This window comes from Pleurodeles waltl, chromosome 11 (genome assembly GCF_031143425.1).
Source record: "Pleurodeles waltl isolate 20211129_DDA chromosome 11, aPleWal1.hap1.20221129, whole genome shotgun sequence".
Classification (NCBI taxonomy): Eukaryota; Metazoa; Chordata; class Amphibia; order Caudata; family Salamandridae; genus Pleurodeles; species Pleurodeles waltl.
This window is the reverse complement of record NC_090450.1, coordinates 141,690,837-141,835,015: the sequence shown is the minus strand read 5'-3', so window position 1 is coordinate 141,835,015 and position 144,179 is coordinate 141,690,837.

Here is a 144,179-nt window from a genome sequence, read left to right as displayed (position 1 = left end):
GTGGCAGTAACTTGTGGTTTTCTGTATCAAAGACTGTTAAAACCTCTAAAGGACTGGAGCTCCACTTTTGGAAGAATAATGACTCCATGGATGTGTGGGGCTCAGCTCCTCACAGGATAAGGGAATAATATAGAAGTGATATGGCAAAGAATTAAAAAAAAATGGGACACATGAGGGTGGAGAGGAATCATGACATCAGCAATCAGTTAGTGTTGGAGGTATAATATTGAACAACGGATTAGAAAAAGGACATTTGGACTGAAGAACTGCAGAGATTAAGCTCTAACCATGACATCAGAGGTTGGGTGAGAACATGAATTATGGGATCAGGATCATGATGCTGGGCCCAGGCTTCAATGATTTTGTGGGAGTAACTTGTAACTGCTAGGTACGTTGTTGCTAACAGTAATAGTCATTGGACACCAATGTGGGTTATTGTGGAGGGTGTTAAAGAAGGTTGATTAAGGAGTTATCCATTTAACAATTGAATATCATCTTAATGTTGTAACAGGCTGCAACGTCACACCACACTAATGGGGATACCTCTATCTATGATCAGTCACTGCCCTGTCTTGAGACCAAAAACTAAAAGTTACCTTTAGGTTCTGGACTTGAGGTAGCAACTGATGATGCCTGCTGGATAACTTCGAACATCTGAGGTATCTTCTTCTGCCCATCTACTACACTTCCACATTTGCAAACCGTCGTACATTGCCCTATGCCATCCTCTGTGGACCGTACACCACTTGCTCACATCACTCTGTTTCCTCTGCACTCAGACATGTACCTCTGAGCTCTCAATTGCCCAGATATATCTCATAGCCCCCCTAGTTCACTCAGAATTGTACCCCTTGTCTGTAGATCACTCAGGATCACCCAGATGCACAATACCAGGGGCCGAATTCACACACATTTTGCTGTGACTTACTTTTGTAGTACTCCTAGCTAACTCCTGAATTCCAGGAGTAAGCTATATGTACTTCCTGGCTTATTCTTGGAATTCAGGAGTTAACCAGGAATGATGCAAGGGCAAGAGGTCAATTTAGAGCAAGATGTTCATGAATTCTGCATCTAGCTCTTTCATTATATTTTTATGATTCACACCACCAAGTGCCACCAGGAGGCACATCACATAGTGCCTCTGTGAGGCCCATCAGTGTTGTACAAAGGCAATTCATCAACTATTCACCTGAGATACGTAAACCAGCCCTCACCTATGGTACATCAGATGTTGACCCCTGAAATAAACTACATTGTGATTCCTCATTCGCATAACCCAGTGCTCACCCTGCCACTAATCAACCTGTGTCACTGAAGCACATTCCCATGTGTTTCCTGCTGGAAATCATCCTGTGTTCTTCTGATGCGCATTGACCTGTGACACTTGTGGCTGGATGCTATGTGTGTTTGTTGCTCTGCCAATATTGGTGCCTGAATATTCGTTGGACTTTGTGAAAAATGTTTGGTCTATGTGATGCACGTCATGCACAAAGTGTACATATATGCATGCTCTAAGTGTGCATGTGTTCTTAAATATTTTCAGGCTATTAGCCTTCTCCATACAAAAGCCAAACCTACTGCCATGGTCCTGCTATACCCCAAAATATCCAATTGGGATGGACAACAAAATAGTATGTTTAAATGTGCGCACATTGGTGGTGGGAAGTGTGACTGAGATTTAAGCCCTAATGCAAAGACAAAATGCATAAATTAAATCTAACCCCAGTAAAAATTGAGAAGTGACTTCCCTTGAGAAGCCAGTAAATGCACGTTCTGCAGAACCTTGATTCAATATGGGAAAGATATGTGACTTTTAATTACTTCTGACAGGGAAGGCGATTAGGTCTGTTATGTTTCAATCTCCCTAAAAGGAACTGAGCTTTTTTCGGTGATCTTCACTGCCTGTTATGCTCAAATCTCGGGGGAGCAGAGATAATTGCAGCGAATAACTGAGAGCTTCGGCATGCAAACAGCATGTTTTCCATATTCATGAAACCCAGCGAGAGATTTTCATGCCAAGTCTTGCTACGTGCGTTCCCTTTAACCTCAAACGTGCCCCCAGGATCGCAGGAGCTCAACTGTCAGCATCTAGCAAAGACGCTTCCGGCGATGTGCGCATATTTATGCCTATGCAAAAAATCCCGCGTCTTTCAGGAGCCAGGGCACTGCATCCTTCAGTGCACCGTGGTGAATTTAGGGGAGCAGACGTTAACCAACTCATGCGCAAACATCGGGCTTGTATATCTTGCTCTCATGCTGTTTTTCTGATCCTTTTTCAGTCAACAAACACTACTTTGAACGGGATTATCCACACGGCAGCGGCTGACCCGGAAGGCAAAACAAGTTGCACAATATTCAGAATGTAAAGTAGCAGGCCCTTAGAAGCCTGACGCATATAATATTTTCCTGTTTAGAGGCATTTTACAGAGAAGGGAAGTGCAACAGTATTCAAAGCCATGAGTCTGAAGGTGGCATAAACAAAGCAAAATGGAAAACAAACTTCACAAGATGGAGTGTATTTTGGTGGCCATCTTTTGACTGCCAAGTGTGAATCAAGAAACTCTTCTTTGATTTTACAATCTGTCACCTAACCAATGTTAGAATAAAGTAGGCCTTGGCATTTCCCCTCTAAGTTTGGTAGGAGAGGTTGGGATTCTCCTCATTTTGATTAAATGGTGTAAACGTGTTTTTTCATCCTTAACGGGAATCAAACGCTTCACTGGTAAGAAGTGTGGTTAACCATACACAATTATTTCAGCACCACCCCAGCAATTTAGACACCGTGGCTAATGTGGCCATGGAAGGAAAACTCCAATCAGTGAAAGTTTCAAAGCTTTATTTTATAACCACAAATCTAATGTCATGAAGAATCTGCGCAAAATCATATTATAAAGATATATGAACACCATTGGCTTCCCAAAACGCTGAACCAAATTTAATCTAATTAGCATCAACACAAGTATTCAAGAAAAATAAAACATATCATTAAGGAAATAATCTGAGAAACAGATCTTAGATCAGACTCTGTTAGCATTTGTCAAGCTCAGTTATCCAGAATACACAATTCTATGGTGGACATAGGTTTTTCTGCAACTAGCCAAATTAGGACATTCATGTGTGGGGAAAAAGCTAACACATACGGGCAAAATACAAAAGAGGCAAAAATAATTTTGAAAATTATCTAGAGCTGCAGAATACTAACTTCAAAAATAAAATAGGTGAGTGTCAGCATGTTAGCTTCTAATCTAGTAAATAAAGGGCATGTCAAGGGAAATGGTAATCAGCAGGGAAATATACCTATCCTAGGATCAGCATTCAAGGATTCTTCACCCTCAAAGCAAATAGATCAGCAGCAAATCCAGCCCAAAGCATCATTAGTAATGTGCCGAGAGAGCTGCACAGAGTGAAGGGGTCTCAAGAGCCAAGGAAAGACAGACAAAAATTTACAAAGTCCATCCCTAATCGAAAAGAGTGTTTTATTCCTGATTGTTGAGCGAGTGGCACACATCACGCAAAAGGGGCAATTTCCAGTCAAATTAACGGCATGTTTTCAGGTTGCAACAATCTGGTATTTTCTCAGGTTCAGTCTGAAATAATCTCATCTTCCGTGTCAATCCAAACAGTTTTTGAACAATGGCTTTCACTTGCAACAATCCAATTTCTTCCCAGAGTGTACAATGGAGTTGTCTGAATCCCATGTAAATCTGCATGCCAATTGAAACAATTTATTTCACATTGAGTCCATGGGCCTAAATGTTCCGGACCAAGGTCATTAAATAAAAAGTCTCTGTACAATTGAACAAAGAACCTATTGTTACTCATGGGGACGGAACCTAGTAGAAACATTTATATTAGAAAGAACAATGATTCATCACTTCACATGACTGCAAATACGAGCTCTATAGGCCTAGTTATTCTAACACAAGAAATAGAAATACATTAATATACTTGTAAATAAACACACATGATATGCAAACTTATAAATTCAACATTAATAGTATATCATCAGAAAGAATAAAGCATTGAATTATAAATTGCAAAGCGTGTTAATGCATCACGTTAGATATGACAGAGAAGTGCATTTATTTTTCTGCAAACATCTATTTGAACTCATAAATCACCCAATAAACATTAAAATCTTTATTCGATTTGATACTAGCAATTAATCTAATGTCTAAAATATACTTTAGCATCACCTTAATCCTTTTTGTACATTGTTAAATCCAGTGAGCACAATTGTGATCGCCACAAATGTAAACATAAACACTTTTAAAATATGTGTTGGTGCAGCTTTCTACGTTAGGCTGTTAAACCTGAGACATAATTTGTCACCTTCTGCTGACCTCTGGATCACTAGAGCATTGTTAAAATTTACACTCCAACACTAGTTTGACCCATGATGGTGTCGCCTGTCCTTTTTCAAATCGCAGCGGGTCCTGTGTGTGAATGATGTGTCTTGCGTCCTTCTAAACACCTTTTTTAAAAATGTAAATAGGCATTTGTCAGGCTGTAAGTAATATAGTGCCTGTGACTTGCAAGATTTTGTTTGTTGTGTCTCATTCCTGCACAAGTTTATTGTGGTGTTTCACTAAACAATTGCCTGTTGCCTTATGATGTCAGTACATTCCAGAATGTGGAATTCCTTGAAGATTGTTGGGTTGTTGGTTGAGTCCGAATGGCAGCTCCTGTATTGATGGTGGCTGAGCTTCTTGCTTAGCACTGCTGGAGCTAGGGGTGCTGTAGCACCCCAGATCTGAAGGAAGCAACAATATATACCCTTGCTCCAAAAAACCCAACAGCATGTGAAATTGGTATCCTAACTTTGTTTTGGCTCAAGCCACACACGGAATCCCGATTGCACATTGAAGTTTATGCCCAATATCGACCATGAAGTCCCAGCTCTGACATTTGGAGAGACAACAAAGGCATAATTTCTAAAGGACACAAGACTCATCTGTGTGTCATTTGGGACATGTACTGTAAGCGGTGGTAGCATACAATTTCTGATTCCATAGAATTGGACAGCCATTTTTACATTTCCAAAGTGAGAGAGCTACAACTCCTGGCCCGCTCGTAGTAGATTTAGCTTACATGTCCATCCACATCCCGGCCTGATGTCCCTTATAGTATCCATAGAGTACTTTCTCTGTGGAGCTGCAATTTCCTTATATGTAGTATTGAGTTGGGTTGTAATTAAAGTACTTAGTTTTTTCTTATTGTTTGATTGGTTGAGTTCTGAGTCTCTACCCTCAAGCTACTCACCTGAGATGCCTTTAACTTCCTGCCCATATTGCCTAGAGAGCCAAGTGTTATTGGGCTCTACGAGGACCATTTGAGAACCATTGTAAGACAGACCTCAGGACACAAGAGCAGTGTAGGAAGTTGGCTCTGTATGTGCTATTTCAAAGTAAGGAATAACATGCACAGAGTCCAAGGGTTCCCCTTAGAGGTAAAATAGTGGTAAAAATAGATAATACTAATGCTCTATTTTGTGGTAGTGTGGTCGAGCAGTAGGCTTATCCAAGGAGTAGTGTTAAGCATTTGTTGTACATACACATAGACAATAAATGAGGTACACACACTCAGAGACAAATCCAGCCAATAGGTTTTTGTATAGAAAAATATCTTTTCTTAGTTTATTTTAAGAACCACAGGTTCAAATTCTACATGTAATATCTCATTCGAAAGGTATTGCAGGTAAGTACTTTAGGAACTTCAAATCATAAAAATTGCATGTATACTTTACAAGTTATTGACAAATAGCTGTTTTAAAAGTGGACACAGTGCAATTTTCACAGTTCCTGGGGGAGGTAAGTTTTTGTTACTTTTACCAGGTAAGTAAGACACTTACAGGGTTCAGTTCTTGGTCCAAGGTAGCCCACCGTTGGGGGTTCAGAGCAACCCCAAAGTCACCACACCAGCAGCTCAGGGCCGGTCAGGTGCAGAGTTCAAAGTGGTGCCCAAAACACATAGGCTAGAATGGAGAGAAGGGGGTGCCCCGGTCTGCTTGCAGGTAAGTACCCGCGTCTTCGGAGGGCAGACCAGGTGGGTTTTGTAGGGCACCGGGGGGGACACAAGTCCACACAGAAATTTCACCCTCAGCAGCGCGGGGGCGGCCGGGTGCAGTGTAGGAACAGGCGTCGGGTTCGCAATGTTAGTCTATGAGAGATCTCGGGATCTCTTCAGCGCTGCAGGCAGGCAAGGGGGGGATTCCTCGGGGAAACCTCCACTTGGGCAAGGGAGAGGGACTCCTGGGGGTCACTTCTCCAGTGAAAGTCCGGTCCTTCAGGTCCTGGGGGCTGCGGGTGCAGGGTCTCTCCCAGGCGTCGGGACTTTAGGTTCAAAGAGTCGTGATCAGGGGAAGCCTCGGGATTCCCTCTGCAGGCGGCGCTGTGGGGGCTCAGGGGGGACAGGTTTTGGTACTCACAGTATCAGAGTAGTCCTGGGGTCCCTCCTGAGGTGTTGGATAGCCACCAGCCGAGTCGGGGTCGCCGGGTGCAGTGTTGCAAGTCTCACGCTTCTTGCGGGGAGCTTGCAGGGTTCTTTAAAGCTGCTGGAAACAAAGTTGCAGCTTTTCTAGGAGCAGGTCCGCTGTCCTCGGGAGTTTCTTGTCTTTTCGAAGCAGGGGCAGTCCTCAGAGGATGTCGAGGTCGCTGGTCCCTTTGGAAGGCGTCGCTGGAGCAGGATCTTTGGAAGGCAGGAGACAGGCCGGTGAGTTTCTGGAGCCAAGGCAGTTGTCGTCTTCTGGTCTTCCGCTGCAGGGGTTTTCAGCTAGGCAGTCCTTCTTCTTGTAGTTGCAGGAATCTAATTTTCTAGGGTTCAGGGTAGCCCTTAAATACTAAATTTAAGGGCGTGTTTAGGTCTGGGGGGTTAGTAGCCAATGGCTACTAGCCCTGAGGGTGGGTACACCCTCTTTGTGCCTCCTCCCAAGGGGAGGGGGTCACAATCCTAACCCTATTGGGGGAATCCTCCATCTGCAAGATGGAGGATTTCTAAAAGTTAGAGTCACTTCAGCTCAGGACACCTTAGGGGCTGTCCTGACTGGCCAGTGACTCCTCCTTGTTTTTCTCATTATTTTCTCCGGCCTTGCCGCCAAAAGTGGGGCCTGGCCGGAGGGGGCGGGCAACTCCACTAGCTGGAGTGTCCTGCTGGGTTGGCACAAAGGAGGTGAGCCTTTGAGGCTCACCGCCAGGTGTGACAATTCCTGCCTGGGGGAGGTGTTAGCATCTCCACCCAGTGCAGGCTTTGTTACTGGCCTCAGAGTGACAAAGGCACTCTCCCCATGGGGCCAGCAACATGTCTCGGTTTGTGGCAGGCTGCTAAAACTAGTCAGCCCACACAGATAGTCGGTTAAGTTTCAGGGGGCACCTCTAAGGTGCCCTCTGTGGTGTATTTTACAATAAAATGTACACTGGCATCAGTGTGCATTTATTGTGCTGAGAAGTTTGATACCAAACTTCCCAGTTTTCAGTGTAGCCATTATGGTGCTGTGGAGTTCGTGTTTGACAGACTCCCAGACCATATACTCTTATGGCTACCCTGCACTTACAATGTCTAAGGTTTTGTTTAGACACTGTAGGGGTACCATGCTCATGCACTGGTACCCTCACCTATGGTATAGTGCACCCTGCCTTAGGGCTGTAAGGCCTGCTAGAGGGGTGTCTTACCTATACTGCATAGGCAGTGAGAGGCTGGCATGGCACCCTGAGGGGAGTGCCATGTCGACTTACTCGTTTTGTCTTCACTAGCACACACAAGCTGGCAAGCAGGGTGTCTGTGCTGAGTGAGAGGTCTCCAGGGTGGCATAAGACATGCTGCAGCCCTTAGAGACCTTCCTTGGCATCAGGGCCCTTGGTACTAGAAGTACCAGTTACAAGGGACTTATCTGGATGCCAGGGTCTGCCAATTGTGGATACAAAAGTACAGGTTAGGGAAAGAACACTGGTGCTGGGGCCTGGTTAGCAGGCCTCAGCACACTTTCAATTGTAAACATAGCATCAGCAAAGGCAAAAAGTCAGGGGGCAACCATGCCAAGGAGGCATTTCCTTACACAACCCCCCCCCCAAACGAAAGAGGATGAGACTAACCTTTCCCAAGAGAGTCTTCATTTTCTAAGTGGAAGAACCTGGAAAGGCCATCTGCATTGGCATGGGCAGTCCCAGGTCTGTGTTCCACTATAAAGTCCATTCCCTGTAGGGAGATGGACCACCTCAACAGTTTAGGATTTTCACCTTTCATTTGCATCAGCCATTTGAGAGGTCTGTGGTCAGTTTGAACTAGGAAGTGAGTCCCAAAGAGGTATGGTCTCAGCTTCTTCAGGGACCAAACCACAGCAAAGGCCTCCCTCTCAATGGCACTCCAACGCTGCTCCCTGGGGAGTAACCTCCTGCTAATGAAAGCAACAGGCTGGTCAAGGCCATCATCATTTGTTTGGGACAAAACTGCCCCTATCCCATGTTCAGAGGCATCAGTCTGCACAATGAACTGCTTAGAATAATCTGGAGCTTTTAGAACTGGTGCTGAGCACATTGCCTGTTTCAGGGTGTCAAAGGCCTGTTGGCATTCCACAGTCCAGTTTACTTTCTTGGGCATTTTCTTGGAGGTGAGTTCAGTGAGGGCTGTCACAATGGATCCATATCCCTTCACAAACCTCCTGTAATACCCAGTCAAGCCAAGGAATGCCCTGACTTGAGTCTGGGTTTTTGGAGCTACCCAGTCCAGAATAGTCTGGATCTTGGGTTGGAGTGGCTGAACTTGGCCTCCACCTACAAGGTGGCCCAAGTAAACCACAGTTCCCTGCCCTATCTGGCATTTGGATGCCTTGATAGAGAGGCCTGCAGATTGCAGAGCCTTCAAAACCTTCTTCAGGTGGACCAGGTGATCCTGCCAGGTGGAGCTAAAGACAGCAATATCATCAAGATAAGCTGTGCTAAAGGACTCCAAGCCAGCAAGGACTTGATTCACCAACCTTTGGAAGGTGGCAGGGGCATTCTTTAAACCAAAGGGCATAACAGTAAACTGATAATGCCCATCAGGTGTGGAGAATGCTGTTTTCTCTTTTGCTCCAGGTGCCATTTTTATTTGCCAGTACCCTGCTGTCAAGTCAAAGGTACTTAAGAATTTGGCAGCACCTAATTTATCTATGAGCTCATCAGCTCTTGGAATTGGATGAGCATCTGTCTTGGTGACAGAATTGAGCCCTCTGTAGTCCACACAAAACCTCATCTCTTTCTTTCCATCTTTGGTGTGAGGTTTGGGGACTAAGACCACTGGGCTAGCCCAGGGGCTGTCAGAGCGCTCAATTACTCCCAATTCCAGCATCTTGTGGACTTCCACCTTGATGCTTTCCTTAACATGGTCAGATTGTCTAAAGATTTTGTTCTTGACAGGCATGCTGTCTCCTGTGTCCACATCATGGGTACACAGGTGTGTCTGACCAGGGGTTAAGGAGAAGAGTTCAGGAAACTGTTGTAGGACTCTCCTACAATCAGCTTGCTGTTGGCCAGAGAGGGTGTCTGAGTAGATCACTCCATCTACTGTGCCATCTTTTGGGTCTGATGACAGAAGATCAGGGAGAGGTTCACTCTCTGCCTCCTGATCCTCATCTGTTACCATCAACAGATTGACATCAGCCCTGTCGTGGAAGAGCTTAAGGCGGTTTACATGGATCACCCTCTTGGGGCTCCTGCTTGTGCCCAGGTCCACCAGGTAGGTGACCTGACTCTTCCTTTCTAGTACTGGGTAAGGGCCACTCCATTTGTCCTGGAGTGCCCTGGGAGCCACAGGCTCCAGAACCCAGACTTTCTGCCCTGGTTGGAACTCAACCAGTGCAGCCTTTTGGTCATACCAAAACTTCTGGAGCTGTTGGCTGGCCTCAAGGTTTTTGGTTGCCTTTTCCATGTACTCTGCCATTCTAGAGCGAAGGCCAAGTACATAGTCCACTATGTCCTGTTTAGGCTCATGGAGAGGTCTCTCCCAGCCTTCTTTAACAAGGGCAAGTGGTCCCCTTACAGGATGACCAAACAGAAGTTCAAAGGGTGAGAATCCTACTCCCTTCTGTGGCACCTCTCTGTAAGCGAAGAGCAGACATGGCAAGAGGACATCCCATCTCCTTTTGAGTTTTTCTGGGAGCCCCATGATCATGCCTTTTAATGTCTTGTTGAATCTCTCAACCAAGCCATTAGTTTGTGGATGGTATGGTGTAGTGAATTTATAAGTCACTCCACACTCATTCCACATGTGCTTTAGGTATGCTGACATGAAGTTGGTACCTCTGTCAGACACCACCTCCTTAGGGAAACCCACTCTGGTAAAGATACCAATGAGGGCCTTGGCTACTGCAGGGGCAGTAGTCGACCTAAGGGGAATAGCTTCAGGATACCTGGTAGCATGATCCACTACTACCAGGATATACATATTTCCTGAGGCTGTGGGAGGTTCTAGTGGACCAACTATGTCCACACCCACTCTTTCAAAGGGAACCCCCACCACTGGAAGTGGAATGAGGGGGGCCTTTGGATGCCCACCTGTCTTACCACTGGCTTGACAGGTGGGGCAGGAGAGGCAAAACTCCTTAACCATGTTGGACATATTGGGCCAGTAGAAGTGGTTGACTAACCTCTCCCACGTCTTGGTTTGTCCCAAATGTCCAGCAAGGGGAATGTCATGGGCCAATGTTAGGATGAACTTCCTGAACAGCTGAGGCACTACCACTCTCCTAGTGGCACCAGGTTTGGGGTCTCTGGCCTCAGTGTACAGGAGTCCATCTTCCCAATAGACCCTATGCGTTCCATTTTTCTTGCCTTTGGACTCTTCAGCAGCTTGCTGCCTAAGGCCTTCAAGAGAGGGACAGGTTTCTTGTCCCTTACACAGCTCCTCCCTTGAGGGTCCCCCTGGGCCCAAGAGCTCAACCTGATAAGGTTCAAGCTCCAAAGGCTCAGTTCCCTCAGAGGGCAGAACTTCTTCCTGAGAAGAGAGGTTCCCTTTCTTTTGCTGTGTTGCAGTTGGTTTCCCAACTGACTTTCCTTTCCTCTTGGTAGGCTGGGCCATTCTTCCAGACTCCAGCTCTACTTGTTCACCCTGTGCCTTGCACTGTGCTCTTGTTTTCACACACACCAGTTCAGGGATACCCAGCATTGCTGCATGGGTTTTTAGTTCTACCTCAGCCCATGCTGAGGACTCCAGGTCATTTCCAAGCAGACAGTCCACTGGGATATTTGAGGAGACCACCACCTGTTTCAGGCCATTGACCCCTCCCCATTCTAAAGTAACCATTGCCATGGGATGTACTTTTCTCTGATTGTCAGCGTTGGTGACTGTGTAAGTTTTTCCAGTCAGGTATTGGCCAGGGGAAACCAGTTTCTCTGTCACCATGGTGACACTGGCACCTGTATCCCTCAGGCCCTCTATTCTAGTCCCATTAATTAAGAGTTGCTGTCTGTATTTTTGCATGTTAGGCGGCCAGACAGCTAGTGTGGCTAAATCCACCCCACCCTCAGAAACTAGAGTAGCTTCAGTGTGGACCCTGATTTGCTCTGGGCACACTGTTGATCCCACTTGGAGACTAGCCATACCAGTGTTACCTGGATGGGAGTTTGGAGTGGAACCTTTCTTGGGACAGGCCTTGTCTCCAGTTTGGTGTCCATGCTGTTTACAGCTATGACACCAGGCCTTTTTGGGATCAAAGTTTTTACCCTTGTACCCATTGTTTTGTGAAGAGGCTCTGGGCCCACCCTCCTGTGCAGGTTTTTGGGGGCCTGTAGAAGACTCTTTACTATTTTTAGTTTTGGTTGTCTCATCACTCTTCCCCTGGGGAGTCTTTGTGACCCCTTTCTTTTGGTCACCCCCTGTTGAAGTCTTGGACACCCTTGTCTTGACCCAATGGTCCGCCTTCTTTCCCAATTCTTGGGGAGAAATTGGTCCTAGGTCTACCAGATGCTGATGCAGTTTATCATTGAAACAATTACTTAACAGGTGTTCTTTCACAAATAAATTTTACAGCCCATCATAATTACTTACACCACTGCCTTGAATCCAACCATCTAGTGTTTTCACTGAGTAGTCAACAAAGTCCACCCAGGTCTGGCTCGAGGATTTTTGAGCCCCCCTGAACCTAATCCTGTACTCCTCAGTGGAGAATCCAAAGCCCTCAATCAGGGTACCCTTCATGAGGTCATAAGATTCTGCATCTGGTCCAGAGAGTGTGAGGAGTCTATCCCTACACTTTCCTGTGAACATTTCCCAAAGGAGAGCACCCCAGTGAGATCTGTTCACTTTTCTGGTTACACAAGCCCTCTCAAAAGCTGTGAACCATTTGGTGATGTCATCACCATCTTCATATTTAGTTACAATCCCTTTAGGGATTTTCAACATGTCAGGAGAATCTCTGACCCTATTTATGTTGCTGCCACCATTGATGGGTCCTAGGCCCATCTCTTGTCTTTCCCTCTCTATGGCTAGGATCTGTCTTTCCAAAGCCAATCTTTTGGCCATCCTGGCTAACTGGATGTCCTCTTCACTGGGGCTATCCTCAGTGATTTCAGAGGTGTTGGTCTCTCCTGTGAGGGAACCAGCATCTCTGACTATTATTTTTGGAGTCAGGGTTTGAGGGACCCTGTTCTCCTTAGATAGGACTGGTAGGGGGGAATTGTCCTCCAAGTCACTATCCTCTTCCTCTGAGTTGCCACCCTCAGAGGGGTTGGCCTTTTCAAACTCTGCCAAAAGCTCCTGGAGCTGTATTTTGGTAGGTTTGGGGCCCATTGTTATTTTCTTTATTTTACAGAGTGACCTTAGCTCCCTCATCTTAAGATGGAGATAAGGTGTGGTGTCGAGTTCCACCACAGTCACATCTGTGCTAGACATTTTGCTTCTAAAAGTTGGAATACTTTTTAAGAATCTACAACTGGTTCTAGAATCTAATTCAAACTTTTAACAAACTTTTAAACTCTAAAAGACAATGCTAAACAGGGACTTAACACACAAGGCCCTAGCAGGACTTTTAAGAATTTAGAAAAATTTCAAATTGCAAAAATGAATTTCTAATGACAATTTTGGAATTTGTCGTGTGATCAGGTATTGGCTGAGTAGTCCAGCAAATGCAAAGTCTTGTACCCCACCGCTGATCCACCAATGTAGGAAGTTGGCTCTGTATGTGCTATTTCAAAGTAAGGAATAACATGCACAGAGTCCAAGGGTTCCCCTTAGAGGTAAAATAGTGGTAAAAATAGATAATACTAATGCTCTATTTTGTGGTAGTGTGGTCGAGCAGTAGGCTTATCCAAGGAGTAGTGTTAAGCATTTGTTGTACATACACATAGACAATAAATGAGGTACACACACTCAGAGACAAATCCAGCCAATAGGTTTTTGTATAGAAAAATATCTTTTCTTAGTTTATTTTAAGAACCACAGGTTCAAATTCTACATGTAATATCTCATTCGAAAGGTATTGCAGGTAAGTACTTTAGGAACTTCAAATCATAAAAATTGCATGTATACTTTACAAGTTATTGACAAATAGCTGTTTTAAAAGTGGACACAGTGCAATTTTCACAGTTCCTGGGGGAGGTAAGTTTTTGTTAGTTTTACCAGGTAAGTAAGACACTTACAGGGTTCAGTTCTTGGTCCAAGGTAGCCCACCGTTGGGGGTTCAGAGCAACCCCAAAGTCACCACACCAGCAGCTCAGGGCCGGTCAGGTGCAGAGTTCAAAGTGGTGCCCAAAACACATAGGCTAGAATGGAGAGAAGGGGGTGCCCCGGTTCCGGTCTGCTTGCAGGTAAGTACCCGCGTCTTCGGAGGGCAGACCAGGGGGGTTTTGTAGGGCACCGGGGGGGACACAAGTCCACACAGAAATTTCACCCTCAGCAGCGCGGGGGCGGCCGGGTGCAGTGTAGGAACAGGCGTCGGGTTCGCAATGTTAGTCTATGAGAGATCTCGGGATCTCTTCAGCGCTGCAGGCAGGCAAGGGGGGGATTCCTCGGGGAAACCTCCACTTGGGCAAGGGAGAGGGACTCCTGGGGGTCACTTCTCCAGTGAAAGTCCGGTCCTTCAGGTCCTGGGGGCTGCGGGTGCAGGGTCTCTCCCAGGCGTCGGGACTTTAGGTTCAAAGAGTCGCGATCAGGGGAAGCCTCGGGATTCCCTCTGCAGGCGGCGCTGTGGGGGCTCAGGGGGGACAGGTTTTGGTACTCACAGTATCAGAGTAGTCCTGGGGTCCCTCCTGAGGTGTTGGATCGCCACCAGCCGAGTCGGGGTCGCCGGGTGCAGTGTTGCAAGTCTCACGCTTCTTGCGGGGAGCTTGCAGGGTTCTTTAAAGCTGCTGGAAACAAAGTTGCAGCTTTTCTTGGAGCAGGTCTGCTGTCCTCGGGAGTTTCTTGTCTTTTCGAAGCAGGGGCAGTCCTCAGAGGATGTCGAGGTCGCTGGTCCCTTTGGAAGGCGTCGCTGGAGCAGGATCTTTGGAAGGCAGGAGACAGGCCGGTGAGTTTCTGGAGCCAAGGCAGTTGTCGTCTTCTGGTCTTCCGCTGCAGGGGTTTTCAGCTAGGCAGTCCTTCTTCTTGTAGTTGCAGGAATCTAATTTTCTAGGGTTCAGGGTAGCCCTTAAATACTAAATTTAAGGGCGTGTTTAGGTCTGGGGGGTTAGTAGCCAATGGCTACTAGCCCTGAGGGTGGGTACACCCTCTTTGTGCCTCCTCCCAAGGGGAGGGGGTCACAATCCTAACCCTATTGGGGGAATCCTCCATCTGCAAGATGGAGGATTTCTAAAAGTTAGAGTCACTTCAGCTCAGGACACCTTAGGGGCTGTCCTGACTGGCCAGTGACTCCTCCTTGTTTTTCTCATTATTTTCTCCGGCCTTGCCGCCAAAAGTGGGGCCTGGCCGGAGGGGGCGGGCAACTCCACTAGCTGGAGTGTCCTGCTGGGTTGGCACAAAGGAGGTGAGCCTTTGAGGCTCACCGCCAGGTGTGACAATTCCTGCCTGGGGGAGGTGTTAGCATCTCCACCCAGTGCAGGCTTTGTTACTGGCCTCAGAGTGACAAAGGCACTCTCCCCATGGGGCCAGCAACATGTCTCGGTTTGTGGCAGGCTGCTAAAACTAGTCAGCCCACACAGATAGTCGGTTAAGTTTCAGGGGGCACCTCTAAGGTGCCCTCTGTGGTGTATTTTACAATAAAATGTACACTGGCATCAGTGTGCATTTATTGTGCTGAGAAGTTTGATACCAAACTTCCCAGTTTTCAGTGTAGCCATTATGGTGCTGTGGAGTTCGTGTTTGACAGACTCCCAGACCATATACTCTTATGGCTACCCTGCACTTACAATGTCTAAGGTTTTGTTTAGACACTGTAGGGGTACCATGCTCATGCACTGGTACCCTCACCTATGGTATAGTGCACCCTGCCTTAGGGCTGTAAGGCCTGCTAGAGGGGTGTCTTACCTATACTGCATAGGCAGTGAGAGGCTGGCATGGCACCCTGAGGGGAGTGCCATGTCGACTTACTCGTTTTGTCTTCACTAGCACACACAAGCTGGCAAGCAGGGTGTCTGTGCTGAGTGAGAGGTCTCCAGGGTGGCATAAGACATGCTGCAGCCCTTAGAGACCTTCCTTGGCATCAGGGCCCTTGTTACTAGAAGTACCAGTTACAAGGGACTTATCTGGATGCCAGGGTCTGCCAATTGTGGATACAAAAGTACAGGTTAGGGAAAGAACACTGGTGCTGGGGCCTGGTTAGCAGGCCTCAGCACACTTTCAATTGTAAACATAGCATCAGCAAAGGCAAAAAGTCAGGGGGCAACCATGCCAAGGAGGCATTTCCTTACAAGCAGATTACCCCAACTACTAGTATTGTGGCTCAATAATCAATGCCTGCCCTTATGCCCCCAAAGTGAAGTCTGACAGATAGCATTAGCTATTAAGCATTTGTTATGCTTATGGTCAGGTCCTATCTAAAGTGAAAGACTGAGGCACGTGAAAGGCACCAATGTGAAAAAACAAACCTTTTTAAACTGTAGAAATGTAAAAAATGAGGTTCATTTGGTCGTTTTTGAGGTAAAATATAGTAACAGCCAAGTTTTAAAGTAGGGTGACAAAATAAATCATTTAACATTTACTTCACCTTTGTGTGCATTCATGCTAAAACCAATGTGATGTATTAATGGTCTTCTTTAAATAACTCCTTTCTGAATAAAAACTGAAACACTTTGCCCATGCATTCAAGAATATTGCATCATGATGCACCATTGAACCACAATTTCATGAAAAATGTCTCAGACTGTGATTTCATCCAACCCTCTTCCCTCCCACAAATAAACACTTCCCAACTCAAGTTTTCTGAACATTAGTTAGACTTGCTCATTTAGTAGCACCAGTTTTTTTTTTAGAACCCCTAAGGTTTAGTGAACTGATGGCCATAGTCAGGTCCTCCAGTCAGAAAACTCTTCCATCACCACGTTTCTTGCTTGACCCCTTTTTTGACACCCCTCCATCTTTACTATGGTGATGAATGGCCCAATAATATAAAACTGAGGCACAAGTGCACCGATTCCAGGAGAGTAGCAAAACTGATCAAAAATGGTGTAAAGACACATGATGGTAGAATCAGTGCTTAATTTGTAAAATAATAAGTTGCAGGGCCCAATATATTTCTCAGGAGACTGCTACTGCTTGAACTACTGCAAGTCCACTTACCATTACAGTCCTACAAAGGTTACAATTTTGACTTTACTAAGTGTTCCAAAACTGTAAGAGTGGCCTGAGCACCCTAGTATTACTTTTTCTAATTGTATACTGAATTGCTAAACACTTTTCTCAAGTACTTCTTTTAAAAATAATAGGCTGACAGTGCCACCATATGGTGGGCTGCATTAAATATCTGCCAGTGTTACGAAATAAGCGCCAGTGCCAAGCACTGGAAAACACCTGCACTAATTAAAGCCTGGCTGGATTGAGAACATGAGTAGAGTTTTACCGTGTACAAGTGTAGCATGCCAACGAGAAAGCCATGGAGAGGGTGACTTGGGGTTTCCACTGTTGCCAGAAAGGAGTGTGTAACCCATGAGGATACCAACAAGGACGCTTGAGGTGCTGGATTACCTGGCTGTGCTAAAGAAAGATGAGTTGAAAGGAGACCTGCAAACATGGATGATCACATCACTGTGTAGATCACCTATGCCTCTGTCATCACTCTGTTTGTTTTCTTTTATTAGTCTTAGCATGTTTTCAATTGTATGTCATGTTTTTGTAGTAAAATCACTTGAACTCATTTCCAACTCCAACTCTACAGTTACTTAACACCAGTATTACCTTGTCTTCTTGTTCAGTTTTCCTCTTTGTAGTCCTCCTCTTGCAGCACTCTCTATTTTTTAAATGTCTCAGGGTCCTTGTGCCTAATGTTTCCTGATCCATTATCTCTCTGAATCTGAATCTACCAGTCCATGTATCTTCTAGTCTCTGTGCCTACCTTTCCCCTGTTTCCAGGTCTTAAAGACACTTTTTAAATTCCATATCCCCATGCCTGGCTACTTACTGGTTCCCTGTTTCTCAGCTTCTCTGCCCTGAAGGCTCATAGCCCATGTATAACCACCCATGTTATTGCTTAATCATATCTCTGTATCTTTCCTGAAAACGTATGTCATAGTCTCTGAGTATTTCTCTGTCCCTGTGTTTTGTTGTGCAGATTGTGTACATGACCAGTGAATTAGCTGAGCCTGCTTTTGAAAGTATTTTAACACTGTCAGTCAAACATCCCATATATTAAAGACTGTATAGGAATGGTCATTTTGTAGTATGGGTATTGACCAGAAGCTATTGGAACCTAATGGTCTGGCATTTTGAATGGCTCTTTGTACATTTGTCTCTTTTCTGTGAATTGCAGAATTAGGCCATTGTCCTTTCTTTTTATTCTTGGTGCCTATGTCTTGGCCTTCTGTTCCAATACCTGTGGACACAGCATTCTCACCCCGAGTCCTCCCTGTCTCATACCTTTCTGACTCAGTGTTTAATGTGACCTATACCTTCAATTAATATTCCCTTACTGCATCATCATGATTTTCCAGTTCCAGGAACAGCCTGTATCTTAATAGGCTCACCCAACCTACAATTTCACAGGACAGGCTGCTAGGCCCCAGTTGTTTTCTTAAGTCAAATGGCACTCTGTTCACCTGCTGACAATACAGTTAGTGGCATGGCATGTCATGGCATCACCTTGGATAACTTGGCATCAAATTAAGTGAGCGCCCCTTCTTTCATAGTGATTCCATGTGTACCCAGACAGTCAATTTGCTGACAGAAGTGCTTAAGACAGATATATGCCAGGGGCGTGTGTGTACACCTGTGTGGACTGCTATAGAGAGATGATGCTAAGTCTGAGTTCTCTTCTGGTAGGTCTTAACCGAAGCCTCAGCAGGTTGCCAGAAGCCAAAAGGTTAGCTAAATCGGGACAGGACTTGCTTAATTTCCTTTGTGATAATGTGGCACTATATATCCCTTTACCTTGGAGAGAACAGACTATTTATTTCCATATCAGCCTGGAGGCATGTCTGAGAGTGAGGTACAGTTCTCTGAGAACATCTGATTAAGGAATGAGGCAGTGAGTTACATTCCCATGAGGTGCAATATTAGGGGTGGTGTTTCTGCATCAATATCTTGAGATAACCTTCTGCGCATGCTGTGTGTGACCAAACAGACATCATATTGTGGGTATAATTTAGTCCTGGGGTAATAGTGGTCAATCAATCAATCAATCAATCAGGGGATTTGTATAGTTCGGCTAATCACTAATGAGGGTCTCAAGGCGCTGGGGGAAGGAATGGTGGGAGGAAGGATCAGTTGAAGAGCCAGGTCTTGAGGTCCTTCCTGAACTGAGATGGAGTGGGGGATTGCCTGAGGTGGATGAGGAGGGTGTTCCATGTCTTGGCGGCGATGTGGGAGAAGGATCTTCCGCCGGCTGTGGTTTTCAGGATGCGGGGGACCTTGGCGAGGGCCTGGTGGGCGTAGCGGAGTTGTCTGGTGGGAGTATAGAAGGAGAGTGTGTGGTTGAAATAGGCTGGTTGGCGTGGTGTGGGGTCTTGTAGGCGTGGGTCAGGAGCTTGGAGGTGATTCTCTTGTCGATAGGCAACCACTGTAGGTCTTTTAGGAGGGCGGAGGTGTGGCTGTGTCATGGGGCATTCTTGTTGATCCGGGCGGAGGCGTTTTAGATGCGTTGTAGTCTTCTCTGGGTCTTGGCGGTGGTTCCGGCGTAGACAGCATTGCCATAGTCAAGTCGGCTGCTGACAAGGGCCTGGGTGACTGTCCTTCTGGTTTTGGTGGGGATCCATTTGTAGATCTTTCAGAGCATGCGCAGGGTGTGGAAGCAGCCCAATGAGACAGCGCTCACCTGTCGGTCCATCGAGAGCGATGAGTCTCAGATGACGGCGAGGTTGCGGGCATGGTCGGTGGGAGTGGGGGCGTTTCTGAGTGCGGAGGACCACCAGGAGTCGTTCCAGGCAGAGGGTGTGCAGCCGAGGATGAGGACTTCTGTTTTGTCCTAGTTCTCTTTGAGGCAACTATCTTTCATCCAGGCGGTGACTGCTTTCATTTCTTTGTGGAAATTGTTTTTGTCGGTGGTCGGGTTGTTGGTGAGGGAGACTATCAGTTGGGTGTCGTCGGTGTAGGAGACGATGTTGAGTGCGTGGCTTCTGACGATGGTTCCTAGTGGGGTCATGTAGAGGTTGAAGAGGGTGGGAGTCAGCGAGGATCTTTGGGGGACGCCACAGTTGGTGGCTTCCGAGAGAAAGGGGGGGAGTCGGACTCTCTGTGTTCTGACGGTGAGGAACGAGGAGAGCCCTTGCAGTGCTGAGTCTCGGATGACGGCGTCATGGAGGCGGGTGCATATTGTGTCGTGAGAGACTGTGTCGAAGTGGCAGACAGATCCAGGAGGATGAGGGCGAAGCTTTCGCCTCGGTCAAGGAGGGTGCCGATGTCGTCTGTGTCTGCGAGGAGGGTGGTCTCAGTGCTATGGTTGCTTCTGAATCCTGACTGAGAGGGGTCCAGGATGTTGTTGGTTTCCAGGAAAGCGGTGAGTTGTTTGTTGAATGCCTTCTCAATTACTTTAGCCTGAAAGGGGAGCAGGGAGATGGGCCGGTAGTTCTTTAGGTCTGTTGGGTCGGCTGTGGATTTCTTCCGTCAAAGTTTGATCTCGGCATGATTCCAACTCTCTGGGAAGGTGGCAGATTCGAAGGCACGGATGATGGTATGCCGGAGTTTGGGTTTGATGATGTTTGTTGCCTCTGTTGAAGATGTGGTGAGGGCAGGGGTTGCTGGAGATCCTGAGTGGATGGTTACCATGATTTCGCGTGTCTCTGTGTCGGTGATGATGTTCCAGCGGAGGAGGGTGGGGGTTGACGCTTCCGTCGACGGGCTGGTGGTGAGAGTCGGGTGGGGGCCCTGGGTGGTGAAGCTGTCGTAAATGTCTGCGATCTTGCGATGGAAGTAGTTGGCGAGGTTTTCGCAGAGTTCTTGTGACAGGGGATTTCGGTGGAGTTGGAGTTGGGGGTTGGTGAACTCTTTCATGACGGAATAAAGTTCCTTGCTGTTGTGGGCATTTTTATTGACGCGTTGTTGCAGGGATTGTTCTTTATGATTGTCAACCTTGGCATTTTATATAGATTTATGCTGATAATCATTTGTACCCTGGGCATAGAATAAACAAACCTTCTATAGTGTGCTAGGTTGGGGTGTTTAACACAGTTTCCTCTTATGAATGTTAGTGGTGAAATATAAAGTGGCCAGGCTGTGTTCTTCTCCTATCTGCAGTAAACTGACTAAAGTGCCATAGCTGACTGCCCAACCTCACAAGAACTGCTTAATATACACATGAGGCACACTTACCCGTATCCACACATGGCCTAGAGTAAGGAAATCTGAACAAATTCCCCTGGAGTCATGTTAAATCATACACCATCATTCCATTCCTACCCTCACTGACCTCCTATCACCCTTACACAATAGTGGATGGAAATCATCTGTCAATGCTCAAGCACAATCAGGTTATGCCAACCACCTGCTAAAACTTATTTAGCTTTTTGTGAACAATGTAAGTGTCAGTGTTCTTCATGCATTTCCAAAACACGGAAGAGGTTTGACCACTTTTTTAATGAGCTCAAAGAAATGCTAGGTGTCATCAGTGTAACTGTAGAAGTTAAGTGTAGTAAACTACCTTTCTTCTGCGTCGTGCCCCCTAGGATTTTTCCTTTGACTGTTTTTGGTGGTTGTAGAACTCTGAGCACTGTACCCCGCTACACTTTTGGTAAAGTTCCCATTCTTCCCATTTCAACATGATGAAAATGACTTACCCCAAACTGGCATATTTAGCTTACATATACCTATCAATCCGTAGTGGATAGTACAAAGTGCATCCAGTGCCTGTAAGTTAATTGTGACTAGTGGACTGCAGCATTCACTGTGCCATGCACGACAATGACAGTGCAAACATGACTGCAGGCTTACTACTTGTATCCTGGCAGTTGTTTTTTAAACTGCAAACTCAAGTCAAAACCTGCATCTGAAAACACTGGGTTAGATTATTATATTTATTAATGCTAAATTAGGATAGAAAACCCCTCAAAATGTAATTCAAATGCTCTTTTTAATAGTTATTCAAAGTCCAATTTCATGATAGGATTGTATTTATAATAACTATTGTGGGAAAAAGTAGTTTTAGTAAATTACCTTTTCCGTGCCCAAAAGCCTCTCGAAACTCATTTGCATTAGCGCAAGATGAATAGACCCCTTGTAGAGGTGTGAAAACTGCTCCCAAAGCAGAACAAAGGCTTTGGTGTGGGGATGTGTTATCAGTCCCTTGATAGGATGGCCAGTGGGCTCTGCCCAGGAAGTTGATTACCTTCAAAAAGTCCTACACTGTCACACGCAAAGGTTACCTGACACCTGGACAGGATCTTCTGTTTCCTTTTGTTCTTCTAGTCAGACAGGCTCCAATTCCAGTGGGAAAGGGAATGACCACAGATGTGGTGTAGAGTTACCACCAAGGAGGGGTTGTTCATTTCCCTGACCACTCCTCAAGCGTGGGCACACAAGCACTGCACAAGGGTAGAAGGATTCACCATCCTGCATTTAGGCAGAGAGGTGCATTGTGGGATTGGTTCTGGTTCATAAAAGTCTAAAAATGTGGATAGGGATCACCACAGGATCTTTCAACCTATTGGTTAGAGAGAGGCCAGGAGTCATGCACACCCACAAGTTAGCACCAAGCAAAGGTATGACACTTCCAGTACCCTCCTTAGAACACTTACTGAACCTGTGAAAGAAGAGAGAAGAGAATTCACCCTGCTGTCAAAGATGAGCCCTGAAGGACTGGACCTGCTCTCCCTTGTACCCATCATATACAAGTGGATGCCAAGGGTCATATGGCTGACCTCCTCTTCAGACTACAGGGACACAACAAACTATAAGAGGCCTTTCCTGCAAGTGTTTAGCTGACCAGTTCCAACTGGACCTGTCCTGGACCCTTCTCGCTGGCCCCTGTAGTACTGAGTATTGGCCCCTCAGGAGCAGTTCATGAGGTCCTGGAACCCTAGACTGTGTCAAAGTGTCAAACAGGTTGTAGAATTCTTCAAATATATGAAATAATGTCTTTTAGGGTTTGACTGTTTTCAGTTTATGCCTTACCATTTGCATAAGGTCAGAGTGACAAATTTGGAACACCAAATCAAAACAACTAGACATTCACATGAAAGGCACTGACAGAGCATTAGGAACCATTCTGGCCCATTTTGGGGCTGCTGGTTGGTTGGAACAGGGAATACCACTCGACGGTTTGGGTCTGGGGCAGTGAGCTTAGAGGCAGCTGGGGGGTGCTCACATGGACTTCAGACAAGCATTGGAAGTCCACCCAGCCACCCCGCAGCCTGCACAGCCCTCTGATGCTTCAGGGATGTTTTCCTGCTCATTGTCTCAACCTAAGAAGTGTGGTGTTGGGAGTGCGGCATGACCATGTTATCCCAGCCTACTCACCTCATAGCGCTCCTGGTCACTGCCCTGCCTTGGGGAGTGCACATCAATGCCCCGGTTCGGGCGATGGGTGGAGCCTACACAAATGTATGTGCTCCAAGCAACAGGCACTGCTTGGAGTGTCCCTCATGCTAGAGTATTTATTTATGCATGATTAAAAATGCACCAAGTTAACAAAGAATTATGAGTTTGAAATGTAGAATTGACAACTCATAGGGGGTCATTACGACCCTGGCAGCTGGCTGAACACTGGCGGTAACACCGCCAACAGGCTGGCAGTGTCCCACCAGTGCATTATGACCGTGGCGCATTAGCCACGGCCATACCGCCGGCCCCTCCACTTTACCGACAGGCTTCCGCAAGGTGGTCATACTCCCCAGGGCAGCACTGCAAGCAGGGCTGCCCGGGGGATTATGAGTCCCCAACCGCCAGCCTGTCCATGGCAGTAAACACCACCATGGAAAGGCTGGCAGGAAGGGTGACTCGGGGTGCCCCTGCACTGCCCATGCACTTGGCATGGGCAGTGCAGGGGCCCCCAGGCACAGCCCCATTGTGCATTTCACTGCTCGAATTTCAGGCAGTGAAATGCTCGACGGGTGCTGCTGCACCCGCTGCACATCAACATTGCCGCCGGCTCTATTATGAGCCGGCTTCAGTGTTGATGTGACTTTTCGGCTGCGCCAGCCGACGGAAACGCTGTTTCCATCCACTGGCCCAGCGGAAATGTCAAAATAGGGAGGAACCAATACCGCCAGCACTGGCAGTATTGTGGCGCCCGCGGCTTCGGCGGTCTTTTTGCAAGACCTCCGAAATCGTAATAAGGGCCATAGTAATTTCTATGTACACACGTTTAATCAAATGCTAGAAATGTAGGTAGTATTTGAGTTTTATTGAATGTTAACTGAACTAAAGTGATGTAATCATGTATTTTACACTCTGTTCTAACAGAATTTATGAAAACGATATTGAATTTCTAATGATTTATATTTTAAATATATATGTAATCTTAGAAAAATGTAGTAGCGCATCATACTTATGAAATATGCCAGCACCAATAATATGTTTTGAATTAATGGAACATGAACACTAATGAATCATATTTTTTTTTAAATGTAGCTCGCATAATTAAATGAATGTTTTATTTCAACATAAATGTGGGATTTTATTCTTTGTGTTAGCTTAATTAAGGCCTGGTTTAATTTTGTGACTGTGCAGAAATTGCAACCTCATTCTGCTTAACTCGAACTCTTTTTCAGATTTATTTTCCATGAGAAGCCAGTTGATAATGCATTGTTTGACCATAGAGAGATGTGTAATTTTCCCCTTGATTGAGAATATCGTGGACTATGGACCAAAAGTTTAAAAATTTGTTGCAACCTTGCATGGGACTGGAAGGAGAGATGGTGTTCTCATGACATACATGGGAAAAGATGGCAGTGTAACTTTTGGAGTCGTGTGATTGATTTCTATTCATGGTAACCCCTTCAACGTAACATGAAGTGAACACTTTGACAAATCGGATTAGTGTGGCCCTTTTGATATATGGATGGACATTTGGATTTGAGTCAGAAGAGCGAAGCTCCAGATGCTCATGAGAGACTCCCGTCTGATCCTGACTGCTGATGAACAATCCCAGATGTTGAGCCCCTTGGATAGGTATATTCCTCTCTGCATTTGCCCCTTGAGATGTCTCGCTAGAGCTTAGAAACTTCACCTTGTGCCCTATCAGAAGACTCCTGACCGCGCTTCTGACATGCTGATGCTTTCATTTTTTACTTATCTTTTGCTAAACTTAGTTAGTTATTTGATGACCAATATTGTATTTTCCCAAATTATTTTGTCCTTTTTGTGCTTTTTATTTTTTGCCTGCATATGTTCGTCCCCACACATGTATCTTCCTATTTTGGTTAGCAGTAATGTTTAGCCTCTATTGCTCAGCTCTTTGACTTTGTAACTTGAAACTGAATTAATGCTATTTAGAAATTAGCAACATTTGTTATCTAACTCACAGATTTGGTTGCTTATGTTTTGTATGATTGTAATTGAGAGCCTTGTAAATCTGATGTTATTTCACTTGATTTCGTCAGCTTGGTAAATCCTTGGTGATTCCTTATTTCTATAATCTTGTCCCTAGAATTGTCTGTATTACTTTGAGCTTGAGTTTGTAATAAACCCCTTAACTTGTTTTCAGACTGGAGTTTTCCTTGTATGGCCACAATGGTCATCCTTAAAAATGTATTTGGTTTATATTTGAAATTGTGTAATGGTTCTACCACACGTTTTACTGGGCCCAAGGATCCATAGACCTCATTGAAAATGTGATTCCTGCTAAGGATGAAAAGTGATCCAACACCACTTTTCAGCTGCTGTATGGCTTTTCCACTCAGCTGGAAGTTTCATCACCTATTTTGCTGCAGGTGTCCAACCTGGCCTCTTGCTGGCGCTTGCTGCTTTCTCTTCTGCTGGCCCACAGATGCCCTATTGTTCAGTCTGGTTAGAGGTCGCGTCACCTCCATTGGCCACAGGCAGACCCTCCTGGCCTTGCGCTGTTACTCGTCGCTTTCTCTCAGGACATCCGGCTCTGACTACGTAACATAGCGCCTCTTCTTCTTGGGTTCATTCCTCCTTCCTAGGGCTTCTTTGTTGGTGCGCGTTGTTTCCAGTCCATTCCCGATGACAGTGATAATGGTTGCTCCCATTGCTCGCTACTTTTGTTGCCCTGCTGCTGCTTATTGATTGGGCAGTTTGAATGGGGCACCGGTCTCTAATTAGCCTGTCCTTCCTGCCCCTGGCCGGCTGCCACACTCCCTTTTGTGGACTTTTCCTTCCCTGCCCCATCCTCCTTTTCTCCCAGCAAAGAGGGGGTAGGGGCGAATGGCCATCATGTTCCTGACAGACAGGTGGCCTGCCGGAACGCTGGCTTGGGTTAGCCCGCTGGCTCCACCATGTCCCTCCCCCCCCCCCCCCCCCCCCCCCCATTGACGCCCCCTGGTTCCCGTCACAGTAAAGGGACACTAAAGCAGCTCTTTTATATATTGATTTTTTGAAGTTGCAAGCGTTGCACTTTGTCAGGCTTGCAATGTTTAAAAATTGCACCGTTGCTTAAGTTCGGCAGCATTTGAAACAATTATTGAAACATCTATTAAACCGCACGGTTTGGAAATCAGTAGGCATGGTGTGCATTCATTGCCGTTCTATGTGTGAGCCACATGTCTGTGACACAATCTACTTCACGAGCGAAATATTCAGTACATCAAATTCCAACAAAGAGCCGCCAAGAACAGGGACGCTCTCAGCTAGTCACAGAGACGTTAACTTGAGCTGGGTACATTGGGTACGCGCAGAACAAAATGAAACCAGAGAGTACAGGCTGCTCAGCGCCTCCAGTATTCCTGTGAACTTCTGTCCCCAGAATAGGGTGAAGCTGCAGACTGCCAAAACTATAAACAAGATAAACGTTAAATATAAAAATGTGACCAGTTCAAAAGAAGCCCGTGTAATTACACACAGGCTCACATATCGTGCTTTCTGAAAACTCATAATACTCATGTTACTTCTTTTCATTTTTCTGATATTCCCGGAGAAAACTAAAATTAATTAGATTTGAATGTATCACCCCCCCCCCCTACCCCCACCAAGCTACCCACCCCTCCTCTCCAAAACCTATCCATTCAAGGCACAGAAAATAAAATATAAAGGGATATGAAACAATAAAATCACTGCATACCCATTTAGGTAGAGGGAGAAAATGAAAACAGAGAACGAGAGAGAGAGAGAGAGAGAGAGAGAGAGAGAGAGAGAGAGAGAGAGAGAGAGAGAGAGAGAGAGAGAGAGAGAGAGAGAGAGAGAATGAAAACAGAGAACGAGAGAGAGAGAGAGAGAGTGAAAACAGAGAACGAGAGAGAGAGAGAGAGAGAGAGAGAGAATGAAAACAGAGAACGAGAGAGAGAGAGAGAGAGAGAGAGAGAGAGAGAGAGAGAGAGAGAGAGAATGAAAACAGAGAACGAGAGAGAGAGAGAGAGAGAGAGAGAGAGAGACCACCCCTTGTTTCAGCTCTTTCAACCCCTTGTTTCAGCTCTTCCAACTCACACGCAATCCAACTCACACGCACTCCACAGCTAGCAGGAATCATTCGGCTTTCATTTTTCCCAGGGAAGAGGAGTCGAGCACTAGGACTTTCTCATCGAACAATACTTGTCCAGTTCAGTGTGAGTGAAGGGTGTTGCACCGCTGCCACAGGTGGGGAGATGTGGATGGTTGGCAGTTTCAGTAAGTGGTTCTCTGTAAGAAATATTGATCACAAACACGTTGCTCTGTTTGACAGGCCTTTCACTCTACCGGGCATTTCCCCGGGGACTGGAGCCTTAGAGGCTGGTGTTGAAAGTCCAGGCGCACTCCTGGTGCCTCTGTCACTTGCCCCAGCTTCCCTGGGTTAACTGCAGCGGGCACATGGAGGCTTCAAGAGAAAGAGAAGGAGGGAGGGGTAAGGTTGAGAGAAAAGGGCCGGGGAGGGAGAAGAGAGAACGGGTGAATGGAGAGAGAGAAATTGTGCGAGGAGACAAAAGGAGCAGGGGTGATTCATGCGTTTTTTGTCAGGGCTGCTTCTGGTTCCCTAGTCAGGCTCTGGGACAGATAATTGCAGCTTCTCTAATTTTATTTGTAAATAATATTTAACCATTTGTACTATGTGTGTGAGGATAATAGCTACAAGTGCTCAAAATGGAGGACAAATGCAATTATTAGAAATGAGTGAATGCCCACTGAATGCAGATGATAAGCACTGAAGTGCATTGCCCTGATAATACTTGAGAGCTCTTAAGAGCAGTGGTGGCTGCCGTAGGTCTCAAGGGGGGGGGGGAATGGGGGAAATAATAAAGTAATTAAAAATACATACCTATCCTGCTGCCGCCGTCCTCCTCGCTCCTCTTCTCTCCTGATGGTGCCCCTTCAGTCCCTGGGATACCAGCACAAGCTCCCCCACACAATCCTGGCACTGCTCTCATGCTATACCTAGCACGAGAGCAGCATCAGGAATGGTCTGAGTGGCTTGGTCTGCCGCTCAGACAGTGCACTGGAGTCTGTGCTGTTTTTTCAATCCAGCTGTGCCACACAGCCAGGTTGGAAAAACCTAAGTGTGCATGTCAGTTTGGCCGGTATAAGATAGCCAGCCAAACTGACATGAGCACTTAAGTGCACACCACTCTACTCCTCCTCCCCCTTCCAATGGCTCAGTCCCACCCTGCACATTCTGGCCCAGTCAGCAGCTGAAAAATAAAACAACAATAAAATATTGTTTTATTTTTTCAGCTGCTGGCTCTTAGCCAGTGGGGCGACGCTCCTTTGCCATTGCGGAGGAGCCGCCCCTGTTTAAGAGGCGACAATAAGATGGGTCCATGTAGCCTATCTTACAAAAGCAGCCTACCAGAGGTCAGTCACTATGACACAAATAGTCATTCACCCTAGCCACTCGCATACCTACCCCTATCCCATTCCTGTTTCCAGAGAACCTGCTTTGAACTGTAAGAGTGGGTAGAGAAGATAGATTATAGTCAGGTCCACTGGAATAATGCTGAAGGGTGGGGAACAAGTTATGTGGCAAGGTTGACTGATTTATGCAACACAATTAGGCAAATTAAGTGCAATAATGCAACAGGATTTGTGGTAGTATTATAACATATTTACACATTACTAGTGCCTGTGCAAAGTTTTCATATAATTAACATTGGTTTAACACTTAACTACACCAATGAGCAACTAAAGGTGGCCCATTAACCTTGCAAAGGGCCTGACACTGCACAGTGTGACTACTTTTAGTATTTTTTTCTGTTTCAGCTAGAAACAACGTTTACTGTGAAAATCTGCAAATTATGCAGCAGAGGATGTATTATGTGTCAAGTTCAGCAAATGCATAACTATGCAGAAAGTGCCTTGGCTGCAGAATTGCACAATCCCAGTGGCCCTGTTTATAGTCTACTTGTTCAAAAGGATCCCAGTATGATTGTTGTCCATATTCTTTTTATGTGAGGGACATCGTACAGTTAGCACACAAAATGCCAGATAAATAAAGGGCAAGAAAACACTAGCATGTTTCTGACTTTATCCCAGAGTGAACTGCTGCAACACTTTTCTTGAGCTCCTTAGCGCCCCCCTAACGCCACCCTGTGAGCGCCATTTTTACTACATAATGCACCATGGTGGTAGTTGGGGAACTAGCGTCAACATTTTTAACGCTAGTTTGGAGATTTGCAGGATTAGAGTAAAAAATGTTGACACTAATCCTGCAATGAACATTGAGGCCCATTATAAATAATGGTGTGCCTCCTTTTATCACCTGCTCTTTACAGGTCTTAAAAATGCAGCAAAAAATGCGGCAAAAAAAATCTTTTCGATTTCGCTGATTAATTACTTTGGCCCCCCTAATGGAAGAGCACCCCCCCCTTGCATACATCATGCCTGGTGCAGGCATAATGTGACTCAAGGGGTTACAAAGTGGCACAATGCATACATTGCACCACTTTGAAAATGTGGTGCAGCGATTTTGGCCTTGTTGGGCCACATTAGCAAATAAAAATGATGCTAATGTGGTGCAAGGAGGTGCTAGGCCCCCCTTAGATCTGGGCCTAAGTATTTGAAGCATGGGAAACCGATGGAAATAATCATTTCAACGGAGCTTCACTGGATCAAGATAACAGTAAATTTTTATAGCAATCTTTGTCCTTCTTGTATACACTGTAAAACAAAGAATATGTTCAACCCAGAAACAACAAGCATATAATTGAAAAATGTTGCGTTAAGTGTAGTCCAGTTTATCCCATTATAAAATCAATCAGAACTACAGGTCCCAGAATCCACGGAAAAAAACTGATTCCCTGAGTTTCTCGCACATGAATCTGGGAAACTTGAATGCTCAGTCATATAACTTCTAATTTCAAAGACTCATCTGTTGCATCCTTAAGTTTTCCTTTTTAGACAATATTGTTTTGGAGTCTAATTAGGCATTAGTCTCAAATTGTCCTAGTAGTGTGCCACCTATCAATCAACCTTAACTTTTTAAGATTGTATTCCTATGCTTGTTGTTTTGCTTTTAAACGACAAGGATAGTATCAAAATGTCAAGCCTGCAAAGTAAAGCTGGCTAAAAAGTGAGAAACAACTGAAGATGTCACATTTATTGAAACATTTGGTAGTTTGGTGAATTAGGGGTGCCAGGTGATTCCATGTCAGATTAAAGGTAGAAGATACAGGAATAAAGGAAGAACAGTTTCAATCACTGGGGTTAGTTGAAAATCCAGGCCTGGCTGAAGGCTTCCCCATTGATAGGGGCCCATTAACAGTTATGTGTTTACAGTGAAGTTCAAGAGAAAAGAGAAAATATATATATTATACGATGCTATGCATAATGGGACATACATGCACATTTCAGAGAATGAGTGATGAATTTAGGACATTAACACACCTTGTACCTAGCACAAATGCATTACATAAATTGAAAGCTTATACAATAATTAAAAGGAATGATAATATGAACAACGAGCATTGGCCAGGCCAAAATTGTAACCATTATTTAATAATGCCCCCAAATTATATAAATGTTACTGAATGGCCCCCTATGGATTCATTTAATCCACACTTTTCCGTACTCCTCCAGGTAGGCTAGGTTGTTTGCTGGTCTGATAGAAGCTGTTTAATGTACTAAAATTACAGTAGCTGCAACCAAGGATTCAAAAGTTTCCTTTCAGCGTATAACGCTTTAAATCAGAGCATATTCTCACAGTCTATGTTTGAAACTGATTGGCAGTTCAATGAAGGTATGAATGGATTACACCTGCATAGCACAGAATAAAAAATACTAAATTCTGTACATTCGACAAGAAAGAGCTTAGGTTATTGAATTAGATTTTTGTCGAAATCCGCCAGTAAACAAGAAGTGTGGCTCTGCGCTCAGGCAGCCCGATGAGTTACAGGAAGATGAACAGCCTGATGTGTGGAACCATATTGTGGTGAGAAAGTGATGCCGTTTCAATAATGAATGGCCTTCCAACAGGACAATCTTGTGAGCATGATTTACTGTTCAGAATCCCCACCTGCATTCCCCAGGTAACAAGCCAGCATACCAATCCAGTATGGCTATCAGAATCAAATAGGCATGCGAGCTCCAACCTACTGGAAACTATTGCGCATGTCTGGGGTCATGTGCTTCCGCTCTTAGAGAGGACTATGTGCAAGATGAATCAAGAGCTTCACTCACTGCAGCAGCAGTCAGACGTTTGCTGACAGTGGGTGGTGGTGGTGGTGGTGGTGGTGGCACAGGAGCAATGATACGCGCAGGTCTCTGGCTGACAGGAGATTGTGGTGGCTTCATTGTGGTCCCAGAAGTGCATTTTTGTACCACGTCACAAAACTTATTTTATAGAAACTACTTTTGCTCAGCCAAGTGCACCAACCGATAGAGGCTTTTTGATGGTGGCAGCTGGAGGGCCAATGGGTGGACCAGTGAACTGAATGGGATAACATTTTTGTTGTGCTTACCACAACATAAAAATACTTTTGCTCTGACAGAGAATGGAAATGTTAGTGTAACCATCAAGAAAATACATTGGGCTTGTCCAAAACACGACAAACATCCCGTTTAGCGAATGGATGCCCAAAGGGTGCTCACTTGGACAAGGCAGTTGCTGAAGAGAAATTGTCCAAAACCATTTACTGACAGTTGTGTGCACTGTGATGTGGATTGTGCTATTGTGTTTGTAGTACTGCCAAGTGGTATTTAAAGAAAGGTAAAGCTGTCTGTAGAAAGACCTCAAATTTAACCTTGGTTTTAATCTCTGGTCATTATAATTATTGATTATTATCACAGTTAATGATGATTTGTAATTTGCTATAACTCATCCTTGCTATTAATTGCCGCTCAGAAGATTTAGCAAAGGTTTCATATACATGTAGCATGATATGAAAAGTATTTTTGAGTAATATTGTGTCAAATAATTGGACTTTAGATATATATATATATATGTGATATATCAGATGTATGTTAGAATTTTGACTACAGCTTCATGCTACAAGAATATCATAGCAAATATATAGATAATCAAAATATCATGCAATTAAGTATATATAGGTTAGTATTGATTCACTATTATTAACTCCACACCCATCCATATGCCTTGAAGACAGATATATTTTGTCAAGGTACATGTTTGTGGTGTTAAGTGCAGTAAATCTATACATACATATTTACTTATCGTGTTGACATTGCTGTCATTGATATGTTTGCTTTGCTGTGATAGTTTAGTAGCACAAGAGCTAAAATTCGAAACTCTGGACCAAACCGAAGCATCACTGACCTAGCTCCCAGGAAAATGCGAGTACTTTGCTGAGGACAAATATATATTGTGACAAATGCCCTAAGAACAACCGTGTGGTGTGTGTGGGTTCAGCTCAGAGCACTTTACGATCGTTCTCCAAGCTAAAATGACTCTCAGATAATGCCACGCAGCACGTTGTTTTCGCGTAATATTGTAAGAGGCAATGAGAAAATGTGTTAGTCAAGGCTTCTATGTTTTGTATTCAAGTGCCAAATCCGGTATTCAAATATAGAGTAAGTCTCCAGGTTAAAAGATTAACAGCTTTACCAAAACGCACCAACTTCTCCTAACTTTCTAGCTACTTGGTGTATGCTTGCTTCAGATTAGGAGGCCTCATGTACAAAGTCTCAAAAGAAGACATCGTAAATTGTCACTAATCAATCACAATTTGTATTGTAGTAAAATGATTTGGTAAAAGTTGTCACAATTTGCACATCAAAATCTACTGAATGCATTGGTATTTTGCGCACCGTCCTACATACTAATAACTGAGTTCTAAAAATACAGAATTGCAAAGGGTCAGAATTGCAACCAACTATGATTGACCAAAATCATACAAATGGTGACTTTCTGGGGTCAGGAGACCACTGTGTCTGTGACTGCTGTTCCTTAATTTACACAAACCTTTTTTTAGGAGGAGAGTGGTCCCAAAGAATGTTGCCTACTACTTTAAAAAGTTTTCGTCAACATTCAGAATGAATAAGGGGTACTGGGTCCCTTCCTGTTTGGGAATGAGTTACCACTTCCTTTGAGTTGTTAGTCAAATAATAATGTTTTACGACAGGATTTTTGTAGCAAAATAACAATACCTACCATAAGGACCCTATAACCCGGAACCCCTTTTTCAAATTATTTACTGGGTTTAGAACATTCTAAAAAGTGTCTCAGCAATCTTAAACCCACAAATTTCTTAAATCTGAGGGTATGCAACTGTAAAAAACACAATATATGAGGACCATATTTTCACATATATTTCGGCCCCCGTTCAAACAGAACACTATAATCAATGGCATGGTTATAGTTTTCAGACTATTCTATAATTTTTACAATCTTTCAATTACTGCACTGTGCAAGAAGTGAGCAGCTGTGCTAAATTGGTCCATTTTATTATTTATTTATGTTTTTGTTCTATATTTCACCTTGTTTGTGGAGGCTGTACAACAATCTAAAAGTCATAATATCATTATGCAATAACAGTATTTGTTAATCAGTTAACACATAAATTAACAAGGGTGGTAAAGATTGCAGAGTTATTGAAGGGGCATAAAGCCCCCACAGAGGTATTGTGGTTCACACCAACAGACATGGTTGTGGTGTCCTGTTACTGGCCTGTTTCCAGTACGTCTATTTCCTTGTGGAGATGCGACTTCCAGAGATGTACAGTATATTGCAAGTGAGGTTTTCAGAATGTTAGACTGCTCTAAATATGACCTTCAAAAAATTGAAAGAAAGCCAGACCCATGCTACAGAAGTCCCTTCTGGATTGTGGCTTAGGGAGCTTGTCCTGGTTACGTCATAGCAGCTCGACCAGCTCCGAAAGAAGCCCTTAGCCGGCACATCGCCATGAAAATGCCAGTGTGCACAATGGTCAATCTCACTCTGGTCACAGACCTGATCTTTTTCCCAGAACTCTATGCATTACTCTTAAGGTGATTCCAACAACTTGTCACGGCATTCCAGAACTCCTCCAAATTTGGACACAAGGCTCTAGATATAGCTGGCAAGGCCCTATACAGTACTGCAACTGTAGCTTGAAAGAACTACACACTATACTCGAGACGAGGCATCAAGAAAATGTTTTATTTTAGTTCACAAGTTTCCTCCACCAACAGTTCCTTGTGACTATTAGTCATACTCTAGAAAGTTTCCAGGATGCTATTCTATTCTATACGATGGCTGGCCATCAGTTGTCACTGTTGGCATGTTGTTTTCAACTCTACAGCAAGCTCTGGAGGTGAAGAGCGGTACCACAGACCCCGCAAGGACCAGGGCTAATGCCTCTGCGAGCTATTGATTTCCCGACCACCACTGACTGCAGAAGCCCTTACTGCATATATCCTAAGCTGCAATCATCCAAAACATTGATTTACCATTGGCCTACAGCTGCATGATATAATGAATAGGTTTTGTAGATGTGGGGTTTGTACAGTAATAAACCTGCCATGTAAATGGCAATGTCAGTGGATTTGTGTTGCTCCTTCTAGGAAATCTCCCCCATGCTTATTTTCATTCCATTGCCAGGTGCAGTGAAATTTCCTTGTATTCTCCCATGCTCCCTATTTACTACTACCTCCGTTTCCTCAATATCGCATCCTGACATGTCCTCAATGGTCTTCTATGCTGCATATTGTTGGATTATTAGGTCTCCGCTTTGTCTTTTTTACCACTCTTTCTTTTAAGAATTTTCAGATGGTTATTTTGGCACCTGTGCTTATAGAACTTGTGCCCCACATGTTTTGAGCCTCCTTCCAGAAATCTTATTTCCCTCCTTTCTTATCCTCTCTATGCCCTTTTGGACTCTCCCTGGTTTCCCTGGCCTGGTCTGCCCGCGGCATAATCCTGTATATGATTTCTCAGTCTCTCCTACATTATTTCTTCTCATTTACTCCCCTATCACTTTGTATATGATCTTTAGTATCACGGGCTGCCGTCTTGGGTCCCATCCCTTCTACATTTGTCCCCATCCCTTCTTGTCCTCTTCAACCTCCTCTTGTACTTTGCTGCTTTATCCCTTCTCATTTTCTCCTCCCTTTCCCTGCTTATCCACTAACCTATGCCTTCTAGACCATTCCCTATATCCTTATACACTCCTCACGTCCATGCCTTTCCTCCCCTCACACTTCTCATTCTCCCCATCCCTTCTTACCAGCTTTCCTACTTCGATTACACCTTTCACCATCCTCTTGTCCACTCCTCATCCCTTCTTGTCCTCTCTTCTCCCAACCATTCTCATTCCTCCTCTATCATTTTGTTTCCATTCCTCCTCAGATGCTATTTCCCTATCCCCCAATATCTTTTTTAAAATCTTTATTGTGCTTTCCCCACATCCCTGCCCTATCTATCCAGGTTTTACCTCTCCTCTCCATCGCCTTTGTCATGCTTTCTACATCTTTTAAGGCCTTTATTGTGCGCCTTGTGGTAGTTAGCAGTTACTGGTCAATATCCCTGGTGGGTAGTACTGTTTACAACTAATTTGTATTGGCCTTGGATCCTATCACCCTCCAAACTGATAACCGCTTGACTCTCAAAGGGTAGCGGGCTCTTTGGGAGCGCGGACACAGGCACACCTCAGGAGAGAAGCCACAAGCTACTCATTTCAAAAGACCAGAAAATGACATCTCAGTAGAGACCTTTTATGTTCTCACTGGTATCATTTAATAGATACATGATGCATTCTGCTTTGCATAATTTATTCACTTATTTCCTGCTGCAAACAGCCATTTTCATCTTCTGTCTGTAAAATCTGAAGGCCAAACTCACCTTTTGATGTGGTAGATAACCTTGATACTCTCACCTCCGCCACTATACAGCCACCTCAAACTAGGAGGAAGGAGTATTGAAGTTTACAGTCTGTGTTTGCATATTTCCATTTTTTGTATCACTGTTGTTTTCTTTTTTGTTTATCCAGTTTTATTGATGGCATTTCACAGTGCTGGTCTTTATTTCTTCATTATTATTAGCCAGGACTATGGCTGTATTGTGGGGATTGTTTAATTTTAACAGGTTCCATTAATGCTGGCGTTGAGACGTAACTCACAACGTTGTGCTTATTTTTGTCTCCTCTACCACCATCACAATTATGGGATGGGAGAGGGCTTTATGTGTTTTTGAATTCTGCTATAACGGTTTGGAAGGTTGTTTTATTTACCCCATGAATCTAAGGTATTAGAGGAAGATTACAATGATGATGGTCTTTGTCATTGTCACTTTTGAATGTCAGATAGTGCCTACACGCTAAGCTGCCTCGAAGCCCATAGAGAAAGACCAAAAATCGGAAAGAAGGAAAGGGTAACAGGGTAGAGAGGAAAATGACATGTTGGGTATTCGTATAACGTACACACATGCTGTTTCAAAGCGCTTTAGGGCTCCTAGTCCTCCCACTCACATTCCTCAGTTACCCAGCACTTTGAAGCAGCATTATTATCGCCTAAGCTCTAGACACGAGGCCACTGTATAGTTGAATTGCAGGCTGCTAAGCCATGCCTAAGTGACCTCTCTAAACCAGACTCCAAACGTTTGTTTGTGGGTAAACCAACATTGTAACTCTGCTTATATAGTGTTTCAGTTGAATTTCTGTAAAGGGTTCTGATGCCCCTCTGGGTCTGGTTTATGCTATTTAAGGGTGCAAATAAACACATAAATCAATTCCTACAACATTGTGGCATATCATGTAATGGTGAATATGTATGCAGGTACCCTTAATACAACTGGTTTCAGCTCTTTTCTCAGTTAGAGTCCAATTACCATACAAGAGTCGTGCACTTTGTTGCCTTCTGAAGCCTAGCGCCGCTGCAATAAGGCTAGTGGTGAAGTGATGCCACAAACATAATAACAGAACATGTCGGCTGGTTTGATAACAAGCTATGGCTCAGCAGCACAAGCTGGGAACAAGTTGAGGAACTTTCCCTAATGTGTAGAGGCAACTATCATGAACAGCGCCTGTGAACCCCCTGCCCATGAGGGGATGGAACCCAAGCTTTTAAGTGCTCCTGAAATTCAGGGAGGCCATTTCAGCCCAAGGCTAATGAACATCTGTGAAATATGGAAGACTCAGGGGTCCTTCATCACATTCTTGGGGGGTGGGGTATTTTGCGTTACACCACTGTGTGACAGACACATTGCGAAACTGTTTTCAGCTGTGGTCCAGATTGGCTCACACACAGCCAGTCCTTCACATATCTTCAAGGTAACCATTGATGATTTAAATTATTTTAATTTAGCAACAGTTTTAGTAAGTGTTCCATCCTTGTATTTACACACTTGTATGATTCATTGTTTCTCAGTGTGATGGAAAGCGCTGTGATACCACTCAATGTGATGAGTAGCAGACCTGCCAACTCACACGGGGCTACTGTGTGTCACAAGATTTTGCGTGCCTTCACACGGTCACCAGGTGAGGAGCCGAAATCACAGGGTGGCAGGCAAGGCAAGCTGGAAACCGCTGCAGAGAGTGGATTTCTAGCTGGTCTTTTGAGGCTGCAAGCAGGCAATGTCCATTAAGGGGCATGAAAACACACCAGGACATCACCAGCAGCCTCAACAAACTTTTGTTCTCGTTTTTTGTGGTGGAAAGAGGCAGCCGACGAGGGGAAGGGGAGGGGGGCAGAAGGCCCACCACAGGAAGTTCTCTGCATAAAGTCCTGCCCCTTTCAAAGCCACGCCACCTCCTCACATTGCCAATTTTGTTTTCAAGTTGGCAGGTCTGGAGTAGCACTATAAAAGACTTAAAAAATAAGAGCCATTTACAATGTTATTTATGTAATTAATCATACACACAGATACCTCTGTCATTCTTTAAAGTGCAAGCACATCCCTTAATGGATGAAGGGGGGAGGGTTGAAGAATGTTAAAACCCTACAATCAAACCATACTTTCATGTAAGTACTTGTAAGTGATAATATGACATCAGTTGCATTTGGATCTCCAGATTAGGTTCCAGATGTCTCCCAGCCAGGATAGTAATTATAATTATATTTATATAGCGCTTATTACCCCAGATGATGCATTGAAGCACTTTTCGGTGAATAGCACGCTACTCTGTAACCCAAACGGATTAGTGGTGGATTAGTATAGGGAAATATAAGTATAGTATTAGTTTTAGTATAGGGAAATATGGGTTAATTTGAGAGCCTGTCAGTTGGATTGAATAGAATAGTGGAAGGATAGAAGAGGTAAGACTCCAGAAAGTGTTAATTGGGAGATCATAATAGTAAGATGAGATTTGGGAAGAGAAAAGGAGAGATGGAGGTAGGAAGATTCTGTAGGAAGGGCTTAGGGAGATCATAGAAGTTAAATGAGTTTTGGGATGAGTCAAAGAAGAGATATTTTTGGAAGAATTATGTAGAGTTGTTTGGAGATCATAGTAGTAAACTGAGGTTTGGGGAGAGCCAGTAGGGATGGAGGAGGGAAGAGTCTAGGAAGGGTTATTTTGAGGATCTTAGTAGTAGAATGAGGTTTGGGATTAGTCAGAGAATGGAGATGAGGATAGAATGATGGAAGTATAGAGTGAGGGTGAGACAGAGTAAAGCATTGGAGAGAGGGTTTTTTCTCTTGTTCTCTTGTACAGTAGGGCTAAAGTAATAAATATATTGATACATGATTACATAGAATGGGAATATATGTATAAAGAAGTTAATATATTGAGATTTAAAGTTGTATTGTATAAACACAGACTTCCAAGTGTTGTGGTATTTGAAAGTAATTTATTTATGTACTTTATATAACATTATTTTTACCCTTTCCTCCCTATTTCAATAGTGAAATGCTTGTAGATAAGTAGTTAATATAATTTTTATCTATTGTGATAGATAGAAAACTAAAACAGAGGCTCATAAGCATCTAATTAAAACAACCTATATGGAGACTATGCAATGACCTATGGACATGTTAACCATCAGATAATATATATTTATATATGTTACTATATATATATATATATTTGTTAAGCAGGTCTAAAGAGTATATATATATATTTTACGAGAAAAAACACAGCTATTATACATATTTGTTCAAAGAAATACACGTCTAGATGGATACATATAGACACATTATAAACGCTTTCATACACAGGGATATGCAGTACTTTGCTGTTTGAGTATGGTCGTTATGTAGGAAAGAGCCGACTCTTGAGTAGTCTTCTGAATATAAGATAGTTATCCGTGGATCTTATGTTTGGGGGTAAAGACTTCCATAGTTTGGTTGCTTGAACTGAGAAAGATAAACCACCTATTGTATTTTTCATATATGACGGGGGTTACAGGGGTGGTGCCAATTTTAAGCAGGGGTTCCTTTGTTGAATGTATTTGGTGATTTTATTACTGATGAAAGGTGGCCCTGTTCCATGTTTTGCTTTGTGGGTGATACAAAGCAGCTTGAAAGTGGATCTTCTGGCAGCTGGTAGCCAATTTTGGACCCTCAAGGCAGGGAAGATGTGGGATTGTGGCTTTACATGTAGTAGTTTGGCAGCAGAGTTCTGAATCTGTTGTAGTTTTTGTCATAGTAGATACAGATGATCCAGGGTAGAGGCCATTGGCGTAATTCAGTTTAGACAGTACAAGAGAGATAGTAGCCTGGCCCTTGTGTGGAAATCCCAAGTGGGTGAAGATGCATCACAGAGTTTTCATGGTGATGAAGCTTGTCCTTGCTAATTTACCTACTTGGGCATTCATTGCTAACTTGTAGTCCATGGTAATTCCAAAGTTTCTTATCTCCTTAGATACTTTAGGAGGAGGTCCCAGATTGTCAGGCCAGGCTCAGATTGGGTCATGATATTTGACCAAAAGAAGGCCTGAATACCCTTTATATCAGGCCTTTTTTTGGGGCCCACTTTGAAAAGAAAATGAGAAAGCCCATGGCCACCTGCAGGTTGCTGCTCATGATAGAAAGCAGACAAGTTGAAGGTGCTGCTAAAATGTATTCCTGTGTCTGAAAGTTACATCAGGACACATTTAGCATATTTCACTTTGTTGGTTGGATACCAGATCTGGCTCACCAATAACTTCTTGAACTGGGAATGCGGTGCAGTCCTTCTCAATTCCTGCACTGACATGCAGCGAAACTGAATTACATAGAACAGTAGGGCCATATTTAAGAGCCCCTAGCGCCACCTTAGCGCTGCCATAGTGTTATTTTTTTTACACTAAGGCAGCACTAAAGTGGCTTTTTCCACGCCCCATATTTACAAAGTGGCACAATGCATGCATTGCACCACTTTGGAATCTCCTGTGCCACATTATGCCTGCACCAGGTATGATGTATGCAAGGGGGGCGTTCCAGCACTAGAAGGCCTGCAAAAATAGCACAGTGAAATTTAACAGATTTCACTGCGCCATTTTTGGTGTCATTTTTAACGCCTGCTCAGAGCAGATGTTACAATGATGCTCCCATAGAAACCTATGGGCCTCCTTGCACTTTGCTACACTAGCATTAAAAGTTTTGATGCTAGTGTAGCAAAGCCCCACAATAGCATCAAAATTGTTGATGCTATTGTGCTAACAACCGCCATGGAGCACGGTATTACAGTTATGGCACAACCCTGGAGTCAGTAGGTGCCGGTAGTAGTGTGCTGAAAAAGTGGCACATCAGCTCTGATGAACCTCTTTCTCTTAAATATGGGCCTTTGTGTTGGTTTTCAAACTATTCTCAAGAGCCTTAAACTCTACTGATTTTATTAGGCACCACCGTGTAACTGTTTTACTTTGTAATGATTAATACATGCAGTGAAATTTAATTAAAATTAATGATTTTGTGCTAATTTTCAAATCATTCTTTTGAGTCCTAAACAGTGCTAATTTTGGTATATTTCATAAACACTATGGCCCTTGTTATACGTTTGACAGACGGGAAAGCCTGTTCGTCAAACTCCCAACAGGGTGGCTACGGCGTTCATGGCGACCACCCCACTGGACCTTTTAGGAGTTTCTGGCTAGGCCTAGCGGTAAATAGGCAATAGCATTGACGCCAGCTCATAATTGAGCCGGCGGCACTGCTGTAGCCCTCAGGGTGCACCATCACCCTTGCAATGTTCACTGTCTTCAAGGCAGACAGTGGACATTGCGACAGTGCTGGACATGGGGACCCCTGCACTGCCCCTGCCAAGTGCACAGACAGTCCAGGGGCCCCCTAGATCTGTTCTTTGCCAGCCTTTTCATGGCAGTGAAACCGCCATGAAAGTCTGGCGGAAACGAGGTCGTAATACGCAGGGCAGCACTGCATGCAGTGCTGCCCTGGTGGATTCCAAACTCCGTCACCACCAGGCCATAGGGATCATGGATCGTGGCGGTGTTGGTGGAACCCTGGCAATCCAGGGTCTTTATGTGGCGATTGGACTGCCACAGCAGTGGCGGTCCTGACCACCACCACGAGGCTAGTGGTAGTAAGACTGCCAGCCTCGTAATGAGGCCCTGTCAGTTTTAATTGAACAGGGTGGTATCCCACCTGACAAGCGTAAAAAGTCCCAAAGGGAAGCATTTAAAGGCTCAACCAATGTGGCTCCCAACAGCATAAAAATGCCCTAGGGAGTCTGCCCTTCAGCAACAGACTGATTTGTTGAGCTTCCAAATTAAAGGTCTCATTGAAAAGAACAGAAGCAGGAAAGCACAAAAAATATTTTGTTTTTAGGACGGAAACCTTCACGTACCCTCAGGTAGCATGCTTCATCATCTGCTTCCTATTCACACCACTAGCAAGCTTGATAGTGGTGTGGACTACAACTTTACTACAAATTAAAGGCGTACTTGAGGATGGCGTATCAGAAGTAAGACCAATGTCAGCTGTCTGGTTGGGGTGAAGGTTGGCAGATTGTCAGTAAAAGGAAAGTGAAGGGGAGTTAAAAATGCTTCACAGTGGACTAAAACTCGATTTTTAATGGATGGCCCCAGTGAGCACATAAAAAACAGCAGGGGTGAGTGTGAAATTTCACCCTAGAAGTGATAATGGGGTCAACGTGTTTCTGCCAATACTAATACCCTAAAAGATGATTGTATTCTTCATGACCTTGTCACTATTTTGTATCGCTCTGTAAGTAAAGTAGTCAGTCTGAAGAAAGAAAAAAAATATCTTTTTTACAAAATATCAATGGTATGAATGCTGGTACACATTTAAAGTGACTTTTAACCATCGTTGTCAGCATCCATAAAGGTATAGTGTATTGGCCCCAACTCGTTAAACTTTAGAAAGAGCAGGTAATGGTCTCTGTCCCCCTAGAAGTGGTGTAATGCTGAATGATGTCCCTCATCTGCAGAATGTCAGGAGAGGCCCCTGGCATCTCACTGATATTCACTGGCCCAGGGCTGATTGTTTGGGTCCCCCCTGAAGGGCTGGTCTCACCTTGGGCCACCCCTCTACAGAAGGGGCTAAAGGAGCCTGCGTTACGCCACTGCCCACAGTGGTGCCGTGTCCATTTTTAGGAGAAAGCCCATATGCTGTGGGTGAAATATTTTGCACTGGAGGCATGACCAATGCCACATATTGGATGTATTCATATACTTAAAAATGGCACCCCGCTGACCCAGTGGCATCACATACGAGCATCAAAAGGCGAGGCACAGAAGACGCTAATAGGAATTTGGTGCAGCACAATACCCTTGAGGACGTGAGTTTGGAGGACTGTGCCTCGTTAAAAAAAAGGGCATACAGGGCCTACAGCTACCACTGTCCTGACGCCTGACAATTTCTTTAAAAATATGAATTTCTTTAAAGTGTATATCCAGCGAGGCAAGGTGCAAGAGCTAGGAGGTTTTTATCTTGGGGACCATCCAAGACTTCTGTACTACTACACCATCGAATAAGTTTGGTGTGCTGTGTGAATAAAAAGACAAATCTGTGTGGGTTTGACCTGGTTTATAAAAATTGCAAGATAGCAACATTGATGTAATGTCACAGACATGTTTTACACCTAGCATGTGATTACAGGGACGTGCCGTCCAACTTCTTCAGAGAAGCATGATGATTACCCACATAGGGTAAGTGGACAATGTGATTTAAATCCACACTTAATTCTTCTGTGAGCATATTGTTCCAGTCATGCATGTTGTCTTTCTCTGCTTGTCCCAAACTGTTGTGTTTGTTTTTTACAGTCACCTTTGGAATAGTTGGATTGATGCACATTGTGGCTTCTCAGTGACAGCACGTTACACGCAGAGCATGCATACTATGCATGTTGGAGTGCAAGCACGTGTTTAGGGTTGAGATTTTTGCATACCTTCCATCAAATCAAATCAAATCATTAACATTTATAAAGCGCGCTACTCACCCGTGCGGGTCTCAAGGCGCTAGGGGAAAAAGGGGGGGTTATCGTTGTTCGAACAGCCAGGTCTTTAGGAGTCTCCGGAAAGCGGAGTGGTCCTGGGTGGTCCTGAGGCTGGTGGGGAGGGAGTTCCAGGTCTTGGCCGTCAGGAAGGAGAAAGATCTCCCACCCGCCGTGGAGCGGCGGATGCGAGGAACAGCAGCGAGTGCGAGGCCAGAGGAGCGGAGGAGGCGGGTGGGGATGTAGAAGCTGAGGCGTCTGTTGAGGTATTCCGGTCCCTTGTCGTGGAGGGCTTTGTGTGCGTGGGTGAGAAGTCGGAAGGTGATCCTTTTGCTGACAGGGAGCCAATGCAGGTGTCTCAGGTGTGCGGAGATGTGGCTGCTGCGGGGTATGTCGAGGATGAGGCGGGCCGAGGCGTTTTGAATGCGTTGCAGGCGATTTTGGAGTTTGGCTGTGGTCCCGGCGTAGAGGGTGTTGCCGTAGTCCAGGCGGCTCGTGACGAGGGCGTGGGTCACGGTTTTTCTGGTGTCGGCGGGGATCCAGCGGAAGATCTTGCGGAGCATGCGGAGGGTGAGGAAGCAGGCGGAGGACACGGCGTTGACTTGCTTGGTCATGGTGAGAAGAGGGTCCAAGATGAAGCCGAGGTTGCGGGCGTGGTCTGTGGGGGTCGGTGCGGTGCCGAGGGCCGTGGGCCACCAGGAGTCGTCCCAGGCGGACGGGGTGTTGCCGAGGATGAGGACTTCCATTTTTTCAGAGTGCAGCTTTAGGCGGCTGAGCCTCATCCAATCTGCGACGTCCTTCATACCCTCTTGTAGGTTGGTCTTGGCGCTGGCGGGGTCCTTGGTGAGGGAGAGTATAAGTTGGGTGTCGTCGGCGTAGGAGGTGATGATGATGTCGTGCTTGCGTACGATGTTGGCGAGGGGGCTCATGTAGACATTGAAGAGTGTCGGGCTGAGAGATGAGCCTTGGGGTACGCCGCAGATGATCTCGGTGGGTTCTGAGCGAAACTGAGGGAGGTAAACTCTTTGGGAACGGTTTGAGAGGAAGGAGGCGATCCAGTCCAGGGCCTGGCCTTGGATCCCGGTGGAGCGGAGGCGGGTGATTAGGGTGCGGTGACAGACGGTGCCAAAGGCAGCCGAGAGGTCGAGCAGAATGAGGGCGACTGTTTCACCGTTGTCCATCAGGGTTCTGATGTCGTCAGTGACTGAGATGAGGGCGGTTTCAGTGCTGTGGTTGGTTCGGAATCCGGTTTGTGAGGGGTCGAGCAGGTTGTTGTCTTCCAGGAAGGTGGTCAGCTGTTTGTTGACGGTCTTCTCTATTACTTTGGCTGGGAAAGGCAGAAGGGAGATGGGGCGGAAGTTTTTTAGGTCGCTCGGGTCAGCCGTAGGTTTCTTTAGTAGGGCGTTGACTTCGGCGTGTTTCCAGCATTCGGGGAAGGTAGCAGAAGAAAAAGAAGAGTTGATGACGGTCTGGAGGTGCGTGGCGATGATGTCGTCGGCTTTGTTAAAGATGAAGTGCGGGCAGGGGTCCGAAGGGGCGCCGGAGTGGATAGAGTTCATGATGGATTTGGTTTCTTCCGTGTTGATGTGGGACCAGTTGTTGAGGGTGATGGTCGTGGATGCCGGTTCGGTGGTGTATGGTTGGGTCTGGTGTCCGAAGCTGTCGTGGAGGTCGCTAATCTTGCGATGGAAGAAAGTGGCGAGGGATTCGCACAGATCCTGTGAGGGCGTGACGGCGTTGGCGTTGGCGCTGGGGTTGGAGAACTCCTTGACGATGCTGAAGAGTTCTCTGCTGTTGTGTCTGTTTTTGTCCAGTCTGTCGGTGAAAAAGTTCCTTTTGGCAGCGCGGATCAGGTGGTGGTGTTCGCGAGTAGCGTTCTTGAGGGCGGTCATGTTGTCAGCGGTGCGGTCCTTGCGCCAGGCTTTCTCAAGGGCGCAACAAGTTTTCTTTGATTCTTTGAGGGTGTCAGAGAACCAGAGAGGTTTTTTGGTGTTGGTCTGTCGATGCGTGCGTTTGAGGGGAGCAAGGATGTCTGCGCAGTTGGAGATCCAGTTTGTGAGGTTGAGGGCTGCGTCGTTGGGGTCGGTGGTGAGGGTGGGTTGGTTGGCGCCGAGTGCGGAGAAGAGTAGCTCTTCGGGGATCTTGTTCCACTGTCGACGAGGGATGGGTTGGGTGCGGTGGTGGCGGGTCTCGCGTCGGAATGTGAAGTGGACGCAGCTGTGGTCGGTCCAGTGTAGGGCGGAAGCATGGCTGAAGAAGACGTGTTTGCTGGCAGAGAAGATGGGGTCAAGCGTGTGTCCGGCGATGTGGGTGGCGGTGTTCACCAGTTGTTTGAGGCCGAGGTTGGCGAGTTTGTCGAGCAGGGTGGTGGTGTTGGGGGTCGTTGTTTTGTTCCAGATGGAAGTTGAGGTCACCTAGGAGGATGTAGTCCGGCGAGGCGAGGGCGTGCGGGGAGATGAAGTCGGCGATGGCGTCGCTGAAAGGGGTGCGTGGCCCGGGAGGACGATAGACGAGGGATCCTCTGAGGGTGGTCCTCGGATCGGTGCGAATATTTCTCCAAGTGGGCACACAAAATATTCCAAATGCCGTAATGTGAAATTGCCATTTTACCTTATCTTACACACAGTAAAATGTTTATCTGGCCTTTTCTTCTGTTTCTGTTTTGGATTCTAGGAATCATCTTTAAAATAACGACCACTCAGTCCTGTTAGTGATCTCCCTGTGTATGTTTGTTTTTTTGCATCTTCTAGTGCGGACAAAGGATTTGTCGTTTAGGTCAGGAACTGGGGATCTTTCCCTTGTTTCTCTTTTGTCCTGAAGAAAACTCGGGACCATATTGTTGGCCAGATGAAAGGGCTGAAACATGTTGACGATTCTGAAAGAGGGTCATAGGATGATGATGTCTTAGATCAAGACCCCTAATATAAATTATTTTTAACTATGACCACTACCACAGTGAATAAAGAGATACCTTAGTGAGTAATGGGTTATTTTTATCTTTAGACTTCGAGCAGGTTATTTCAAGAGCTCCCGGAATCCGGTTGAGCCCACTTAGGCACCAAAGCAGACCCGATGATGAAGCATGCCACTACTAGAGTGGGTGAGGGTCATTTAAAAAAATGAAATTCTTTTCCTTACTAATAAAATTGGGGTGTGTCTCAATTGAAGATAAGCTGTGTAGGGCATGGAATACTCTTTCGTACAAATGAAATATTTTGTAGACAAAAAAAGCTTAAAGCAGGCCTAGAACCCGCCAACTACTTCCCAGTGGTTGGCTTCAATATCATTCTTCTTGCCTTGCTTCTTATTGGTTAGCACGTCCAGCTTCCCTCTGGGTCTTCTGTGTTTGTCCCTGCCATCGAGCTTGGACCCAGTGCAGTTCCTGTCTATGGCCAGTGACCTTCCACTAGCAGTATGCTCCCGTAGGTACTTTTTGTTAAACATTTTGTTGTGCACTCCGTAAGAATGCATGTGTCAGCAGTCCCTTCCTCCTCCCACCATCTGTGATCTTGCCCCAACCTACTTCAACCTCTCCTCCTCACTGCCAGTTGTTTCTGGTCCCTTCCTCCTCCCCTACACCTCCCTCATGTTGCTTGTCCCATGCTTTTCACAACATATTACACAGTGGTGCAAGCTCCAAACATGGCTTAAAGAAAAACAAGCATTTGCAATACAATGGGTCTCGTGCTTGCTCGAGTTAGAGCTATTAGCATTGTAAACTCCTAGCTGGACTTTTCTTGCCACATAAATTGAAAATTTAAACTAAAACAGTTTCACATCACTAACCGGACTTCTCTTGCCATATAAACTGAAAAGTAAAAGTTTCACATAAGCAAGCCGACGCCAGCCATCAGCGCAAAGCAGACACACAAAGGGAAATAAAAGTTCATTCGCAGTGAAATCTATCGGCAAAAGTGCAATTATCCATGTAACCGGCAAAAGTGCAAATATGTATGTAACCGGCAAAAGTGCAATTACCTATGTAACAGGATCGATGTCATGCAAGACTACTGCCCAGCGAGATCGTGCTGCGAAATAAAGAGAAAAAATAGTCCGGAAACCAGACGGAAAACATCGAGCCTTGTAGTTTTCAGTAGTTGGTCGGTGCACCCGAGGAAGGCTAAACACCAGAAAAGGCATGAAGTATGCATGCTTTTCACTAATGCAAGCAAGCGGATTTTAAAAGGCAAACCCACAAACCAATTAAAGTGACTGACGTGACATGGGCGTGGTTAGAAGCCCAAAGAGAGATTACAAAAGGGGATGGATCGCTTTGCGCTCGCTCCTAAAAAAGGTCTATGATGCGTCCAATGCTGGCCACATCATAGCACATTTTTCTTTACTTTAAGCCATATTGCAGAGCAACTAGAGCTGTTGTGCAATATGTCTATAAACATTGACAAAGTCAATAGACTTTGCACTGTCGAAATCTATTGGCTTTGCCAATACTTGTTCAGCAGGAACGACGTCGAGACTCGGTAGAAATCCTGCGATGACTTTCTTTTATCTGGTGTTGCGAAGAGGAAATGAAACTCAGTCAGGCCAAGTCCCGTGACTGCCCCTTATCTGGTATCACTGCAGTATGTGCAGCCTGTATTACGTCTTGCCAAATAAAGGGCCTTTGACATTCTGAAGTCGTGTGCTGACATTTCGTGACCGAGTCAAGGTTGCTGCCTGCAGGCGTATGAAACACCTGAGCGCGAGGGAATTATCTTCATTATCATAAATATTTTCAAATTTATACTGGTGTAAATATATTTTATCTGAAAAAGACAATGACAATCTGTTTGAAGCAACAGTGAATATATATATTTTATGCCTAAATAAAAATTAAACGTGATTCATTAAACAGCATTGGAATTTATTTCTAGTTTTACAGAATGTTTGGAAATTAAACTAATTGATTTGTGTAATATCTCCCAGCCACTCATGCAATCGCTAGGAAATCTCTTTTTTGTTTTGAAGAGTAATGCTTTACTACTATTCTGATGTAAAAGATGACTGCCAACTATAAAACTACAATGAAAACAAGAAACCAGAAAAAGAAAAAGAAAACAAGCATTTGTAATGCTATAGGTTTCGCATTTGTGAGAGTTCGAGCTATTGGGATTGTAAATGACAACGGGGCAGACTTAAGAGCCCTAGCGCCTTCTTGCGCCACATTTTTTTTCACTAATGTGGCCCAACAAGGCCAAAATCAATGCGCTAAATTTACAAAGTAGCGCAATGTATGCATTGCGTCACTTAGTAACCGTTTGCACTACATTATGAATGCGCCAGGCATAATGTATGCATATGGTGCATGCCCCTGCGGGGGGGCAGAAAAAATGGCACTAAGAAATCCAATGGCCCTCAATGGGCTTTGCAGGATTAGCGTAAAAAAATGTTACGCTAATCCGGCAAAGCTCCGAGCTAGCATCAAATGTTTTGACACTAATTTCCGTACTACCGCCATGGTCTGCACTGGGTGCAGCACCACTTTTCTTAAATCAGGCCCAATGTCTTTTACCTATGTGTTTTGGTTTGGAGCATAGTGGATGTATGTCAGGTGCCATGCCACCCTCCACTGCAAGAGAGAGGACACAACAAGGCTGCCAACTTGGGAGTGTTTTGCCTCATTCTTACAGACTGGTTATGATACCCTAGAGATGCAACCATTTCCAGTGTGTTTACCTAAACTTTTATAGCACCAACCAAGCCACAAGGAGGCACCTTTGTGGCATATAACCATAGGAAAGGAGGGAGTCAAAAGAGTTAGGAGCAAGGAAAAGTGGGCAGCCATATATTTGTGTGTTAAACATGTAAAGCGATTATTCCTCTACATTAGCAATACAAGCCTAACTTTTAAAAACGTTGACTGTATACAAAGAGAATAACAGAAGAGGCAGCTTAACTACAAATGAAGTATAGATATTTTGTTAAGAATAGCACCTGCTTTGCAGCGCTATGAAATGGCAGAACCTGTATTACCAAACGCTAATAAAAAACAAGTTATTCCCAGACTGTCTCAACATGCACCAGACAAATAACCCTAGGGGAGAGGATGTGGTATAAGGACCACAGCTGCCGACCTTGGAGCTCAGCAACACGATTCGAGTCTCGGCGCTGGCTCAACGTCCTGCGATTCTGGGCAAATTACTTAATCTCCCCTTGCTACCAAAAATGAATGTGTTCTTGTGCAATGTAACCAGTGCTCATGTAAAGTGCTCTAAATCCTTTGTATCGAGTTTGCACTAACTAAATTCTATTTCAAGAGGCCTAATTTACATTCAAAGGCTAGATGTTTTCTTGCTATCAAGCTTGAGGCCTTGAAGTGCTTGTGTCTGGAGTCACAACACCTTTTCCACCATTTTGGAGAGAACACCTTTCGCCATTGTCTTGCTTGTAACTAACCCAGGTGCTTAGTTGGTGACCCACCAGAGGTTATCGAGAGCGTGAGCTGTTGTCTAGTGTTAAGCTTTACTCAAGTCAGTTGGTTAATGACCCCACTGCAGAGGTCTTGACAGAACGAGATTGTCACATATTACAAACCTGATCTCTCTATCCATGCAAGGTCGATGCAAATGAACTATATCGATTTTGTTAAGAAGGGCACCTGCTTTGCAACGCTATGAAATGACAGAACCTGTATTACCAATCAGTATGTAAAAAAAACGAGTTATTCTGACGCTTCCCCAACAAGCACCAGTCAAAGAACCCTAGGGGAGAGGATGTGGCGTAAGGGCTAGAGCTATCGACTTTAGAGATGGGGAACACAGTTTGAGCCTTGGCACCAGCTCAACATCCTGTCATTCTGGGCAAATCACTTAATATCCCCTTGCTTACAAAAATGAATACGTTCTTGAGTAATGTAACCGGTGCTCATGTAAGGTGCTGTAATAACTTTGTATCAAGTTGCGCTATATAAAACTGCAAAAAATGAAAAATGAAGCGCTTCAATACCTTTATGTCGACTTCAAGCTACATAAAACTGCAAAAAATAAATTAAAAGACCCCCGCAGACATCACAAAGAAACAGCAAGGTCCCCGAAAACAAGGAAGACAAAGAAACAACATACCGTCAAGAGTGAAGTGGCAAGGCAAAAGGGAAAAGAGTGCGCCAACATGGCCGATTGTGCAATAATCCATGTAACAGGGTCAGTCTCCAAGGTGGAAACAAAACAGCCTTAAGGAGTGACAAACGTCAAGCATTTACCAATGACATCGAGGGGTTTTTAAAAGGCAGGTCCAGGTTCAAATCAAAGTGATGGGCATGAGATGGATGTGGTTAAAACCCACAGAATAGATTACAACAAGTCAAAAAGCAGCGCTTGTGCGCTGTTATGCTTGACATAAAAAAGACAGCCACTCGAATTGTTTGAGTGCAGCCACAATACACATTTACTTTTTCTACTAGATGTTTGTGGGTGGTGTAAATTGGGCAGTTGCCCTTTCATATCCACAAAATAGCATATCTGAGATGAGTTCTATAAATGGGGTATTTCTTGCATTCTAATATATCTGCCTCATCACTCCTAGTTTGATGAAAATAACAAATGCTTATGTAGCACAAAGAGTTTGGCAAATCATCCACCTCAGAACAAACCTAACTGATTCTACTGATATCATGGTAATCACAGTTCCTCAGTAAGATAATGGAAAAAGCATGTGAGTGTACAGCTTTAAAACTACATGTCCTAGCACAAAGTCATTGGTCCCACATGCAAAGTCCTAAGGTTTTATTTTGGAATCACATTCAACTCTTTAAAACAAAAAGTGCCATTTCCCAATTTTCTATGAACAGCTACACACATACATAAATTCTTAATGGTGGTATAATCTACAGTACAATCCCACATCAGTTGCTGCAACTCTATAGGTAAGAGACTACTCAGTATACATAAACGTAATTCTACACTACAGCAGTTTGTCTGATTGAAGGAGCAAAACAATGACCGCATATCTCTTCTTCTTGGAAAATTTCGTTTTCATTAGCTCCCCTTGAAGTGCGGGTTATGTGTAAAAACTGTTTGACTCCATGTCAAGCCTTCTATTTACAAATTTTAAAGAGAAAAGATTATAATTTTCTTCTGATGAGCTTTGAGTATCCGTTAAATGTCACATGCCCAGCAACACTTAAGCCAAGAAGATGAAAACTCTTGAACAGGCGTTCTGATGCTATGCAAAGAAATCAATACTATTCCTGACCAACTGCCTCTTATTTAAAAGTTTTTAATTAAGGCCATCCTTTACAATGGATAGATCCCACAGACAGTCGGCAACACCCACCTACTGTTATCATAAATGGTTCTACTTCTTAACATTGCACACTATCTGATGTTGACCACAATATGCTCTTCTACCTATGTGGTGTGGTGGTGTGGTCCACACATTACAATGAGAGGTATTGTTTGGTTGTCTGTGGACTATTAATTATGTTCACTCATGAAGCAAATAAAATAGCAGCCACAATAGCACATTTACATGCTGCATAATGTAACATTCACTGTAAAATTACTACTTATTGTGAATATTATGTGTGACTTATCCATCAGGATCTGAAACGTTATACATAAAAACAATGTTAATTATCAAAACTCTACAACAGTATATTCGTATCAATAAAATAGCTCATACAACAACATGTATTTATTTTCTCACCCTGTAAACCTTAAGAAGTCATTAGTGTTCGTTAGAACAACATCTAGCTGGTCAACCAGGAATCAATGCTGAAATAAGAGTTCACATAAAGTTTTATACATGCATCTTCTACCATTACCTATTCCATTTTAACCACATTTTATGTTAACCTTTCAGTTATCTATAAAATCATCATTACTTTGAAACCATCACCTTCATTATAAATTTAAGTTTGCCACCAATCCCTAATTAATATTGTTATTCTATAAATAACCAATAATAAATATATATTAATCGAAATAATAATTACATTCTTTTGAATTAATTCAAATAATAAAGCCATACCGCTACCACTACCCTCTTGCTAATGTTCTCACTAAGCATAACCCACACTAAATAATTTTAATAAAATTATGAACACCTAACCTAATGGTACGACTAAAACTAAGCATAGTTTAATATTTATTCATACTATGTAAATTATTATATGTCAGATTCATTAAAAAATACCAGTCTTTTCATCTACAGTAATGATAACCCCAACTTAATATTAAACCTTACTCCAACCATTGTTAAACATGTAATTTAATATTATTCTTAAGTTAATTTATGTCAAATAATGGAACCCTTGCGTTATCCTAATGCTAGTGCATATCCTGGTTGTACCTGTCACCATTATACCTAATCAGTGTTATATTATTTCATTCTATTCGTAGTAAGCATATTGGGTTCCAAGTTAATACATTAAAAACAATAAACATTAAATATGAAAACATTCACCTTTTTTACCCCTGAAACCTTAAACAAGACAAAGGTGTCTAAATGATGATTTCAAAAATGTAATGCAATTTTCTCAATAATATTGACGAGGTAAAGGTCATAAAAGGTAGTAAGAAGGAGATAATGTTATGGTTGCTCCCAGTGGGATACTAGAAACAAAAAAAACAGTTTTTCTGGGTATTTTAAGTTATGTTATAGTGTTGGTTGTTTGAAAGCCCACTAATATCATCCCTTGTTGGTACTAGTAAAAGAATTTCAGTGATGTATATTTATGAGTGTTTGGGACAGCCACAAGCAAAAGATTTGGACAGATATATGAACATTTGTTAAAAGGTTTCATGCCTTATATACTATGATTTTTATTGTCATGGCTATTTATAAAATATATACACATACTTGAACGATAAGCAGTCCTTATCATCTGATTGATTATTTAGTAGTGCCAATACCCTGGTGACCCTCCTTGAAAATATTCTCTACGAAGTGTTGTAAATCCTTTTTCATTGTGACATATTTTCCCTTGAGGTGGTTGGCATTAGGTGTATCTGCAAACTCTTAATGGATATATTTCCAAATACTCACAGCTTCTCTCACTCTCTTTACATACCCTAGCCTGTTATCAGAAGTTATACTTACACCAATTTGAGTCTGATACGAATGAACATGTGTCCACCTCAGTGGCAAACATCAGGTGTGTGTTACATATATTGTGTCTTATTTACTATGACATAGACGTTTCCTGCTATTGTATGCCTTATTGCCCTAGTTGGGGAACATTTATGCTTCTGCAACCCAAGGTTCAATAATTTCTAGAAAAACAAACCTTGGAGTGTCATGATCTTCATTGAATATCTTGACTTTTCTTTCATTTCCAACTGGTGGCGTACTTTATTGAAGTCCAGATTAAGAAAACACTCAAGTCACATTCAGGCACGTTTTGACAACATTTATGTTCTGCCTCAGATTTATTACTATTTCTATGGCCATACTGGTTTGATCAATGAACTTCCAGGTTCTGTCCTTCCCATTGACTTGCTCTTAGGCATGACCATAAAGGACGATACACAGCGCAGTTGACCCCTCAATGATAACAAGTGGTAGCACTGTGTTCAATTCCTTCTCCACCACCTACTGTTTATGGAACACACTTTCCAATTGTAACAAATCTCATTGGCTCATGGTGCACAACCAGATCTTCATGGTAGTCAGCCAATGGCAGTCCGAATCATGGCAGTCCATAGTCACCAAAGTAAAGCACAACTGCACATTCCACAAATTTGAAAACAACACAGCTGACACATTGCCACACTGGACAAATCTGCAAAGGACACTATAAAACACACCCCTTCACAAATCACAATCCTTTACATCTCCAATGCAAAACACTGAAGCCAGAATGACCTTTGCAGATAGAACAGATGTTAGGCACCACCTTTTTATCACCATCTTTTTTCACACCCAGCACACACTTTAGTCCATTCACACCCTTCTGCATTTCCCCACCATATCACGTTAAAAAAATCCCCGTTTTTCTGAGGATGAGTTAAGAGTCATGGTGGATGAAATCATAAGTGTAGAGCCACAATTGTTTGGAGCACCTGTCCAGCATACTGCTCTCAGTAGGAAATTGAAATGTGGGACAGGATCGCTGACAGAGTCAATGCTGTAGGCACCACCCTGCACACAAAGGAGGACATTAGGAAGAGGTGGAACATCTCCAGGCACCAGCTGCAGGCCAACAAGATTGGCAGTGGCCCTCCCAGTGCCCCATTACATCTCTTTCCACGGGAGGAGAAGATCTTGGCCATCCTGCCTCCTGAGGGCTTTACATGAATACCATGGGGCATGGAGTCTGGTAAGTCACAACACTAAACATTTCACCACAATTCAATGTCATGCATACCCATAGCTCACAGTTTGCCACTGTTACTGTCACTCCATTCACCAGCCCAGTTTGCAACTATTCAAAGACATCTATTTGGCATTCCTTGTTTGAAGTGTATTCATTTGGGGAGATGACATTTGTGTAGTGTGTAGTACAGGGACTGACATGACTACGACTCCCAGCAGGCACTGTTCTACAACTCTAAACACCAGACCAGTGGTCACTTGTCCACATACCCCTGTTTGGCAAATCACAAATGAACTTCACTCCCCTGGATACCATTTGTCAAGTATGGGAAGTAGAGAAAGTGACTTGACTGCAACTCTCAGGAGTCACTATTCATGTAACTACAAACACTAGCACAGTGGCCACATGCTACAATACATCTGATAGTGAACTCACAATTGTAGTGGACTCACGGGGGAGGACAATATTTGTATAGTGTGTGTAGTACAGAGAGTGACCTGACTGCAACTCCCAGGAGTCACTGTTCCTGTAACTACAAACACTAGCACAATGGCTACATGCTGCAATACATCTGTTAGTGAACTCTCAATTGAAGTGGACTCACCTGAGAGGATAATATTTGCATTTTGTGTGTACTAGAGATAGTGACATGACTACTAAGGCCAGGAAGGCTCCGTGTTTGTAAAACCAAACATTGGCACAGTGTGCCCCTATCCAAATACCATTGTTTGTGAACTCTCAATTGAACTGTACTCACCTGGGGGGATAACATTTGTATAGTGTGTGTAGTTGAGAGAGTAACATGACTACTGAGGCCAGGAAGGCCTTGAGTCTACAAAACCAACCACCATCCCAGTGTACTCTTCCCCAAATACCATTGTTTGTGAACTCTTAATTAAAGTGGACTCACCTGGAGGATAACATTTGTGTAGTGTATGTAGTATGGAGAGTGACATGACTGCAACTCCCAGAGGCCCTGTATCTGTAACACCAAACACCAAACCAGTATACTCTTGTCCGAGGACCTGTGTCTTAACCCTCAATTGAAGTGTACTCACCTGAGAGGAAACCATTTGTCAAGTGTGTGATTTACAGGGAGTTAAATGACTGAAACTCACAGGAGGCTCTCTTAATGTCACCCGAACTACCAGCCCAGCCCAGGGTCCTCTTATCTAAATTATCCTGTTTAGTAACTCACAGATAAAGTGTACTCACCTGGGGGATAACATTTGTATAGGTATTAGGAAGTAGTGAGAGTGATCATACTGCAACTCCCAGGAGGCACTGTTTCTCTACGTCCAGAAAAAAGCCCAGTGTTCTCCTCTCCAAATACCATTGTCTGTCAACTCACAAATGAAGTGTACTCACCTGGGGGGATAACATTTGTCAAGTATTGGGGAGTAGACAGAGTGGCCTGACTGCAACTCCCAGGAGGCATTGTTTCTCTAACTCCAAACACCAGACCAGTAGTCACATGCCCCAGTACATCTGATGATGAACTCTAAAATTAAGTTTATTCACCTGGGGGATAACATTGGTCAAGTGTGTGTACTACAGAGAGCGTCCAGACTCCAACTCCCATGAGCCACTGTTTCTCTAACTCCACCCACAAGGCCAGTGTTCACTGGTTCAAATCACTTCTTTGGTAACTCTCAATTGAAGTCTACTTCCTGGGAGGATGACGTATGTATAGTGTGTGTAGTACAGGGAGTTACCTGACTGCAACTCCCAGCAGGTCCTGTATCTGTAACGCCAAACACCAGCACAGTGTTCTCTCATCCAAGGACCCCTGTGCTTTAACTCTCAGATGAAGTATACTCACCTGGGAGGGAACCATTTATATAGTGTGTGCAGCATGGAATTACATGAATGCAACCCCCAGAAGGCTCTCTTACTGTCACTCCATCCACCAATCCAGTGTCCTCTTCTCCAAAGACTCATGTTTGGGAAAACACATATGATGTGTACTTACCTGTGAGGATGACATGTATCAAGTGCATGAAGTAGATGTAGTAACATGACTGTAAAGGCCAGGAGGCTCTGTCTCTTCAACTCCAAACACAAGCCCAGTGTTCCCATGCCCAAACACCCCTGTGTCTTAACTCTTAATTGAAATTTACTCATGTGGGAAGGACCAAAATACAGATCATGCTCAACTCTGAGATTTGTCTGGCCACCTAGCTCCATCTTGACCAGATAAGCCAAGATGAAACTATTGAGGACAGTATTACACCATACCCAGTTTGTACAAGTATCCCTAAGGCCTCAAGCTGCATCACCAGATTGGTATTGGCAGCAAACACATTCACAACACACTAACCACATGGTGACTCTAGACACATATAAAACAAAATCTCAGGTCTGCCTACATAACAATCAACTAAGCCTCAAAATGGCCAAAGACAGATCTTTCCGAGCCACTGTTTTCCCTGCACTGGTAGTAAGATGACATTCTCAGGAAAGCCTCCCAAGGGCTATTGATCTGCACATGTCAGCAGCTGGTTCATTCAAATAAATCTGGCATGTTCCACAAATGTCATGTGAATACAACCAATGTCATGTCTATTTTCCACAGTTACGTTAACTACAAAATAACTTTGTACAAGGTCCATGCTCAATGTAACACTAAATTGTTGGAGGTAGATGTCACAATACAACCAGTAACATAGTATCTTTCAAATCAACAAGTCGAGCTGCCACTGGGCACACACAGGCCACAGAAGAGACTACTACTATCCCCATAGATAAAGCCCTCAGTGAAGAAGGCACTCCTGGACGTCTGGAAGTGAAGAACGGTTCTGGCTGATCTGGGAAACCTGGTCAGACACCAACAGTGAGTCTTACTGCGGCTACATCTACGCCTCCTAGCCCAGTTGCCTCTACATCACAGGCAATCATTTGCCCCCAACCTGTTTTCTGACCACACCGTCCACCATCTCGTGGCCCCCCAGTCCTGGGTTATGAGTTGCAATGCAACACCTCCAACAATGAGGGTCCAGGAACCAGTGGAAGAGGGTACCCTGTGACAAGGGCACTGGCCTGTGCGTGTAGGGTTCTTGGGAGGGATCCGGTGGACCAGTGGGGTGAGGCCACTGGGGATGCTCTTGACACAATCAACCACATCTTGGGTGTCTATCAGGAGTCCCAAGGCGTGATGGGCCAGGTAATGACCGAACTCCGGGAAATGAATCAGCTACAGAGGGACATTTATAGGGAAATGCCTGAACAGTGGGAGGCTCACAATACCAACATGGCCTCCCTAACAGGGGTGTGAGGGACATTAACACTACCCTGAGCAGGGCTCTACACCACTCTACTTCTTCCTTTGGCCAATCAACACCAGACACCTCATCTGTGCCAGCGACTGGAAGGGAGGTCCTGCCAAAGGAACAAGGCACAGACATCCCTGCCTCTGTAACAGCAGATCCCCCACCGTCCACACAAGCGGGGATGTCTGGCAAAGAAACCTGGAGGTGCGGATGGCAAGAATCCCACCACTGCCAGCAAGTGACCTCTTCCTAAAGGAACTCCTTTGTGTGTGACGCATTCACTCTGTTGACTGATCCTGAACTACGCACCAGTTCCAATGGGAGGAATACTCTGGACTTTGGACTCCCAATGGTGTGGCGTTCACTCCAATGATTTCATTCATCATAAATGAATCCTTCATTTTATTATTTTTCTTTTTTTCTGTCCAAATTTGATTTGATGCATTTACACTGTAATAAATTCCCCCATCACAAACACATTGTCTGTGTGCTTAATTCCAACATTTTGCTACGTAGAGGCGTAAGACCATGTGAACCATATGAAGAAGACATGACTTACTCGTGCAAGGAGGGATATGCCACAGGTACACAGTATCCTGCTCAGGTGTGCAACCATTAAACACAAACACATCAGTACAAGTGTCTGGTCATAACAAACATTTTATTCCATTGTGCAGCACATAGGTGCATAATTTTCTCTGTACTTCACCATCGTGTCCCTCCCCAGGCTAGAGTGTGCCCATGTGTGCCAGTTTGACTACTTGTGTGCCTGTTGTTGCAGTCTGTGTGGCATCAATGGGATGGACAATGTGCAAGTATTGGTGGCTAGTGCTATATGTTAAGTTCAGTCACATTGGCCCTCATTACAACCCTGGCGGTCGGTGATAAAGCGGCAGTAATACCGCCAACAGGCCGGCGGTAAAAAAATTGGAATCACGACCATGGCCGAAACCGCCAACACAGACTGCCACTTTAACATTCCGACCGCCACTGTGGGAGCAACAAACACCGCGGCGCTAACCACCAACAGACAGGCGGAAGACAATGTACCGCCCAAACTATTACAAGGCAGCAATCCGCCAGCTTTTCCAGGGCGGTACCAATGCCATCAATAGCATGGCGGAACAGTCTTTTGAACGGAAACCACTCACCTCTCGACACCCAACGAGGAACCAGGACGCCATGGAGCCCGAGTTACAGGTGTTACCAATGTTGGTTTACCTCCTCATCTCCTAGGAACATCAAAGATGGCGGCGACGACCATGGTGTGTACTGCACCTAGATCACGGGGGGGAAGAGAGTGACACACACACGCAATACGCAACACTCCCACCCCCACCCTCACCCACAACTCCATACACACAAACACATCCAAATACATCACAGATACACCCCGTCACCCCCTGGAAGAACGCAAGGACCAAATTAAATGATTGTAACAAGTGTAATCATCGAAAATTCAGCTCGGCCAAGATAACTTTAAATCATCAGTATATACAAATATTACAGCAAGTACACAAGTCCGTATACTGTTCCATGAAATGTCCGTGGACCAGTGGTCCCAAAAAGCATGGGCGAAGCCCAGACATGAAACCTGCCCCAAAACGGAGAGAACACTGCAGGGGCATCAGGTCGAAAAAAACACAGGCAGCTCAGGGGGAAGGGGGGCACCTCAGCGGATGATGAGACAACGCCACTGCTCCTCGAGGGGGCTGTATCCTCGGGAGTGCAAAGCCACAGTCTCTCAAGTCTCTCAAGTGGGTGGGTTGCCCACTGCTTTATCCTGGGGAGTGCAAAGCCACAGTCTCTCAAATCTCTCAAGTGGGTGGGTTGCCCACTGCTTTACCCTGGGGAGTGCAAAGCCACAGTCTTAAGTCTCTCAAGTGAGTGGGTTGCCCACTGCTTTATCCTGGGGAGTGCAAAGCCACAGTCTCTCAAGTGGGTGGGTTGCCCACTGCTTTATCCTGGGGAGTGCAAAGCCACAGTCCCTCAAGTCTCTCAAGTGGGTAGGTTGCCCACTGCTTTATCCTGGGGAGTGCAAAGCCACAGTCTCAAGTCTCTCAAGTGAGTGGGGTGCCCACTGCTTTATCCTGGGGAGTGCAAAGCCACAGTCTCTTCAGGGGATGCTGTCCTCCACTGGTTCTGGAGGGGGCATGGTGTCCAGAGTGCCTCATCCTGCCAAGGATAAGGTGAGTGGATGCTGTTCTCCACTGGTTCTGGAGGGGGCATGGTGCCCAGAGTGCTTCATCTTGCCAAGAATAAGGTGAGTGGATGCTGTTCTCCACTGGTTCTGGAGGGAGCATGGTGCCCAGAGTGCTTAATCCTGCCTAGGACTGGGGTAGTTGATGCTGTTCTCCACTGGTTCTGGAGGGGGCACGGTGCCCAGTGATGCTGCACCTGGGGTGTGGCAGTTCCCATTCCCTCACCTGGTGTCTGAGCCAAGAGATCTTCAGGAAACAGGTAGCATGATACTCCATGGAGGCAGAACCACACTCCACCCTTAGCCTGCCAACAGCTGGTAGTGCCAGTGCTGGTTGTGGTGCCTCATGTAGTGTGCGCAGGGTCCAGGACATCTCCTGCAGCCTCGGACGGCTGCCTACTGGGGATGCTGCTGATGCCCGCTGTAATGGCACTAGCTGGGCACATCGCGGGGCAGGTGGCGGTGGCTGCGGCGGTGGCTGCGGTGGAGATGCTGCCGGTGGTGCAGGTGTCTGCACTTGTGGAGGGAGACACCAGGCCATCTCCTGCAGTCTTGGAAGAGTGCCCACTGGGGATGATGCAGGGGACTGTAGTAGAGGCAGCAGATGTGCAGGTGGCTGTCGTTGCGGCGGTGGCCACCGCTGTACAGGTTGCTGTTCTGTCTTGCAGAAGGGGTGACACCATTTCCTCACCTGGAGGGTCCATGCCCTGAGCTGACTTCCCTTTGCCCTTGTGTCCCTTCCCCACCTTGAAAGTCTCTGCTGGGACCTTGGCACTGTCCTCTTTGGTTCTGGAAGAGGCCTTGCTGGGTGGTTGGTGCAGCTTTTCCCTTTGGTATGCTGGCCCCTTCTTTATCTTGGCAGGTGGCAGAATTGGGTGGTCCTTGGCCTCACTAGGTGGCACACTGGCAGCCCTGATGGGTGCCACCTTCCATTTCCCCGGACTTGCAGGGACCACAGTGGTTGAGGATTTTATGGCTGAGATGCTGGGCAGGGATCTGGACATCCTGGCCCTAGGGGAAGGACGAGGGGGAGGAGGTGTAGGGAAGAGGATAATGTTAGCTAGGAAAAGTTTTTTAGACGCGCTGGGACGGGAAGATGGAGGGGGTTTGGGAGTGGAAGAAGAGGTAGTGGTTGTAGGAGGTGTACGTCTGCTGAGTTTGGGTGAAGGTGCATGGGCTAGAGGCTGTTGTGAGGTGGATGGCTGTTGAGTGGGTGTGTGCCTGCGTTTGTGTAATTTGGGAGGAGGGCTCAGAGACACACCGGGAGAGGACACAGGGGACGTGTGCATGGTAGTGGGGGTGGTGATTGCACGTGAGCGGTGTGTGGTGATGGGCGTTCTGGTATTGGAGGTAGTGGCTGTGGATGTAGTGCATGCAGGTGTGAGTGGAGACGAGTCTGGGAGGGAGCTGGACGACGTGGCGGAGGGGGAGACAGTGGAGGCAGTGGATGTTGGTGTGTCTGCATGGGTATGGTGCTTGTGTGAGTGCCTGCGGGATGTGTGGTGCTTATGTTTGCCAGAGCCAATTGTGTGTGTTGATGTGTGTGCATGCTGGTCTGAAGGTGTGCTTGAGATAGGCTGAGGTAGAGAGGATTGGGTCGGGGTAGTGAAGGTTGGAGGGGGGAGGCTGGACACAGGGACAATGGCTGCCATCAGTGCTGAGGCCAGAGCCTGAAATGCTCTCTGTTGGGCGGCCACACCAGAATGAATGCCCTCCAGGTATGCATTTGTTTGTTTCAAATGCCTCTTGACACCCTGGATGGCATTCAGAATGGTTGACTGCCCAACAGTGAGGGATCTCAGGAGGTCAACAGCCTCCTCACTGAGGGCAGTAGGGCTGACTGGGGCAGGGCCTGAGGTGCCTAGGGCGAAGGAAATGCCCACCCTCCTGGGTGAGCGGGCATGGGAAACATGCTGAGGGGCTGCTGGGCGGGCGTTGCTGGTAGCGGGGGGTGGTGGCTGTACCTGTTGTTGCGGTGGACACAAAGGTGCCCGCCACCACAAGGGAGCTCCCATCAGAGGAGGATTCGCTGGTGTCCTCTTCTGTCCCTGTCGTGGAGCTCCCCTCGCCCTCCGTCCCACTGGTGCCTTCAGACTCCATACATTCACCCTCCTGGGCCATGTGGGTTGCAGCTCCTTCCTGTTCCGGTGCCATTGCTCCTCTGCCAGATGATGCTAATGCACACAAGGACAGGGTGACAAAACAAAAAGGGAGGGAAGACAGAGGAGACACCACTTGCGTTGGGGGACACAACACACAGGGAGCAGCCCTATGCACTAGGCCATGCACTAACAGTTCTTAGGAAAATCACCTGGCCATGGGGGACTGTGCCTAAGCCCATTTGCTGCACACCTGGAACCCACAGGAACCTGACTAGGTGTAGATGGCCACTACCACTATTGGGGTTGGAGTGCCACAAAGCCTGCCTAGCAAGAGACCTACCCTACCAAGTTCGCCCTGGCCTAGGGGAACCCACAGCCCAGACACCTCGTAAAGCACACAGAGTCAGCTGAATGACACTGTATTCACCCCCTTGTGGCTGCTGTGATGCCCTAAAGCACCCATCCAACTCCGGATATGCCACCGCCAGGATCCGGTAGACCATGGGGGTCATGGTGCGACGGGCACCCCTTCCACGTTGGGAGGCCATCCCCAGCTGGGCCTCCACCGTCTTCTTGCTCCAGCGGCGCAGGTCCTCCCATCTCTTGCGGCAGTATGTGCTCCGTCTATGATAGACCCCCACTGTCTGCACTTCCTTGGTGATGGCACACCAAATTCCCTTCTTCTGGTGGGTGCTGACCTACAGGAAAGGTAAAGTAAGAATGGCTTTTACTCCCCAGTCCGGTTATTATTACTCATTGGCCACAACTTCCCAAACATGCCTTGATACACATACACTGACCATCCTCACATGCTGGCCACAGCCCCCCCCTTGTATCTTCCATTGACGCCACTCCATACATTGAGGTCCCATCCACCATGCACACAGTGTACTCACCTGTTTGTCTGGAGGACCGTAGAGTAGCCTGTACTGGGGGAGGACCCCATCCACCAGGTTGTCCAACTCCTCCGAAGTGAAGGCAGGGGCCATTTCCCCCAGACACTGCAGCCGTTGTTGCTTCCAGACTCAGGTCACAGCAGCACTTGCAGTGTAGGTCCTCTCCTGTTGAAGGTCAGGTATCAAGTGAGTGAACACATAGAAAATGGCGGTCACGTCCGCGGCGGTGTGTACAGTCACCGCCGCGTACATCGTCATTGGCTCCTGGAACCCACAGGGCCCAATGATAACCAATGCAGAATTGCGCGGCGCCAGCTCAGTTACCTCATTTCCCCTTGTCCCTCCTTACAGGTCAGGCATCCGCCATTTCAGGGGGCCACATGGCAGGGCACCTAACTGCGTCACAGCACTATTGGGCAGGAATACGGACAGACAGCGCCACACACTGATTAAATCACAATAGTGCAAAACACCCTTGTGCAACCCATGTGGTATATGACCCTCTGCTCACGCTTCTCCTCCATAGGGCACATCCGCTGGGGCAGATGATGAGATGGCGCCATCTTCCGGTGTACAGACCCCTGGTGGACCTGTCAACAATGGAAGACAGACACATCATTATCACCTACAGACTTGATTGTGCCACAGTCCATGAACTGTGTGCCTAGTTGGAGCTAGACCTGATGTCAGCTATCCGCCATCCCACAGGAATCCCCCCTCTAGTGCAGGTCCTGTCAGTGCTCCATTTCCTGGCCAGTGGTTCCTTTCAAACAACAGTGGCCATGGCATCAAGGAGGTCACTGCCAATGTTCTCTAACGTGTTTTCCAGAGTGTTATCTGCCCTGCTGAAACACATGCAAAGCTACATCGTTTCCCCTAGGTGGAGGATTTGCCCACAGTGAAAGGTGACTTCTATGCCCTGGGACATATCCCCAACATCACTGGTGCCATTGATGGTACACATGTGGCATTTGTCCCACCCCACTCTGATGAACAGGTGTACAGGAGCTGCAAAAGCTACCATTCCATGAATGTGCAGATGGTGTTTTTGGCAGACCAGTACATCCCCAATGTGAATGCCAAGTATCCTGGCTATGTGCATGATGCTTACATTTTGAGGAATAGCAGCATCCCTTATGTGATGGGTCAACTCCAGAGGCACCATGTGTGGCTAATAGGTGAGCCTGTCATGGCTACTGACCCCAGTGAGGAATCCCAGGACAAGGGCAGAGGAACGCTACAATGAGGCACATGGGCAAACTAGGAGGATAATAAGAGCAGACTTTCGGCCTCCTGAAGGCCAGGTTCCGGTGCCTCTATCTGACAGTTGGCTCCCTATACTACTCACCGAAGAAGGTGTGCCAGATCATCGCGGCATGCTGTATGTTGCACAACCTGGCTTTGCGACGCCAGGTGCCTTTTCTGCAGGAGGATGGGCCTGATGTTGGTCTTGTGGCAGCTGTGGAGCCTGTGGACAGTGAAGAAGAGGAGGCAGAAGAAGAAGATATTGACAACCGAAACATCATCATCATGCATTACTTCCAGTGAGACACAGGTAAGAGACTGACACTGCTCCTCTCATATCAGACTACTGTAGGACATTGTATAAGTCTGCCTTTTTACCTCTGTGTATGGACCCTGACAGTTCACTAGCCTTTCCTTTTCACAGATCTGTGTACCGCATTCTGCCTTCTGCTATGTTTACTGGTGCCCAACAACTGTCATACTTTGGTATGTGCAAATGAACATTTACATTGATATATGTCAGAGAGGTTGTAATAACACACTTGTGAAAGAACAAACTGACTCCAGATTGTTTTGTGATTCAAGTGCTAATCGGTGGAGTGGTATATGCAATGGGCTGGGATGATGGTTGAGGAATGTCCACGGTAGAGTCCAGTCTATTGGTATCACAGGTGCATTGTCCAAGGGGGCATTGGAAGTGGAGTAATGGCACTTCAAGGTGGTCAGAGTGACATAGTGGGACAGAAGGGTGACAATCAGGAGAGTCTTATTTCCTGGCGGGGTCTTGGAAATGTTCTCTGTCTTGCGTCTAGATCGCAGGGACCGTTTGCAGGGTGGTTCTCCTTCTGAAGGGGGTGGGGTGCTGGTGGCCTGTTGGTCCTGTGGCGGGACCTCCTGTCTACTAGCGCCGGCAGACATGGAGTGCTGTTCATCATTCAGGCCAGTGTCAGGGGCCCGTTGGTGTGCCACTGTCTCCCTCATGATATTGCCCATGTCTGCCGGCACCCCTCCAATGGTGACCAGGGTGGTGTTAATGGACTTCAAGTCCTCCCTGATCCCCAGGTACTGTTCCTCCTGCAGCCACTGGGTCTCCTGAAACTTGGCCAGTACCGTGCCCATGGTCTCCTGGGAATGGTGGTATGCTCCCATGATGTTGGAGAGTGCCTCGTGGAGAGTGGGTTCCCTGGGCCTGTCCTCCCACTGTCGCACAGCAGTCCTCCCAGTTTCCCTGTTTTCCTGTGCCTCTGTCCCCTGAACCGTGTGCCCACTGCCACTGACCCCAGGTCCCTGATTGTCTTGGGTTAGTGGGTTTGCCTGGGGTCCCTGTAGTGGTGGACACACTGCTGATTGATGTGTCCTGGGGACAGTGGCATGGGCCCTCTGGGTGGGTGCTGTGGTGGTGTTTCCTGAGGGGGGAGGGTCAGTGGTGGTTTGTGACTGTGGCAGGGGAACCAACTGTCCAGAGGTCCCTGATGAGCCAGGTTGGTCATCTTGATCCAGGCGTGCAGAGCTGCTGTCGTCACTGTGGGCCTCTTCTGTGGGGGGACTGGATATGGCTGGCACCTCCTGTCCGGTGACATTGGGTAGGGGTCCTGTTGGGGTGTAAATGCATGGTAAATGTATCTGTGTGTGCCTTTGTGTGCAATGGGCGAGTTTCCCTCTACTCCTGTGCTTGCATTATTGCCTTGGCCCTTGTGTAAGTGGTGATTTTGTGGCCTAGCTGAGTCTCTCTACTGGACATGCTTTGGCGATGGGTGTCCATGCAGGTCTGTGATGGGTGTCCATGCATTGGTGTTACATGCAGGGCTTTGTATTGGGATGGGTGGGTTGTGATAGTGGGGTATCTGTGAGGTGTTGGGGTGATGGGTGTGAGGGTAGGGGTATGAGTTTGTGATGGCATGCAGGTAGGGTGGAGAGGATATAGTAGTAAAGATTTGCCTTACCAAAGTCCTGTCCTCCTGCTACTCCTGTGAGGCTCTCAGGATGCATGATCGCCAAAACTTGCTCCTCCCATGTTGTTAGTTGTGGGGGAGGAGGTGGGGGTCCACTGTCAGTCCTCTGTACGGCTACCTGGTGTCTGGATACCACGGAACGCACCTTCCCCTGTAGGTCGTTCCACCTCTTCCTGATGTCATCCTTTGTTCTTGGATGCTATCCCACTGCGTTGACCCTGTCGACAATTCTCCACCATAGCTCCATCTTCCATGCAATGGATGTCTGCTGCACCTGTGATCCGAATAGCTGTGGCTCTACCCCGATGATTTCCTCCACCATGACCCTGAGCTCCTCCTCAGAAAACCTGGGGTGTCTTTGAGGTGCCATAATGTGGTGTGGGTGATGTGTGAGGTGCTGTTTGCTGTGCTGTGTGATGTGTTGTGTTGGGGTGTGTTCTTTGAGGTTCGTGGATGTTGTATGGGTGATGGTGTTGTGTGCCTGTGGATGCTGGTGTTGTGTTTGCTAGTCTCTCTCTCTCTCTCTGCTTCTTCCAAAAATATTGTTGTAAGGGGTTTAGGGTAATGTGGGTGTGTGTTTTATAGTGGTGTGAGTGTGTGGTGTGTGTATGTGTATCAGGTGTGTGTAGTTTGAATTGTCCAGTGTGGGGGTGTTTTGTAAATGTGTGTGTATTTTGAGCACAGCGGTGTGTACTGCCAATGTATTTCCACGGTTGAAAGACCGCCGTATTGATTCATGGGTCGTGATACTGTGGGCGTATTTCTATTGGCGTGACGGTGTAGGTTTTGCTATCGCCAGTTGATCACTGACCTTTGGTGTGGCGGACTTGTGTGGGTGTGTGTATTGTGGCGGATTACGAGAAATGGGTCGTAATACCTGTGGCGGATTTCTGCCGCAGCCACGGTATCTTGGCGGATGTCAGCACAGCGGTAAGCGCAATTTACCGCCAGGGTTGTAATGAGGGCCATTGTGTTGTGTCAGGTTTTTTGGGTCCCACACTACTAAGGCCATCCACTGACATCTCTTTCCTCATGATTGTTGTAAATGTCAGGCAACATGTATGCACATGACAGCATGAGCTAAGTATGCATGTTGTATGAGTCAGTTGAGAGTCTTGTGAGCAATGTCTATAGTGTCACAGATCTTTCAAAACACATCTGCCCTTGCTAACCTGTTATGTGGAAAGCATATCATGATTCACTCTACCCTGCAGGTTGCCACACAAACCACTTGCCAAATTTCTGTTGGCTACATGATGTGCTGTCATGCATGAAAGTGATGGGAATGGAGTGTCATGTAGGTTCTGTCAGCTCAATCTGCAGACACCAGGGCCTGTCAAATGTATGTCCCAGTATGGGACCTAGTCTAGGCTGTTAGAGAGTCACTCTGGCTATGCAACTGTGGCACTGTGCCCACTCCCTTCACTCCAGCTGTTCCTGTCTTGTTGGCCAATATGAGGCTCTGGTGGCAAAATCTTCCCTGAATACCTATGTGCTTTGACTAGATCAGGCATGGGTACAGAGGTAAATCATTAATCTAGACCATATGTGCACTTAGCATCATTGGTAGTGTGTGTCTTACACTCATGACAGGTCTCTTACTACCACAGCTCTTGTGTCACCTTCCCATAGGTCATATTTGTCCTGTACAGGCGTATTGAATAACTGATAGTCTCACAGTGCACACAGTTTGTTGATTCATGGGAGGCCATGATATGTGACTCTGTAGCTTGGTGACATAGCAGAAACTGTATACTTCATGCCATTTTTAGTTGGATACCATCTCTGTAGGATGGACACATGTGTCCAAAGGAGTGTTATGTTGTACATAGCACAGAACCCCACCCCCTGAAGTGGCATGAGTCTGCAGTTGTTGGTCCACATTCAGACACTATCTGTACCCACCATGCCAGCCACTTCATTGTTACTCATGTGTAACGTTGGAGTTTGTACTCTGCCAATTGCCTGTAGGGACACATTCAGTGAATCATTCTCACAGAGTGTGAATGTGTTGATACATTCGTGCCTAAGCAGTTTAGCCTTCAGAAGCTACATAGGTGTGTAGTGTTTCATAGTGGCTCACATCACGGTACAGGTTGCTAGAGCATAGTCTACCTGATGTCAGTAAGCTTGCTTAATCATTGTAGACCCTGAGCAGGGTAGTGGGTTAGTCTGCACATGGAAATATAAATGTCTGTAGTCAATTCCCTGATCTTATTGACTTGTGTGTGTCACACTTGCAGAGTATTGACAAATAGAAAAATCTTAGCTTGGTGTTACTGACATGTATGTGACTCAACCATTTATGATGAAACCTGTGATTATAATCTCTTGATTTGTCTTTTGCATTCATGGAAGTCAATGACCATCAAAAGAAGGCACTATGGAGAGCAATCTCCCGGACGGTGCGGACTCTGGGAGTCCACAGCCAGGAGTGCGCCCACTAGAGGAAAACGTTGAGGACCTGAAAGGCTGGGTCAGCAAAATCGCTGAGGTCCAGCTTGGGATGTCCGCCCAATGTGGGCATGGTGCCCATCGGACCATAACCCCCCCAATGGCCCGCATTCAGAGCCTGATGGGCGTTTGATAAAAGCATAGCAGCCACAAGGGGGTAAGTATAGGGGATTTTCCTGCCTGTCACATTGCCTAGTGAATGTGTTAGGTTCTGACAGCTACCCCTGACAATTAGGGATGAGCTGTGTGTCACACAGTAGATGAGTGATTGTGTGTGTTGACATGTCATGTTTTGTATAGTGATGTGCCTTGCTTATTGGTCCTACAACTTAAAACACAACTGTTTACAATCCACAAACCACTTGCTCTCCAGGGACAACATATGGCAGTGTACAGTGATCAATTAAGTACTGTTTGTTGTTGAAGTTTGTGTAAATTTGATTCAACATATCACTACTCCTCAATGTTACAGGCCAAAGGTAAGGAAGTGATGGATCACTGTTGTCAGCCATGTGTCTGGGTAAATGAATATATTGGCATCTGCCACCCAGAGGCTAGTTGTCTTCAGCGTATGACAGGTGCTGGTGCCTCACTACAGTCTGTAATATGAAGATGGCCATCATACTTGTGGCAAAGCCTGCATTATACTTTGGGTACAGCTAAGGATCACTGCTTTCCCTTTGTAAGTGGGGAATGTACATTGGCATGATTTATGTGCCCTCACTGTTGCCAACATTCCTTGAACCTATATGTCAACATGTGCCCCTTTCTCATTAGCAAAAGATTTTTAAGCTGCTGTTTCATGCATGCTCTACCTATGTTGATAGGATGATGTGTGTATTCCCTCACATATATGTGCAGGGCAACCTACGTGTGGAATAAGCCATTTACAATCAGGGTATTACTCATGTTGTGCCACATACAGGAGTGTGTCACCATTGTTTATTGGCTGACACATTCCCTCATGCGTCATAGCATGTCATTTGACATGTACAACTGCAGTAGCAATGAGGGACATGACAGGTCGGCCTAGAGGTTTGAGCTACAATGTGCATTGCTATGCCATTGATATGGCAGCATGTATCAAAGTACAATGCACATCGGTAATGGGTAAGGTTTGTGACCTGACTGTTGGCATGCATCATGGAGTGACTTTCAGTTCTGTTGAAATCACGTATATTTGGGAACAAGCATTCATCCACAGACAGACATCTGGGTCTGCGTGGCCATAATGGAGACAATGAGGTATCTTCCAATTGGGCAGCATGTTGATGGCCTTCAACAAGTACTAGCAAATTTCAAGGCCTCCCCAACATCCAAGGGACTAATGGCGTCAACTGATGAACTCAGAGTATGTCATTGTAAAGGGGGCCAGACATTAGTTGTGATTACACTGAGGCTTGCTGATTCATTGTGTTATGAATATTCGAGGACAACTCTCCCTGAAATATTGCACAATATGTCTACAATGTCCATTTTCATGCCATATGTGTGGCCTATCTGAGCAACATTAGTACTACGTCCATGACTCTATTAGGATACATTTCACTTGGTGGTGTGCATTGTTGATATGTTTCAAGCGGGACATGAGTATTTCCATGTCACCTTCTCAAGGCTATTGTATTTTTGTCATCAACATGGTAGGATTTTGGAGCATCATTTCTTATTGTTGGGTCATTTAGTATGTGACAAATAGATGTGTGCATGACCTTATATGGGATCTGTGGGAATGCATTTGGCATTGGCCTTCTATTGTATTGCAACAGGTAACTGAGGTCTGTTCCACGGGGCAAAGCTTTGATGGTGATGAGATCTCCTACTTGTTGAATGGTTACTGTGATTGCACAACTTCAAACATGCAATTGTAGTTGTCTGAGATCCTGAATTTCCTGTGGGTAACTGTTGACAGTTCAGATGGCATGCATGCATATGGCATGGCACATGTATAGACCACTTAGGTGGAGTTTGTTTCTGGGGCCTACTTGACATCATGGTAATGTTTCCCAATCACAGCTGTTGTTCAAGTGTGATCAAGGACATGTGATGACCATATTTCACTTTGTATTTGCAGCACCAGCACCTTCAAGCCAAGGAGACAGGGCACAGCCGAATGGGGAAGTATCTGGCCATGGGACCTCAGGTCAATCTACCACAGACACAGAATGACTCAGTGGCCCAAAGGGAGAGGGGAGTGCCACAGGGGAGACCAGAATATGCTTTTAATCATCAGAATCTTCCTCCAGTGGACCCGTCGGGGCATCCCCCTGTACCATCTTTGTCCCCTCCCCTTCTATCACCGAGTTACCAGTTGCTTCCCACCCAGTTGGCCATGCTCACACACCCAAGACATCCCCATTACTCCCAGCGTAACATACACAACATCAAGCATACCCACAAGATCACCACAACAGTTAGTGACACACCCACTACACCCAGCATACTTGCAGACACCATGCAAACAGACACACACATCCACCACAAGCACCATATCCGCAGACACCGCTCAAACAGACACACAGACATCCACCACATCCACCATACCCGCAGGCACCACCCCAACAGACACTAACACAACCACTACTCCATCCCCCAGCACCTCCACTTCCCAGACCCCCAAGACACACAAACATACCTACTCATCCACACAACAGACACCACCCAAACACAAGCATAACTCCCACAGGCACTCACCCATGACATCCACACCGACACACCAGGTAACCACTTCCTCAACCTCCAAATCCCCCACCCCCTTCTGCTGACCGTCCCTGTGACCCTAAGAAACTTTTTTGTTATACCTTGATCTTTCCGCTGTTCCCTCCACCACTCACCCAAACCTGAGGGACCAACCCACCTCCCAAACCCCTCCCTTCCACTTCCAAGTCATCCCCTGTCCCCCTGCAAGCACCCTTACCCCTCCCCCAAGAAGAAGTCCACCCTCCCCAAGAAGCAGTCCACCCCTCGTAAACCCAAGACCAAATCTTCCCCTCCCAAATCCAAACCCCCACCCCAATGATGATCCCTGAGGTGCCTGCCTACCGACTTGATGCCCCATCCTGTGGAGGTTCCCTACCAGTTAGGAGTCAAGTGACTGCGCTGTGATGTGCCTGTGCCAAAGCATACGTACTGGCCAATTATTAATAAACCCAAATAGTTGTTTTTTGGGTATACATTTGCCCTGCAATTCCCTTTCTACCTATACGTTGTTCCTGAGAAACTTGTGTAGTATTCCTACAGTTGGGTGTGTTTCATCCTGCTTGCTGCTCCATTTGCTGCTGTTTGCAATTTCTGACTTTGTGAGCAGGGCAGGTGTCCCCAAGACAAAGTTATATGTTGACTGTGATATGTGGGTGTAAATGCAATGGTGGTGTCATGGCATTGTGTACTGTTTATTATGGTAAGTATTTCATTGTGTGTTGTCCAAAGTGAGCATGGATGATGTTAGACTTGTCCCCCTGATATGGCTTATGGATTAATCTAATGTGTGACAGTTTGAGTTTTGTTAGCGCAGATATGGAATGTGTTCAATAGTGCTCCCTTGGTCGGCATTTGACTGTGCAGGTGTCCATTTAGCTGTGTGTACCTTGCAGCTAGTTCATGTAGAGATATGTCCCATGCAGCTGGAGTTTTATGTGTTTTGTTAACTTGCACTTCCACATTGTACAGATAGGCATGTCATTTGGATTTAATATTATTTCTCTATTGTTTCTTTAATATTGTTTGGCCCTACAGCTACCTGTAGGGCCAATTCCTGTGCAAATGTTGTTAAAGGTGCATGTGCAAAATGATATGTGTCTCCTTCTCTGAGTGCTCCTGATGCTGCCATACTGATTGCAGGTCCTGTTTGCATAGTGATCTTTACATATATGTCTCTGTCTAGTGTTCATGCCATTGTCCTTCCATTGTATTGCAATGTGGGTTATGTGTGTGTCCATTGCAGGGCAGTTTACTGGGAGTGGTCTTTTTATTCCATGCAACATCCAAACATATCTGTGTTGAATGTGCCAACAGTCCATGGGCATGTGAAAAATGTGAGTGTGTGAGTTGTATTTGTAGATGTGATGTTGGTATGTTGTTGGTGATATGTGAAACAATGTTATGTACACTTCACTGTCCCTGTGCCCAAAGTGAGCAGACGTGTTTTTGTGTAGTGTTGGGGTTCAGTGTGAGTGACCTGTCTAAAGGTGGTGAATTGTGACTGTGCAGGTGTCCTTCTTTGATTCCAACCTTTTACACAATGAGACATCTACTTGATGCCCGTAGCATGACCCTCATATGTGCAACCTCATAAAGTTTCTGGCGGAAACAGGCTCTGCCTGCTTGTTTGTGCTGCCTAGTGACCGTAGCGGTCTGTGCTGCCTTGTGGTGCTGGTGGAACTGCAGCAGTCTTTGATCCATAGCCCCACGTGACTCAACATACGGCGGTCAAGCCGCCAACCCGATGCCAAATTAGTAATGATGCCCTTAGTCTATTTTGCAAAAATTCCCTGTTCTCCTGAAGAATACAGTAGCAGCTTGTAAGAATTAGTTTAGTCACGCTGAAGAAATCTGTGAAAATCTTATTGTAAATTCCAGCAAGTAATTCTTTATCCTGTCTCTAACTCAGTTCTCCCAACTATCAGCTCAGTAAGCTTCAGTTGTCGCATTATTCTGTCCCAGACTATCCAGTTCTCTCTCTGTCTCTCTCTGTGCCTCTCTGTGTCCAAGTCCCCCGCGTCTAAATCTCTTGTTGCCCTCATCTCTTCGTTCTCTCCTAACCTTTTGCATTTGCCCCCGCTTCCAACTCTTTCATGCTGACACCTTTTATAATACATTTCATTCAATACAATCTTCAATATTATGTTGTGATTGTAACACATTCTTCTTGGGTTTGAAACTTCTCAAGCAGCAATCAACTCAAATTTAGAAAGGAATCAGCTACATTGCCTAGTCCTTCCATGCATACTTTGTTTCTTAGAAATAAAATACATGCATGATTGTCTGTCATCTCCTTTCTCACAGCTTTCACACGGTAAGCCCATTTAAAAGAGATGCAATTTAGTATATAAATTGAGCAATTCACTGTCTTCCAAAGCAAGTCAGTAAGGCAAGAAGTATAACATAAGACTACTTCCATTGTTAAAATAGAAGACATTTAGTAACATGCCTAAGCCGTGCAAAGTTTGGTAAAGAAACATTATTAAACTCCAAAGAATGTGTTAGCATGAACAGGTTTTGCAAGTGAAGGAGCATAGGTTTTGCAGTTTAAAGCAAATCATTGTAGAAAGCAGCTTCGGTTAGCCACAGCCTCATTTACTTCTCTTAGTAATTCCATATCAACTTATTTTTATTGAAAGCTTTTCCATATGGACTTGGTCTGACACTTTGCATGATTTTATGCTGTAACTGAGGTGTAGATTATTAATAATTACTTCATTGTAAATTGACCCTCCCTTTATAGTGTCTTATTTGTCTAATAAAAAGGGTACTTGGGTCATGTGTGCTCGAGTCACAGTGCTCTATAACTCACCATTTGCCCTGTGTGTTACTTGCCAATCACAGTACAGTGAGATCCAACAGCCCAAGGCTAAGTCTCATATTGACTAACTTTGTGACAGCTAAAGCCCTTGGAGAGTGACACTGAGGCTAGCTTTTCTCTCTCCTCCTCATCCTCTGTTATGGACAGTTGGTGAGGGTCACATGAAGGAAATGGTTATCTGACCTCTTTGGGCTTAAGGCATAGCTCTGGTTATTGTTCTTGCAAAGGGCTTCCCCACCAGCAGTTTACAGGCTCCCAGAACCGTGAGAGTTTTAAGACACCATAATCGGTTGATGATATATAGAGTGAGAGTCAGCAAACTATGGTCACTATGATTATGTACATACAACTATGATTACACATGTACTACTATTATTACACATTTACTACTCGACAATTACACATAGCTAAATCCATAGGTAAGAATACAGCCCCTACATCATGAAGTACTTGCATCTGAAATGTGACAATTGCCCCTGAATCACTAAGCAACAACAACCTCAGACTAAAATGCTGTTCATCATATAAAAACTAAAAGGCTCACCTGTTATTCAGAAGAAGTTGCAGAGTGGTTCAGATTCCAGACTTATTTAATACTTTGCTGTCTTGATTATGACTTAAAGTTTGATAGTCCTAAAATGTATTAAACTGTTTTCAGTTCTACAATTTTTAAGTATAATTACCTTTTAGCTTGTTTTTTCCTCTTAGTTTCTGTTCATGGGCATAATCGTGAGTGGACATCTACAGTCAATGGAGAATGGATGTAGAATGCATTGGGTCATCGCTGGGATGAACAAGGATGCCATTTGCATTCTGAATGCACAGGAATAATAAAGTGGCATACCAAGGTAAATGGGGACCTTATTCTGAACATGCACAATATCTAGCAGTCATTACAGATGACAGTGTCTGTGTTCAACAAAGTAAGCGTGGTGGTCATAAGAATTCCTGGCAGATTTTTTACATTTTTGTATATGGAGTTGCTTTGCATGTAGCACTAATAAAATATAATCAACTTTTTCGGAATACCCTTTTACAAGGTAGGAACTTCGTGGAATATGTAAAGGGCCCCAGTAGTTTTGAATCAACCACAAAAAGAAAGATGTTTGTCAATTTATGCTGAAGAACAACAGTCTCTGAGGCTACCTCCAGTGACTTCTACAATGAAATGGCAGTTAAAGAAAATAAACTCGAAAAAGATGGCCTTGTTACTCACTATTCTCGTGGGATTATAGTGAAATTATATGTTGGATAAAACCATTTAAAGATGGCTGCCTGCAAACAGTGGTGTCATAGGCATTTCCTTGGCCTGAAGTTTAAGAATTGGTGTGGCTTTGCAAACCATTTTGCACAGCATACTAGGAAGGAGCTATTAATTGTTTTACAATATTATTTCATTAGCTAACATTTACCTCCCCTTCAAGGCTCCTATGAAAGTTGGCCCTCTTCTTTGCCCCTTTTCCCTTCCTTCTGCTCCATTTACCCGTCTACTTCTCTATCTTTTTCCTACATCACCCCACCTCCTATACATATCAATCTCTCTAGATGTCAAGTTGACTAATGGGTTTTGTTACAACTTTAGCCAGCTCTGGGATCTTAGTCAACACGTCTTTGCATTCTGGGAATTGTCGTTTTTTTTTCATTATACGGACTGACAAATCATAGCTTATGTAGTGATGATGGCTGAAAAGCCAGGCTTGGGGAAGGTACCAAATATAACATGGGGCCCTGTAACAGTTAAGACTCTAACTTTTTCACCTCACTTCTGCACACATACCCAACTTCACTTATGAGCTGGCTTTCTCATATTACCTATCCTCTGATGTCCGCTAGATACACTTAGCTTTTGGTCAACCCGGGTCTCTATTTGTAATTCCTCTTCCCTCCAGCTCTGACCTTCTTCATTTGCTCACATGCTGACTGGAAAAAAGAACATGCAGCCACTGCATACTGCTGCTGCAGATCTATGTGCGGCAAGGCGTGGGGCATGCCCAGATTTCAATACCCTCAGAGCAGGTGGCACAGATAACTGTACTAGTGTAACAAACGGTATATGGACAAAATATTGAGTCATAAATATCGATTGATACTAATATTGAGTTTGTAATAACGTGTCACAGAAATATAGTGATGCAGGAATATTGTTGAAAAATATCGATTTTTTAAAGTAAGTAATATTATGAAGAATATTGTTGTTAATATCTTTAAAAACAATCTAGTTGTAAAAAATATCATTTTTTAATTATCTTTATGTTTTTAAATAATATTTTAATTGTATATGTGATATGATGTTTGTATAATTGCTGACAATTTTTCAAAATGTCGTTTGTAATTTTAAATTACTTATAATTTTAATTTAATAATAGCAATTTATGGTGTCACAGCAGGTTGTGAGGTTTGTAGGGTTACACAGTGGGAAGTTAATTAAGTATAATTCATTATTAATTAATTTTAATGAATATTCATTATTTAATTGCTAATTATGTAACTTGTGTAAATATTTTTTTAAGTTATATTTTAGATGTGAATTGCTGGGTTTGTAGGGCCATAGGGTGGGATGTTAAGTAACCATTTATTAATACTTAATTATTAATGCATTATTAATTATTTAAATGATAGTTAGCTATGTAAATTGTGTCATTATTATTGTTTAAGTTATATTTTAGGTGCGGGTTGTTAGGTTTGTAAGGATGCAGGGTTGGAAGTAAATTATGTACTAATTAATCAATAATAACTTTTTTAAATTAGTTAATTGATAATTAATTGTGTACATTGTGTAAATATATATTTTTTAGTTATGTTTAGGTGTGGGTTGTTAGGTTTGTAGGGGTATATGGTGTGAAGTCAGTTAAGTAATAATTGATTAATAAATATTTAAAAATGTATTATTTAATTGATAATTAATAATGTAAATTGTGTAATTATTAAAGGTTTTAAGTTATCTTTTACGTGTGGGTACGTTAAGTTTGTAGGGTATATGGTGGGAAGTTAAGTAAATATTAAATTTTAATTAATTATGAATTTTAATTAAAATATGTAATTTGTGTACAATTATCTAAATTATTTAATGCATTTATATTTTTTTTGGTATATATTTGGTGTGTGTTGTGTTTTTAGGGGAATAGGGTGCGAAGGTATTCAAGTACTAATTAATTAACAATTAATTGTTCATTTATTATTATTTTATTACTTGATATGTTAATTGTGTTATAATTTTAATTGTAATTATCATTTAATTTTGGGCTGCTAGGTATGTGGGACTACAGGGAGGGACTTTAAATAACTGATTAATTACTTCCATGTTTTCTTTGATAATTATTTTAAAAAGTATAACTATGTAAAATATGTTATTGTTTTTAAAATGTATATATATAATGTTTATATTAATACTTTATATATTTTTATACAGTTAACACAAGTATTAAAATATGGTATGTGTTTGAAGTAAAGTAATTTTCCTACTGCTGGATAGACTGGAGTGGGGATAGTAACTTTTACCCTTCCTGAGTCCAACGCTTTCCCAACTGTAGCACTGACTGGAGTGGGAATAGTACATTTTACCCCTCTGCAGACCACCTCCGCAGTCCAACATTTTTCCTACTGTTGCACAGACTGGATTGGGAATAGTAAATGTTACCCCCCCCGAGTCCAACACTATCCCTACTGTTGCACTGACTAGAGTGAGAATGGTAAATTCTACCCCTCCTGAGTCCAACTCTTTCCCGGTTGTTGCACCGAATGGAGTGGGAATAGTAAAGTTTACCCCTCCTGAGTCCAACACTTTCCCTACTGTTCGACTGACTGAAGTGGGAATAGTAAATGTTACCCCTCCTGCAGCTGTTGCTTTTCTCTACTGTTGCACAGACTGGAATGGCAATATTAACTTTTACTCCTTCTGAGTCCAATGCTTTCCCTAGTGCTGCACAGACTGTAGTGGGAATAGTAAATTTTACCTGTCCGGAGTCTAATGCTTTCCCTACTGTTGCACCAACTGGAGTCGGAATAGTATATTTATTATTTCTCAAATGTAACAGTTTTGTTAATATTGTTTAAATATATATTATTATACTGTGTTTGTGTATTTAATTATATATTTTTTAAATATAGAAATGTATATTATTTGTAAGATATTTTCTGAAAAGCTCTTTTTTTCCATTGTTTACTTTTTACGTATACTAAATTGACAATGTTTTCAAAGTCTTTTTCAATTTTGTTATAATTTTATTCATATATATAGATATATACATAGATAGATAGATAGATAGATAGATAGATAGATAGATAGATAGATATGTGTATTTACATGTCCACACTAGGTGCTCCTGCCAGAGGTCTTGGACCCTCAAGAGGAGGAGCGCCAAAGCCAGCGCAGCGGCTGGTGAACTAACAGCAAACAGGAAACAAGAAGTAAAACACTCACTCAGGAGTTGTGCTGAAGACATCTTTTACTGCGCACTGTTCATACGCGTTTTGCCCTCTAAATGGGCTTGATCACATGAACATACTTTCTTAGATCGCGCTTTTAAACTTTGTGTACCCAAAATAAAACACAGACTATTGTGTTCAATATCAGTAGATACAGGAAACATGTGGCACCCATATTGAAAATGGAACTAAGCAACTGAGTGCATTCCAAAAATGTAGAAACAGTTATACAAGCCATACGTGACTAGTTAAGTAAAGATATGTAAATGACTTCCAGAATGGGTCTGTTGAAGTAAGCCTCAGCAAGGCCTACTAGTGCAAGGGGTTCACCTTTCTCTGCACAAAGTCCTTAGACCATGTAGGAAGAAGTTGCCACAGGAACTGAAACAAAAGACAAAGTTTATTAACCTCATGAGGTGGTACTACAGTTCAAACAGCACCCTTAGGTAGTGTTTGAAGTAGCACACTGAACTGAGAGAGCATGGTCCTTTTATACCCACGCAGGGGCTAAAAGGAGGTGGTACAATTATAGAAGCAAGACTTGTATACAAGTAAGGTCATGTGGAAAATTCACAGTCGACAGGTAGGAGGAGCTAACAGTTTTCAAGGATTAATAGCTGCAGACCTTACTGGGCATGTGCGAAAGTGGGAGATGCTAAATATAACTTGTCACTAGGCAGATTTCAAGAGTAGTTAACAGAAAGGTAGGACAGAGCATATGGTGAGCACATGGGAGCATGTGAGAGAGAAAATGGCTGCCATGAATACAAAATGGATTCCGCAAAATGTTCACAATTGTTACAAATACAGATGTCTTCTGCTAATGCTTAATCTAATCGCTGCTAAAATACAACAGGTCTAAATGGATAACTTCTCAACTTAAGGGGAAAAACAGAAATCAGTAAATAATTATAACACCCAATACCCCTTCATAGTGATATTAAGAGCATGTCCGGTCAGCAAACTCAACATTTTATGGAGACCTGAAAAAAACATTCTCCGAGGTCTCAAATGCTACATGCTTCTCCCAGGCTGTGCAAAAAATTTATATATTATTGAATCCTAAAACACATACAGGCACAGCCATAAAAGAAGAAAACAATTCTCAATGTAAATAATACATCATAAAATCAAAACATAGAGAAATAAGCACAAGGACTGTACACCATTATCAACCCAATTCAGTACATGAACAATATCAATAGGACATTAAATAGGAAAATACGATCTTATCTGCACATCATTTTCTTGAATGAAGATGAAGAAGAGGGTATTGGGACCATCCTGCAGAATCTTCATGAATTCTTGAGGGCTCCTTCAAGATGTTGTTAGAACCAACTGTTGATATTCTCCACAAACAACAAGAAAAAACAAGAGGTTTAAAATAGTAATCATATGAGTCGCACACAAGACATACAGAATGGTGGATGGACTCAAGCTTCATGTAAATGTACAGCTAACTCTTCTTCAGAGTTAAGGTCCCCTGGGACCTTAATTTCCAGCTCTAAAATAAACTTAGATTCCCGTTTGTGGAGCCTCAGTTTCCTGTTCCCTCCTCTCACACTGCTTGGTACTTGTTCTATAGCAAAAAAAGAAAGGCGCCAATTGTTCATATTATGCCTCTCCTTGAAATATATACATATATATATATATATATATATATATATATATATATATATATGTTTATATGTATATATATATACACATATATATAATATATATATATATTTATATATATACGCAAAATTTTCCTCTTTATTTAAGGAAAGCCAGGACACCTCCAAAGTGCTGTCAATACAAATAAGGATTTATTGGGAAGAAATAAGTCTCCCCTCCAACGCATTTCGGCCATAGCCTTGGTCACGGATGGAGTGGGTATACAAAATACATCTATAAATAACAACAAACATAAAAAACGGACATCCATCCAAATCTCAACATTATCACTCCCACAGTGGCGGCAATTTTGGAGTGTTGTGATCTTTATCAACTAAATTGACATTCTCCTTCATCTATTATACATTTCATCTCACACGTGTATTGATAGTGTAATAGTCTTATTATCATATATCCTTATTATATATTCAAATTATAGTAGGCTCATATCATGTTTAATTTATACCTTAAGGAAAACCTCTCTCTCTCTCTATATATATATAACTGTCCAGTAGAAGGCGTTTTGCCGAAACGCGTTGACAGACATCTCATTCGGGACTCTGAATTACCTATATAAGCTAAATAAATAAATTCATCAACTAAATACGAGCGCTTTGGACTCAATTGACTTCGACACTTGGGAGATACGTGATGGGATCGGTGCAGCCGTCAGATGGCTATCAGTCCATCTGTTGAAGAAATAATATATATATATATATATATATGTGTGTGTGCATATACCCTGTTAATCCCTTTCATATATTTTTAACAATTTAAACATGTAATCATTTTTAACAAAACCAATCTAGCCCACAGTGGGCAAAATCATATTCAATATATTCAATCCAATATTCAGTTTTTCACACTAGTTCCATTCTGGATACAAACAGGTATCCATAAATCTGGGCATACATTCTTAACCAGCATACTAGAATTCATAATGTACCACTTTTTTTTCCATTGTATAAGACACTTACACCCATATTGCCAACATACCCCCATCTCAATTCAATGTAATTCCGCCTGATTTTAAATAACTTTCTAAAAACACCAATCGTGTAATCAAAAAACATGAAATGAAAAAAACACTACTCTAAAATGTATATAAATATAAAACTATAAAGTAATTACATCCTAATGAGGCTCGTACATTTAATTTCAAACCTTCTTCTTCTTATATTCCAAATGTATACACAGTTCTTCACTGGAGTTCAGCCCTGAAGGATCAAGTGCATCAAATTCTATTATATACTTAGATTCCAATATCCGTAACTCTCGTTCTCTAGTTCCTCCCCGACAATTAATTTTCACCTAATCAATCACTACAAACCGAAGTAAATCTTCATTTCCAAAATGTTTGTCATGAAAATGTCTTGGCACAGGGTAATTCTTGTCAGTTTTTATTAGCTCTTCTATGTTCCAATACTGTTTTCTTAGCACAATGAATTGTGCTACCCACATAGATCTTCTGACAGGGACACATCCGGCAATACACACAATATGCACTGTTGCAATTAAAGTGTCCTTTAATAACTTATTCTCTAACACTGCCTGTCACTTTTATTTTTTACAATTCTCAGTGTTTCTACATGCTTTACATTGCATGCAGCAATAAAATCCAGATGGCATCATATTCATAGTTTCCTTCTCTTTCTCACACATCACAAAATTGTGACATAAATCCTCTTTCAAAGACCTACTCTTTTTAAATGTGATTTGTGGTGTGTCACGTATATATTTACATAGCACTGAATCAGTCTGTAAAATGTGCCAACACTTATTCAAAATATCTCTTACATTATAGGATTGGTACTGTAAGTCGGAACTAATCTGATTGTTTCAGTTTCTTCCTCCTTGGGACAACCCTCATGTAATAGATTTTCCCTGCAAATCTGATCCACCTTTTGTTTTGCATGTATAATGTCCTTCATATCATATCCCCTCTCCTTCAATCTTCTGCACATAATTTCACATTCATGATGATAATCAGATATGCCACTACAGATTCGTCGTGCTCTTAGTAATTCCCCGTAGGGAATACTTTGGACCAAGTTGGAAGGATGTGCACTCCGAGCATAGAGTAAGCTGTTCCCAGCCATCTGTTTTCTGTGTAATTTGGAGGTAAGAGCATTATTCTTTACCACCACCTCAACATCCAAAAATTCAATATTTGTTGTACTATGCTGTTCAGCAAACTCCAAATTATAGCCATTCTGATTTAAATTCTGAACAAATCTCATAGCCCATGACACATCCCCTCTCCAAATCACTTTTTCATTAAACTCTTTGATCACAATGGACACCTGTTCCTCCCACCAGCCCAAAAACAAATTAGCATAAGCGGGGTGCGAAGGAAGTTACCATTGCAGTTCCTTGCAATTGTCTATATACTTGATTGTCAAAGAAAAATACGTTATTTCTCAAACAGTAACTGATCATATTACATAGCATTTCAGTATGTACAAATAATGAAATAGATCTTGCTCGCATATAATGTCTAATTGCTTTTAGACCCAACTCATGATCAATACTAGTATAGAGACTCGCAACATCCAATGTCAACAACAAGTAATCATCTTCCCATTGTATATCCTTCATGATCTTCAAAAAATACGTAGTGTCTTTCACATATGAGGGTACTGTCTCCACAAATGGATGGAGAAAATAGTAAATATATTTTGAGGTGTTCTCAAAAAGGGAACCCATAGTTGATACAATTGGCCTTCCTGGTGGATTCAATTTATCCTTATGCACCTTGGATAAAAGATGTAATATAGGGATCTTCGGATAGTCACACTTTAAGAATAAATATTCTTCCCATTCTATCAGACCCTTCTCTCTCCTATCAGTAAGCATTTCAAAATATTGTTCATTAGTTCTCCTAACCTCCTCTCTGTTGGGCTTCATATAGCAGCTCATATTGTTCAACTGCCTTACTCCTTCTGCCAGATATTTGTCAACATCCAGAATAACTACATTGCCACCTATATCAGGTTGTCTAATAATAATACTCTTATCTAGTTTTAAACTCAACAAGGCTTTTGATAGTGATTCTGATAAATTATTTCTCTTTACATTACTCGATTTATACATGTGGCAAAAATGTGGATTTAGGTCTGAAGGGGCTTGGACAAGTCTCTTCCTCCACTTTACCCAATGGCTCCAAGTTCATAATCGGATCCTCATGCGCTACAGAATCATCACACAGGTCCGTAAGTGTGTGTAAATATAAATGTCTGGAATACACAATTTGCTCAATTCCGGACTTCTTAACCTTCGTAAAATACAATTTTTTAAGCTTCAACTTCCTAACACACTTGAATATATCAATTCTAGTCTGTATATAATCGAATCCACTTGTGGGGCAGAAGGAAAGGCCTAGAGACAAGGGGCTCTCTTTCTCCCCAGACAATCCTCTCTTGGAGAGATTGATCACATTCATTATGTTTATTTGCGGGCCCTTGTCACCATACCTGTTGGCCTTGTATCTTCTCTTACATGTTCTCTCTTTTGCTTGCCTATTCCTCTTCCTTTTCCTCTCACAACTCTCCCTCTGCCCCTCTGAAAATAAGGCTCTCTGCATTCTTCTGTCCTTCCCTGATTTAGGAGTTGGAACTGCTTCCCAAAATTTGACCTGTTTGTCATCTTATCCGATTCCAATCCTTTAGACAAAGTTGAATCTGATACATCAGAGAAATTACTATGTGAGACATCACTTTCTTCTTGTTCTCTTGAAAGTGAACCTTTTTCCTCAACATCTTTCAATGCTGGTCCCACTGTTTCTTCAGTATACATGTGGTCATATTTTCGGGGAAAAAGTTAAAATTCTGCCAACTTGATAATCTTTGAAGTCTCGTATAATTGTCCTTTGTTTTTTATTCATGATTACTTCTTCAAACTTAGAGAGTTTTTTGTTCATATTTTTCATAAACTCATCCAGTGTATCTTGTGTTATTACTGTCAACATCTTTGCACTGATTTTCTCAATGTCTTCCAGAATCATAGCACTATCTTTCACTGCATATTTTATCAAAATCCTCATCATATTCACAGAACACTGTTTTGAATTTTCTGCACATTCCTCCAGCATCTCAGGATCAGGGTCCTCATTAGATGGGATTGTGTAAATTCGTAGACCCCAAGGTACTCTTTGATCATCAATATATATTTGCAAGGATTCAGTTTCCCACCACTTGGAGAGCTCCATCTTATATAGTTTTTCTAGTTTTTCGTACATAACTTGTGTTCTAACTCCAATCCTTATATTACTAGGACCTGGTTGGTACGACTGAACTTTTTCAATTTGGGAAAAAATAATTTATTAGATTTTTCTTTGCGACAAGCCTCTAAAGAGGAAGCCATATTTCTCCAAATAAAAATATATCCAATATAAATATTCAGCAACTAATATGGACATGGATACAAAGGCGAATTCGACTTTCATATAATCCACTCTGCAACTGCTTATTCTTTCTTGAGCATAACCACAATGTTCCGGGATATTTTGTACAATAGTAAAGATAGTTCTTCACCATAGGAAACGATTATATCATCATTGAGTTCAATCCACTCTGTGCCTGTTCTCCTAATTCCACTTCAATCGTTCTTTTTGAGCATCAGTTAATTCGGGCATAACACACTTCAAGAGGTATATAAAAAACACTCACCATATTATTACTCAGTGCATTGTTCTTATCTGTCTTATCACAAGACAAACATAAACACACAGAGCTCTTATAAACGTGTGCATAAGCGTCTCGAATTATTAAACATTTTCGATCTGAATAACCCTTATATCTAACAGACGTTTTCAAAACCATTTTTAACAGTCGGTTCAATATCACAAGGTGTATACTTATTTATTTTTCTCTAAAAACTCCTCACCTTAGAAAGAAACCGGAGCATCCAAAGTAATTAAGGTCAGATGTATTCAGTTCCCGTGCATTTCTGATTCCAATCTAAATGCTCCCCGTCATTCCAAACAAATGGATGCCCGAGACACTGTCATTCCGGTCGTTCCGTTGTTACATTCGTTAGTTAGGCACAAATGAAACAGGCACAGGCTTCAAAAGGCACGTAGGTGGACTTTCCGTGTATCAGTCAATACTTGTTGCAATGTCCTCCCACTTCCAAAATATCCCTATTGCCAAGTATGAAGTTCCTCATTCCAATGTCCGAGGAACTGAAACGGTTAAACGCTCACAGATGCAGTCGCCTCTGCATTTTCAAAACAAACATTCAGAACAAAGTCTGGATTGCGGAAGCAATGGCACAGCGGTCCCAGCCGGGCTCCGGTATCCTGGCTTTCCTTAAATAAAGAGGAACATTTTGCATATATATGGGAGTTCCAGAGGCTGGGACCACTGTGCCATTTCTTCTGCATTCCAGGCTTTGTTCTGAAAAGAAAAAAAGAAAAAAAGAAAAAAATATATATATATATATATATATATATATATATATATATATATATATATATATATATATATACTTGTTTTATTAGTAAATACAAAAAAATAAAAAATCATAATATAAATTCAAATTATATTTTTAATTATAGTTTCACATTATATATCTTTATATAGCCATACATACATATATATGTGTGTGTGTGTGTAAATAAGTATTTGTTTATATATCTTTAAATATTTTTAAACATATTTAAATATTAGTAAGTTAAAATATAAGTTAAAATATTTAATATTAACTATATTTAAATATATATATTAAAATACAATATTTGTGTATATATTTTTTCAATATTAGTGTAAAACGATATATTTATCAATATTATGTACTTACCTTTACATGTATAGAAAAACTATATGTTTGTGATCAATATTTTTGACACAGTATTTTGGTAGCACTATATTTATTGTTTCAATATTATGTAGTGACTTGTAACAAACAGGGCCCTTCGCACAGACCTGGCTGCCTGTAAAATAACTGACCTCCTCTCTTCCCAATAAGAGCTGAAATCATATGGTCATGACCTGGAACACAAAGGACACTCTTACTGGCCAAAGAAATTGACCTGTGAAATTGGATGTATGTCGGGCAGGGGTCCAGGGAACAAACAGAGCCCAGCCCTCAGTGACTCTATCCTACAGTGTGAGAAGAGAATGTAAGTCTAGCTTCTCCCTATCCAAACCCTGTCACCATGACCCCAGTCTCGGATTGGCCACCACTCCTCTCTACCACCTGCTCCAAGCAGGTAGTAAATGGGAGCAGAATGGTCCCCAGAATGAGAAATCTTCACAAGTAAGAGATCTGGTTATTTTGGGTATCCATGGTTATTCGCCATTCGGGAGGCAATAACTTGTAATTGTATAATTGTATTTATACAGCGCTTACAACCCGTGACGAGGCGTCAAATCATTTTTCAGCAAATAGCACGCTGGTGGATTAGTATAGGGAAATATTAGTTCATTTGAGCGGTGTCTGTTAGTTGGTTTGAACAGGATGATGAGGGATTGAAGAGTCTAGAAAGTGTTATTTGGGAGATCATAGCAGTAAAATGACGTATGGGGTAGGTTAAAGGAGAGATGGAGGAGAGAGGAGTTTCAAGGTGCAGGTTGAATTAGCATCCAATAATCCCTGCACCATGAAACTGGTATTCGGCTTCTGCAGTAAAAAAACATGTGGAAATCAATAAAACGTGATACTGGCGTTGGTATATATTCTCTCTGGGAGTTCCCAATACAGGTATCAGATGTATAAAAATGTCAGTAACCTTGATCAGTATGCAACGCATGTCTGACACCAGTGCAGTTTGCCTTACACGGCTTCATAAGAAGGTTATGAGGAATTAATGTATTCCTTTTGCTTCCATGCCGTTAAATTACGTACAGGTATGAAGTCAGAAATTGAATTACCTTCGACAAGTACACTAGCGGGAGAAAGTTTATTACTCATTCCCCATGACAGAAATGAAGGAATTAAAGGATGGATGAGTCACACTCCCTCTCACTGTGATGGAATTAGAGACCCGCGCAATAACCACAGCGCGCGGCGCATTCGTGTACCTGCCAGCCGTTCTTGTTTCCTGAGCTACAATCAGCTCTTAGCACAGCAGATGGGGCCTACACCTACGGGCTACATCAAAATGAATTAGCAAAGTGGATCCTCGGAATAACTAACTGCTCGTGTTCAAAGAACCTTGACAAAAAAAGTGATGTCTGTTTACCGGTTTCTATGCCTCTGAAAATGTGACGCCATTTTGTATTCATTGTGCTTTTGTTTCTGGTCTGTTGCGGAAGTTCTCGGATGTCCGCTTTAGTTTGTTATAGAACGTTTGAGAGTTGCTTCACCGCCTACTATAAAATATGTTCCCTTAGTTGTTTCTTTAGTGATTCTATCCCAGAGGCAATGATCTAACATTTTCATATATTTAAGCTGGGGGCCATGGGCAGACCCTGATTTCTTGGATTCCGCTGTGTCCAATATCAAGTCCTTTGTGTTGTGTTATTTCATCACTTGCATTATTTTTTTTCCTATAACCCTTGGGAAATTATGTGTTTCCGTGCTAACTTAATTATCCATCTCTATGTCAGCTTTTCTTGTTCAAGTGCCCTCACGTGTCACTGGTGATTGGTATTTGAAAGCACCAAGGGGCATATTTATACTCCGTTTGCGCCAAATTTGCGTCGTTTTTTTCGACGCAAATTCGACGCAAAACTAACTCCATATTTATACTTTGGCGTTAGACGCGTCTAGCACCAAAGTTCATGGAGTTAGCGTCATTTTTTTGCGTGAACACCTTCCTTGCGTTAATGATATGCAAGGTAGGCGTTCCCGTCTAAAAAAATGACTCCCAGGCATGTGCGTGGTATTTATACTCCCGGGCAGAAATGATGCCCGGGAGTGGGCGGGGCAAAAAACCCCGCATTTGCGCCTCTTTTTAACGCCTGGGTCAGGGCAGGCGTTAAGGGACCTGTGGGCTCAGAATGAGCCCAGAGGTGCCCTCCCATGCCCCCAGGGACACCCCCTGCCACCCTTGCCCACCCCAGGAGGACACCCAAGGATGGAGGGACCCATCCCAGGGAAGAAAAGGTAAGTTGTGGTAAGTATTTTTTTTTTTTTTTTTTGTGGCATAGGGGGGCCAGATTTGTGCCCCCCTACATGCCACTATGCCCAATGACCATGCCCAGGGGACAGAAGTCCCCTGGGCATGGCCATTGGGCAAGGCGGCATGACTCCTGTCTTTGCTAAGACAGGAGTCATGTTAATGGGGGATGGGCGTCGTAAAAAAATGGCGCAAATCGGGTTAAGGCGATTTTTTTGCCTCAACCTGACTTGCCCCATTTTCAGACGCCCATACGCCATTTTCCCCTACGCCGGCGCTGCCTGGTGTACGTGGTTTTTTTTCACGCACACCAGGCAGCGCCGGTCGGCTAACGCCGGCTAACGCCATTCTATAATTACGGCGCCCGCATGGCGCTTCAGAATGGCGTTAGACGGCGCTAATTTTTTTGACGCTAAACTGCGTTAGCGCAGTTTAGCGTCAAAAAGTATAAATACGGGCCCAAGTCTTTGTGTAAACCACGTAAATACAAGATCTCATCGTCATATGATGCTTCCTTTGTGTTTTCAGCTGTTTTATTGGTTTGTTCTAGGGTGGAGTGTGTTTGACTCTCGTGCACTTGACTAATTGCAATTGGCGCGAGAAGCATTTAAGGTGCTAGTTTTATGTTCAGCTTTTAGACAGTGTATCAAAGCAACTGCTTGTTTGAAACACCGAGTGGCTATTTGTGGCAGTGGTAAGGAATGACGTTTCAAAATAAAGTTGCGGAAAGCAGGGTTGGATAGGGACCACAATTAGGCCTGGGCAGCCAAAAAAAGTGGCCCACATTCCCAGATCGCAACCTTTCGAAAATATAAGTTAAAATATTTAATATTAACTATATTTAAATATATATATTAAAATACAATATTTTTGTATATATTTTTTCAATATTAGTGTAAAACGATATATTTATCAATATTATGTACTTACCTTTACATGTATAGAAAAACTATATGTTTGTGATCAATATTTTTGACACAGTATTTTGGTAGCACTATATTTATTGTTTCAATATTATGTAGTGACTTGTAACAAACAGGGCTTGTTCAGAGTCATGGAGTTAAACGATGGAAAATATTTGCGGTAATAGAAGTATTTTTAAAGCTTATAAGACCAGTACTTAAACAGAAAAAATAAAATTCCTATTGAAAAAATACTCTTTGGAAGGGCAGAATTATCAAAAATACTAGGAGCTCACTTTTAATGGCTTTTTTAATTCATAAGTTTGCTGTGGATGTTTTTTACTATTGTCCCCCGGGAAATAGGGCATAGCATAGACTGTCTTTTACACCTACCCTGGGTATTTTAGACATTCATTCTACTTTTTTACCTAAAACAGGCTCTTCAATGCCCAGAGACTGGTGAAATGTACATCTGTTTTTTTGTTTAACTTGCTGCTGGCATCACATGCACGTTCCAACAAAGGGAACAATCCTAGTGTGTAAATGGAAAAATAAAACAAGCATTGTCGAAGCCAATAGGTCTTGCATATTGGCTTGGAGACCTACTGACCCCCTCATAACACATAAAGCATTTTTTTTTATCGTTCACCACTGTCGACACAGACACCAGCACCAGATTATTTACCTAATCCACCTCAAATAATTCTCACGCACAAGCGCTTGTGTGTGCGCTCTTGCTGACGAGTAACAGTTGCACATAACTAGGCAGTACGCGTCCTTTTCACTTTTGCACACTTTATAGTGCGGATAAATGCCGAAAGGAAAGTTGGCAAGTCTGCGGCTTCAAATTGAGGCAGAACTGTGATGTTAGATGGATCTGTAAAGTACATTAATTACCTGGCTAGGGTATGCTGGCACTGGAGCTGGTGTATTGGTGAGTACCCTCTGAGTAAATCGAAGAGCCATGCCTTCAACTTCTGGCAGAACTCAAGAAATGAGGAGGAGGCTCTTATGTGTTGTGCGAGACCTTTCCATGTTTTTGGTGCGACGAATGACAATGAACGGCCTGTTCTGCTCTTGTGAATGCAGGAGATGTGTGCTAGTGAGAGTGAGACTGAGCAAAGGTGTCTGTCAGGCTGGTGAAAGTCTTCTCGGTTGTTGAGGTGTGCTGGGCCAATGCTGTGTAAGACTTTGAGGGTGAGCATGAGGATTTGGTTTGGCTGCATTTGTGAATGGGGAGCCAGTGGAACTCTCCGAGGTGGAGGAGTGAGATGTGGGTTGAGAGGGGTGGAGGTTTGGGGTCTACAGAAGATGCTGTGCAGGAGGGTGGCTGCATGAGAAGGCACTGAGGGTAAGGACAGGGTGGAGATAGGTCCTTTCCTGAAGCAGAAATTAACCCACCGTGCACCTGTACCTCCTTTCAAGCATGTGAAAATAAAGAGAACAATGACACTCATCCTTGTGCACAAAATGTTCTTCAGAAAGATAGAAGGATGGACTACAAATATACATATTGCTGTGCATGGCATGGAGCATGTCAGAGCTGCGGTCTTTTGACCTGGTGACCCTGGTTTCAAGCCCCAGTGGTAGCTGAACATTCTCTGACTCTCTGCAAATCACTCAATCTTCCCACATCTTAAAAAAATGAATGTGACCTTGTGTAATGTAACTGGTGCTCATGTATAGATCTCCTTTACCCTTGGGTCCAGTCCACGCTACAAAAAAAACTGCAAAAAAAAGTAATTCCATGACGTCAACTATATGTGTTTATTTCCTTTTAGACCTGTATGACTAAAGTGCTGTGTAAGATAGTATGTGTGTTGAGGTATGAGATTATGCAATTACTTCCTTCATATTAACAAGAGCTTCCAACTGGCTGTCACAAAGAGGACAATAAACCAGTGTATATTACAGGCCAAAAACAGACAATATCAGGGGGTGCTGCCTAAAATGACTCCAAGTCCAAACCAGGATTGGAGATTGCAGTTCCATTTTAACATTGGTTACAGTTAAATAGGACTCGCAGTACAACATCAGGGGAGCCTTACCTCAAAGCACTGACAGCAGCGAGGATCATGTTTGTAAAAGAAGGAGCGTGCCCTTCCATAGTGAGTGTTGGATTTATAACAAACTACACACAAAAAAACTTTCTTTCCAATGCAAATGAAGCGCTGACCTGCGCAGTTACATATCGGAGGGACATAAAACACCCTGCCACTGTAGCAAACAAACCTCTCAAGTATCACAAGTTGATGGCTGAGCACTCCTGATCTGTGTCTTTATATTCGGAAATTCAAAGTTTTTTATATGATGTCATGAAAGTAGGACTTCAAATCCCAGACCACAGAGAAATACATCTGCACTGTTGCACCTAGACCAATATTGATTTAGAAAGTTAGAGTTTTGCAAGCACGAAGAAATGTCTCTAGAATATGATCAAAAGAAGGGTTGAGGCTAGAGAAAGGTGAAAGCAAGATTGGACAACCCAGGCACACATGAAGTGTCCCTAGTGCCGCCTTCTGCATCACGCCTTTAAAAGTCATTGAAACAACTCTTCACAATGGCACCGAGAGCCCTCTGTAATACTTATCAATAAAAACCCATCCAACAAATGTCAACATTGCCGCAAATGAACTGCTCACGGCTATCCATGGTGCATCGCCCTGGCAGGTAATCACAAAATAAAACACATATAGATATATTAAGATTTAAGAGGATGGAGCAGAAAGGAGACACAAGTCTGCACCTCTTCGTCATACAGAAGATTTTGAGCTGTTGAAATACACAGAGAGTGAGCATGAGTCTCCGTAAGAGATGCTGAATTCCAGAATTGTCAGCAGATAAAAAATTAGCAAAGGGGAGGGGAATAAGGCATAAGGGACAGTTGGAGGAACAGAGAGGGAGGAGTGAGAGACAATGGCAAAAAGTGATAGGGCCAACAATCAACAGAGAGTGCTGGAATGATGGAAGCAACAATCAACAATGCGGGAGTGACAGTGCAACAAGTAATATAAAAATACACAAGGAGCAACGACGATGGGAAGAAAGCAATAAGTTCTTGATTCGGAGTACGAGAAGCGGAAGAACACCAATAAAGAAATTAATAAAGACTTCATTCATGCTCCATGGGGAAGACAGAAGCACGAAGAGGAAGAAAGTGAAGGTGACCTACTGACCAACCCAAAGCAAGGAACTGAGGGTGCCAACAGAGTCAACCAAAGGTAAGTGATGGTCACGCTAAAATTAAGCATCAATGGTAAGTAATAGCTGAACTAAAAGCCCCTTTGTAGAGTTTTTTTAATATTTAGTAGATAGTTGCCATAGTAACAGCGCATGCATGCTGCCTGCAGGCTTGACCTAAAAATACTGTCACTTTCCTCACAGAAATGCAGCTTTATATAGCACAAACTTGGGCTAGAGGCATTGGATCACTTTACATGAGCACCAGATACCAATAGAAAAGGTAATTAACTTTTTTTAGGCTCATTAAGATTAAGAGGCTCATTACAAGGCTGGCTGTCATGAGACTGCCAGCCTGCGGTGACGGTTGGACCGCCTCACTCCAGGCAGTCTGACTGCCTCATTACGACCCTGATGGTCTGATTGGCAGGGAACCTGGTTCCCGACGGGGTGATGGCAGTCTGAATTATGGTCAGCCACGACAGCGCTGCACCTAGCACCGCCATGCTGATTACAATTCAACTTTCCACCAGTCTTTTCATGGTGGGAACCACTCCGTGAAAAGGCTGATGAAGAGCCAGTGCAGGGGGGCCCCTGCACTGCCCATGCCCAGCACCCTTGGAATGTGCACTGTTTGCTGTGCAGAAAGTGTGCATTCCGAGTGTGCTGTTGTGCTACGGTATTGGCCTCTGCTCCCTTAAGGGAGCTGAGATCAATACCGTAGCACTGTTCCCAGCGGTCAGTGTGGGGGGAACATTGTAATATGACGGGGGAACGCCATCTGCATGATGAAAGCATCCTCAGCGAGAGTTTGGCGGTGACACGTCTGACCAACAAACTCATATTGAGGGCCTAAGTCATTTGCTCAGAATCACAGGATGTTGAGCTGATGCTGCAACTTAAATCTGGTTTACCAGTTTCAAGGTCGGCTAAGACCACAACCTCTCCCTGTTGACTGCAATAATTGATATCTGGCAGACAAAGGAGAGAAGCAGAGAATGATTTATCTTTGCCTGTTCCAAGGAGGGGAAGAGGACAAAAATGAACCGAGGAGCTCTCTCTCTGACCCCCACCAACCCCCCCACCCCTCCATTTCTCTGCCCTGCCCTCAGACCCCTGTAAAGCAAGTGCTAATGGCTTCCCATCAGCAGCTCCTTGAGGCCTCTGTTACACGTGGAGTGAGCCAGGGGGCAGACACATCTCATGCTGTGATAGATGCAGCAGCTCATTGTGATTCTATCACTGACAATTATCAGGCCGGCCTCACTTCATGTGCATGGGATCAGGCTCAGTATATGTATGCAAAGGCTGTAACGACAGTCTTTCATGTTGTGTGCTTGCAGTAGATTCTGAGATGCCTTGTTCTTGTGAGTAGGCAAAAAGGCCCAATAAGTGGCATCAGCCAGAGGCCAATTGGCTAATAGCCAATTGCCCACCTTGCCAATCCAAGGCTACGGAAAAGCACATATGTCCTCTGCCTTCAAAACACACTAGGAACACTAAACATTGAGGACACAATTCAAAAAGGTAAACTTACTCATTTGTTTAAGCTTACTTTTTCTTGTATGCATAAACAAACAACCTAATGGTAACTTTACGACTGTGGAGACCTCGCAGTTCTGGCACACTTCACATGTGAAAAGATAGAGGAGCCCTAGTAAAGTTACTGTTAAATTGCTTTGTTGTGAATACCCAAATAGAGTAAACGTACACAAAAATGTACATTTACCTTTGTGAATCTTGCCTGAGCCTTGTCCATCTTATTCAGCATTGCTGCAGGCAGGGGATCCCTGTCACAGTGCTCAGTACTGGTTAGGTTGTCAGAATTTAGGATGCATTCCACTTGTTATTCATCAGTATGAATATCTGTGTAATGTTGTGGATCCCCAATTCTCAAGAGCATGTTGTGAAAGATGGAGAATTGGAAAGCTTTTGGTATTCAAAGATAGAATGTTGCTTAGTTTGACATCACACAGTCGCAGCAAATCGGATGATAAAAGTTGTAAATGCAGACTTTGAAGAATGCAGAGTCAGAGAATCATTTTACATATCTTCATAAAGCAAACAATCCTGGCAAGGTTTTCATACATGTTCAATATTTACATCCCATGTCCAGGCCAGCCAAACACCAAAACAACAGCTGCATAAAATGTAAACAAAGCAAGAGTATGGCCTAAAGCTGAATGGAAAGTGATTCATTTAAATAACAAGTCACTATGGAATGGCTTGCCTCACTGTCCCTGTCTGATGCATGAAATGACCAACACCAATCACATCCCACAAAAGATCATAATAGGCAGTGATAGAATAGGGCTTGAGGAGGGGTCTGGATCATCAAACAGCCCCATGTCCGATCTACCGTAATAGTATAAAAAATGTTGGAAGTCTTAAATGTAGTTGCTTTTCTATTATGATGTTGTTTATAATGTGGATTATATCACAGGTAACAATATCATTTTCTTCCTGAATTTTAACATAGGGTACTTCGTATCAGTCTTTTTATTATTCTTGTACATGATGTTATTGATGTGTTTTTAATTTAAGTCACTGATTGTATAATTCTTTAATTTATTTGTATATATGTTGCATTGATTATATGTAATTTAGCAGGTTGTATCGTTAGTAGGGGAATAGGTTGTAGGTGTGTTTAAGTTTTTGTGTACTTTTTATGTTTTTTGTATCTAGAATTTAAATTGTGAATTTAATTTATTTTGGTCTATATATTTTTTATACATTATTTAGAATTTTTCAATTGCATTTTATTTCGTCTATTTGTTTTTAGTTTGTAAGTTTTTTATATATTTTTACAAATTTTAGTTTATAATGGTAATCATTTTTTGTGATATCTTTTATGAAAAAAGATTTATTATATCCATTTTTTATTTTTGAAAGGTTTACACTGTTGTGGTTTTGTTTTTGACTTTTTTAAATATTGGATTTATGTTGTTAGTTTTATTTTTAGTTATATTTATCTTGCTACTTGTATGTACTTTTTTAAAATATTTGTTTGTCAGATGATATTTTTTAATCCAAGATGTTCCCCCAAATGTTTACATTTAGAATAGGAATAGAATACCAGCCTCCCAAAATCCAAGACCTTTCCTCAGTGTGCTTAAGTTTGAAATGGAAATAGTAAACAAAACACTCTCTAATTCCAACACTTTCCCCAATGTGATTAAGTTTGGAAAGGGAACAGTAAATCCAGCATCCCAAAGTCCACCACTTTCCCCAATACTGTTAAATTTAAAGTGGGGATAGCAAATATAAACACTCCAACCTCCTAAAGTCCAGCACTTTCCCACTGTTAAGTTTGGAGTGGTTATGGTAAATCTAACTCCTCCCCCAAAAATCAAAGACTTTCCTCAATATGCTTCAGTTTTGAGTCAGAATAACAAAGTCCAACAGTTTCCATAAAGTGGGTAAACATGAAGGAGGAATAGTAAATCTACCAACCTACCCCTCCTTCAAAGTCCAGCACTTTATAGAATGTGATCACATTTGGGTTAGGAGTAGTAAATTTAACCCTGCTCTCACCAAATTCCAACACTTTCCACAATTAGGGGGCTCATTATGAGTTTGGTGGTTCCACCACAGGGCCGCCAAACTCATGGGGAAGACACCACCACCATGGTGGTGACGTCCCCCACCGAGCGTATTACAATATTCTTGCTGGGCAGACTGGCGGGGAGCAGAGGCCAATATCCTAGCACTCCAGCACCCTCATAATGCACACTGTCTGCTGTGCAGACAGTGTGCATTCTGACGGTGCTGGGTGGGGGGGGGGGGCTGCACTGCCCCTGACATAGCATGGGCAGTGCAGGGGCCCCCTGGTCCCAGGCACTGGTTTTCTGCCAGCATTTTCACAGTGGGGTCCCCGTCATGCAAAGGCTGACAGAAAGTGGGTTTGCATTCAGCCAGGCGGTATTGAGCTATGATTCTGGCGTGGACTGCAGTCTTTAGGTAGGTCCGCCCATCAAAGTTGTAATTGGGCAATCAAACCATCTTGAGTGCGGCGATCTGACCATCAACGTGACGGTGGCTGTGTTCGGACCGCCATACCCATAATGAGGACCTAGGTCTGGAGTCTGAAAGGTAAATCTAATAACAGTCTAAAGTAAAGTAAATCTAAATCCCCCCACCCCCAAAGTCCAAACCATCTACAACATAGTTAGGTTTGGAGTAAGAATAGATAATTTAACCCTAAAATTTCCAACACTTTCCTGAAGGTCATTAATGGCCTCATCATGAGGATGGCAGTCCTAAGACCGCCAGCCCCATGGTGACAGTCAGAATGTCAGGGCTGCGGCGGTCCGACCGCCACATTACAAGATTGGCGGGCATACCTGTCTAAAGACCACGGCCCCACCAGGATCAAAGGTCCTGATGGGGGTGACAGCAGTCAGACTTGTAACCGGTCATGGCGGAATTGAACTCAGCGCTGCCAGGCTGATTACAACCCCACTTTCCATCAGCCTTTTCATGGCGGGCACCATGCCATGAAAAGGCTGGTAGAAAGCCAGTGCCGGGATGGGCAGTGCAGGGTCCCCCATGCCCAGCACCGTTGGAATGCACACTGTCTGCAAAGCAGACAGTGTGGATTCTAAGGGTGCTTTTCGTGTTAGGCGGACAATATTTAAACACTGTTCCTGCAACACGTATGACAATGTCTCTGCCAGTCAGCCCGGTGGAAACATTGTAATACATTCGGGGGGAACATCACCGCCATGGTGATGACGTCCTCCCAGTGAGTTTGGTGGTCCTGTGGTGGCACCGCCAAACTCATAATGAGGCCCTAAGTTTTGGAGTGTGAATAGTATCTCAAGCCCTGCCAAAGTCCTACACTTTCTTCAATGAGGTTAGGTTTGGAGTGGTAATAGTAAATTTAACCTCTCCAAAGTCCAAGACTTTCACCAGTGTGGTTATTTTTGATGTGCCAATAGTAAATATAAACCCAAAAGTCCAAGACTTTCCCATTTGAGGTTATGTTTGGTGTGGGGCTTGTCAATCTACCCCACTACCACCCAAAGACTGTCTTCAATGTAGTTATGTTTGGAGTGAGAATAGTAATTCCAACACCCTTCCCTCAAAGTTGAGCACTTTCTTCAATATGGGTAAGTTTGGAATAGGAATAGTAAATCTAACCTTCCCCTAATGTCCAATACTTTCCCCAAGGTGGGTACATTTGGAGTAGGAAGGGTAATTACAGCCTCTCCCTCAAAGTACAAAACTTTCTTTAAGGGCGTTGTGGTAGATGGTAAAATGTAAGGGATCTGATTCCTGAAGCTGATGTCATGCCTGACATCAGATTGGAGTGTTGGGAGTGGGAAGTTCCAGGGAGCTGATGTAGAGCTGTAGGACAGATGGTGACTTTTGTTGGTTGTGGATAAGATACTCCTATTAAAGAACCAACTCATCTTTATATGGATTCCTTCATTTATTACAGGGGTTACGTTTGGAGTGGGAATAGTAAACATAACTCCCACCCCCTCTCACACCTCCCAAAGTCGATTTGGAGTGGCAATATTTAATGTAACATAAAAATTGGTTTTCATTTGTTTGACCATGATTGTGTGCACTAGCCTTCGTCGTAAAGAGACAGCAGGTAACAGTCTTCTGCATGCACAAAGTCGTCATCCGACTAATTTGAAGTGGAGCATCCCCTGTGGGGAACTATTAAGGACCAGGCGTAATTGCAGTGATGCAAATGCATATGAGAAAGAACAGGCCATCATGTTACATAGATTCCAAGCAATAGGGTATCCTCATAGAGTCCTTTTGGGGGCCAGTGATAGAGAAAGAAGTGTCCCTAGAAAGGATCTCTTTATTAAGAAATCTAGAACTTCTACCAATGAGGGGAGGGTGGAACTCATTACCTCTTACAATGCCGAATCACAAGAGATCAGAAAGATGATTTCTATGCATTGGCATGTGGTGAAATCGGACAGTGTAATCTGTGGCAAGGTTTCACCTTACCCTTTGATCACATATCGCAAAGCAAGATCAGTGAGAGACTTTCTAGTTCATAGTGACCTAAAGAAGGCTCCCAAACAGGGCAGTTGGCTGACAGAACAGAAAGGCTTTAACAAGTGTGGCAACTTCAAAGCCTGTAAGAACAGTGTCAATGTGAAAACATATTTGATGCCAAATGGACAGTAGAGACAGATGAAAAGGTAATCACATGTAATAGTGATTTCTGTGTATATGTTCTAGAATGCCCATGTGGTATTGACAGGGTGGAGGTATCAACAAGAGGAGGCAACATAGAGGAACTTTCGGTCCATATAGGTTGAAAATACAAAATATTTATAACATGGGACAATCAGTAACAATTTTCTCACTGTTTGTCTTATGTTCATGATTGTGTATATGGAGGACAAGAGCCAGGGGTATTTCTAAATGCAAAGCACTTTTGTTTTTTTAGTTTGTTTTTGTAGAATAATAGGTAAGAGTTTTTTCAGTACTCTTCCTAGCTTAACTATTTATTTATATGGGTGCACAGGGTTTTGTCTTGGCAGGAGATAAGCATGGTAAAATAAAATTCATTTGGTTAATATGTAAGATGAGTTACTAAACTTCATAATGAGATCTTGCAAGGGCCACGAGTGTACGGCTGGAAAAAGTATGCTATCAAATCACGTTTCTTATGGGATTACTTTATGGTCTTCTTGAATAATGAATTGTATGTGTGCATTCATATATAATTTTTCTTCATGTATAATGTAATTCTAGTTAACTATTGAGCTGAAATACAGGATATTGGTACTTTAGAAATTGAATTAATAATTATGTTCTTGGTTTTTTATGTAGATGACGTGGTATAAAGGCTAGTGATTTATGATATGCTATATGGCCACCTGCCTGAACGAAATGTATATTAATTTGTATAACAAATTTAGAGAATGATAAAAATGTGATCCCATTTTTACAATCAAGATGAAGCAATACAATATTAGCTGTTTGGATGTGCAATATGGTCAACTGGCCAAAATACATTATTTGTATACTTATAAAACGATGATAGAACTTGACAAAAACGTGTTTGTTCAACATGGTAGCAGTATCACGAATGTAATTAGAGATTAATTATTTGTATTTATATATTACTGTTTTGTCTTTCTTCTTTCACTTTGTAAATGGCTCATAGTCTTTTTACTATGTTTAAGGCATGTTATTTGTTTTTAAGGGAGGTGGTGCACATAATGTTTTCATTGGCTGTGAGGACGATCCCTGGGAGATCGAAACGCGTTGCCATTTAATTTACTTATCACATAGAAACAAGCCTGGGAGTGTGTTTCTTTTCGGGTACTAATGACGGTGGTACTTTAAATTTCTTTTTATTTCATTAAGCGGTGGCCGGTTCCCGCACACCGCACCAACACCGCCAGAGTGGATGCAGTTGGGGAATGCCCGCAAATGCAGTGTACATACATATATATATATATATATATATATATATATATATATATATATTTGTATATATATGTGTGTCTATATATATATATATATATATATTCTCTTAAAAAAACAAAGGTTACAGGAACATTATAGTTAGGTTCTGAATTTACTTCCAGAAAACCATAGAAATTTAGCAATTGGAGTTATTTCAAGTAACTATAACTCGTGCGCTAAGGTAACTATAACTCATGCCCCTGCCATGCACAGTTTTTTCTTCAATAATGTTTTATAGGTGTGTGAGTGTCTGAGTGGGTGTGTGAGTGAGAACGAGTCTCTGAATGGGTCTGTGAGTGGGCGCATTAGTGTCTGAGTAAGTGTCTGAGTGCGTCTCTGAGTGGGTGTGTGAGTTTCTGTTTGGGTGTGTCATTGTTTTGTGTCAGTGACTCGGCTACAAAGCAATTTCACCTGCCCTTTTATCCAACAAGAGTCCACAGCTTTGCACAAAATATCTACCCAAATCTTTCTGTCTCTTTAGTTAAATGTCCAGTACGTATTCTACACTAGTACTACATAATGGAACACAAGGAAATGTCACCAGTGTCCTTGTGTGTGTTTGGCAATGTGATTGTTCCTTGTGCGTCTTTCTCCTACGGAGAGCCCAACAAGACTACAACAATGTAAATTTCCACCAAACCAGGGTCCTTCCTTTTATCTACATGATTTAAGTGTTCTTTCTTTTGAAGAGATGTCCTCATATTCCTCAGCATCAGAAACAGGCAACCAAAATTGGTGGAAAAGATACCAGGGGGCCCTTTGTTGAGCTATCCATCATTATGACAAAATGCAGGAAGACCTTTGCATACTAATAAGGTGGACAGTGCAAGGCTAAGCTGGCAAAGTTTACAGGTGAATTGCACACTTGCATACTCATAGCAGTTTAAAGGGAGAACAATGTACTCTGCTCTCACCAGGAGAGGACAAGAAAGAACCCACTTGTCACAGTCACATACTGATTGTGCTCCAATAGATCAAAGGTGCAGTCACCACCACAAAGGATTCCAGAATATTTTTCAATATGGAATCACAGAGTAAACACACTTGCTTTGCCTTCACCAAGCCCAGGAGTTATGATCATTTGTCCTTTCCAGAAGGGGAGCTTCAACTGGGGCACTGGCTACATTTATTTATATTTATAAGTGCTTCCTGTTGAGGTTCAATTTCTGTGAAATGAGCATCCTGGCCAGAACAGAAGGTCACCTGCTTGTTTATCCAACAAGAGTCCACAATTTTGCATAAAATGTCTATCCAACTGGAGTACTTTCTCCTGGTTAGTTAGTAAGTGCTACCTCATTGTGTAAATAGCCAGTGTCCAGGAGGGGGGGTCACGTGGCTCCCCTCCCCGAGCTGATTTCACCCAGAGGGACCCCATCGCCTACGGCCAAGCTTTAAAATGTATTTCCTTTTTTTGGGTTGGGGGGGCACACAGCCCCCCTCCCCAGGCTGATCTCGGCCCCAGGTACCCCATCCCCCGGTGCACAGCCATGTCACCTGGGTGCCCCCAAAGGTACTCAGTCACCACTGTTGTGGACCACTGGGGAGTCTGGATGTCCCTGCAGTCCCAGCCAGGTCCCCACCTCCTGCAGGAGCCGGCATTGCTGTCACAAAGAGGGAGATTGTAAACATGCAGCTCCCTGTCTGTGAGAGCAATCATTTTCTCTGTTTCCTGCCACATGTCTGCGGGCACTGAAATAGAAGACACCTCCGCTCACAGCAAGTGAGAGCTGTTTGACAGCTCTCGCTTGGTGGGAGCAGAGGTGTGTTTGTGTTGACTTGGTGGGAGCTATTAAAGCTCCCACCAAGTTAGAGCAAACAGCTAGATCCCGGTGGTGGACACCATTGGACATAGCAAGAGTCGGCCCTGTGTGGCGGTGGTCCCCAGGGCCATTATTGGCTCCATCCCTAGCCCCGGGGAGGTGGTCTGCAACAGACCTGCTTAATTATTTTAGTTAAGCTCCAGGGAGGTGGCGGTTCCTGGGATTTTGGGTGGATGTGGGGGGCTGGATGGCCACCCCTTATTTGCAATCAATTGCCTCAAGTTAGGTGATAGTCCCCATGGCCGGTGGGCCATAACAGACCCCCTTTATTATATTATTTCAGCCCAGGGGAGGTGGCAGTCCCTGGAGCTGCAGGGGAGGTCATATATGCCTCCCCCATAAAAGAACTCTTTTCCTCCAGGGAGGTGGTGGTCCCCAGAGCGCGGCCCCCATACATACTTATTCAATAATGCCCTGTGGAGGTGGTGGTCCCCAAAACAAGCGTGGTAGCCTGTGTTGTGTTTTTTTTTTTTTTTGTTGGATCTAAGGATCCAACGTGACACTTGGTGACAATTTAAAAAAAAAATTTTTTTGCTCTGGCAGGCCCAAATGGGACCCCAGCCCCAGAGCTAAGGGCTCAGGGTGTCCCTACCCTGGTTCCATTTCTTATTTTGTATCTTTTTTTCAGGGATTTTTGCTGAAATCGAGTCCCGCTTCCTTGTGGAAGTATTGGTAGCCAATCAGATCTCAGGATGAGATATGGAATGTTCACGGAGCCTTCGCTTCCCTATATAGATATATATATACAGATTTGAATGTTCTCTAATGTCTCAAAAACAAATGTGCGTATTTCCACCAAATAACAAAAAGGGAGCTTTCTGGACCAAGAGCTACATTTCTGCCAAATTTGGTGTAACTCCGTCCAGTGGTTCGAGTTGTATTCTTGTTCAAAAACCCAAAGGGACTTAACATGAGTAAAATATGTTTTGAGACCCCCCTCTTTTTCTCATTCCTCCACCCCTCCCATTTCACGTATCACCCCGCAACCTTCCGGATTGCAGCTGAAGTGAGCATCAAATTGTTTCAAAACTTTTTTGTGAAGATTCATCATCTGCATCAAAGATATAGGCAGGTAAAAATCTATTTTTCTATAAAAACTAGGTCCTAACTATAACTACATAGTGGTGACCTACAGTAGGTAGTTATAGATAGGAACTAGGGCCGGATTATGAGTTTGGTGATCTGACATCCAGACCTCCAAGGAGGTGGTCCCAAAAAGACCGCCATATTACAAAGTACCTAAGCAGAACCTCCGCCCCCAAGCTAAAGTGTAGACCGCCAGTGGCACAGTGGTCTGCCATCGTTTGTACTCCAGCTCAATGAGCACTGTGGCCAACCACCAAGTCTATTACAAACAACCAGTCGATGTGGCAGTCCACTTCCGGTGGTTAGTCAATGGTGGTCGACCACCGCAGTCCGCGTTCAGCAAAGTAACAGACAAATGCACATTGGATGAATTAAAAAACAACACAGCTGATAATAATAGGCCCATTGGACTCTCCTGAAAATCACACTATAAAACACAGCCTTTCATATACCTTGATCCTTTGGATCTCCACTGCAGCACAGCAAGACAGAGACTACACTACTTTTTGTACTTTTTGTACTTTTTGACACATGAGGAAGCCCTTTTTGCTCATCCCATTTTTCACCTTATACACACTTCTACTATTTTTCATTTTGTGTCACAAGTATCACTTGTCTAGTTTACTTTGTTACTGTCACCCACTTTATTTTCAAGTCATGTCACCCACCAAAAATCCATGTTTTTCAGAGAATGAGTGGAGTCATGGTGGACGAAATCATAAGAGTAGAGCCACAATTATTTGGAGCCCACGACCAGCACACTCCTGTCAGTAGGAAAATGGAACTGTGGCAAAGGATCGTTGACACAGTAAATGCTGTAGCCACCACCCTGCACACATTAGGAATAGGTGGAATGACCTGAGGGGCAAGGAGTGTTCCCTAGTCTCCAGGCAACAGATGGAGGCCAACAAAACTAGTGATGGCCCTCCTAGTGCCCCATTACAACATTTTCCCAGGGAGGAGAGGGTCTTGGCCAGCCTGCATCATGAGGACTTGACAGGAATAGCTGGGGGAGTAAAGTCTTGTGTGGTACAACACAAAAACTGTCACAAAACTGCAATGTGATGCATGCTCACATCTCAGCTTTTGCCACTGTGTTGTTAAATGACTCCAACATCATTCAGTACCTAGAGTATCAGAGATGTAAGGCTGGCAATGTGTATTGTTGGACCTAACATCATAGCTACCATGGCTCTTCGAATGCCACAGTTAGAATGGTGCCTTCTAATGTTTCAATAAATGTTTCAATATCAAAAATTCATCCTAGGACTCATGCTGTGTCTCTACATGTAACTATATGCTCCAACCTAAATGCAGTCTGACAACATATATGAAATACCCAACATTTGTCAAGTGTTGGGAAGTAGAGGGAGTGACCTGACTTCAACTCCCACGGGGCCCTGTTCCTGTAAATCCAAACACCAGCCAATGTTCACTTTCCCAAAGACACCTTTGTGTGTACTCTCTAATGAAGTTTACTCACCTAGGAGTATTCCATTTGTCTAGTGTGTGAAGTAGAGGGATTGACCTGGCTGCAAAGCCCAATATGCCCTGTTTCTCTAACTCCAACCACTAGCCCAGTGTTCACTGCCCAAATAATCTGATAGTGAACTCTCAAATGAAGTTTACTCACCTGGGAGTATACCATTTGTCAAGTGTTGGAAAGTAGAGAGAGTAATCTGACTACAGCTCCCAAGAGCCCCTGTTTCTGTAACTTCAAACACCAGCCTAGTGTTCACTTTCCCAAAGTGAATGTGTGTACTCTCAAATGAAGTTTACTAACCTGGTAGTATGCCTTTTGACTAGTGTTGAGAAGTTGAGGAAGTCACCTGACTGCAAAGCCCAATAGGCACTGTTTCTCTAACGTCAACCACCAGCCCAGTGTTCACTTGCCCAAAAACACCTTTGGGTGTACTCTGAAATAAAGTTTACTCACCAGATCATGATCAACTCAGAAATGTGTCTGTCTAACTAGCTCTGTCCTGACTTGGTATCCCAAAATGAAACTAGTGAGGACAGAAATGACACCTTACTAAGTTCGTACACCAAGTATTCCTAAGGCCTTAAGCTGCATAAGAGGATTTGTAGCAGCAGCAAACACATTGACACACCACTGTGCACATGATGATTGTAGATGCAGATAAAACAAAGTTGTGTGTTTGCCTGTATCACACTCAACTAGGCCTTTAAATGGTAAAAGGCACATGTTGCCTCTCCACTGTGTTGACGTCATTGTTGGTAAGATGGCATTTTCATTCCATCATCCACACTGCAAACGATCAGCACATCTATTGAGCTGCTTGAGTCCAATAGCTCAGGCAAGCTTCACACATATCATGTCAAGTACTTCAATACCATGGTAACATGGTACAATAGCCTAACCTACAAATTAAGAATGTTCAATGTCTCCACTTACTGTGAGAAAAAACCTTTAGAGGTAGACTGCGCACTTCAACCAATAACAATGTACTCTCTTACTCAACAGGTCGAACTGGTACAGCCCGAGTAGCCCTTGTGCACTGACCAGACTACTGCTCCATGCCCGGATGAAGTCCTCAGTGATCACAAGACTCCTGGACTTGTGGACGTGGGAAGCGGTCCTGGCACATCTGGGAAACCTGGTCAGATGGCAACAGTGAGTCTCAATGTACCCAACAACTCCACCTCCCAGTTCTGTTACACCAATATCACAGGCAACAACATGCCCCACAACCTGTGTACCTAGCACAGTTTCCACCATCTTCTGCCCCCCCACCAGTCCTGAGTCCTGAAGTCCATCCAAACGCTCCTGACACTGAGGTTCACGGTCCAGGTGGGAGAGGACACCTAGTGGGAGGGATGCTGTAGGCCAGCAGAGCAAGGCCACTAGAGCCACTCATGGCCAGAATACCATTAGCCAAGTGTTGGGGGTCTATCAGGAGTCCCAAGGCGTGATGGGCTAGGTATTGACTGAACTTCGGGAAATTAAGCAGATGCAGTGGGACATGCATAGGGACACAATTCCAACATGGCCTCCCTAACAGGGGGGCTGAGTGACATCCATACAACCCTGAGCAGGACTTTTCTTACCCAACCTTCTGCTTTCTTTGGGGCAACTACATCAGACCCAAGTACATCTGCAGCAGCCACAGGAAAGGAGGCCCTGCCAGAGGCAAAACCACCCACAAATACCCCTGCCTCTGTAGCAGCTGATCTTCCCCCTCACAAACTGGGATGTTCATGCAAAAATCCAGGCGGTGCAGATGGCAAAACCCCCACCACTGCCAGCAATAAACCTCTTACTTAATGTCCTCCTTTGTGTGTCACACATACACTCTGTCGACTGAGCCTGAACCACATTCCATTTCCAATGGGAGGAGTACTACCTACCTAGTCCAATGATTTCATTCACCATGACTGACCCCTTCACTTTACATTTTTGTTTATTTCTGTCACAATTTGTTTGTTTGTAGTAGCATTGCAATAAGTTCATGGGTCATAAACTCATTGTCTGCTGTCTTAAATTTCACATTTAGCCATGTAGATAAGTCACACCATGTGAACCATACGATGATGATCTAAGGTACTTGTGCAAGCAGGGATATGTTGCATGTCAACAGTGTCCAGCTCAGGATTACAACCATTCCACACAAACACCTACATACAAGTGCCTTGTCAAATAAGAAATTGTATTACATTGTTCAGCACATAGGCTGTCAATATAACCACAAAACAAGGTGGCAGCGCAGTTGGTTCGCACTTCCTATACATACGTATATAGTGATAAAGCAAACAGTGTCCATATGTTGTATGCGGTACTGTAGCGGGTGCCAAACTGGTTAGCACCCAACCACCAAGGGTGCGGTTGTTTCAGTTGGAAGATCCAAAGACACCTGGAAATTCAATATTGTTATACCAGGGCACACCACAAAAGTCCATTCCTTCTTGTTGTAGACGTCAGAAAACCAATTTGTTGTAAGTGTATGGTAGCATTGTATTATATGTAAATAAATGTTATCCAAATTTTTCACATGTGGTGCATACAATTCTTGAGCGAAGAAAAATCTTGAAGATATGAAGATTACATCTATTTAATTCAATCTTGTGTTATTTGATAACACGCTCGACTATGATAAGCCTTTAGGACATCGTGAAAACACTTGCACAGAAAAAGTTGGCCACATGTAAAAAATTTGAATAACATTTAAATACATCTAGTGTTGGGCCTTGAAAAAGTCTTGTTGACGAAACATGTATTGGATGTTGTATTCCTGGACTCATGATGGCTGTTATCTTCAGGAATTATTTGGATGAATAAAATTGCTACCATACACTTACCACAAATTGGTTTTCTGACGTCTAGAACAACAAGGAATGGACTTTTGTGGTGTGCCCTGGTATAACATTATTGAATAGCCTGTCAATATGTCTGAAACATAGGAAAACATACATGATTGAATCATACTGGGTAAATGATCAAATTTACAGGTACAGATCTCCAGACCATGGAAGGAATGGATTTATCAGGTACTGTCCCATAGAATATGCAAACAGTAAAGTGGTTGATGTCATCAGCTGGAGCCATATCGTCTACCACACAAAAGTAATCCAGCATCATATAATGCAAGACTCAAACAGGTGTCAGTAAAACAGTTTCTGATCACAGACTCATTATAATCCAGTAATTTGGGATCTGGTGATATGACACAAACAAATGACAGTGATGTGTCACAGGCACTTTGGCCTACAATTATGAAACACATAAAAAATAGCTACATACAGTTCATACAAAAAGAGTGTCTAGCCAATGTGAAGGGAAACTAACATGAATTTGGCCTAGGACTACATATTTTCTGACCACATGATGACACACATGATGCATCAGGGCCACAACATGACAAAGAACAAGACCAATAGAGTCTTCCAAACTTCCATCCTATCAGTGAGCAAGCTATCTTGGCACAGGTCTTGTACACACAATGTCTGTGACCTACAGTCCCAAGAACAACCCATATGTTCGAACGTCATCATATACCTGCCAATGTCACAACTCTGAAATGCCCACATAGAGCTGTCATGGTGAAGGTACCTGAACAAAGAACAAAACAAGGAATATAGGGCCTGATTCTAACTTTGGAGGACGGTGTTAAACCGTCCCAAAAGTGGCGGATATACCACCTACCGTATTACGAGTCCATTATATCCTATGGAACTCGTAATACGGTAGGTGGTATATCCGCCACTTTTGGGGCGGTTTAACACCGTCCTCCAAAGTTAGAATCAGGCCCATAGTCCCTCATTACAACTTTGGTGGGCGTCAACCGCCAAGTTGTAACCGCTGTGCGGCCGCCAATGCGGCTGCACTCCCGCGGTGGCCATTATGACATCCCCGCTGGGCCGAAACCGAGTTTCCGCCCGCTGGCCCAGCGGGGATGTCGGGCGCAACATGGGAGCCGGCTCCAAATGGAGCCGGTGGTGTTGCGGCAGTGCGACGGGTGCAGTTGCACCCATCGCGGTTTTCACTGTCTGCTGTGCAGACAGTGAAAAGCTGTGTGGGGCTGTGCCAGGGGGCCCCATGACTCCCCTTCCCGCCAGCCTTTCCATGGCAGTTCCTACCGCCTTGAAAAGGCTGGAGGGAAGGGGACTCGTAATCCCCTGGGCAGCGCTGCCCTGGTGGATTAAATCCGCCGGGACCACTGTGGCGGAATACCACCGGGACCACTGTGGCCGAAAACCGCCGGTCCCGGCGGCGTGGAAGCGCTGCGGTCGTAATACCCGAGTTTGCACCGCCAGCCTGTTGGCGGTGCAACCTCCAAAACAGCCCTGGCGGTCTTTGACCGCCATGGTTGTAATGAGTGCCATAGTTATGAAACCATACACATATTACACATCACATAATAAGCATTTGGAGAACAAAGTACATTAGAAAAAATCTGAAACAAACAAAGCCACATCGTCAAGATGTGGATGTGTCAAAAGCTACCTCATCAGATACCCTTTGGCTGATTTTGCCTGAGCATCAGCTTGCTATTTCCAAAAATAAACTCCACACATTATCACAACTACAGTTCATTGTACTGTCAAAATCATGATATCTCATGACATACACTCATGAAAAGAGAAGCTGTCGATGAGATCTTGTCTGAAGTCAACTGCTTCCTCTTTACCACTATCATCTTCATCTGGCATCTCAGGATTCTCATCTAGTGGCACCGCAGGCTCCCCCTCCTCTGGGATATTCCTCCACAGTGTGATGTTATGGAGCATGCAGCATGCCATAGTGATGGAACACACTTTCCTGGGTGAGTAGAGGAGGTCTCCCCAGTCCTGTCCAGACAGTGAAATCTGGGCTTCAGGAGCCCAAACGCCTGCTTCACTGCCCACCGTGTTCTTCCACGGGTCTAATTGAAACAGAGTTCCCGTGGCGTAGTTGGATTCCCCAGCAGCATCAATAACCAAGGATGGTTTGGATATGCTGAGTCTCCTGTTTAGGAATGAGACATAAGTGCCACAATGAGTCACTCACCTCATGATTGTACCACCTGACATTGCACAAACAAAATCAGGACAGATGTGACTTACTAACCACCCTGTCCCTCTCTGGTTGCAGTTGTAACATCAACTGGGGTATGGGGCTGTTCCACAGTACAAAGGAATCATAGGCTGAACCTGGGAACCGAGCACAGACATTTAAAATGTAGAAATCTGACAAGCAGACAAATTGCATGTTGATAAATTGGTAGTATGGTAGTGCTTCTTGTTGTGATAAACTTGTTCACTGGCCAGCGGTGGCATCGAGGCAACATGTGTACCATCAGTGGCTCCCACCACATGTGGGAGGTGAGCAAACCCATAGAAGTCAGCCTTCACATTGGCAAAATCTTCACGTCGTGGGAACCTGATATAGCTGTCAATCTGTTTCATCATTGTTGATAAGACGTCTCTTAAAACACCACTGAATATAAGTTGGGACATACTACAAGATATGGCCACTGTATACTGGAAGGACCCTGTGGTCAGGGAGTGTGATATTGCCATGAGTTGGACAAGGGGTGGTATGCATGTTGGATTATTGTTTTCAGGCATCAGATCTGGCTACACTTGACGACATGAATCCACAATTGTTTGCCTATTCAGATGATACTGTGTGATCATGTGACATTCTTCTATGGTTTGAAGGTCTGGCAATGGAAGGTACCCTGGAGGTCGTCATCTCCTCCCTCTTCCACAGTACCTATTTGTGAAATTACATGAATTGGAGCATTAGTCACTGTGTCTACACCAAACTACACAAGGGTCAAATGTGAGCCCCATGGTTGTCTACACATGTGCCACAACATGAATTTGTCCAACACCCGACGATCTACTTCTCAAATGCCCCTGAAAATTTAACAGTCTGTTACGACTGCCAAAATTACCGTCAGCAGCAGTGAACAGTGAACCACCGTAATGTGCCATCTGTTCCCAGCAACACACTACACTTGTGATTGTGATATAGAACTTGAATGACAAGGCTGCTTTAGAATGTTTGTCATGATCCGAAACATATATTGGTGTTGTGAGTCATTTATCAGGGCCCAATACTGGGCCCTGATAACCGCTAAAAATGGACACTAGGAACTGCCTGCAGACACCAGCGGACATTGACCGCCCAGTGGGCAGTTTCAACTACGGTGAACATATTCATAATCTACGTTGTTGCCTGTGACGATTGTGGATCAATTGCTGTGCCCGTCAGCGGTAATGACCGCATACGTGTCATATATGTACGATGCATTTTGCAAATTCACTCACTTGACTTTTAACACTGCTACTATCAACACCACCACCACTTCAGCTGCTGTGTGGCGCCACTGGGAGCAATCAGGCCAGGCCAAGCAGGTGTAAGGTCCCCTGCCTTCACTCCTGAGGAGTTGGAGAGGCTTGTTGAGGAAGTCCTTCCCCTATATGGTCAGCTCTATGGCTCACCAGAGTAGCACATAAGAACCTCATAGGCATATTTGACACTGTTTAACACCATCTTTTCCTTCCTCATAGGCTACAGTATGCCTCTGTGTGCCAGTTAGATTTTTTGGGTGCCTGTTGTCACATTTTGTGTGCCATACATGAGATGTACATGGTGCAGTTATTAAGGAAAAATACTCTATGTATTTCACATTAACATTGTGATGTGTGATAAGGCCTGGTTTCTTCCTTGTGTTGCAGTCACATATCTAGGGACGTAGATTTTACAGCCATACATTATGTATCTTTGGCTATAAGAGTTGTATATGTCAAACGACAGGTATGTGTATCACATCATGAGCTGTCTGTGTATACTGTTTGAGTCATTTGAGGATCTTGTAATCAATGTGAATAGTAACACAGATCACTCAGCCCACATCTTGCTTTGCCAAACTGTTGTATGAGAACCATGTGAAGACTGTGCCCTTCAGAGCGCTACACAAGCCACAATCCACAGAGAGAATGGACACATGATGTACTGTCATGCATGGAAGTGATGGAAGGAAATGTGAGTGCAATGTAAGTTATGTGTGATCAGCCTGCAGAGACTAGGGCTTGTCAAGTGTATCTACCAATATGAGACATAGTTCAGGCTGAGGTAGAGTTACTGTGGCTATGCAGCTGTGGCGCCGGGCCACTCTTAATAAGCCAGCAGATCCTGGCATGTAGCCAAAATGAGTCTCCAGTGGCAAGACTTGGCCTGAAGGCCTTTGTCTGTTGACTATATTAGGAATGGACACTGAGGTAACTCCTTGACCTAGTACATTTGTGCATTCTGTCTCATTGTCAATGTGTGTCATTGACTTATAACAGGTTCCTTACTCCCACAGCTCTGTTGTCACCTTTACATAACTTATATTTGTCCATTACAGGCATATTGCACAAGTGACAAACCAACAGTGAAGATAGTTAGTTGATTCTGGGGAGGGCATGACGTGAATCATTTGCTTGGTTATGTTAAAAAAATCAGAACAAACATACCTTGGTATGTCGGATGCAGTCTCTGTAGGATTGGAACATATGATAAAAGGTGTGTCCGGTGCTACGAGTAAATACCACACAAACCTATCCTGAAGTGGTATGAGTTTACAATGGGTAGCACACCTGCACAGGAAAGAGACTTTCTGGGCCACCTACAACATTTCTTTCATTGTCACTTAAGTCTTAGGGTGAAGTCTGTACCACAGAAGTTGTCTGAAGGGCATAAAGTGAAGTGGCCATTGGGGATTTTTTCCAATGTGACATGGGTGTTTCCATGCCACCTTCTTCCGGCTACTGAACGTCTTTCAGCAACATGGTGTCACTACGAAAAAAGTTCCCTGGTGATTCTTGTTGCGCATGGAAAGTTTCGGGATGACCCATAAAGCGGGGGCTGAGAAAAAGGGGGGGTCAAATAAGTTGCAATTCCCATGTAAATTCCCATAGGACCATTAGACACGACTACAGCCTGAACCACTGGATGGATTTACACCAAATTTGGTAGGAAGCTAGCTTTCAGTACGCAGATTACGGTTTCGCTTATTTAGTGTAAATCCATTCAGTAGGTTTTCAAATATTAAAGGAAATCCAAATTTGTATATCAGGGCTCGCAGATAATTCATGAATCTTCCTGAATATTCACACATACGTGTGCAAAAAGAAGCACCCTAATTGGCTGACTGCAACCTGACTAGAAAGTTGTGGCCGCCATTTTATTTCACTGGATGAGGTCCCCAGGGGTGAAAATCCTAATTGAAAGTGGCATAAGGGGTCAGGGTGGAGGTATCCCCCCCAGGGGTGTGATATAAGTGTATTTGGGGCAAATTATGGGTTTTAAATAATTTTGCATCACCAATGCGCGATATTTATGAAAATGTGCAAATATTCACAAATTGTCATGATTTATTCACAAAATATTCACGAATCTGAAAACATTTGGAAGAGAATCCACAGAGTAATTCATCCCCTGATTCATTCACTTACACTTGCACTCAGAGACTCATGCGCTCACTCACATACCCAGTGAGACACTGATGTACCCACTCACAGAACCAGTGAGACACGGATGCACCCACACACAGACCCACTGAGACACTCATACACCCACTTACAGACCACTCAGAGCCTCATGCACCCACTCACAGATAGCTCAGACACTGACACATCTACTCACTGACCCACTGAGACCCTCACACACCCAATCACAGACCCATACAGTCCTTTATGCAACCACTCACAGTCCTATTCAGACCCTCACGCACCCACTCAGAAATTCACTCAGACCCTCATGCACCCACTAACAGACCCACGCAAACACTGTCGGACCCACTCATAGACCCACTCAGACCCTTACACACCCATTCACAGACCCACACAGTCCCTCATGCACCAACTCCCACGCCCATTCAGACCCTCACCCACCCACGCACAAATTCACTCAGACCCTCGTGCACCCACTCACAGACAACCTCAGACACTGGTGCACCCACTCGCAGACCCACTCAGACCCTTACACACCCATTCACAGACCCACACAGACACTGACATATTCACTCATGGACCCACTGAGACACTGATGCACCCACTCACAGACTCATTCAGACCATCACACAACCACTTACAAATCCACTCAGATCCTCATGCACCCACTCACAGATCCATTGAGACCCTTGTGAACCCACTCACAAACCCACTCACACACTGATGCACCCACTTACAGATGCAGTGAAACACTGATGCACCTATACACAGACCCACTGAGACACTCATACACTCACTCACAGACCACTCAGAGCCTCATGAACCCACTCACAGACCCCCTCAGACCCTCACACACCAACTCACAGGCCCGCTCCAACCTTCACAAACCCAAATCAAAGACCCACTCAGACCCAATGAGACACCAACGCACCCTCTCACTTGCCCACTCAGACATTGACACATCCACTCACATACCCACTCAAACTCTGAACCACCCACTCACTGACCCACTCAGACCCTCACACACACATTCACAGACCCACACAGACACTGACACATTCAATCATAGACCCACTCAGACACTGATGCACCCACTCACAGACCCATTCAGACCCTCACACACCCACTCACAAATCCAATCAGATCCTCATTCACCCACTCACAGATCCATTGAGACCCTTGTGCACCCACTCACAAACCCACTCACACACTGATGCACCCACTCACAGATCCAGTGAGACACTGATGCACCCACACACAGACCCACTGAGACACTCATACACTCGCTCACAGACCAATCAGCCTCATGCACCCACTCACAAACCCTCTCAGACACTGACACACCCACTTATCGACCCCCTCAGACCCTCACACACCAACTCACAGGCCCGTTCCAACCTTCACACACCCAAATCACAGACCCACTCAGACACTCATGCTCCCACTCACAGACCCAATGAGACACTGATGCACCCTCTCACTTGCCTACTCAGACATTGACACATCCACTCACATACCCACTCAGACACTGAACCACCCACTCACTGACCCACTCAGACCCTCATACACCCACTCACAGACTCACAGAGACACTGACACAACCACTCACTGACCAATTGAGACCCTCATGCACCCACTCACAAATCCACTCAGGCTCTCATGCAACCAGTCACAAACCCATAAAGACACTGACATACCCACTCACAGACCCATTCAGATCCTTACACACCCACTCAAAAATCAATTCAGACCCTCATGCACCAACTCACAGACCCACTCAGAAACTTCACACCCACTCACAGACTCACTCAGACCCTCACACTTCCATTCACAGAGCCACACAGATACTGACACATCCACTCACAGACCTACTCATACAGTGATGCAACTCACAGACCCAATCAGATCCTCAAGTACCCACTCACAAATTCACTCAGATATCATGTACCCATTCACAGACCCATGGAGACCCTTATGGACCCGCTCACAGTCCCACTAAGACACTGATGCACCCACTCACGCCGGCTAGTGGCATTCCTTAGAGCCATCTTAGCGCCATATTTATTAAAAGACTCAAGATGGCGCTAAGGAATGACTAGCGATTGTAAAAAAGATGCTATCCGGTCAGGGAGGGTGTTAGGGAAAATGGTGCCAGTGGGTCTGAAATAACATTAGGAGTGTTAGCGGCAAAAAATATGCTGCTAACCAGCCTGGCATCATTTTATGATGCTCAAGCAGACAAAAAATGACTCCTGTCTAACTATAGACAGGACTCATTACCACCACTCCAATGCCCACCACAGGGGACTAGTGCACTCTGGGCAAGCCCAACATACCCTGGGCCAGGTAGGGGGCCTCATGTAAGGGGCCCTAATGATACTTAAAAAAAAGTTTTACACTTACCTCAACTTACCTCGGATAGAGTCCCCTCCCTCTAGTGTTCCTCTTGTGTTCCTGGGGCTTGGCGTGGGCATCTTTGTGCCCATTCCATGGTGTTCTAGGGCAGGTTTTATGTGACTTCTCAAATATCTTTCTCTTCTATTTCATTAAAACATTCTGACTTCTGGACTGAAACATACACTTTCAGCACCAGCAGCAGACTGCCAGTTATCTCACTGGTGATCAGCAGCTACAGTGTGATAATGAGCAACTAGAGTGCTAACATTCTGAATTTATGACAAAAACGTGGCACTCTGAACACCATCTTGATGGAAAACTGAAAGCATTTCCTACTGAGGATACTGCAGCAAATAAGGAAATTAGGGGCAGGGGGAAGAGGGGCAGGGGCAACAAACCAACCATGCAGGACAGGCGAGAGGCTGCAGCAATATAACAGACTATTAAAGGCAGAAGAACGAGGCAGTGGCCTTACAACCATATAGGCCAACAAACCAAATTCAGGCAGGAGACTCCCGATGTTTTTCAGCCCCAAATGTCTTTATTATATCTGCCTACTGCTTAAAAATCCCCTCTTTTTCAATGTAAGTCAATGGGGAAAATTATTTCCCAGTTTTTGTTTTCAAAATCTCCCTCTTACCAAGTTCAGAAAGTTGGCAAGTATGGTACATTGGATCACAGAGGGCAGGACGAAGGGGGTAGGGATGTGGACTCCGATAACAGAGGGCAGGAGGTGAGATGAAATTGACCTTATAGGGCAAGCATCAAGGGTTGCAGCAGCACAATACACCACACAAGGCAGTGGGATGGCAGTGGAGTACAATGGACCATTGAAAGCAATAGGGAGGGACAGGCCCATGGTCTACAGAGAGCATAGGGGAATGAGAGCAGAGGGCTATAATGAGGTAGCACGGGAATGGACTTGGACAATGGATGGCAAGGAGGAGGGGGAAGCAGGAGAAGCACGCTTGGATGAGGGCAGCACAATACCAGGCCAAACCCTGGATCAACCCCCCCACTCAATACAGTGCATTGCAATGGGCATCTTTATTAGCATTAAAAACCATAGAAATTCAATTAAAGAAAATAAAGGTTTCAGCGATGTTGTGTTTAGGAAAAACAATAAACAAATCTTAGAAATTCACTAAAAAGCCAAAGGTTACAGGGATGCTATAATTAGGTTCAGATCTTACACACATTTATTTCTGCATAGCCAGTGGACATCATGAAATTTTGGGGATGGGATGGCCATAAGGGTGTTAGAGTAAATTACTCCATTGCCCTGACTGACATTACTCTGTACTCCAAACTCTAAATCACACCCTGTATTCTTGCATGTTTCACTCCTCCTCTCTCCCCACCATCTTTTGGCTACAATGCCTACATATGAGTGACTCAATAAATATTTAAAATTAAGGTTAAGCTCCTGTCAAAATATAGCTTTCGGCTGGTCAGGCTGCAGGAATCAGGCTCACATGTAGGCCTGAAACTATTTTTCCTTGACAGCCCAGAGAATGGCACAAGAGGTGCTGCAATCCACAGGTGACATTTAACTTTCTCTTCCCTTGGTATATTTTCTTACACCATATACTCTGGCCTTCCTTGAAAGTTAAATCTAATGTTTGATTAGACAATTTTAATACATTTAGGGAACATAGCACAGATAGTGGGGACTGGACAGCAGTACCCTAGTGCAAAGAGTTAAAACAACAGTGGCATGACTTCACAAAAAATGGGGATCACCATGCAAAAAAGAGGCACTTTCTTACAACGTCCCACAGAAAAAAGTTATCAATCTACTGAGACAGCTGGGTACTGCACAAACCAGTTTCTTGGCTGAGACCATGTCCTGCTCCTTCATTTCCCCTATTAGTTTATGTAGACTGACTGTTGATCCTTTACCCTATTTTGCCATCCAATGACAAAGTGATGTGGTCTGAAAAAGTCTTACCTTTGCCTGGGGAGGAATGTTATGTTTGGCCAGGGCATCACGCCAAGTGAGGTAATTTTCTATGTCTCACATGCATGCACAAATCAAGCACCTGGGCTTTTCACTTCCCCCACAAATGGTAATAATTTTGGTTACCACCCAACACTAAACTAGAGCCTTAAAAGTGAGGAATACCATGTGCCTGTGGTATCACCTTTGTAGTACTGGAGCAACCACAATAAGTGATCATATCTCTATAAAGGTAACCTATGAAAATGGAGCATAGTCAGATTTTCGCTTTTTTGTGGGCATTCCCTTCAACTAAATCATGATGTTAATTTTTGGGCCCAATAAAATAAATCTGCTTCTGATGAACATTTAAGTTATAAGCAACAGTTGACATCACAAAACACAAAAGGATAGTGGCTGAATTTCAATCTCTCCCACAGAAATGCAGTGGAGATCTGAAGTTTATAACCACATTGTCAAATCACAATGTTTCATTACCTTACCGATTCTGGAGACTCCACAAAATGGACAATATCTAAAAGTGGTGTGGTACAAACATTCACCACTCATTTCACTGAATAAGTGAGCAAATTGAGCAAACCTGACTTTTACAAGGAAAGTGTAAGGATCTCTGTTAAACAGGACATTTTATTGCATTGTTTTAAAATGCATTTGAAGGAACATCAATGAAATATTGTAATATTTTCTTGGTGGGATAAGACGAGCTGACCCTCCCCATGGAGACAGGGTTTCACCTATCCCAAGAAAACATTTAGAAAATGTTGGCAAAATGTGACCTTTCAGCCCAGTTTCCCTAAAACAATTCTAAAAAATCACCCCTCCTATTCCAAATACACTGCTCATGACCTCACTTATGATATGTACGTGTGTATGTATGAATGAAATTATGTACGTGGTATTTCTATAGTATGTACATGGCCATAAGAAGGGGAGCAGTGTACAGGATTACAGGTATCATAAAATCAACGAGTTATAGAGATGTTGTTTCAGATCCTCAGTACATAGATGAAAAAGTATTTTTTCTATTTTACACTTCTTAGTCAGCAGTCTGATCATGACCCGTCCACCAGTGTGCGAGAACTACCAGAGATGGTGAGCTTATCTGTATGGTAAGCAGAGATGCTGGTAGAGACGAATTTGCAAATGATGCATCTTGTTCTGAAGTTGATCCTGGCCAATGATGGGAGACATGGAGTTCTGTTGGAATGGGGGTTGGAAGGGTGGGCTAATATTCCTTCCAGGCTGGGTGTGCTGTGGCATGTAAGATGCCCTTAAGGGGTGTCAGTGCAGGGTGCTAGAGGCCATGAAGTTGGGTGTTATCACTATCCTAGTACGATGATTTGAACAGCAGCTCTAAAGTCGCTCTCTGGAAAAACATTTTCACTGTCTTTAGAGATGAAGCCTTGTACTAGGCCATCTTTGTTTTTTTGGCAATTCGTTCCTTATAGGTTAGTGTCCAGAGTGAATCCAAGTGTCTTGCCATTTGGTGAAAGTTGTAGTTTGACACTGACAAAGTTCATGGCTTTGAGCCAGATTTTACTGTATCTTAGTTGTTGTTCTTGATATAACAGGAATTCTACCTTGGGTGAGTTGAGCTTCAGGTAGGTGTAGGACATCCAGGACTAGATGATGTGCATACAATGTCTGAGGCACTGGACGTCTAAAGCAGAGGAAACTTTAAAGTAGAGTTGTGTATCATCAGCATAGTGGTGAATCTTGATGCTTGTATCTTTAAATAGAGCACCAAGTGGATCCAAATAGAGGCTAAAGATGATAGGGGACAGTATAGAAGACTTGGGACCTGTACAGGTTATAGGTTGTCTTTTTGAGCCTAAAGGTGCCCTGGTGAAAATACTGAAGTCAGTTGGAAAGGTAGGAGGACAGCTGTGAAGGATACGGCCATAAGTCCAGTTTGAGACTCTGTGGTATTTAAGAGGGTTGGATGGTCAACTGTGTCAATGGCAGCGGAGAGGTCCAGCAATATTCATCTGCTCTTGCTTCATTAGAGCTGTTCTACTATTCACAGAAATGGTTCCCCAGACAATAGAACAATGCACAGTCACACAGCAAGTTAACCGTCTTTATTCTGAATACAACAATGGAGACAGGCCCTGTGGCCCCCCCCCAACCAACCAACCCCCTACTCTACGCATGGCCTTTGTCCATGCGCAGCTGGAGTTGGCTGCAGGGCCTGTCCCTCTGGGTGTGAGAATAGGTGTGAGAGGGTGTATTTCTGTGCGAACTTGCCGGTGAGAGTGTCTTTTCTGGGTGTGAGACTGGGTATGAGAGGGTTTATGTGGGTGTGAGATTGGATGTCTCAGTGTCTGATTGCACTGCAATAGATGAAGATGCATTCACCTCCACAGAGGATTTCAGATCAGTTTTTAACATGCTATTGTGGAGTAAACACACTTGTTTTGCATTTGCCAAGCCCAGGAGTTAGGATCATTTGTCCTGTCCAGAAGTTGAGCTTCAACTGGGGCACCTGCTATGTTTGTATTTATAAGTCTTTCCTGTTGATGTTTAAGTGCTGTTACATAAGCATCATGGCCAGAACAGAAGCTCACCTGCTCATTTATCCAACAAGAGTCCACGGTTTATACACAATGTCTGTCCAACTGGAGCCCTTTCTACTGGTTAGTTAGTAAGTGTTACCTTACAGGGTAAATGTCCAGTGCGGGGGAGGGGACCATGTGGCCCCCTCCCCTGGCTGATTTTGGCCCCAGGGACCCCATCTCTGGGAGCCCACTACAATTCCATGGAGGGGTGCGTGGCTCCCCCTCACTGGGCTGTTCTTGGCCCTGGGGATCCCATCCAGCAGGGCCTAGCTTTCAATAAATTGAGGAGGGGGGCCATGCCCCCAACCTCCCCCAGCCAATTTTGGCCCCGGGGACCCAATTCCCTGAGGCCCAGCCTTAATTTATCTTGTTTTCTGGGAGGGGGGAAGTGATGCCCCCCTCCCCAGGCCAGTATCAGCTCTGGGGTCCCTATCCCCAAGGACCCTACCATCTGTCCTGGGTGCTCCGCAGGGCAACATCACAAAATATAATGATGGGCAGAGTGTTGAAATTTTTTCAAACACTCACGCCCAGTCACAGATCTGAGTTTAATCCATCATTATTTTGCTCGCCACGTCCCCCCAGTTTGAACCCAGCCATATGCAAATCAGTCTGGTCTCTGTCCCCATGGTAACAGTCCAATCCAAACTGCCTTCCCTGGACTGGAAACAAGCATCCTGGGACCGGTTTCAGGGTATCACCCTTATCAGCCAGGCTAGCTTGAATCCAGTGGTGCAGCGAGCAAGAGACCCACATCTGGGCATACCCCTAGCCACTTAGGGCACACATACCCCTACCCTGAAGGGCACCCAGTGTGCAATGCAACCAGAGGGGGAGCCTCAAGTCCCCTGTGCTTGCAGCCGGCTCCCTGCCTCCTGTGGAAACCAGGGTTGGTTACTGTCACAGACAGGAAGCTGCTAATCATGCAGCTCCCTGTCTGTGAGAACAATTGTTTCCTCTGTTTTCCTGTCTGCATGTCTCTGGCCAGAGAAATGCCTGTCTCCGCTTCCAGCAAGCAAGAGCTGTTTAACAGCTCTCACTTGCTGTAACCAAAGTGTTTGCTGTGACTTGGCAGGAGCTGTCAAAGCTCCCGCCATGTCACAGCAAACAGCTATGTCCCGGGATGGGCGCCCAGGACATAGCAGGAGCTGGCCCTTCGGGGTGGCAGTCCTCAGGGCCATTATTCGCTCCTCGAGGGGGGGCCGCAGGCCCCCCTTAATGTGAACTGGATTGCCCTGGAGTGGTGGTCCTGAGGCTGTGCGGGGGCCACATTGGGCCCTGGTGTTAATTTGATCTTTTGCCCTGGAGAGGTGGTGGTCCCCAGGGCTGCGGGGGTCCACGATGTATGTCGACGTTTTGATCCCTAGTAAGTGAAAGGGTCTCCTCAGGACAAGGTTGTGTGGCCCAATATCAATATGCTTGGAATATGGTCACTACAAACTGCTTTTGCCACTGTATATACCTTCAAAACCTTTTGGGTGATCATGTGACCTAATCATCTATCAAACAATAAATGGCTGCATGACTGTTCGGCAAACTCCGCTGATGGATGGAGTTCTTCGGGCGCCCAGCATAGGACTTGTGATGTTGGGACAAGACTGAAATATTTCTCATCCAGAAGAGGTGATCTGTGTTTGGGAATATCTACTGTTCAGATTTGTTTCGGTTGACGAGTATGGTATGGTACTCAGTGGGAATGTGACCTGAAATAGAAGATGTATTGTTCGTTGGAGGATATATATATGTGTATATATATATATATATATATATATATATATATATTTATATATATATATATGCACTGGAGCTGACTGTCTGAATGCTGGTTTGGTGTCAGTGATTTCAAGCTTCCTTTCTCTTTATTTTATCAGAACTGGTTCCCGTATAGAACTATGAACACTCTTGCAGTTCATTTATGCATTTATTGAATGCAGCAGAAAGCCTATGCATTTTGGTTCAACAGAGCCTTTTTCAAGAGGCAGACGGCTAGGCTCAGTTTGCCATTTTATGTGCATGTGACATTATTGCTATAGATGATAGAAACAATTGTTACAGAATATATATAGAATGACGGACTACACTTCTGTCTCAGTGCTCTGGTTCATATGAAATTGCAAAACATTCCCTTTTACTGCAACCCTTGTCCTACATAGTTTCAGTGGTGGGTGCTATAGTTCCAGGGATGCCTGCATTGAGCAACAAATCACCATCATTATCCACATAACCCTGTTGCAGTTTATTATGTATCAGAAATACTAAAATATTAACATAATAAAAAAATGATTTATAAATATGAAATATTTAGTTTGCTTGACAAGTTGCAAGGTACTTTTTTAGTGTTGCCGCTTATCTAGCCACAAGGCAAAATTTATAAACCATTTTTGTCCGTGACCCGTGTAGATACATATTTATCATAAAGAATACCCTCACAAACTACTGACCATGGGCCTGATTACAATCTTGGCGGATGGGATTACTCCATCACAAAACTTACCAGGGACGGCTCCTCCATTATGGCAGAGGAGCGTTGCCTCTCCTGGCTAATAGCTAGCAGATGAAAACTAAAACAATAGTTTATTATTGTTTTAGTTTTCATCTCCTATCTCAGCAGCAGTGCAGGCCGGGGCACGGCTGGGCCACAGGAGGGGGGCGAGAGGAGGGGGAGTGAGGTGCACTAAGTGCCTATGTGTGTTTGGCTGGTCGTTTTAGGCCGGCAAAACACACATGCGCACTTAGGTTTCTACTACCAAGCTGTGTTGATCTGCACAGACTGCACTGTCTGAGCGGCAGTCCAAGCTACTAAGACCAATCCTGATGCTGCTCTCATGCTAGGTTTAGCATGAGAGCAGCACCAGGATTGCTGGGGGGCCTGTGCTGGTGTCCCAGTGAATGCTAGGACACCATTAGGAGCAGACGAGCCAGTCGGCAGGAGGTGGTGGAGGCGGTAACAGCGGAATAGTGTTTTTTTATAACATTTGTTTTCCTCGTCCTCGTCCCCCTTGACATTTGCAGCAGCCGCCGCTTAAAGTGACAGCTATCCCATCAGCCATATTAGGATTTTATTAGATCGTATGGAAAAAGTAATACAGTGGATGGACTATCTGTCACATTTGTGTATTGAGTATTCCATCCGCCAAGATCTTAATCAGACCCTAAGTTCCACAATTACTTAGACACTCAACATGTAGACTTTAGTCATCATGTTGACCTTTGATTGACCTGTGATTGCTTTAAGAAAAACATAATTATGCTTTTATTACCAGCACCCAAGTGGATACATTTATTACCATCTATTAACACACAATATGTAAGATTTGTGTGGTCAGACATTTGATAACATGGATAACTCATATACTTTCAAACGGTACATTTGACAAACATCGTCAAACTCCTGACTTGTATGAACACTGTTTGCCTTTTAAGTCATGGATTTAATTTTAAACACTTATATATAGTAAGTGAGTCCTTCGTTGAATGAAGGGCCTTATTAGGGCACTTCTGTGGTGGCTAGGTTTGTTGCAGGTCTCCTTTGTTTTATTAGGTACAGAGAACGTACGCGTCCCTGTGGTAACCAGTTGCTCTTTATATATGCCTACACATTTCGATTTCCTCTATCTGGGGCAGGAATTTAATGTGCTCTTCAGGGTCCTAAAGGCAAACGTCGATGCCATTTGTCTCGGAATCACCCACTGTGAAAAATCCTCTGCGGGCGGAAGGAGCAGGCTTCATTCCTCACCGTCTGACAGTCCAAATCCTGGGCACCCCCAATAGGGCCAAACCATCAACGGCCCCCACCCAACACTCCTCCGAGGTGGGAAAATAACATCACCATGTTTATCCCATAGCAGAAACTCCATTTATAGAAAGTCCTCTAAAGCTCTTACTGTTAAATGTGCAGTTGAACTTTGCCTTAGGTCCCGGATGCACAATGACCGGATGTAATGATTGTGCTGCCAGAGGGCAAGCGATGTACAGTTAGCGGTTGTAAGTGTCCTGGAAGATCGGAGTATGGATAATGCTAGTTTACTCAACATAACACAGGTAATGCCCTGAAGGTCGTGTCCCCAGTAGGGGTGCTGTTACCCCTAATATCTTTCACCCATTTATCTGTTGGGTCATTCTGGTCAGTCTTCCAAATCTGCAATATAGTTAGCCTTTGTTAGGTAGCAAAAACGTTATTGTAGAAATTAATCTGTAAATAGAGGTCAGGATTGTGTTGGAGCAATGCAATGAACATACTTGTGTAAAATTAAAATGGTCAGTGCCCTGGCCTGTAAAGAGAACAAGAAGAATACTCTGGAACCAGCTCACTAGATTCAGCCCTTAAATAAATGTGTTGGCAGTAGTGCCTGTGACTAACTGTTCGGTTTTGTAAATTTTGTACGTTTTTAGGACCAGTGACAACACCCCCACCACAATATGATTCATTGATCAGATGTGTGCAGTACATTGTGCATGATGCATGCTTTGTTACTTCGTGTGAATTCTATTAGCAATACCAGCAGCAACAACATCTCCACGACATGGCCAATACACGTGTTACAACCCCAACTCATCACACCCAACTCTTCCCACAGGACATACCGCAATCACAAACTTTTCAACCAAACATGCATGCCCACCTATAATACGTCTGGAGAATTTGAGTGCTACAATGTTATAATAGTGGCAATTAAGCACTGTATAGATGCTAAATGACGACACAACATTGTTGACTTCAATTATCTTCAAATGCCAATTATCTGTCAGGGAGACCCTTTAGCAGTATTTTAAAGCCTTCAACTTTCCTACATAAATCATTGTCTACTAGAGTTTTATCAATCACACACTCCTCACGTGACATATATTCACAAGGAAGTTTTTTTTCCATATTACATCTATTCCTTTATTTTTGAGTAAATGTATTAATAAAGGCGTTCTTGTAATTTGTAGAAGTATACGGAGCAGGTCTGGTGATGAGAGGAAGGCAGAATCATGAACTGAACCCAAAACTAGAACGCAGAAACAAACAAACAGATTTTTAATAGTTTCTGGAAAAAAGAATTAGACTCCCCATACGTTGTGTGGCCATCAAACGTTTCTGGCTAATACCAGGTTATTGATTGAAGGGCTTGACATTGACGTAAGTTTCCCCAGACTGCACCTATGCAGCGTGCAACCAGCAGTGACTTTTGTAATAAAGTGCCTGCCCCTCCCTGATCACATGCAGGTGGCAGCAACCTATGTATGAGTAAGTCATGCTTTTTGCCCTGGTCACCCCCATTTTTTGGACTGATACTGGTGGTTACTGACTCTGATTGTGCCAAGGGCTCTTCTAACCAGTCCCTGTGCCAATGATTTGGTTAAAAGATATATGGTAGTTAGGCATAATTACAATTGGTACTGACAACCTACCTAGTATATGATAGGACATGTAGGTTTAGAGGCCCATCAGATTCAATGCACTTGAGTGTGCATTGCTGTGTGGCCTGCTGTCATTTTAAAGTCAGCCCTGCTTTCCAGGCTGTTTTAAATTAAAAGTATATGCAAATCAGCTTTGGAATTAAAGGTACTTCCAAAATCTCCAACTACCTTATTTTTATATATGTCCCCCAAGGTCTGCCCTGGGAGCCCCAGGGGTAGAGTGCCTTGTAACTATAAGCAAGGGACATTATAAAAGATGTTTTATAAGCCCTGGTGAGGGAAAAACTGCTGATTTTGTTTTTCCCATTGTAGTGCATTAGCTCCATGGGCTCACATGGGAAGGCTTTAATTTAAATTAATAAAATCTTAGTTTTGACCGGAGTGAGGTACAAATTGAATTCAAAATATCAAATTAATAGTTAGAATAAATCCAATGACTTGCCAATGTTAGATTTAATATAATGATTACAGGGAAAGAGTTTTAGAACTCTTTTCTAAAGTTACCTAAAACCAGCCCTGTGTAACCATTCCTGATTGGCCAGCCTTTAGCAGGCCAAGCAAAGGTACCGTAATGATGTGTGAAGTGGCCTGGGCTGAGACAAATTAACAATCTAGTGGGAGAAGAACTGCAACAACAGATGACAGAGCAGGAAGGGACTGGGTGGCCAAACTGGTCTTCAAAGGAGGGAAAGAAATTTGGGACAAAAAACAGACCTCTCCCATTTCCTGCACCCCAGCCAGATGGGAACCCAGTAATTAGATTAACAGAGGGGCTGGAAGGGGAGTGTTAGGGAAAGTTAACCACACCACATGGTTAGGGTAGCCAGACCTTAACCTCCAGGAGAGATTTTCTCTATTTTGGATTTTTAGAGATCAGTGTTCACTGGGACAGAAATCTGCAAGTGGTCATACCAGAGTGTGGCACCCTGTACCCCATTGGTCAGGGTGCCACTCTGCTTGTCCCCCAAAAGCATGGATATATATGGGAGAGCTGCCCAGTAACTCAGATCCCTGCCTTGAAAGTACAAGAAGAAGAAGGATTGCCCTGCTGGACCCTGAGACTGCACAAGAGATCTGCGCCTGCTACACACTTTGGTCTTCAGTCCAAAGAGACTTTGCCTGGATTCCAAACGATTCAGGGGTGGACTCCCTGTAAGCAACCGGCATAAAGGAACTACCAAGAGTCACCTGCATCACCTCCTTCCACAAGAACTAAACTGCACAGTGCTCAGTGAATTTTTAAAGATTTGGGCCGGTGCATTGTGGGAATTGTAGTTCCAACTTCCCAAGAAGCAACTCAGAGATTCTGGAATCTTGGGTTGGTTTTCTGGAAGCCCAAACAGCCAAAAGAAACAAATGGAGAAAAAGGACTGCCCTGCTGGACCCTTGGACTGCACAAGAGAGGACTGCACTGATAAGGACTGCACCTACTGCCATCACAAAGTTTCATAACAAAAGCACTTTGTCTGTCTTAAAGGATAAGGAGTGGACTCCCTGATCAGCAACAGGTAGAAAAGTGCTTAAAGTGCTACCTGACTAATACACAACAAGGACAACTCCAGGTGACAAGATTGACCAGGATTTGACTTGGATTGACCAGGTGCATTGTGAGAGTTGTACTGCCAGACCCTCAAGAGGCAAACCCGAGCTTCTGAACCTTTTGCTAGTGCAGTAGAACACTTTCCTGCATCAAGAAACACATCTGGAAGTAAGTTTAAAAATGTTACATCATGGGTGGCTGGAACTCTTGACTTTGTCTCGGTCCAGTGCTAGTTTTACTTTTAACCTTAAAAAATTCTTAACTCCTGTTCCCTACATTGGAATTTTGTTGTTTTGGTGTAATTTTGTTCATAACAATATAAGGAATGTTTATAAATTGGTGTTTGGGTTTTATTGTGCTTTGTTTGTTACTTATTTAATGTATTGGGGGTTTAAAAGCTTTACAGATCTGTCTCTTAAGTTAAGTCTATCTGCTCGAAGACAAGCTACCAAGGGTTGAACAAGGATTAATTCATTGAGATCTTGAGTGAACCGTATGTGTGATTGTGGCTTTATTGCTAACTGGATGTACCTACTTCCGCTTACTAATAGTCCACCTGCCAATATTTGTTGTGCAGTGGGGAATACAGTACTTATGTTTGATCACACCATGCAGTAATTAGGTGGAAATTTGGTAAATTGACTTAGAACAAAAATAGATTTTTTTTTTTTTAAAAGTTGGATTAAACTGTTTTTAAAGTCATTTGTAATTTTCCTAAGTTGTTCTACCTCTGAATTGCAAAGTTTTGTGACCTAAAACTGGGGATACTATGGAGCTGGCTCTGGCTAACCTGACTAACCTGACAATATATTAGCGTATAGTACTGTGTGGGGCCAATGGGCTACCTGCTGCTAATAGGATTAGAAGAGCAGGATTGATTAGGTCCCTTAAGCCCTTGGCAGAGTCATTTCCAGAGAATAAAGAGGAGTGGGAGGAGGACTCCTCAATCAACCACCAGGAGGAGGATGATGACAACCTGTCCACTACTTCTAGTAGAGGTCCAGACATTCAGCTGATGGTGGGAGTGGAGCCCAACTATGTCCTTCTGAGAAAGAGAGCTGGCAGCTCAGTTAGCTTCCATAGCTCTGGAAGAAAAGAAGTCATCCCTAGCTAGAGAGAAGTGGGCAGAGCTGAAAGCCAGAAAGAATGGTGGCAGCTAAGAAGAGGATAATGAAGAGATGTGGGTTTGGCCCAGACTTCCCAAGAGGGTAGTTCCCAATATCAGGAGGGTGTAACATTGACAAGTGGCTGACAGCAGTTGAAAGGGCCCTCAAGATGAGAAGAGTCTACTCCAAATATTGGGGTGCACTTCCATGGGAGTTGATTCCAGAATCCAGGAGGGATGGGATCCTGACTGTAGGGGTGGAAGAAGCAGAACCTTACTGTCACATGAAGCAGAGTCTTGTCAGGAAATATGGTCTCATCCCAGAGCATTACAGGATTAAGTTCAGGGACTCCCAGAATATCAGTGACCAGTCCTGGGTGGACTTCGTGGATGCCTGGGGAAAGGCTCTTGATGGCTGGATATAGAGTAACAAAGTAAATACCTATGAGGAGCTGTACAAATTATTCCTGAAAAGCACATCTTGACAAATTGTGTACAGGAGAAGTTAGGCCAGTATCTAGTTGACTCTAACCTGCCTAGCCCCCAGGGAACTTGAGAAGACAGCTGATGAGTGGTTAAGAATCAGGGTTTTCAATAAACACAAGGGATTGATCAGAGGAAAGGAGGACAGGTTCTCCCCAGGGGAAAGCCCAGGGGAAAGACGACAAAAAAATCAAAAGACTCCACAAAAACCTCCACAACGACCGGGCCCAAACCACTATAACTTCAGGGGCAGGGGCATCATGGGAAGCATTTGGATTCTGTAAAGGCAGGGAAGTTCTTTGATCCCTCAAAAGCGGGAAGTGTTTTGACTGTAATCAGTCAGGAGGCAAAAGAGGAGATGCAGTCTGTAGAAAGAACCATCCCCCCGGTGGGCAGACCACAGGGAATTCTAGTGTAGGTGTGGGGGGTAAGTTGTCCCTGAGATGGGGAAGGGGTTCACAGAGACAACCTTGGTTTCCCTGGTTGGGGTGGAAATTGCAGCACTGGCAGCCTTGCCTAGCAGCATGTAGACATATAGGCAGTGGCTGGAATAAAATGGAAAAGAGTAGCGAGTCTGAGAGATGCAGGAGCCAGTGTGACTATGGCCATAGAAAAACTGGTTTCTGCAAACCAGATTATACCTAGTGTGTTTCACCAAGTAACATATGCAGGCAGTAGAGCCAAATTCCATACCATGACAATGGTGTTTGGAATGGGGAGGGGTGACAGGCCCTAAGAATGTAGTGTGTCTCCTGCACTCACAGTAGAGTGTGTACTGGGAAATGATCTTGAAGCGTCTAACTGGTAAGGGTGGACAGAATGGTCCTTGCAAAGATACTGGACCTCCCTGAGTAGATAAGTCCTTTGACTAGGTGACAGGCTGCTCAGAAGGAAAATTCTGGAAACGTGACCCTGGAAAAATAAGCCAAGCCTTCAATGACAATAGAAAGGGTGAACTAGCCTAAAGAACTCCAGAGGCGCAGGAGGAATATAACCCTGATGAGAAGGATCTGGCCTCTGAGGCAGGGATTCTACCCCTGCAAAATCTGTATGACTTGGCAGAATTGCAGGGAGCTGGTAGACCCTCCAGGGATGAGATGTGCCACGGCAGAGAGAGTGTCCCACTCTTGAGTGCCTGGGGCAGGTTGCCTCCAGGCAAGAGCATGGCTATGTCAGTGGCTTTCACAAAGTCTACTGGGAGGATGGATTTCTCTAAACTGGGGCTAGATACCTCAAAAAAGGAGCCACCAGGAGGTTGGTGGTTCCTGGCAAGTACAGATAATTCCTTCTGACTTTAAGCAATGACATCTCCTTGGCAGGGCATTTGGGTCAGAGAAAGACATGGAATAGGGTAGTTAACCATTTTCTATTTTTACTGGCCCCACATGTCTGCCAAAGTGAAGGAGTTCTGTAGCTCCTTTGCAACCTGTAACACCAGTGGTAAGACAGGAGGCAGGCCAAAGGCTCCCTTGATACAACTGCCAGTGGTTGGGACTCCCTTTGAGAGGGTGGGGTGGATATTGTTTGTCCCCTGGACACATCCACTGCTTCAGGGAGCAGATATCTTGGTGGTAGTGGACCATGCCCCACGGTTATCAAGAGGCCATAATCTTCGGAACAGTAACTGCTCCTTGAGTGGCTAGGGCCCTACTTGGTGTGCTCACCAGAGTGGGTTTCCCAAAGGAGGTAGGGCCAGATAGAGGCACAAATTGTATGTCTGCATGTCTAAAAGCATGTGGGATGAATATGGTGTTGCCTACAGGTTCACCATCCCATATCATCCCCATACTAATGGTCTGGTGTGAAGGTTCATCAGGAGCCTAAAAGGCATGACCATAGGTTTGTCTGACAAACTCAGGAGGATATGGGATGCTTTCCTCCCATGCTTGCTGTTTGCATACAGGAGGGTCCAGCAGAAAGGGATTGGATTTAGCCACTTTGAGATACTGTTTGGGAACCCTGTAAGAGGCCCTTAGTGTCTGGTGAGAAAGTCTTGGGAAACGGCTCTCAAGGAAGCCAAGGACAATGTGCTGTAATATGTACTAGGCCTGAGATCCTGCATGGGAGAATACATGTATAAAGGCAGCAGAAAACTAGAGACCAGCAAGAGCTCATGAAGCTCTGGTATGACCAAATGACTATTATGCCTGAGTATACTCCAGGACAATTAGTATGTGTGTTGGGCAGGTGGACTGGGCCCTATCCAATCTTAGAAAAGAAGGGTGAGGTTACCAATTTGGTAGAACAGTACACCCCCAGGAATCCCCAAAGGGTTCTGCGTGTGAACAGATTGAAGCCCCACTAAGACAGCGCAGGCATGACCATGCTGATGGTAACTGATGAAGGAGGAGAGAATGAAGCTCAGCCACTGCCCGACCTCCTCTCAAGCAATGTGCAGAGTGTGTCAGTAGAAGGAGTTGTACTCTCTCCCAAGTTGAAAGGCCAGCAGCACAAAGACTGAAAGCAGGTGCTGGAGCAGTTTGCTAGTCTGTTCTCCGTGACTCCAGGTATCACTGATAGGTGTGTACATGATGTTGACAATGGTGACTGCCTCCCTATAAAGAACAAGTTGTACAAGTGTTCTGACCATGTAAGAGCCAGCATCAAAGCTGAAGTAGCTAAGATGCTGGAGTTGGGGGTATTTGAGCCCTCGGATGGTTCATGACCCAGCCCAGTGGTGATGGTACTCAAAGCTAATCTCCAAGGGGAAAGAAGGAGTTAAGGGTCTGTGTGGACTACAGAGGATTGAATGCAGTCACCGAGACTGATGTTCACCTTATTTCTAGACCTGATGAGCTCAGTGATAGGTTAGGGGCCACAAAGTACCTGAGTATGTTTGACTTGACTTCAGGCTACTGGCAGATTGCCCTCAGCAAAGGAGAGATCAGCATTCACCAACTCTGAGGGTCACTTTCAATTCAAAGTGATACCCTTTGGTTTAAAGCATGCACCTGACACCCTCCAAAGGATTGTGAACAAAGTCCTGTCTGGTTTGGAAGCCTTCAGTCCAGCTTAGCTTGAGGATAAAGCTGTATTCAGTTCCACCTGAGAGGATCACCTGGTCCAACTGGGAGAGGTGCTTCAGCCTCTGCAACAGGCAGGCCTGACTATCAAGGCCAGCAAGTGCCAGTTAGGGAAGAGTTCAGTGGTGTACCAGGGCCACCTTGCAGGTACAACCTCTCCAAGCCAAAATTCAGCCAATCCCTGATTGGGAGGCTACTAAACCATGAAACAGGTCAGGGCCTTTCTTGGCCTGACTAGGTATTATAGAAGATGTGTTCAAAATTATGGGACCATTGTGATTCCTCTGACAGAGCACACTTCTAAAAAGCAGCCCAAAAACATCATTTGGACTCCAGAGTGTCTGAAGGCCTTTGATTCTCTGAAGAAGACTGTGGGCCTCATTATGAGTTTGGCAGTCCAAGGACTGCCAGACCTACAGTGACAGTCAGACCGCTGCACTCCAGGCAGTCCACCCACCACAATATGACCCTGGCAGTTGGACCCCCAGGGGACCATCATCACCGTCAGGAACAATGTTCCTGATTGGCTGACTGTAGTCAGATTTGTGGTCAGCCACAACGGCGCGGAACTCAGCACCGCCGTGCTGATCACAACTCCTGTTTCCACCAGCCTTTCTATGGTGGGGACCCCGCTATGGAAAGGCTAGCAGAAACACATGGGCCTCCCTGCCCAGCACACTCAGAATGCGCACTGTCTGCTTTGCAGACAGTGTGCATTCCGAGGGTGCTATAGTGCTGTGGTATTGGCCTCGGCTCCATAAGGGAGCCGAACCAATATTGTAGCACTGTTTCGCCAGCGGGAATGTCGTAATACGATGTCCCCGCTGGTCAGCCCAGCGGGAACATCATAATACGACGGGGGGAGGCAGCTGGTATGGCAGCTGCCTCCTCCCTACAAGTTTGGCAGTTGGAGTTTTCCAACTTCCAAACTCGTATTGAGTGCCTATCTGTTAAGCACCGGTGTTACTGTACTCTGACTACACAAAGGAATTTATGGTTCAGACAGATGTTTCAGAGCAAGGAATTGGGGCAATGTTGGCACAAGTAAATGAAGAGTGCCTAGATCAGCCAGTTACCTTCTTTAGCAGGCAGCTTCTCCCCAGAGAATAAAGATGGACTGCCATTGAGAGAGAAGCCTTTGCTGTTGTTTGGTCCCTAAAGAAGTTGAGAACACATCTGTTTGCTGCTCACTTCCATGTTCAAACTGACCACAGACGTCTCAGATGGCTCATACAGATGAGAAAGGAGACCCCAAAACTGTTAAGGTGGTCCATTTCCCTACAGGGTATGGACACTAACACGACCTGTAACTACTCAGGCCAATGCAGATAGACTCTCCAGGTTTTTCAACTTAGCTGGTGAGGACTACCAGTGTGTAAGTTAGTTACCCATCATCTTTCATCTGGGGGAGCTGTGTGAGAAAGTAATCCTTTTTGCCCTCGTGTCCTCTATTGTTTTGGACTCATACTGGTGGATACTGGCTCTGATTGTGCTCTGCTAATCAGGCCCAGGGCCAGTGCTCTGGTTAAAAGACATATAATAATTAGGCGTATTTACAGTTGTTATCTATGAGTCCCTAGTATTTGGAAAAGCATGCAAGTTTAGAGACCCAGCAGATTTAATGCTCTTAAGTGTGCACCACTGTGTAGCCTGCTATCATTTCAAAAGTGAGCCCTGCTTTCCAGGTTGCTTTTAAAATTATATGCAAATTCGACTAAAGGGACTTCCAAAGTCTCAAACTACCTTTTTTTAAACATATACGTCACTCCTATGGATTACCCTAGGTGCCTCAGGGGTAGGGTGCCTTTTAGCCATAAGCAGTGACATTATAAAATATGCTTTATGAGCCCTGGTAAGGGGAAACTGCCAATTTAATTTTTTAGTGCATTAGATTCATAGGTTAACATGGGAAGGGTTTATTTTAAATTAATAAAGTCTTATCTTCGGCAAGAGTGAACTAAAAATTCTAATCAAAATATCAAATTAATAGAATAATTCCAAAAACCTGTAAAAGTTAAATTTCTTATTACTAGTATAAGGAAATAGTTTTAGAACTATTTTCTAAAGTTACCTAAAATCAGTCCTGCTGTAACATTTCCTGATTGGCCAGCCTTTGGCATGCTGAGCAAATGTACCTTAATGAGGTGTGAAATGGCCTGAAACTAGACAAAGGAACCACCTGGTAGGAGGAGAACTGCAACAACATATGACAGGTCAGGAAGAGATCTGTAGTGATCTGTAGTGGCCAAACTGGTCTTCAAATGAGGGAAAGACATTTGGGATAGAAACCAGACCTCCCACGCTTCCTGCATCCCCCAGCCAGATGGGAGCAATTAGATTAAGAGTGGGGTTGAAAAGGGAGTGTTAAGGCAAGTTAGCCATACCAGTAGGTTTGAGTAGCGAGACCTTAACCTGCAGGAGAGATTTTCTCCATTTTGGATTTTTATAGATCAATGCTTACTGGCACAGAAATATGCCACACTTTAAAGGAAGTTTTCATACCAGAGTGTTGAACCCTGTACTTCATTGGGGTGTCCTCCTGCTTGTCCCCCCAGAAGCATGGATATGTACGGGTGAGCTGCCAAGTAACTGATCCCTGCCCTGAAACTACAAGAAGAAGAAGGACTGCCTTGCTGGACCCTGAGACTGCACAAGAGAGGACTGCACCTGCTGCACACTTTGGTCTTCAGCCCAAACAGGACTATGCCTGGCTTCTAAAGGATTCAGGAATGGACTCCCTGTAAGCAACAGGTATAAAGGAGCTACCGAGCCACATGCATCAACTCCTGCCAGAAGAACTCAGCTGCGTTCAGTGGACTTTGGCATTGTGGGAATTGCAGTCTCCACTTCCCAAGGAGCAACTCAGATATTCTGGATCCTTGGATTGGTGTTGTGGACCCCCAAAGACCCAACAGAAATAACTGGAGAAGAAGGACTGCCCTGCTGGACTCTTGGACTGCACAAGAGAGGACTGAATTCATAAGGACTACACCTGCTGCAGTCACAAGGCTTCACAACTAAAGGTCTTTGACTGTTTTAAAGGATAAGGAGTGGAGTCCGTGATAGGTAATAGGTAGGAAAGTACTGGAAGGGCTACCTGCATCATCAACAAGTACAACTCTAGCTGACAACCTTATTTTCAATTTTACTTGGATTGACCAGGTGCGTTGTGGGAGTTGTAGTCCCAGACCCAAGAGACAAACCAGAGCTTCTGAACCCTTGGCTGGTGTTGTGGACTGAATGTATGATGGAACAGAGAATTTCTGGAACCATGCATGCCTAAACAAAGCGGTCGGAACAAAGACTGCTTTGTTACCACAAATACCTTTACCACACATGCCTTAACAACAATTTTTCATTTTGAAGCCATGCCTGGTAAAGGCATGTGTGTGACGGCATGCGTGAATCCAGCATGCGACCCCCCACCTGCCCTAATGCCCAGAAGTACCCCAACCCTAATACTAAAACTACCCCCTCCCCCCACCCCGCCCTTAATACTAAAACTACCCTGACACCCCCCACCCTGGCCCCTAAGACTAAAACTACCCCTGACCCCCCACCTCCAACCCTATAAACTGAAACTACCCGACCCCCCTGCCCTTAAAAATTAAAACAGCCCTGACCCCCACCCCTAAAAACAAAACTACCCTGACCCCCAACCCGCCCCTAAAAACAAAACTACCCTGACCCGCCCCCCTCACCCCTAAAACTAAAACTACCACAACCCCCATCTCGCCCCTAAAAACTAAAACAACCCAACCCCCCACCCCACCTCTAAAACTAAAAATACCTCGACCCTCCACCCCTAATACTAAAACAACCCCGACCCCAACCCACCCCTAAAACTAAAACTATCTCAATCCTCCTACCCTGCCCTTAAAAAATAAAAGAACCCTGACCCCCCACCCGCCCCTAAAAACAAAACTTCCTGAACCCCCACCCCGCCACTAAAACTAAAACTACCCCCACCCCAATACTCAAACAACCCTGACCCACTCACCCTGCACCTAAAACTAACACTACCCTGACCCCCACTACCCTGTGCCTAAAAGCTAAAAGAACACCGACCACCCACCCCACCCCTTAAAACAAAACCACCCGACTCCCCACCACACCCCTATAACTAAAACTACCCCGACCCCAATACTAAAACAACAATGACCCCCCCACCCCAAACCCTAAAACTAAAACTACCCCGACCCCACCCCTAAAACCAAACCAGCCCCACCCCCCACCCCCTAACCCCTAAAAACCAGAACTACCCCATCCCCCACCACCAATGACCAGAACTAGAACCAGAACTACCCCCGACCCCCCACCCCACCCCTAAAAAACAAATTACCCCACCCCTAAAAACAACCCCCAACCCTGCCCCAGCCCCACCTACCTGACCGCGTCCTCTCCCGATGCTGACTCCCTTTTTCTGTGCCTTTACCACGCATGCATGTTGCTCAGCACATGTGTGGTTCAGGCACAGAAAAATGAAGTTGTTGTTCACACAAGCATTTTTCCACTTGCGTTGTTCATGACTTCGTTTTTCCGGGGTTGTGCTTCCGGATGTTTCCCCTGTGGACCACTTTCCTGCAGCAAGAAACACTTCTGGAAGTAATTTTAAAAGTATTACATCGAGGGCGGCTGTAACTCTTGACTTTGTCGCAGTCCAGCGTGACATTTATTTTAATCCTTTGCGCGCTATTTGCTTATAAGCGCAAGTTTCAGCTTTCATCTTTAAAAATTGTATCTCCTGTTCCCTACATTGGAATTTTGTGTTTTGGTGTTTTTTTGTTCACAAAAATATAAGCTTTTATTTTTGTAAATTGGTGTGGGATTTGTATTGTATTTCGTTTCTTACTTATTTCATGTATTGGTGTTTTTGAATGCTTTACACACCTGTCTCCTAAATTAAGCTTGTCTGCTCGCCAAGCTACCAAGGGTTGATCAAGGATTAGTTTGACACCTTGACTGGGCCCTATGTGTGATTTTGGCCTTATTACTAGCTGTAGGTACCTACCTGCGCCTACTAATAATCCACCTTCCAACACTATGGAATTGTGCTCTCCAGCTGCAGCACAAACAGGCAGACAGCGCCCAATGCCAGCAAGCTCCCAGTCTCTGGTGTCTTCATAGCCCACAAAGTCTCTTTTTTCCAGAGGATTCCTCCCCTCCTGGTCATGGGTGGGGTGTGAAGAATGCCCTTGGGCTGAGCACGGAATGCTTGGTGTGCGAAAGCTTCTAGTTTCCTTTTCTTTCGGTGCCAGAACCAATAACACAAGCAAAATGGAGTGATTCGAACCTGAGAAAGTTTAAATATCAAAACAAACAATTTGGTCGTGTTACAGCAATATTTAGTTATCTTTGCAGGAATAGAAAATAGACCAATGTAGCTTAGGGAATATCAAAAGGTCTCAGCACATTTTATTCACCAGGAAAAAAAATATTTTGTGTCACAGAAAAACCAGACTACAGGAAATAGAGCTGAACAATTCTTGTTTCTAGAGATTCATAAATAATAGTTGGGTCGATGTCTTTAAAATAAATCTGATCTAAGGAAAAACACTTTAAGTATTAGAATCGAAATCAATTTTCAAAATAGGTAGAAATGACCTTGAGAAAAGGATCATTATTGTGATATTTGTATCTCACAATCACTGTTAATATAATGTATATTTCCACGTTCTTTTCACTACCTAATAGTTATGGTGTACAATAAGAAAAAAAATAATAGGAAGGAGAACACAACAATGATCCAAGCAGCAGGCAGTGGGGAGGCCGGGCTATTTCAGAGAACCAGCTGCATTAGTGGGCGATTAATATGAATTAAGAGATAAGGAATCCGATTCCATTCACGAAAGAAGGAAACCACTGCAGTTCAGGAGAAAACGATACTGATGCCATTCACGAGAAAAGGAAACCAATGCAATTCAAGGAAAAAAACTGATGTTCACTAGAGAAGGAAACCGATGCGATTCACGAGAAAATGAAAACTCATTTAAGCTACTTCTGTTGGCAGTGGGGTAGGAAAATGACATTAATCTTCTATTTTCGAATCATCATGCATTTTAGAAAAATATGTAAGCCTATAAATGTGGCATGATTAAGGCTATTCTCAACACATATGAAGCAATTAATTTTTGTCTATCATTGTATAACGATGATTCCGATAGACCACAGGCAAGGGCCATGGCACATGCAGAGTCATATCTGGAAGAAAAAAGAAACTACGGGGCAGATTTAAGAACCCCTAGCGCCTCCTTGCGCCACATTCCAACATTGTTTTTTACAGTAATGTGGCCCAACGAGGCCAAAGTCATTGCGCCAAATTTACAAAGTGGCACAATGCATGCATTGCACCACTTTGTAAATCTTTGCGCTACATTATGCCTGTGCCAGGGGTAATGTATGCAAAGGTGGCGTTCCCCATTTAGGGGGGCCGACAAAATGGTGCAAAGAAATTGAAGAGATTTCTTTGAGAATTTTTTTCGGCACTTTTAACAGCTGCTCCTAGCAGGCGTTAAAAGGAGGACAACATTGTTTTCAATGGGCCTCAATGGCACTTACTGCATTCACTACAGGTCACTAGTTTAAAGGCACGTGGTACAGCCCCATAATTTTAAGTTTGACAGATTAATTTGTTTCCATGTTATAGTTTATCATGTAAATTAACAGTCTGCACTAAAACGATTATAGATTTCATGAGAAAAATATTTTAAAAGTAGCATGCAAATGTAGAGAATGTAGTACTACACGAAAGTTAAATGAAAGGATTAAGAGAATTAACTGTAACATGAACAGTGATAGAGTTTATTAATAATTAATTTATGGCTTAGAGTGGACCTTTTACTTCCTCCTTCTGCTGCACTGTTGCATGCTGGGAGATGCCATTGAGGTTAGTGCTCCAACTTCTCAGGGGACACGTGATAAAATGAGGCCTGGTATGTGGATGCACTGTTGGTGTCACGCACTTACTGAGTTCAGGGGAATTACCGTGTCGCTGCTACTGGGGGCAAAGTTGTTTTAACTTGCTTTAAGGTCTTGACAAAAACTATTTTATACCTTTTACTTTTTCCTTTTGCCGTACTGTTGCATGCTGGGAGATGCCATTCAGGTTAGTGCTCCAGCTATTCAGAGGACACATGATAAAGTAGGACCCAGTGTGTGAACGTGCAGAGGATACACGCAGCTGGTGTGCTGCTAGTGCGCCACTGACGTGCCAAAGGGAACCCCATTTGGGCCTGTCTGGACTCAAACAGGTCCTGGTTCACCTCAAGTAAGCGAAGTAACTTACCTTTCTTACAACTCTTAACTTTGGAGGAGACCGCTAATGTCTTCTGTCTCCAGTCTATTGATCTGTCTAACTGGGAAACCACATGTCGTCATTGTTCTTTTTCTCCCATTTGGTTGAATGGCCCCAAGCCAAATTCTCAAGAGAAAGTTAGCTGCCACATGTTTTAATTAACTGCAGATTGCTCCCATGCCTCAAGTCAGAACTCTTTTGTTTTTCTAGAAGTGAAAAAAATTGATGGTGTGTTTTTAACAGAAAACTTGCTTTCATACCACATTGGGGCCAGATATTGTTCACGCCCTTCCTCCCATATATTATATCCTTCGAAAAGATCAAGAAAATGAAAAGGCTGGACGGACTGCGATCATACTTAAGAAGAATTAATCTGTTTTATTAACCCCCTGCAGCTCCCAGATTGGGAAAGTCGGTCATTTGCTATCTCCTTTCATACAACCACCTACTCAGGAACCCTAGTACATAGGCCTCTTGGGACAAGTACAAATTCTTCCCCCAATCCCTACATGAAGTAATTGCGAGCCTAGCCAGCACCTCAAGCAAACCTCTCCACACTAGGAGATTTTAATCTTAATTTGGAAGAATCTTCAAATTTGCAAACCTCTGCCCTTACACAGGATCTTTTGGCCATGCAATTGTGCCAAAGGGTGTATGGACCCACCCATAAAAAAGGGCACCTCCTCAATCCTATCTTTTCTTATAAAATTATGTTAACAGTTCTAGATCCCTTTTCTTCAACCTGGTCAGAACATCTGATCATCCCGCTTACCTTGGACTCTCCTCAACCACCCTCAAATCCTAAATTAATCAATGAGAAAGATCGTCTTTGTTCAAAATTGGCTATTTAATTTTGGAAGCAGGCCCTTGATAGCTCCAGATCTAGACTGCTGCATATGATAAGATCTCCCAGTGGATTATATCCACATTGGACCAAGGCAACTCACAAAACACCCGCACCAGAAGAATAAAAGATAAATATACATCCTGGGACACTCCTAATCTTTGAATATTGAAACAAGATTGTAAAAAAAGCGGAAAGGTTCTGGAGAAGGGATTATGGGGAGACAAGTAAGCAGAAATTCTGAGCCACTATCAGAGGTTTTGATGCAGAAATCGAAAAAGCACAAGCTGCATACTTTGAGGAAAAAAATAATGGTGCTGACAACTCCTCACACAAAATGTTTCACATAATAGAGCCCAATTCAACTAGCCCCCACCCCCTGAATCGGAATCCTCTTGGTATAATAATCTTGCAAGATTTCTGCAGAACAAAATCCAGAAAATCTATAATAGTTTTCAACAATCTACGGAAGAGGACTATGTCAGGTCAGCTATGAGGAAGACCTAATGGTTCAGAACTAGCCTATGCTTACTGATTTTCCTTCTTGAAGCCAGACATATTTTTGCTAATGTGGTAGACTAGATATTTCCCACCTTTCTTGAAAAGACTAAGCTCTCTCTGGCTGCGGGACCAGTCCCAGTGGCTTGGAAACATGAAATGGTTAAAACAATATTAAAAAAAAAACAACGTAGATCCTCTTGAACTTACTGAATGATCTTGTTCCACCCTGGAATAAGCAAAATACTGGAAGAACATGTTATCCTAAAAACTCCATCCGAATTCCTAGAAAAACATGATATCCTGCACCCCACACAGACCAGCTTTTGACCTTACCATGGTACAGACTCCACTTTTGGGGGTGGTAGAAAAAGACAAAATGCTGCTGTATCAGGAAGGCTCTGGAGCCATCATTCTCTTAGATCTCAGGTCAGCATTTGACACAGTAATCCACTCTATCCTCATTAAGAGACTACAGAGTGCTGGGGTCTCTGGACTTACCGTTTCCTGGCTCAAGTCCTTTCTTGAAAATTGATCCTTTCAGGTCTTTGACAGAGTTTGCATGTCAGACATCCTTCTTCTCACATATGGAGTACCCCAAGGCTCTTTGTTGAATCCTACTCTTTTTAACATCTACATGAGGCCTCCTACAGATATTGTCCATTCTTTCAGGATCTCAGTAACATATTATGCAGAGATATCCAGCTGGTCCTTTCTTTTACTAAGATTCAAAACCCCCCATCCTCATTAGGTGACTGCCTGGAAAAAGTTGCAAGTTGAAGAATAGCTCCTGCCTCAAACTAAATAGGGATAAAACAGAGCTTATGATCTAAGGCAATAATCTCAATTCTTCCTTGAGCCTAAACTGGCCTTCTTGCTTAGGCCTCCCTACTGTTCCCGAAAAAACTATAAAGAGCCTAGGAATGTGGCTGGACAAAGCCTTGAATTTTGATTCGGAAGCAGTAAAGCTTGCAGCCACCTGCTCTGGCATATTCAGAATGCTCTGAAAAATTCTCCCGCTCTCCATTACCATTTCTAAGAGGCAGGTTGTCCAAGCCCTTATTCTCTTCTGCCTGGTTAATGGAAACTCACTCTATTTGGGAGCCCCATTGGATACAATCAGGAAACTGCAGGTTGTGAAGAATTCTGCTGCCCAGATTATATAAAACTTACCCAGACAGCATTCTTTCCAACAAGCCCTGAGTCCTCTCCATTGGCTCCTGGTGGGCAACAGGATCAAATTCAAATCACTCTGTATTACCCACAGAGCGCTCTATGACAAAGGGTCTTCAATCTCTTGTACCTTGCTATCGTCCTATCTCCCCGGTAAAACTTTGTGATCCTCTATGGCACATTTGTCTGTAATCCCCCCAGTGAGAAGAGCAAAGTATGGAGAGTGCTCTTTTGCCTATAATGTGGCCAAAGTATGGAACAGTCTTCCCCATTCCCTGAGATGAGCCTCAAAGGAGCTCCCTTTTCTAACACAGTTGAAGACGTGGCTCTTCCAAAACAGCTTTGTCTAAACCCCTGCTCTGTGCTGCATACTTAGCAGTGGGTAGCCGTACACTCTACAAGTGCTTAATAGAATAGAATAGAAATGTGTATTAAATGCATACATTAATGTGCTGTTTTAATTCACTTGCATTATTCCAAGTGAGTCCTCAAGGCCCTGCTTCGTGACTGTGCAGAAAATGCTTAGTCATTCTTGTTAAAATGAACTTTCCTTCAAGACATAATTCTCATGAGAATGCTGGCTTGGAAATAGATACTCTATTGTTTTATGCATAGTAGGATTGGAAACGCAACCTTCAGCACCATACATTCAGGAATTGTGGAATAAATATTTATACAAATGTTTCAGTTCGCATGGATGAACTGGGTGGAGGCCGTTTCACGTGAAGAACCTGAGAACTTTCACTGAGGTTGCAGTCTGAATTGTATGACTTTTTGCAATTGGACATTTTCATCTTTCACGTCATATGGAGTGATGGATGGATGACTCTTCTTGCCCTATGAACTAATCTACTGTTCCCAAACTGGACTTTGGCCAGAAAATCCTTTTTATCCTTCTTTGCCTCCTGAACCCCTTGGACTCTGTGAGATATGGCTTTCTCTACCCTTTTGTCCCTTTGAAATGTCTTGCTGAGACTTGGAGATTTTTCACTTTACCCAGAGAAGAAGATTCTTGAATGAGCTTCTCAAATGCTGATGCCGTCCCTTTTTAATCACTTTTTGTCAACCTTAGTTAGTTACCTTTTCCCCAGATTGCCCTTTTCCAAATTATTTTTGTCCATTTTGTGCTTTCTGCCTATTTGCCCACATGTGTTTGTCCCAGGACATGCTAAATGGACTTTCTAATTTACAGGGTTTCCCCTTTCCCAGGTTGTTGGAATTGCAGAATTGTAGCATAAGAACTGCTAAATGATTAACAGGGTTAGACAGCATTTGTTTCCACCTTTTCAAATTTTATTATTGCTTTTGTGTGGTGGGGTAATCGAGTGTCCAGCATTTCTGATGTTAATATGTCTGAATTTCTTTAGGAGATTTGGACAAACTATCATGATTCCATATCTTTATAGTCTTGTTTTGAGAATTATCCACGTCACTCTGAACATTAATTTGTAATAAATGCCCCTGGACTTTTTTCAGCTTGGAGTGTTCTTTGTGTGGCTAAATGAGTCATACTGTTAATTTAATTGAAATGTTTAAGTTTTTATGTCTTTGTCTCTACTCCCTTATCCTGGGTGAAAAGCATAATTCTGCAAAGAGATATGCTACAGAAAATCTGGTAGCAAATTGATAGTTTCCTCCCACAAAGGGGGAGACAGAGTTTGGCACAGTGTTAGGGAGGTTAGATTATTGCCATGCAACCAGCCCATTTGAAATTTGCCCACCATAAATTCTGTCCCATTGGTCCATTCCAAATCTTAGTGAAGTTCTAGGGTTGTTCGTCATAAGTGGATGTGTGAGTATTAATAGGGTTTGTGCTGCATTGCTTTGGCCTGAACATTGCGGTAAAGTGTGATGTTGTGAATTGTTTTGCGGAGTCTTTGCAATTGTGTGGTTGTGTTGGTTGTTGCTAAAAAATGTCTGTGGTTGTTGTTGAAGGGTCCGTCATGGCCTAAGGTCCTGGGATAATGCGCAAGTGTAGAACACACTTGGTTAATTTATTGTCTGCAGTGAGGTGCTTGTCGTGAGACGTTGTTGTCAGTGCCAATAGTTTTACTTGCATGAGTGTGGGTTTGATTGGTATTAAATAAATCCTGAGTGCACATGGAGGTTCTGCATCAACCGGAGTGAGATTTGCTGGTCAAATTTGCACATAATTGTAAAAGCTACAGTCGGAAAGCGTATCTCATACTGTTTTAACGTGTTTGGTTACCCTATCGTGTAATACGCAGATTTGTTGTTTTTTCCGACCCAAATATTTTGCATTAGGTTTGTGTGGAAGGTGACTGTGTGACAGAAATTCCAAGGGAGGGTGAGTTGCTGCGAGTACTGACATTTACATCATTGTGTACTATGCTGGTATAGGTCGGTTGGTGTGAAGTCACACTATTATTGGTGGACAGTGTTGCATTGTTATTGGTTGAAACATTGAAGAAACAGGATTGTGGAATTCAAATAATTTTCTAATTTGAACAAAAAGTTATTGTGATTTATTGAATTTGGTTGAAAATTAAGTTCTTGAAAGCATTGAAACATGCTTTGAGAGGAGATGTATTTATTCCAATGAAAGAGGGCATACAGACTCCACCCGAAGGTACTCTGGGTCATTATGTAGGATACACAAAAAGGTCTTCTTGCATGTTTGTGGCTTGAACAATGGTGCAAATTAACAGAGAAAGAAGGTGCATTAGCATTTCCCCTATATGGAACTTTAAATATAAGAATTCTTGAAAACCTGAGGCGTGTACTTTATGAGATGAAACAGCCTCCAAGGTCTGCACAATTTGAAGCACTTAATACTTGGGATCACATTGCACTGTAGAAATGACAGGCAAATATGAGAATAGAACGCAGAGAGCAATAAAGACAATTGCTGAGACAAGATGGGATGATCAACAGAAAGCTTGCAGAGCAGAGATTATTGAGGGAACTACATTATATCCAGCTTTCTCTAGAGAAGAAGGAGAAAGTAAAATAAAGAGTAAGAAAAAGACAGGGAAAACAAAACAGACAACAGACAACAGACACTGAAAAGGAAAAGGCTGAGGCTTATGAGAGTGATTCGGATGATGACTTTATAAATCAAATATTACTAAATAGTCCCCTTCCATATCATTCTGTAGTAGCAGGAACATCAAGTGAAGCTGCACAAGATGTGATCTCTAATG